The sequence below is a fragment of the Anarhichas minor genome, unplaced genomic scaffold, assembly GCF_050575085.1.
Source record: "Anarhichas minor isolate MPS153535 unplaced genomic scaffold, ASM5057508v1 ptg000003l, whole genome shotgun sequence".
NCBI lineage: Eukaryota > Metazoa > Chordata > Actinopteri > Perciformes > Anarhichadidae > Anarhichas > Anarhichas minor.
In genome coordinates this window covers 10,643,971-10,762,775 of record NW_027466449.1, presented here as the reverse complement: position 1 = coordinate 10,762,775, position 118,805 = coordinate 10,643,971, and the positions used below count along the sequence as shown (strand labels likewise).

Here is a 118,805-nt window from a genome sequence, read left to right as displayed (position 1 = left end):
GCTCTAAAGACAGTGGAGATGGTTGTGGATTTCAGGAAGAACGCAGCCCCACCTGCCCCTATCACCCTGTGTGACTCCCCCGTCGACGCGGTGGAGTCCTTCCGCTTCCTGGGCTCCATCATATCCCAGGACCTCAAGTGGGAGCTGAACATCAGCTCCATCACTAAAAAGGCTCAGCAGAGGATGTACTTCCTGAGGCAGCTGAAGAAATTCAACCTGCCAAAGACAATGATGGTGCACTTCTACACAGCTATCATTGAGTCCATCCTCTGCTCCTCCATCACAGTCTGGTACGCTGCAGCCACAGCCAAGGACAAGAGCAGACTGCAGCGCATCATCCGCTCTGCCGAGAGGGTGATTGGCTGCAATCTGACTCTGTCATCCCCAGGACAATTTCCTTCCCTCCCTACTACTCCCCTGCACATCCCTTCATATTTAAATACACTTGTCACTTTTACATTACACTTGTTAACTGTTATCTGTTTGTTGTGCACTTTATTTTATATTCTTTTAAATTCTATTGTACATTTTAATATGTTTCTATTCCTTGCACTGTTGATTGTTGTTGATTGTCTAATGTTATGCACCAGCTGCCATGACAAATTCCTTGTATGTTACATACATTGGCAATAAACGGTTCTGATTCTGATTCTGATTCTGATGATTAAGCACTTATGCTAAAAGCAGATGGGAGGAAGTTGCAACAGGCGTGAGGTCATCAGATGATGAATTGCGATATGATCACACAAGTTACTGCAGTGGGTGGGGTGATGAGAGCATATAGTTCGATCTTCTACAAACACTGTGTGGGTGAACTGTTTGACTTGGATCGGCTGGGATCAACTGGCTCTAAAGCAAACATCACGATGAACTGCATATCGTTTACTTTCAAAGCAGGCGGTCCACGGGAAGGGATTTAACCTGTAGAGCTCAAACAATTTTACATTTTAGTCACAGCACCGGAGGTCACTGTGTGCATGGACAATTATGTGCTACTCCGGCAACCTTTGTGGTTTTTTTGCTTCTTTTTCAAATGTATTTATTGTGTGTTGGCGGTGGGGGCTTCTGTGTAGGTGTCTCTTGTACAATTTTGAGCCTACTAAAGGTTCAAAATTAAATGATATGGAACAGATGTTGATTTGTCTTACAAAGCTCTCAATGTCCTCAAATTGATGTAATATCCTCTGACTGTCCACAAGAGGGTAACACAGGGTTTAGTTATTGTTGAGTGCTTCTTTACTTTGCACTTAAATGATGTTTGGGAGAATCTTTCAAATGCAACAATTCATTATGATTCAGCAGACCCAGCTTTTGGCAATCTACAAAATGCTTTTAATTGGATGAAGTCAGAATTGTGTAAGTTGAAACTAGTTGTAATTGACAGTAAATCCAAAATTAAGTGTTTTAAAAAAAATCCTACACTGTATAACGACAGACTCTAATTGACCTATTTGTCAAGCTCCAAACAATTCTGAATGTTATCAACATTTATCTTGCTATGTCGATGTGCATTTTAAACTATTTTCAAGACGCTCTTATATGAAATTATATATATGTTTTTTAATGCTGATATTGTAGGCCTTCGGTGCTATGATGTGATGGTTATAGGTCTTGATTGATTGATGTCATTGTGTAGTGGGACCTGATTGGTCTACGTGGGCCTACCAACCTATTTAAGACATGCTCATCTATTGTTTTGTAAAGTAACCTAATCGATATACCGAAACGTTATCAATAAATATCTCTGAACACAAGTCAAAAATACAGTTGTTTCTTCTATATTGTCTACCCAAGGTATTCTCCTACGCACCTGTCAACCTACTTCCAATTAATTAATTAATTTTTAAACTAAAAAACATCAACATATAAGCTGATTATTCTTTTAAATTAGTCTAGTCGTAAGTGTATCTCTACAGTCGCTTGAGAAAGACGTTGAACGCACAGCAATGATGACGACATCGAGTGTGACTCTGTGATTGGCTCGACGGCCTGTAACTCATCCGATCTCTTCCCAGAGGCGGAAGGGGCGGGACAAAACACTACGGAGGCTCATCATGGCGGGATGCATGAAAGTGACAAACGGTTTCACCTCTATAAGTGCTAAATTAAGGGTTTTCATGGTGCTACTTATCTATATAACCCAGACATCAGGACAGCAGGTTACGGGTAAGAAGCAGTGTTAGGCAGCAACAGCGGAGAATTAATGTGATACGTATTTTAAACAAGTTTCATTGGTCAGGCTAACTCATGCTAGCTTGTGTTGGGCTGTTTGGATGTAAGTTAAATTAAACGGTAAAGAAGTGACTTCATGCTGAGCCTTTCTCTGATTCTGTCTCTGTGTAGGGGAGACATTTAATTCGGTTGTATCATGTTTAAAGTTGTCTGCGAACAAATGTGTGAAACCTGAACTATTTAGCTGGAGTTTACGAGCCCTGACCCGCCCTCAAGTTATTTCTATCATGCTAATTATATAACCTGTGCGTCACTGAGCAGAAACAAGTTTGACAGTTGCAGCAATTTGCACGATATTCAGGAAGTGAAGACAATGATATATTAACACACTGTATGAGGTATTTATACCTTGCAAAAATACTACACCTGTTAAGCTTCTGGTATGCATTTCTGTATTATTTTCACCTTTATAATATAGTATTTTGTTGGGACTTTAAGAGGATCAAGCTTGAAAAAGTACAATATCTCAGTTGACATGAAACGTTACTTATGTTTTTTTTAATCTGTTTATTAGTATTTTACTAAATGATTATATCACTATATATATTCACGATACAAAAAAATACATCTTTCATATACTTGACTTATGAAAACGGTCATCTTTTAAATGTGTTGATCGTGTCACAGGTTTCTCTTACACTAGACAGCCTAACTTATCAAGCAACTTTTGATGCAATCTTAGTATTAACATGCACGTATCTTCTTATCAAACACAGGTAACAAACATCCCGTAACTGATCTCCAGGATGGAGAGGAGTACGTACTGTCAGGGTCCAACAGTTTCTGTTACAAAAACTCTATGTTTCCGACTTGGAGGCAAACATGGACAAGAATTCAGGTAAGTTACACAAACGGTGGTTAGCCGAATCCAGAAATGTTTACTGTGTATTTAATGCACTTTCTCAATTTTAAAATGATTAGATAATGTTAACAAAAATGCTGTTATTATCACCCTCAGTCCGGATATCTTGGAGCCACATTTGATATTGTTTAAAGTTTAAAAATGTTGTGATCAATGACATCAAGATAAAACGGGAAGCCTCTGCTGGGATATTGTGTAAACAGTTATTAACAAGAGTTACATCTTACAGCACTTCATCTTAACTTAACAACTGAATATTTGTGATAGGTCAAAGTGTGGAGTTCAAACGTGTTTAAGGTGGAAATTGTGTCGGGTGAGGAGGAGCTGCAGGAGCTGGATCGCTTCAGTGTCTGGGGCTGGTTTCAGAGCTTGTTACGTGAGCGGCACAATGAAACCACGTTTAACATCAACCTGTTCAGCAAGGAGACGTGCTTCAAGGTTGATCCCGCTGACAGAACAAAGTACACTGTCAAGCCCCTTCGTAGTAAGTGGGAAACAAATGCACGCAGTTAACTTGCTGGTTATTGACAGTTATTACATTCAACACTATGTCCTCTTTTTCCCTTGCAGAGTTTGATATCTATCTGTTTTTGGTTTTCCTCGCTGGAGCGTCTTTGTTTGTCTTTGCAGGATCACTCAGCAGGTCATTTTCCCCAACTCATGTTTCATTGTTAGGATTTTACAGCATTATGATGTAGTAGTTAACAGTTTTCTTCCCCCCTTAACTGAAGGAGTCCAGTTTTCTTCTACTCTGCTGGTATGAGCACCGGCATGATCGCCTCACTCATCATCCTCTTTTTCATTTTGGCACGCTTTTTGCCAAAGGTGAGGAATTTCATTGCCCACAAATATCCATGATTTTATGGGTTGAATAATTTTGGCCTCATATTTAATGATTGTACTCTTTTGTGTATGTTGTTTCTGCAGAAAAGCCCTTTTTACGTCTTGATTGTTGGCGGCTGGTCGTTTTCTCTGTACGCCATCCAACTCGTCTTCAGGAACCTCGGCGTGATTCTGCAAGAACACTGGAACGTGGCTTTAGGTACCGACCCTTTGTCAATACAATCTTTATAGATAGTCCCTTTTCTGGTGTTTGAAACATCAGACCAAAGACTCTTAAGACGGCATATTAAAGAGCTATTTTTAGACTATACTACACTATATTTGACACCTTGAGAATCACCTTTTTAAGTCGAAGGGTACGTTTGGATACCTTTCAGTATAACTACTTTTGTTGGATGATATATTATCCCAGAAATGATTGTGATAAATTATATTGTAATTTTAAGACAGTTTATTGCAACAGATGTAATGATACAATAGCATAACAATTCAAGTACGCCCTTTCAAAGAGCAACTTTTAATTAATTTTGGGTTAGTTCTTTCTTAACACGGTAAATCAATTTGTGTTTTTCTCAGGTTATGTAGCAGTGGTGGGATTCATCACTTTTGCTGTGTGCTACCGTTACGGTCCTCTGGTGGATGCGAAGAGCATTAACATCTTGTCATGGACGCTGCAGCTGTTTGGCCTTCTTCTGATTTATTTCGGGATTCAAATTCAGCAAGTTGCATTTGCCATCATCGTGGCAGCTGTGTTCTCCAAACATCTGCAGTACCCAGTGTGTCTGACGGTTGCTGCATGGAGGTGGGTGTTCACAGTGCCGACAGAAGGTGGCGTCAGAGTACCGTAATATATGAAATCTACTATAGTTCAAGAGTAAAAGTCTTGCATGATGTCTGCTTATTTCAGAGTTTTAGATTTATCCGAGTTGACGTTGAAACAGTGATATTGAATTCTCCCTTTTTTAGAATCAGTAGTCATTTTATTTTCTTATCATTTAGATATTTTTTAATTGAGTTCTTGCTGTGTTGTGCAGGAAAATCAAAGGGTATGTTCGCTGGAAGCCGGAGCCACGTCGCCTGTTGACTGAGGAAGAGTTTCAAAAGCAGGGGGAGGAAGAGACTCTGCGTGCTCTGGAGGAGCTGAGGAAGCACTGCAGCAGCCCAGAGTTCAGCCCCTGGAAGGCAGTGTCCAGGCTGCAGTCCCCGAAAAGGTGCCTGTCCTCACATTCTGTTCCCAGAAGTTTATTATTCATTAAAACACATTTATATTAAGCTGCTTCAACCCAGCTTGGTTTAACAAAAAATAGAAAGACACTCTTCATTTACATGAAACTTACATTTGGGTCCGGCTATTACCATGAAGAGATAATAAAAGGTATTCCCTAATAGTAGATGTATATCTCTCTCAATGTACTTACACAGAAATTGAAATACCAGCTAGGGACAGCAAAGCTTGATAGATAAAGGTATGGAATAGAAAGGACTGTTATGTTCACAAGTAGTGGAAAATAGGAGTAAATATATATATATATATATATATAAATATATATATAAATATAAATATATAAATATAAATATATAAATATAAATATATATATATATAAATATATATATAAATATAAATATATATATAAATATATATATAAATATAAATATATATATAAATATAAATATATATATATATATATATATATAAATATAAATATATATATATATATATATATATATATATATATATATATATATATATATATATATATATATATATATATATATATATATATATATATATATATATATATATATATATATATATATATATATATATATATTTTTTTTTTTTTAATACTTGTATTTACTCCTATTTTAACTAAGTGACTTCTGAAACCAAATGGCTACACCCGTCATGGTTCAGGTGTGTATTTTGTTTTTGTAATTACTTTAAATCACATCGTAGAGATCTGTTTTCACCTCAAATCTACTTTGATTAAATATTGTAAAACATGAACTTCCAAGAGGTTTCATACTTTTTATATGCACTATATGTTGTTGCCTGAACTGATACTTATTCAGATATCACAATAATCTTAAAATTCTTTTTTTGATTCATGGTTTATGAATCTATCTAACTCATGCTTGGTTTATTATTGAAGTATGGACAAACATTGTAGTTGTGAGTATAAGTGCATGTGTAGTATGTAGGTTCCACTGCATAACGCTGATGTCGTCACTTTAATCCACAGGTTTGCTGATTTCATTGAAGGGTCTCCTCACTTGATGTCAAACGAGGTGTCTGTTCACGTGCACGAGTACGGCTTTGGAGGATCTTTTTTTGAGGACGAGTTTTTTGACACAGACGATGAAGAAGACGAACTTAAGCCTATGCTGATACTGGAATGAGACCGCTGTGTTGAGAGACGTACGAAAAACAGTCGGACAATTCTATTATTGCCTGTCAGAAAGGTGGCCAGAGGTCGGCTCTCCGTGGCTTCGACGCAAACGTCCGGACTGACTCGGTGATGAACGCGGAGGCCGGATTAAGAAAACTCTGGATTGTGATATCGGTCAGAGGAGCCACCTTGAGTCCAGACTCTGAACGAAAAAAAACAGGCAGAACAGTGTGGTCACATCTGTTATCAGCATAAAGAAAGGTCAAAGTAATGTAGTTTCAAAGAATGAGCGCTAAAGCCAAATATCTTCTTCTTTAGGGAACAAAGGCCTCTGTTAAATTTGAGGTTGCAAAAAATGGTGGCGCTGCGATTAGGGCCTTTTTTTTTTTGGAGGTCAAAGCAATTTAACTTTTTACAGTGTGATGGGAGCTCGTGTTGTCTTTAGCTTAGGAACGGTTTTAAAGTTTTATTTTTCTAAACATGTGTTCACAACCCTTAGCCTCTAAATGTGTTCTGAGTGTAAAGTTAGACGTAAAGTACACCATGTGATACGGTCGTGGTTATTATTCTATCTTTCATTGTTTTCATGGTCATAAATCAGGAGAAGTGTCTCCAAAGTATTTTGAATAAAAACTATACTTGAACTCTTGAATTAGCATCATTGTATAAGATTAGAAGTAAAAGGTGGCAAGATGTTAATTTCATGACCACTGTACTTCAGTAGAATTTTAAGATACTCCTTCTGTACTCGAGTACATTTTATGCTACTTTCTGCTCCACTACATTTCAGAGGGAAATATTGTTAATTTTTACTCCGCTACATTTATCCGACAGCTGTAGATCAGGGTTTTACATACAAAATAAAATTAATTTGTAGAATGATGCATTTTTAAATATTAAACTACCCAACAGTGTCAAAAGTAGCTTTACTTTGATCAGCTACAACATAAAACACAGCGATGTATCTACTTAATAATAATCCAAAAATCTCAATGAGGGTCATTCTGCTGCTGAATTATTTATTTTTTTACTGTCGATACTTGTAAGAGACTTCTGTAATTTTACCGTAAGGTACTGATACTTTTATTTTAGGTAAAACATCTGAATTCGACATCTTCCACAAGATTTCTTTCGATTTTCATAATAATTTAAGAGATTTAATGGATTACTAGTTGCATCTATGGCTGCAAGAAATTATTTCCATTTTCTGTCTCCTAAAAAATTGAAAATGCCCACAATAGGTTCCCACAGCCCAAGATGAAGTCTTCAAAGAGTTTTGTCAGCAAACATTGTGAATATGCATCAGCATTTTTATCAAAAAAATCCCCCCCCGTATCCCATTAGTGATTTTTCTTGGGTTTACTGTCTGTTACGTATTTAACGCTTCTGTTAAATAAGACCTGATTTTAAGTCACAGGAAGTTTTACCATCTGTCTCCTATCTGCAGTTCACCTCTTACATCTGCTGTTTATGTCTCTCCATGAAACGTTGTTTCAGACGTTAAAATCAAAGACAAAGTGATGACTGGCATTCACTCATACTGTCCTATGCATTAAATGCCCTCCGTTTTAAATGTACAAACATATTGAGTACCTCTAGCCAAATCTTCTGAGTTCACATTGAATAGGAAGTGGAAGTAAAACTGGGATGAAACCGCAGTGGATGACCAAGATTTGCTGTTCAAGCGAGACGGCGTTATCTTGCATCTGCTAACCTTTTATTATATGTTGCCGCAAACAACTACAGCCCTGCATTCATCCTTTTCTCTCCGACTCGAGTTTCAGCGAGCCATATCTGATGACATTTAGCCCGACTGCCCTCTGCATCCCACCACCCCCGGCTTCTTCCGTCCGCCGATCATTTGGAGGCAGGGAACACCCCTACAGCCGCTGATAACTGAGAATTACACACGGATGATTACGGATAGCATTATTTGCATGCGTTTCCCAGGAAAATGTTGGCATACTCCACTGCTGCATTTCCTCGGACTTACTTCCCCAAAGAAATGCATCACCAACAGGGAAACCTCACTGCAAACGTGGCCACAATGCATGCAAAAGGGAGGTGTGTGTGTGTGTGGGGGGGGAAACCCTTGGCTATATACAAGCATATTGCACAAGCTGTGACGGCTCCCTCGTGGTGGCATCATGTAAAGTGTCTGGAGTTCCCCACAGCTTATAAACTGGCCCACAATCGATCGATTGATTCTTACACACAAAAGGAATTTGCCGTTTTTTTTTCTACTTAACCTCGTGGAAAAGAGACGAGACAACCAAGCATTCACAGCGTGTAGCTCTCACTGCTCATTTTATAAACGGGAAACAACGTACAGCTTCAGAAAACAGTAAGTTACAGGATTATGTGTGTGATAGCAAGACTGCAGGGTTTATTGTAGGCGTGTAAATGCATGCTGCATATAAATCCCTCACAGTAAAGGAGGAAAAAAAGCATGAAAGAAAAAAAAAAAAAAAAAAGAAACTTGCAAGTTACATTCGAAACATGAACCACACTGCCGCAATGAAGTCATTCACATTTATGGCAACAACCAGAGAGTATTACAGACGTGCAGCCGGTGCAGTTTGTAACAGGAATCATCAAAGATGTAGATCAGGAATGTCGGTAAAGAAAATATCTACTTTCATAAAACAGCAGCAGTGCATTTACTTTTTTTTTTTTCAGGCTGCAAGAGGCAGCACACATTGCAACTTTCATATATTACTCCACACAGTCTGTACAGTTAAAGACAAATCCAACTGGTTCTCTTCTCCTCAACCTCTAAACATAAAGTAGTTCAGCAGGAACAGAACACTAGGAGTCCATTGTTGGTGGGTAAAATCCAGTGTTCTGTCAGTACTTGTTGATCCCAAATATCCGTACTCCGTGAAACTGAGGCAACTTTGGGAGGAGCACAGTGAGAAGGGAGCTTGTGTTGATGATAAAATGCGTGGGATCATATTTTGTGTAGAAACTGGCAAGAATATACCTGCACAGAGAGAAGAATGGTGTGAATGTAGCGTCAACATTTACATCGAAGCACCAAAAACATACATGGCATACACTCAAATCAGAAAGTAAAAATATCTCCACAACTAACCATTCAAGCAAGATTTATTGTTACTCAATTGTGTGAATCCTTGAGCTTAAACAAACGTGATGAATGCAACGAACTTGCAAACCTTTTTTAAAGGTTGAAAGCTGCATTGTTTACATCCACGTTTAAGAGCTAGCACCCTTTGATGCCACCGTGTTGGATATCTTTCTGCATTACCGTCACCTGTTGATCGGCAGAATAGTGGGAAACCATCGGCGTATCGTGTCACCGATGTACATGAGCCCACTCATGGTATAACTGCTCCACAGTGAAAACTCAAAATGATTAAGTGCATCAGTTTAAAGTTTAAGTGCATCAGTTCGAGCATCATTTTGCTTCCGTTATGGTTTCAAATGTTTGAGGACTCATCCTGCACTCAGCGCTTACAAAAAACAATCCAAACAAAGGAGACTTTTGGTGACTAGCTAGCCTCACCAGTCGTATAAATCGTAGTAGCTAACGGAGCAATATCAAGAGATGTGTGTTTGTATATCAGAGGGAGGAAAAAACCTTGTTTTCATTTCCAAAAAAATGTGGTTGAGGTCTGATTCATTCAAGGGAAACTTTGCAGACTTTTAACCGACAGATAACACGAAACGACAGGCGGAGATTTGCCGGTGGGTGCTGGCGGCATGGAGGGAGGTACCGCCCGCGCTGAAGTGACCCAGAACCGGTTGAATATCAGCAACATTTCCCTTGTCCTCCTCATAATAGAACAACAGGTGACGGAGGTGTGTGTGTGTGTGTGTGGAGCCGACAGTCGCACCAAACTCTAAGCCGGGCGCTTCGTAGCGGTCCAATCAAATGCAAAGGATTTGATTAAAATCCCTCTCGTAAATGTACAACTCTCAACTGTTCCGTTTCACTGTGAAACACGTCACAGTATATATATCTGAAGACGCTTTAACTTTAAGGTAAATTAGCCAAAAATTGTTCCCAGATCATCTCAAAATAAAAGGCCAGAAGATTCCCCAACAGCCTGAACAAGCGAGTCAAAAATGATTTAGCAATGATCAAACCGCCCAGCTCTGCAGAGCACTTTTAAAGAAAATACTTACAGAACAATTGGTGAGATAGTGAGGAATTTGCGCGAAGATGTGAACTGGACTCCGTAGTCCATCTGCTCCCAGTGTGTGAGGAGACGAGCTTTGCCTTGGTCTGGTGTCTCAAAGGGAGTGCCCTTCACTGTGTGGAGAAACAGGTACATCACCTGCAGAGGACAGACCACAACCACAGAAGAAGTAATGCTCAGGCATCAAACAAAACATGCATTACCGCTTCCGGCCAAGAAATAGTCTCATAACCCCTGTTTTTAAAACGGAAATGTATCTTCATGAACTTGCATTCTTTGTAGACAACAAAAAAGATATCCTGTGCTAATCAACGTGATTTAGAGGCGCTGGTTTATAAGTGGATATTCATGAACTCTTGGACAGATCCAGGCTAGCTTTTTACCCTGTTTCCAGTCTTTGTGCTAAGCTAAGCTAAACACGTCCTCGCTGTAGCTTCATATTTTAATTTCTTATTCAGAGAACACACACAAAGTGAAGCGCTGATCAGTGTGAACTTCAATGAAAGTCCATCAAAATGAAAACTACAGCTTAATAACTGCATTTCCCAAAATGAAAAACTATTCCTTTAACATATGGCAGTCTTGATCACTGCTTTTTAACAATGACAACAATGCCAGAGATAATATACAGCATAAATACAAACATATCTGTGGGTTATTGTCACATGTATTTAAGATGTGTAATGAATCCTATACATCTCTATCTTTAACTGACCAGGTTGTGGATGACGTTGGTCAGAGTCCAGACGAGCGGTACGGTGAAGAAGGGGATGCTGAGCAGGACGATGTGCAGCACGACGGTCAGCAGCAGGTAGGTGAGCCATATTCCTCTGCTGTTCATCACCCTCGTGTTGGGGTTCACCTCGCTGTGAGCTACGCCCACGTTCATCCTAAACACAGAGGAGACATTAGATTTAAGCGTTCAGGATGCTGAAAACCAGCTTCTGTTGATTCAAGAGGCACCGACATCCAACTTTTCAAACATGATGTAAGCAAGCAGGCTAAATCTCAAACCTGATCGCCCCACACATGGTAAAATAGCTAATGAGGTGATGAGGATGATGTGCTGAAATTGAGTTTTTCTTATGTAATTTGAACAATGTCTGCTTACGGACCAAGTCTCATACCATCACCAAACACTACAGATTTATAGTTCCAATCATCTCACTACAGTTCAATTTCATGTTTGAACTTCAACTTTTTTTTAAAATAATGTATGCAATTATTTATGAATATATGCAAATGAGCTATGCACTTCTTTAAAAGCTAACTGTCACATTCATAAAAAGAACCAACAAGAGCTGTCCAACAGTTGTTTTTAAAGTCCTTCAAACTACGGCCCAAAAAAACAGTCAAAGATATTCAATTTTTACAACGATATAAAACAAAGAAAAGCTACAAATTCTCACATTGGAGGAACCCGAGAATGCTCCAACTAAATAGTATCTACATTATCTAATAATCCACTGATTATCATCTTGATTCATTGTTTGGTCTATAAAGTCAAAAATGTCCATCACAATTTCCTAAAACCCTAAAGGATGTCATGACATGTCTTGTTTTATCCGTTCAAAACTCCAAATCCTAAATATATGAAATGCATTATCACATAAGACAAAGAAAAGCATCACATCCTCAAAGTTAAGAAATTATTATCGCATCGTAATTGTTTTATATATCAACTCTGACTCCGCCCGACTGAACTGTGCTGTGTGACTAAACACGCGCTTCCTCTCAGGACTTCACTAACTTACGTTACAACTAACCCCAGCATTCAGACAACAAACTGGCACCAAAAACAATAACGAAGCATCAGTTAACGTGCACTTCTTAAATATTATACGAGAACATAACAGCAACCCTTCACACAAAACCCAACATTAACTTTCATCTTAAAAGTTAGCTTTTAAATGACACAACGTTCGCACGCTAGCTAACAGTGTAGCTGCTATCTACCGGTTGACTTGCTAACGTTAGCTCGAAGCTACGTTGATCCGGATGTAACGGCTGCTCACTAAATCGATACTGAAGGGGGTTAAACGCCTCTGCTGAATCGTGATGAATTAGCCTCACCCATTCGGAATTTCGAGGTTTACAACTTAACATATATAAAGAGCAAACTTTTACCTTCCTGTGTTGTCGTAGCTCTACAGGAAATTCCTTGTTTCTTCTTTGACCCCGCCTTCGGTAGGCTTGGGCTGGTTCCGTTCCTCTGTAACAGCTGGCAAAACTCCAGCCTGTGTCCACCTGTCCTCATCAGCGTCAGGTGAACAGTTGAGGGGGACGCTACTGCTTAAGCTTTTAACAAAGAGCAATTGATCTCAAAGAAAGTCCCTGGATCCCCCAGTAAATGTGAACAATAGCTTTGTTTATTATTTCCCTGTTAATAACAGCTGTTAATTCCCAATCCCATATAACCATGAGTGTTGATTTTTGTATTTTTCTGATAAACTGAAGGATGAAGTGTGGAAGCCCATTTCCACCACTGAGAGGAAAAAAATAAAGATCATTGTGACTTAGCATCTCATAATTATGACTTTCTATCTCATCATTATGAGATACACATCTCCTTATTTTGAGATAGTATCTCATTATAATGACTTACAGGATCTTTATTTGTTTCCTCACATTGGCGGAAATGGGCTTCCATAATGAAGTGTTAAAGGAGATAAAAAATGTGCACAATGCAACATACACATTAATGCAGCACTAATGTTAACCTAGAAACACAATATATAATAGTAAAAACTATTTACTGCACAATGAGTAGACCTACTTTACTTTTGATATATTTTGCTAATAATACTCACAAACTTTTAAGTAAGGTTATTAATGCAGGAATTTACTTGTATGGAAGTATTTTCACAGTGTGGTATTGGTACTTATACGTAAGTAAATGATCTCGATACTTCTTCCACCACTGGCTATTTGCTTCTCAGGTGCAGTTCATTAGACAAAACCTATACAATACAAATGACAACCAAATTGTGTTTTAGAAATTTGTTGAAATGGAACCTTTAACCTTCACATGCACACCAGTTAACACTAAACAATAGTGCACCACAAACAATTATAAACATTATCTCAACAGGCCAGATGTCAACAAACTGAATGGCCTATAGTTAGTGGTTCTTGCAAAAGTGCTTTGACACCAGTGATGCAAAGTACTTTAATTAAGTACATGACAAATGACATTGTGAAGTTTTTGTAGTAATATTCCTGACTAAGAAGTACTGCCAAAGCCTGATATAGCTTCCCTCTGATGTGCCAGAGAGCTCCATTGTTGTCCAGATTACCGGACTTCTACTTCTATGTAAGTCTATCTGAATACTACTTCCATTATTGATTGTGACCTCAGAAGGTAATTAGAGATACTTTCTTTTTTCTTACACATGGATAAATATGATCAGAATAACTGTATATGCAAAAGGACCAATAAGGGAATGTGACATTCATTTGTGCACACTACTCAACTTAACATATTGAATTACTTGACTGAAGGTGGGCGATATTGATAAAATCACTGTGAATTAATTTCATTTCATAATATTGATATAAAGTATATTGAGATGTATCCCGTTTTCTTGACAACTTGAGGAAGTAACCAGATGGGAGTGTTTGTTGTTGTTGGCGTATCTAGCAAAATAAGTACCTGACAAATCCAGATCACATTTATAAAACAATGCTGCTAAACCAGTAACCCAGGGAGGTTAGCAGGTTTAGCTGTTAAGCACCTCACACCCCGAGATTGAATGTTATATTTTGTGCACCAGCTTTTCACCAAGGGGCTAAAATCCACAAATCAAATCAATCTACCCTTTAATATCACAGTTCATAGTCAAAAGAGAAAAAGTATGGAGCAAAATCTTGCAATGAATGTCGTTGTGGAGCTCACAAACCAAAACGTATGGTCCATAAGCCTTTGAGCTAACATTTCCCAAAATACCACTTGACAGGTTTTTCTGGTCTTAAAGTCGCCTTGCATGAGTTGAACTGAGATTTAACTTTGCATCCGTAGAAGGAGTAGTAAAGTAAACTCAAGGCATGGGAAAATAATTGAATTTAATATATGAGATACATAGCATGGAGGGATATTTTGGATGAGGGGAAATGACTAATTCAGTGGGGGAAAGGGAAAACAACAACACACAGGCTGTTACCAGCACGCGCAGCAGATTGCTTCCCCGAAGCATGAGCGGTGTGTCAAAAACATAATTAATTAAGGAAGTGACATCACAAATGACACATGGTTTATATGCGCGGGACGGCCTGAGGAACTCTGGTTTGCTGAGTGCGGTCATTTATTGAAGCACGTTTTTATATTGACTGTTTATATTTCTAATATATCCATTATTATGATGATGATGATGTTTACACAAATTACAACCAGTATCCTCTCATGTTGTAATCAAGTCATGTCTAAATGACCAGAAAATAATAGGCCGGATTTCTTACACTATAAATAACATCATAAAATCTCACAGTTGACTTACAGTAACACATTGACCTTTCTGCTTGCATCATCCTCATGCAAACACACGCTACTGTAATACTACCAGCACATCCCCGTTCATGCTCACAACATAATAAACTCTTCTCATGTAGGTTGTAAAAATAATCTTCAGTCTGACCTCTGGTTCATCGCTACATTTACGTCATCATGACGGCTAAAGATCAAAAACAAACGTAGGACCTCAAGAGTTTGTTTTTCCTTAGGATGAGCATGACAGCTTCACAGAGATGCTAGTGCACACAATGCTTTTGTTATATAAACTTTCCTATTGTTGTGTTATTATAATTGATTTCCTTTTGCCTGTGCAACTTATTTGAGCATATCCTCAATTCTCTCTCTCTCTCTCTCTGTTTTTAGATAGGTGCTAAATATCTAATTTGGGCTATGACAGATATGATGTCACTCCACCTGCAGGTGAGAACAGTCAATTTGGGAGTTTTTACCTTCAAAGACAGGATGAGGGATATCAAGTCAGTCGGAGAACAAACTTCCTTGTTGAGCAACCTTTACGCTGAGCCCACTGCTACTTCCTCTTCCACCATGTTCCTGTTTTTCCATTGAATTACTACTAATACAAAATTGCATCATCAGAGTGAGTGAAGGAACTCAACTGAGCACTATAATAGAGGCACTGACAGGGAGGAAGTATGCAGGAAGCTGTGGATCTCCGGAGAGCAACAGGAGTGTTTTAGGAAAGCACAGCTTCCTCCTTGTCTAGCATATTTGTTGTTTTGGGTACTCATTCACAGAAAGTAACTTCCTTAGATTCCTTAATGAGCAATTGTTCATCATAATTGTTTTCAGTGGAAGGAACAATCAGCATAAAAAAAATACTGTGACATAATTTATGAGCCACAACACATATGATGAAAGTCATATTATCTGTTTTGAATATTTTATTTATTCAGCATAAAAAAAGGACATAGAAATAACAACTGATTTGAATAAATATCAATAAATAAATACATTAAATATGATTTGAATAAATATGTTAGATAATAATTCCATTGGAAGTACTTTCCATGTATACATGGGAGAAACAAGAAACACTTGTAGATTCATCAGCCATTGAAGGCAGTATTGTAGTAACTTTGATCAATGTGATCACGTAAGCGATACAGCTGCATGTCAGCAAACGTTTCATGCACTACATGCATTTTTGAGCCAAGCCCTCTGTGTGATGAGCCGGATCACCAACAGCAAAGACTCGAGCGCTGAGGATGGAGAACGAGAACAGTCTGTCCATGGTGTAGTGGCACAGCAGCTCCTCCTGCCAGCGTTCAATGTCGTGAGTTTCTTCTTTTCTGGTGTGGGACTCCTGCAGAACCAGAAGAAAAACAAAACATGAAACGTTTGTCCAATAGTATCTGAGAAATGCTGCACATATTTCTGACTCTGATAAATGGAAATGAAGCTGTTTCTCCCAATGGTTATTGGACTTTTTTTGGACCATTTATTTCAAACGACTGAGCTTACCATGTGGTGATTCGTCCCTGTCCTCGTCTTCACACATTTGTTCATGTCTTTGTGCAGTTTTTGCATCGCCGGCTTCACTTTGCTGACAAACTCGGAGCAGCTTTGAAATCCAGCAACCCTCTCGACTGCAGAGATGTATCTCGTTAGGACGTTAAGTATCTTCCCAAGACATGTCTGAGGAAGGAGCGAGGAAGAGGAAGACTTAGAAATCACATCACAATCAGGATCTCATTGTTTTTCCCTGATACAATACAATTGATGTAATATTTGTTGCTTACCGTAGGCTTCTGTTTGAGGGTCTCAGGGTCACACATGTCTTTCGCCTCCATCCAAACGAGTGCAGTGGAGAAGTCTGTCACATCTTTGGATCCATTTCGTGCCTGCAAATCATTTCAGACAAACATGCTCAGTAACAATGTTGCATTATATAGAAACAGTAAACATGTAAATGCTGGTATTAACTGCATGTTTTAAGTCAACATGTAGTGTTAATGCCGGTTAATCTTCATATTACTGTGTACTGTCAAAATACTTTATACTAAGTTGTATTTTGATGTTTTGACAAAATTGTTCTTGAAGCTTCTGTCTGAATAAAGGACCTTTTGATTTACTTTTATTTAATTAATTTAACACTGATGATAGTCAGTGAAATTAAAAAATATATTGCTGGTGTTTACATTCATGCTTCAACATAGAAACACATTTGTAAAAGCATTACATTCATACAAAACACAATTTGAGGCTTTATAGAAATATCATTGCTAATGTTTTGCGGCGTATTTTGCATTAAAAATTCCAAATAATGAAATAAAAAAATAAAAGAACTACTAACCTCTTTTGAAACAGTTCGAGCAAGGTGATTGAGCTCCAGAGAGCTGCTCCGCACATCCCCGCATGCGTCTTGCAGAGTGTGCCCGGTTGGAGCGCAGGATGCAGCCGCTATAAGCAAAAAAAGAGCAGCAAAAGACTTGAAACAAAAATCCATGGTATTTGTCGGTAGGTTTGTTTTAATGAGCTGTGTCCGGTCAGCGCCTTCTGTTGTGAGCTCGACCCGGTGGGTGATGTGAGTGTTTGTGTTGAATCGTGCTGCAATTTAAGTGTTTGCTGGTGCCCGCCCCTCTCAAGCCGGAGTTTTGAGGTGAGCTTATGTCGAGTGCAAATCAATGTTCACGTAATTTACACAAGCAGGATGATGAGGTCAGAATAATTACATCATATGAGGTAATTGTCCTTTAACACAAAAAAAGGAAGAAAATTAAGCCATAGAAACACCATCGTCTAAAATGACTCCATAGCCAGTAAAATCCCATATTATCAGCAGAATGTACATAAAGTATCAAAAGTAAAAGTACTCGTTATGCAGAATGTATTATTTCAAAGTGTTATATATTGTTATTGTGTTTCTATTGTACATGTAAGAGTATTTCCATGTTGTAGCTCATCCATTTCAGATACTTAGTAGCTACTGGGTAGATAGTATAGTATGTGTCAGCATAGCATATGTTTTTTATATGTAAAAAGTAATGTGTCGAACCAATTTGGGCTTGCTTTAAAAATGACAAAGTGCTTACAAATGTACTCTGAGTCCGATTTTTGTTTTAAAACCTTTAATATTTAAATTACAACTGCATTTATGCATTACATATTACATTCCTTCAGAACAAAACACCGCAAACTAACAGACACAAAACAAACATGGGCCAGGATGATATTCCAGCACTGTTGTGCTTGATGGTTTCTGTGGCTCAAGGCAAAATATAAGGAATCTGTTATGTGAGTTCTGCAGCCCAGAATCTTGGGCGATTCTGTGCCTCATGATTTATGTCCATATGTTCAGTGCAAAGCAGGAAAAAGCATTCACTTTATGTAGTGAGGCAAGATGTGAAGGTGTGGAGGTTGGGGCGGTGAGTGAACGTCTGACTTTAATAGAGAAGATCTGAGTTTCTTATTGCTGCAAGCTACAAATATTACCTTTAGTATAAAGATAGTCCATGCACAACATATCAGTGATTGTCCCGTAAAAGGGACAAATTGAGCAGCATATAGGCTATATACATTTGCTCTTTGTTAATTTGAATTAAAGGAGTAGCAGAATATCAGTACTCTTTTCATCTTTACCAACATTTTAAAATAATACATACATTACAAGAAAGTATATGCTTCCTGAATTTGTTTGATCATGTTTAGTGCACTTAATTACAGACATATTACCACAATAAAGAACATGTATGAACATGTCTGAACATAAATGGGGAAGATTAAGGAAACAGAAAAATATCTTAAGCCTTCCCATGTCATTTCCTTTCTCTGTGAAAGAACATTTCAGATAAAAGGCAAAGGTTTTTCTCTGGTACACGAGAGGGGCAGATCGTGGACACGGATGGAAAGTTTGTCCAATCTGTGAGAATTCAGTTCATTATCTCCCTGAACTGTAAAGGTTAATCTCACTTCCTCGACAGACATCGATGTGAAACCTGATTAGGACACATTGATGTTAATTGGTGTGTCACACTAGTGTTTTCTATCACACACACTTGAGTTGAATCACAGGTGTAAATCACTTCAGATAAGAATATTGAATGTATGTCATTAATGGTACATACTCCCAAAGCAAATTTGTCTGCTGATTATTTTCTCAATTAATCGATCAAATGTATGGCCTATAAAATGTCAGAAAACACTGAAAAATACTGTTACAATTTGCTAAAGCCCAAGGTAACAAACAGTTCAAAACTCAAAGATGTTTCGTTGAATATAATATAAAACATTCATCATTCATTGATATAGCTGCCGATTAATCTTCTGTTGATCAGCAAAATGTACTTATTTATTATTATTATTCCATTTTTTTAGAGTAATGAAGCCGGCAAATCAGTTTATACAACAGATTTGCAGTTTGTAGAGTATTGACTTTATTGAAAGAATATTGTCAGATAAATGTTGTGAGTAAAAAGTAGAAATTTAGTCCAGCAGAGGTACAGATGATCGTAAAATTTAAATACTAAAAGGAAGTATCACTAAATTGCACTTATTTCCTAAATGTACTTTGTTTCTGAACACTTACAAACACTGCGGCTCTTGAACGCACCTCTGTTTGCTCCGGAAGTGTTTAGTTTTTTGTTGTATGTTATTGTTGTGAATGAAGTGAGCATGGACTCCTATCGTATCACAAGAAGAGGTCTGTGTAAACGTTATATTGATATTTCAAGCCTTTCAAGTATTTAGGAAAAACACACTTTTCAGTTATGCAGATTTTGTGTGTCTAGAAAGTGACGAAATGTGACATCAGTGTCTGTCTGGTTCATGCTAACTTTAGCCAGGTTAGCTAAATTAGCCGCAGCGTTAACCGTCAACGGCAACTAACGCTAGCTCAGTAAAGAGAAGTTAGCTTAGCTTTCTGTAACGTTTACACATTTCAGTTTTAAACACTAACTTTGGCTTCGGAGACTATTGCTAACAGTTAGCTTTAACGCTAGCTTCTGGGGCTAGCTACTGATAGCCAAAGCTAACATTAGAATAAGCCTGAAGATATGGACCGATACTTGGAGTTTGGTTTAATAAAAACACCTAAGAAAATGAAATGCATTTATTTGCTATGGTGGTGTTATTATTTACATAACGTGTCATTCATCTGCAGGTTGATTTAACTAACTCATGATGAACTTTGACGGTCTGGACGGTGGGATGGGTGAGTACCCGCCCAGCCTTCACGGGACTCTGGAGGCGGTGATGGAGCCCTCCATGGACCCCCACCTGAACCCCAGTCTACTGCAGGGTGTGGAGCTTGACCCGGAGGGACTCGTCGGGACAGGTCCTGAGTCTGTGCACCTCATGGAGGGAATGTTTTCAGAGCTACACAGTGCAGTTTCAGAAGTTGGCATCCCAGTCACCGCAACACATTTTGATCTCCAGGAGGAAATGCTCTGGACGGGAAACCACAGAGTAAGATTATGGTTATGATGGGAAATAGAGTATAGTACAGCCTGCATGTTTCTGAAAGACACACTCTCAATCTTATTTCTTTAATCGTTCTCTTTAGGGTCATGTAACCTCGTTCTTTGGACCTACAATGGGCCGCCATTCTTCTTTCCAAGCGAATGCATCAGATGACATCCGACACATTCAGAGTTTGGAAACAGGCGTCCTGTTCCTTTCGAAGTGTAACCTCAAATGCCACACTCGCGGGGGCCTTGTTATGTTTGATTACCCGTAAGTGTCACAAAGTATTGACTGGGACCATTGACCTTGTGCTGAGATAGATAGTGCACAAACCGCAGCAGTGAAATAATGTGTTCGCTCACAGAATGAGTTATTGTGTCTGTGTACATTCCAGGATGGATGAAGGCGCTGATATGCACAGTCTCCTCATGACTGATAACAACACCTTGCTCATGGGTGGATTGCAAAACTATGCGGTTGAACTTGACTTGAATACTGTTCAAGAAACCCAAAAGGTGAGAGATTATCAATACCCACAAGTATCTACGCATACAGCACCACAGGAAATAGTTTGTCACATTCTATAAAATAACATATATTCAAGTGATTGACTGCTTACTTTCCTGTCATGTGTACTCGACAGTTCACTGTCGACCTACCTGGAGTGGCAATAATGCGCCAAACCGGTCGCTACTTCTACTGTGGACACACTTCTGGCAAGGTAAGGACGACTTGATCATCAAATCAGTTTGTGAAACGTGTTTTTTTTCTGGCTAACTCACATTCACTCTCTGCTTGAAAACAGATCACCCTTCGGGACTTGCGTAGCTTCAAAACGGAGCACGAGTTTGACGCGTTCTCCGGCAGCCTGTCAGACTTTGACGTTCACGGAAACCTTCTGGCTGCGTGCGGGTTCTCCAGCCGAGGAATGAATGGGTTGGCATGCGACCGATTCCTCATGGTGTATGACCTGCGTATGATGCGAGCAGTAACACCACTTCAGGTTCACGTGGACCCCCTGTTCTTGCGCTTCATTCCGACGTACACGTCACGCCTGGCGATCATCTCACAGACAGGTATCAGCCGGGGAATGTGGGGTCACGTTCCTGACCATCTTACCTGCCATTTCTGCATCACCTTGTTTTTTCTTCTCACCAGTTAAACAAACAGTATGTATGTTAGCCTTTCATATTAGATTCAGTGTTATAAGTAGGCTACAATTATCACAACAATACGAACATTAAGGCTCCCTCATAAAAGACTCGGGAAGAAATTCGGCAAATTTATATGGCGACTCTGATAAAACTTTGCGGAATGACTGCTGTAGTTTGTGGGTTTGTAGACTTATAACACTTAAAAACGTGACAACAGTAGTGTTACTAGAGAATGATTGTCCAGGCTACATCCATCAGTATTTAGGTAACTGAGTGCAAATGTTTCCTCCAATACTGACACCTTGAGAATAATGTTCCACTTCCTGTTTCTTTGTCCAGGTCAGTGCCAGTTCTGTGAACCCACTGGTCTCGCCAATATGGCGGACATTTTCCACGTCAACACCGTGGGCCAGGTGCTCATGAGTTTTGACGTATCGGCCAGTAAACAAGCCTTGGCCTTCGGGGACTCTGGGGGATGTGTGCACCTGTGGTCTGACGCTCCAGAGGTTTCATTCAACGACTACTCCCGGGAGACAGAGTTCGCTCTGCCTTGCCTCGTGGACACGCTGCCTCAGCTGGACTGGAACCACGATCTGTTGCCCCTCTCGATTATCCCCACGCAACTGACCAGCACAGAGCATCTGCTGTCGGACTGGTCCGCTGCAATGGCTACGCCCAGCCCCAGGTAACACAGTCACTGGTACTATGTCTTTACCCCAGCTGATGTTATGTGACTGGCAATGGCAACCCTACATAAAAGCAACAGCACCGACATTACTTCTCTGCATGATAGAGCTCTATTGTTGTCCACAAAGTTTGGAAAACACATCAAATCTGCGGCTGAAATTTTTTCCCAGCAAATACGGCATTTACTCCCAGCTGTGCTAAGAAATTATTTTTTCTTTGTTAAAAATGTAACTCATATTTGTGACCCAAGATTCACGTCTTACGTGGGAACCCTTAGACTTGGGACAATATGGGGAAGTCAGGAAAGTACCGAGAGACAGAAGAATGCACTTTTGGTTTTGGAATTAACATCACTAGTTTTATCAAAATATCAAACTGTGCTGTATGATCTCACTGCACACCACACCGTCACCTTTAGGAACTTATTAATTTCTCTTTCCTGCAGTCATGGTTGGCTGATTCTCCTGAAGTGATGTCAGTGTTTTTTGTCATGTTGTGAGTCACATATGGAACGATGTGAAACACAGACTCAAACGTGAGAAAATTGGTGAATTCATCTCCTGCGTCACTCGTACGAGCCACTTACGAACAAATCTGTCGGTACGAGTGGTTCTTGCATGAGGCCCATTATTGTTCTGTCCAACAGACGAGCTCCTCCTGTGGACCCAGAAATCCTGCGCACCATGAAAACTGTTGGGTTCATCGGTTATGCAGCAAATCCTCGTACCCGCCCTCGGAACCAGGCATGTCAAAAAACACACAATGTAGATCTAACACTACTGTGAAACAGCCTTTCATTGTTATAACAAAACACATTATGTGAACAACCTTAGTATTCTGTCATTTCCACTATATTCAGATTAAGATAACAAACATAACCTTTTTCTATTTCCTGTCTTATTTCAGGTTCCTTACAAAATAAAAGACGTGGAGCTGGATTATGATAATTACAACCAGGTCCCCGAATCACCAATTGGACGTGATGAAGAGCCACATCTTTACATGGTGCCCAAAAAGTACAGAAAGGTTGGACTCAACATATCTATCATGCTTATTATATAAGAGGACTGTTGGAAAATAATAATTATCCTCTTTTAATCATTTGTTTGCTGTTGCTGTGTATATAAACATGTTTGATCTTTGTGCTGGATCAGGTCACAATTAAATACTCTAAACTTGGACTGGAGGACTTTGACTTCAAACATTACAACAGAACCTTGTTCGCTGGTCTGGAGCCTCACATCCCCAATGCTTACTGCAACTGCATGATCCAGGTAAGAAATGAGGTTTTTAGTGAATTTTAGTTTGTTTTTGAGAGATTAATTAAAAGTTGTTGTTGTCTCTGACCCATTGCTCAGCTGTTGCTCTCCTGTTTCTGTGTTGGCCCGTTAGGTGCTGTATTTCCTGGAGCCAATCCGGTATCTAGTGCAAAACCATTTGTGCCAGAAGGAGTTCTGCTTGGCCTGTGAGCTTGGCTTCCTCTTCCACATGTTGGATTTGTCACGCGGAGATCCATGTCAGGTAGCTGTTTGTTACAACCGACATTGTGTCGCAACTGCACATTGTGTCCCGCGTAGAGCTCCTAATCCAACCTCTCCACCTCCTCAAGGCCAGTAACTTCCTCCGAGCGTTTCGTACCATCCCAGAAGCGTCGGCGCTGGGTCTGATCCTCGCGGACTCGGACGAGCAAACGGGGAAGGCCAGGCTCGGTCGCTTAATCCAGAGCTGGAACCGCTTCATCCTCACCCAGCTCCACCAGGAGACGCAGGAGCAGGAGGGCCCACAGGCCTACAGGGGAGCCAGCAGCAGGTCAGAAATAAAAAAAAAGTGTTTGACACGCCCAGAACAGAGTCTGGAGGTATTCTAGGTACAGTTTCGGGAAGATGTGACGATGATCACTAATGTTTCTGACACATGTATGCAGTACTCTGGGTTCTTCTGGTGAGTCTGCCATCGGGAAACTGTTTGGCTGTGAAGTTGAGAACAGCAGCCTGTGTCGCTGTGGCAAGGAGACGGTCCGCTCCTCCCTCTCGCTGCTCTTCACCATGCATTACCCCGAGCAGAACTCTCAAGGTGAGTTCAGCGTACTCTCTCACACGGCTGTTTGTAGATAGTCTATGGCAGCTATCATGTTCCTCAAGCTTGGCCCTAAAAGACCAATTAAAAAGTAAATAATAATAGTTAACTGTCTGACACTGTACTCATCTAACTTTGACTCGTCAGAAAAAACAGTAAAAGAATATGACTTTGCTGAGATCTTGAAGAAAAGCATCTGTCTGGAGCAGAGCACTCAGGCGTGGTGTGAAAACTGTGAGAAGTATCAACCCACAGTGAGTTACAGCTCCCGTTCAGGCACATCGTATTATCTGACGAGGCTGTCGTAGTCTCTTTGAAGTCTTTTCTGCATCACGGGTGTTTCTGTGTGCCGCTTTAGGTGCAGACGCGCAACATTCGATGTCTCCCAGATGTTCTGGTCATCAACTGTGAGGTGAACAGCGCTAAAGAGGCTGAATTCTGGAAGGTTCAGGCGGAGGTAAATGACATTTTGGTTTTATTCCCATCCTGGCGGTTTCCAATACACTTCATTTAATTCCTAACATACCTGTCGTTCGATAAATAAATTACGTAATTGTCGTTCTTCACAGTACTCCTTCAATAAGGCCATGCAGAAAGAAGCAATGGAGCCTCCAAAACCTAAAGAACCCCCCCCGCCCATGCCCACCGAGTGGTGCTTGGAGTAAGATCTCTTTTGATATAATATAATAAATAGTTTTGCATCGTTAATTTTCGCCATTATCAATTCATGTTTTTGATTAATTAATAAAGAAATGAACTGTTTAGTCTATAAAACATCAGGAAATAGTTTTTTTCTAAAATGCCCTTTTGCAATTTCCCCAGACGTCTTTAAATTGCTTGTTTTGTCCCAACAAGAGTTCAAAGTTCTATAAAAGAGAGATGAGCAGCAAATCTTAAATTTGAGAGGCTCACGTTTGCCAAAAATGGATTTTAACAATTGATACTCAATTTCGTTTCCCATTAATTGACTTAATGGCTAATTGTTTCAGCCCTACAAATAACATAACTTGTATCAGTTGAATGTGTCTGAACACTTTCACGTCTCACTGTACATCCCAATGCAGCGGGGAGGGCGTTTGCAATATGGAGGGCTTCACCTTTGACACGCGAGCGGAGGATCTGCGACACGTCTGGATCCCGCCGACTCTCAAGATGTCCATCAGCAAAAGTCAGGGTCTGGAGATCAGCAGCTGGCCTGAAGGAGAGGAGGTGACGGAGAGAGATCTTCATTAAAACACAGATTCCGTATCTTTGGTTTTAGCTCGTGTGTAAAGATTTGCATGCAACAAACTTGTTGCATCGTCTCTTATCAGTTAAGCGCTGATGAAGAGGAGGAGGGCGCATCGGTCTACGACTTGGTGGTCACGGTGCCTCACATCCTGGATGCTCGCACCGGTGGAAACTTGGTTGCACACATCAAAGTAGGAGAGACCTACCATCAAAGAAAAGAGGTGCGCGAAGCTTAGATTAGACAATACAGTCCAACAGATACTGATACAGACAAAGTGTAGTTTACAAAATCCGTGTCTGTTTCAGGGAGTCACACATCAGCAGTGGTACCTCTTCAATGATTTCCTAATTGAGCCAATTGACAAGGTAACTATTTGATTTCATTTATGCTGCTGACATGTCATGTTTCCAGTCATGTCAAAGTGTTGTGTTCGTGTTTGTCAAAGACTGAAGCTGCCCAGTTTGATGTGAGCTGGAAGGTGCCAGGCATCCTGTACTATGCCAAGAGGAACTACCACACCAAATACGACCTCCGCAGTAAGTTTCAGGACAACAAACCTGGCGAATTTACTTGTAGGTTGTTGTTTTTTTTTATTCGCCTGCTCACGCTTTGAGGTTTGTCTCAGTTAAAAATCCCATAGATGCCAGCGTGCTGCTGACGGAGGCCTCGTTGGCCCGGAAGCAGAGGAAGAGTCACGCCACGTTCATCCCCCTCATGGTCAGCGAGATGCCGCAGGCCGGTGACATGGTGGGGCTGGACGCTGAGTTTGTCACGCTCAACCAGGTGTGTCTGGGTTATAACGCCGCTGTCTGTGTACCTCACGCTGTCTGTCACACAGAAAACCAGCTCACTCAGAGAACTCGGGTTAAGAGGCACTGTAGTAACCTGGTTCCTGTAAAGCTGTGTATACATTCGATGAATGATTTAGACGTCTTTGTGACGAGTCTTACGAGATTCAGCTCAATGCTTAATTGTTGAGCTCTGCTGAGAGTATTATTACTTTTGTAATCAAACTAGCTCTATATTGTACAGTGTGTAGTTCGTACTAACGCTGGTTGTTGTTGTAGAGTCATCTTATTGTGGTAGGACACTTTGAATAAACCTCACGACCGTGTGTTTGCAGGAAGAGGCGGAGCTTCGCAGTGACGGCACCAAGTCGACCATCAAGCCCAGCCAGATGTCCGTGGCCAGGATCACCTGCGTGAGGGGCCAGGGGCCCAACGAGGGGGTGCCCTTCATTGATGACTACATATCGACTCAGGAGCAGGTGAGTGTAAAACAGCGGGGGGAAAGTCCATTAACGTAACCTTTGAAGGAAGTGTTGAATGTTGTGGAAACACGATGCATCTGACAAATAAACTATTCTACGGGTATGAGACTTTTTCCCGATCACTACCTCTATCGTGTTACCTTCATTGTCACTGAACAGTGTGTCCTTTTGTTGGTGATGATAATACACTCATACACACAATGGAGGATAATCTGTTACAAGAAGAAGACATTTGGTCGGACTGCAGATCTAGCAATTCTGGAAAGTTCTGAAATAAGTAGCACATCCACAGAGTGTGTTTTCTTTTGTTTTGTCTTTCCAATTCCTGATGGACAAGAAGTAAGCGTCACAGAAAATGATCTTTATTTGTGCTTTATCACTTGTCCCTCGTTTGTCTAGTTAGACAAGCAACCATACCGAGTACTTTCTTCTAGCTTGATAGGAAAGACTGTATTTATTAGTTTTGATGAACATTAACCCTGAAGAAGAACTCGTGAAAGCGTCGCTCTTGCTGTCGACCCCTAACACTGCTGAATGTCTGTTCTTCCAGGTGGTCGACTATTTGACTCAATATTCTGGCATCAAACCGGGAGACCTGGATGCAAAGATTTCTTCCAAGCATTTGACCACGCTGAAGTCCACTTACTTAAAGCTGCGCTTCCTCATTGACACGGGAGTTCGCTTTGTTGGTCACGGTTTACAGAAGGACTTTCGGGTTATTAATTTACTGGTATGTTATTTCACAACTTTAAAGTGTCATTATTTTATTTAAATGGATATTTTCGGTTAACAGTTGACTGTGAAGTACTTGGTAGTGCATACATAAAATGAACACAGGTTACTTTAGTCTGTTTCTCTGCTGTTTTGAAGGTTTTGAAGGACCAAGTCATCGACACCGTCTACCTGTTCCATTTACCTCGCAAAAGGATGATTTCTCTGAGATTTCTCGCCTGGTACTTTCTAGGTAAGTTAACGATCAAGCATCTGCTATAATTAACAGATCACATGACTACATGTAATGCGAAAGGGTTGGCTCGTAATGACAAATCGTCAGATCGTTATCGGCCGACTACAGTTCCTTCAACTCTTATGGAGCTGTGAAGCATCTTTCCGCTCATTGTTTGGCTCTCTGGCAACTTCACGGTTTGGTTTGAGAGAGAATATTTGACATGCATTCATCAGGAGGTGTAGTTGCAGTGTTTAAACGTTGCGTAAGAGTGACACTCGTTGACATCCTGGATTCATCTATTAAACGCATGTTGTAGACGCTTCTGCCTGCTTCTCTCTGAAACTATATTTAGTGACAGTGTGGTCTCCATGGTAGCTCCGACAGCTTAATAAGTGAGACGAGGTGGTGGGCCGGGTTGGAGGGGTCGCTGGTCAATCTAGGAACCACTTTGTCCCCGTTGTAAACTGATGCTTCATGGTTGAGATGCAGCCGGATTGTCCTTTTTTCCTCTTTGTGGCTCCTAGACCTCAGCATCCAGGGAGAAACCCACGACAGCATAGAGGATGCACGCACCGCTCTGCAGCTGTACAGGAAGCACGTGGAGCTGGGTCGCGGAGGGGGGAACGACGAAGTCAGGAAGGTCCTGAAGGGACTCTACGAAAAAGGTCGCCAGATGGACTGGAAAGTCCCGGAATTGGAAACAGGAGATGGTCAAGGTAGCCCAAAAAGTACGACGCAACATTGAATTAGATGCTGATGTTAGTGATGTAATAATGAGTTCATGGGAGACTTGTCTGAGTGGATTGAAAGCACTCTCCTTCCTTCAACAGGTGCTGCTGTGTTTCCCTCTGTGATGGGGCTGTGAGCTGCACCGGGACATCTTCCCACTGAAGAGTTTTGATTGAAATCTGCTGGTTCAGTTGCTGTCATATTTTGTACTTATTTTGCATTTATGTTTGCATTGCGTAGAAAGTTCATGAAGGTCTTTGTTGCCTGTACAGTCCACTCCAGCTCGGGGTTTTAATCATGTCAAAATTTGTACTTTTCATCCAGGAAAGGTTTTTGGAAAAAGAAAATTTGTATCGTATACTTTTGGAGGCTTTTAAAAAAGAAAAAAACAGAAAGCAACATGTTGTTTTGGTGCGTGTAAATAAATAAACGTATCATGAGCACAAGAAGACGCATTGTGTTTAATACCAAGGAGTGGAAAACATATTTTACATTATTAACATGGTATTTCTGAGAAGTCTTTTCAAATTTAACAGTTCATTTGTTTTGTCTGCTTCGCAGTAGCGCTGTCCTCAAGCTAAGAAGTTCTAAGTCGACTAACAATACGATGTTGTTGATTAATCGATCAGTTAGGATCTCCTACGAACGATCGTAGTCGTCTATCCAGCCTCGGATTCCCCTCCTGGATCTGTTCTGACTCAACGTGCTTTCTGTTTGCAGCCACTCGTGTGAACAGACGTCCTCTTCAACACGACCTTTTCTGTATGTGGACATGTTGCAACTTGCATTCACAGCTGATTTGAATAAAATATGTCATTGATAAATCTAAACATGACTGTAAAGGGAAAGGTCAATTGTTTTGGAATAACCCTACAGCAGTGAAACATGAGCGAAGAACCTCCACAACTCCTCTGAGGGAAATATTGTACTTTTTACTCCACATTTATTTACGAGCTATAGTTACTTGTCTACACTGGACTAAACTACCAAACTGTAGAGTAAAATGCTGCTCTTACATCACTTTTTACAAGAATGTAATCTATAATATGTCATTTTAATGCACGAGTATTTTTTACTTTTAATACTTTTGCCTTTTTGCTTACGTAGAATTATGAATATGAAACTTTGAAACATGAACATAAAATTGTATTATTGTTAGATCTAAACGGTTCTTGCACCACTGCTGCTTGATGAGATCCTCCAACAGACCTCCCTCAAAAATCACGTTTTAACATGTTCTTAGAGTGAAGGTGCCCTCTGCTGGCTGTGCAGGTTAGTGGGATGTTTCACCTTTTATCAGTTCAATATGTCTGGTGTTGCTTTTTGTGACATTCTATACTATTTATTTTCATTTTCTAATTATTTTTTACATACTATATGACTTTACAAAACCTTAATAAAAATGTCACATAACCACAGTATATTATGTCATGAGAAACATTACAATGTCAGTATTATAAGAATTATGTTTAAGAAATGTCACAAAGATGTAAACTATAGTATGTAAAAAAACATGTTACTAGTCATAGTTTATTAGGCCATGAAAAATATAAAAAAGTATAGTACGCCATAAAAAAGTTATATAGTATGTTATATTAAGTATAAAGATCATTACAGTATGTCATAAAAAAACTTCATAGTATCCTATAAAACGTGTTAAAAAAAACATACCATTGTATATCAAGAGTCAGTTGAGTAAGCCTTAAAAATCTCACAAAACAAACAGCATTGTGCCACCAAGTAAAATATACACAATATAGTATGTTGTAAATAATTATAAAGTCAGTTTAGTACGTCATAAAAATGTATAGAAAAATTCACAATAAAAATGTGTCATGAAGTCACGATAGAGCGAGTGTCAGGAAACAATACTCTTTAAATGTCAACTCTTCATGAGCTCAGAAAAACAGCCGGTTCTCAGTTATGCAACGATGCATTTGCCGTCCAAGAGGATTATAGTTTATTTATCTTAAGAGGGCGGAGGAGTCATCAGAACAATGTAAAGATTCATGGTTTTCACTGGACAGGAAGGGTGAATTGTGATCTGTAAAGTAACTCCACATGCGAGACAAAAAGTATTATATATGCTTTTGAGATAGTATAGAGCTGCATAAAAAGGACACATTTAAGTACAGTACTTGAGTAAATGTACTAAGTTACAACCACAGTTTATGTGCAAAGGATTTGTAAAAAAACTGCTTTTAAAAGTTCAGTGTTTAATAAATGTGTTTAACATTTAAAACTAAAAGTGAACAGTAAGTTGCAGCATATGGAGTAAAAAGCAGGACATATGTTGAGTTACTGCAGCTGTGTCTCCTGGTTTGCTTACTGATGGATGCATCCTACCCCACCATTACATGCCACTATAGCTAGAAAAAAACAAAACACACATTCAGTATTGCAAACTGTTTATTCATAGTAAATGAAAAGTGTGCAATTCAGTGAGTGGGGAGAGAGAGAGAGAGAGAGAGGACATGGGTGTGTGTGGGACGGTCGATGTCTTTGGTCCATACTCTGGTGGAGGGGACGTCAATGAATTGGTGGGAGACAAGAAAAGGCACTTGAGTTTACAGTTGTCTCAGAAAAGTAGTTTTGAGGAGGAGGACACAAAGTCTACTGGAAGAAGGAATGAACGAGATGTTTTAATCTCCATTATGCCTAATATGAATATCACATACAAAATGCCCCATGTGAGCACAAAATTATATAGCTACATAAATGTATATACAGTAAGGAATCAGAAAGTAAAGTAGGGCGGGATCAAGTAGAAGAAGAGGAAGTGAAGTTTTGGATTAATCCCCTTTGGAATTCTTTTACAGGCTGAGGAGGGGGAAAAAGGCAGCAACTTCAAAACAGGACAAAATTATCTTTGGCGAAAACCTAATGTTACTACAGATTGGAAACAAGTGGATAAAGTGAGGCAGACTACATCTACTCTCTGAGTCATGACTGAAAGAATCCAGCACCTCCAGGGCTCACTGGAGATATGTGGAATAAAGCCGATTGATCCGTCATCTGTCCGACAGCTTTCCATCCAAACTGTAGCCCCCAAAACACCAGTCAAGAAAGGTCTTTACCACCTCCGAGAGCATCGAAAGAAAAGTTTGACATTTCAGGAAACACACTTTCTCACTACATTACTGAGTTAGATAAGAAGCAGCTAGCTTAGCTTTGTTCAAGAAACCAAACGAAGGTCACCAGGGCTGGTAGGAGGTTTTTGTCACATTAAGACAGGAAACAGGAGTTTTCTAGCTTCAGGACCGTGTGAGTGAGACAGTTCCTTTAGTGGAGGCGGGGCGCTTAACCAGGTGTACAGTCGCCAAAGCAAGCAGTTATTCTTCATTCTTGAAGTCTTTGCTCCTGTTAAACCATTCACTGTTTGAAAACACTTTCGATAAAGCATACATTTCACTTTTATGTTGCTGCACTATCGTTGATGAGAACCTCAGGTGTTGTGTTTTGTTCCACCCCCCCCCCCCCCCAACGCACACAGGGGGCAACAATGAGCCTAATCTCACTGAAAACACACTTCTACAAGCGACACAAAGATGAGACGTACGCTAAATCAGAAGTGTTTCCAAACTGTAACAAAGGAAATGAGTGTATTTCACAAAATGTCATACTTTCCCTTTTAGTCTAAACATATTTATGTGTCGTTACAGCACATATTTAAGAAAGATCGTAAACGAGTTAACGCTCTTCTCGCCACAACATTAACTAATATAATAACTGAAGTAAAAACTCAAATATGACGAAAAATCTCCCTTTCATCAGAAAACCACGAAGAAATTTTAAAAAAAAAAGGGCGGGGGGGGGGGGGGGGGCTTAGTATGAATTAATTTTTCTTCCAAAAGACTACTCGAAGGAAGACGACACATTATGAAGAAAATGCAGCAATTATGTAACAACCAGTCTATGACTACAGCCTTGCAGCTCCACACACTGTACGTACACAACTACAAGAAGATCAGAGGAATCACCAGGGGTCCCTTAAATAAGAGAGCACTGAGAGGAAACGTGCCACAACATCAGCAATGAGGTATACACCAGCTGTGGACACGACGATGAGACTTCCGCCTCAAAGCATCTCGGCCGCCGTAGGACAAAAAAAAAAGACAACCTGCCAATGCATTCATCAGTTTTTGATCGTGAACGTGAGAATATAAAAAAAAAGGGGAAGAAAAGATCTTATCCTCTCACATATATTTATAAACCACACGGCCGCAGTACCATCTGTTAAAAAGCTCATGATGCAGACATACACGTCTCTAGAAAGGCAAATGTGAAGTCTCTCTGTGACTAAAGGCAAGCATGTCATTAATATGCCCTCCATGTGCATACAGCAACATAAAGAAGAAGAAACGGTGCGTGTGGAAGAAGATTCATCAGAATAAATGTCACGGGCTAAATATAGAACAGCATGAGGACTGTTTCCTTTGTTGCGAGTTTGAACATTTTTTTCAAAAAGTATGTAATGAGCCCTCTCTGTGTTACAACCACAGCGCGCACAGTCACCCCGCTGGCCAGTGTGGAGGGCAGCATTTAAAAGGAAAAGCTTGACCTGTTGGGGAAATGTGCACATTTGTTTTCTTGCAGAGAGTTGGAGGATAAGTTTGATACCACCCTCATGTCAGTACGGCAAATATGAAGCTACAGCTAACAGCTGATCGGCTTAGCATAGCTTAGCATAAAGACGGGAAACAAAGGCAACAGCTAGCTTTGCTCTGCTGAGCACATAAACTCCCATAAAACTATAACTTGTAGTTTTTACACTGAAGTTATTATGCGAAATAAACGACAGAAAGTGTAAAATTTGTGAAATTTGGATTTTGTGACATTAGGACCGCTTAACCGCTTTTAGTCTTTGTGCTAAACTAAGCTAACCGTGTGCTGGTGATAGTTTCAAATTTAGTCTTCAAATATGAGACTGGCATCCATCTTTTGATCCAACTCTCTGCAAGAAAGAGAACGAGTCATTTCTCAAACGTGAAGCTGTTGCTTTAAGAGGGCCTCCTCTGTGTCCACAGAGTTCCTCTCAAGCACATTGAAGTCCTAGTGTTAACAAGTTTCCTATGGTTTATAGCAGCCATATGAAAAGCTCTGGAGTACAGTTTCGATATGTTTAATTGTTCTTACCTTGTATTAACGATAGTCTGTAGTGTTGATTGCATGTCTACTCTCCTCATGACAAAAAAAAAAAATCTCTGTTACTGCTAGAACTACTTTTGCACTTTCACTACGCTTTCTATCGTGAAGGCATTGAAATGGTTCTGCGGGACGAGAACAAAATAAAATAAAAATCAGACGTGCAAGTCAGTGAGCCGACGTAAAGCCACGCAAAAACAGAAATAGTACGAAGAGTTCAACTTCAATAGTGCAGACATTTGTTGCAGGTAACCACGTCAGTCTCCGGCAGACAAAAATAATCCGTTACAGAGACCGACGATAGCGATGAGATCTCTCAAAGAGGGCCTAAAGATAGAAGCTGTTACCTTAACCAGGGAGGGAGAAATGCAAAAAAGGAAGAACAAATATAGAATCGTGAGAGCGTTTCAAGTTTGAAGGATGAATGGATAGATTTAGCGAAGTGGCATTGCAGCTCAACTGACAGAAGTATGTAAACTTGTATTCTATTCTTCATTGAAAGGAGTTCGTAGAGGGGAGGGTGTGGGGAGGCTATGGGGGAGGGAAGTGCGAGGGTTAGTAGACGGGGTTTGATTAAGCACGGGATTCTTGTAATGTCAAGGGCAGGGCGTCCGCGGAGGCCTTTGGGGCAGCCCGTTATTAGAGGGTCGGTCTTGGTTGTAGGAGGACGTGGAGGAATGGTGGGGACCCCTGGAGCTGTGCGGGTGCTGGGACGGACCAGAGGAACCACCAGAAGAAGCGCCGTCACTCTGGTAGCGGGGGTTAGCACGCCCGGCGCTTCTGTCGGGGTAGTAACCGCCGTTATACCTCGGACCCCCCGAGTGATACCCTTGTCCCTGGAAAGTACGCCTGTTGCCGTGGAAAATCTGAGAATTTGGATGATTAAAATTCAGTGAGCGGCTGAGAATTATTGACATTGCTGAAGTAAGTCAACACCTTTTATGGTCTGAATGAAAACACAACTGACCTGTTTGTTGGGTGGAGGGCGGTGTATACTGGGGGGGCTCTGGGTCTGGGTGGGAGGAGTCTCCAGCAGACTTGGGCTGGCAACAGACGAGGACGTGGAGCTACAGCGGGACCGATTTGAGTAGCCCGTATGCGGATGGTAAACTGTAAAAGAAAACGACACGGCAAATCACTAACGGTACAACCTGGGACCCGTCTCATGAAGGTAAACCTTCAGAGAAGCGATACGTCAGCGAGGTCTGTATCGGGGATTGGAAGAGGTTCCAAGGAAAAGCTTGGCCTACCATACATTGAGGTCAATGTATTATTTTAAGACATATCTATGAGTAAATGTTCAGTGGGACTAAGAAGAGAACATTAATAATAATTATGTGAACAATATTTAGTGTCGTGCTCATGCCCGACATGTTTCTTCATTATTTTAGGTCCCAAAAATAAACAGAAATGTTCTAACGATCTTCTGTTTTGGTGGGAAACCTTTAACCACTGAATCATGTCAAGAATTAAAATCAAACAAAAATCCATTTTTGGAGAAAGAAAACGTGTTTTATCTGCCGTTTTTTGTATCGTCAGCTTTGGCCTTGTCCATTTCCTCTCCAAGTCATTTAAAGTGCCACACATATTGGCCAATTGTGACGTATAAGAATTGGTTTATTAGCCACTGTGAGTGTGCTTCCAGTCAGCTGACAAACAGCTGTGATTATGATTATGACCTTATAAAACGCTCAAACTGAAATGCTCGCTTTTCTGATTTGTGTGAAAAGTCTTTTGCATCATTTATGATCAATAAAAGTCGGGAGGAGTGTTTTCAGAAATGTTCACTCTGAACACAAACGAAAATGATGCCGTACCTGATCCAAAGCCGGAGATGCTCGTCTTCAGCGGTTCAAGATCAAACGTGAATCTTAGAGCTCTCCCGAGGTCTTCATCATATTTACGCTCACTCACAAAGTGCTGAGGGGAAAAAAAAAAACACCAGATTATATTATATATATCATCAGCATGCTACAAAATTGTTAGCAGTGGCTCAACAATGAACACAGACTTCACGATGACTCGGCTGTGCGCTAAGGAAGAAAGAGAGAGGCGGGGCCATACTGGAGCAGCAGCATTGTTTCAGTACCTTGATGTCCGCACGCAGCTCAGTCAACTGATTCTCAGACATGGACGCCGACTGGTCCGTCAACCTCCTGAGCTCCTCCGCTCTCTTCTGCCGGGCGTCCAAAATTAGCACTGAAACGAAACAAAACAAATGTGACCTTTTACAGATATGAACATATGTTATGAAACCAACAAGAAGACTTTCAAATCGCTCTTGAGCATCGCGTCTCTGAGCGCAATAGAAATTAATATTTGGTATTGCGCTTGAAAGGTGATTTAAAGGATTAAACGATTATCAGTATAGCTGCAGATTATTAAAATGTTGTAATTATTATAACGTTATAAAGTTATGTTTCTGTATGACGGATATTCCCTGCAGTCCCAGTAAGTTTCAGTTTCCTGTAAGAACTCAGCTGTCATTTGATATCACAAGTACAAAGTACAGCTGACTCAGCATCTAAAAGATAAACAAGGGTCAGCGATAAAGCCATTTTCAAAGAGATACCATGTACGCTGCTCTTCAAACATGGGAAATCTCCTGCCACAAACGCCTCATTGGGTCCCGTCAGATGTCTGCGAGGACGGTTCTATAGGTTTGAATGGACTTTCATGCTTTTAGGTTGTAGAAAGTCCTCTTTACAAATAGATGGTGTTCTGTATGAAGGGTTTTTACAGAGGAACAGCTTCCTGTTTCAATGTCACATGCACAGTAATAAAGTCTGCAGCCAGCTGGAACTATCAGGCAACGTGTTGCTTTAGCAAAGCTCTTCTTCAGACTTCACAGTAGAAATAGCAGGTGCGTGTCGGGTTAGCACTGTTGGAACATCAGCTGAACTATGGACCGACAAATCACAGTTTAAACCTCTTCAATATAACCACTGAGTCACCGTGTTTTTCTGGGCTGGAAAACAAATTCAAAATCCAAGTTCCAACTGCGCTGTCGCTGGTTCCAGCTGTAATTCGAGGATGTTTTGGAATGTTGCTTTAACAAAACACCACATTTGTCGATGTCACAGGGGGCTTTAGGAAGTTTTGATGGACATTTCTTTGTTATGGTATTTTATAGAGCAATCGTTTAACTGGATTCCTCGATTAGAGCTAAAACAATTAGTCCATAATTCGCTCAAAAGAAACTATTTTGATGATCCATAAGTTGACTTTCTTTTATATTATTATATATTCTATGAGTAATATGCAAGTTTACTAGTAACTAAAGTTGTCAAATAAATGTAGTGGAGGCAAAAGTACAATATTTTTAAGTATAAAACAGCAAAAAATGCTAAATTGTACATTCACTCAAGCACTGCAGTGCTTGAGTGAATGTACTAGTTTCCACCACTGAAGGAAGTTGTTCTGGAATCGTTTTCCTTTTTTCTAACACTATATTCACCAAACAGTTAATTGAGAAACTAATTGGCAGATGAATCGATAATTAACATAAAGGATTTAGCTGCAGCCCTGAACACGTGTACCAGACGCTCCAGTATGGACCAACAAGGACTGGACTCATCAATGCATCTCTTTCTGGATTTAACTGTTGCTGTTTGTATATCTACATACAGATATCTGTTTATAGAGGTTGTAAAGGAAAACCATCAGTTAAACACAAGTTTAACACAAGAAGGAGATTAGTAGGAGGCACTTTTTGAGGAAACCTGGCTTTTGTAACGTCGAAGAAATAGTTTCTTTGCTTTCCTCTCAATCCCCAAATCACCTCGCACAAAGACAGCATTGAGTCTCCCCCGACACCTGACACTATTCACTTTTTCCAGGCCTGGAACACACAACACTCTACACTGTGAGGACAGAATAAGAGAGAATGGCCTACTTGTACAAATATGCAGTCTTGCTCCGTCATGTTACACACACACACACACACACACACACACACAGAGAGAGAGAGGTATGCTGTAGGTATATCAGGACCCCGAGGGCACCACTGCAGTTTTGAAGAAACTGGGACACAACCATTTCTTTTACGACCTCTCCGGAACTGATTCAGGTCAGACTCTCCAGGTCCTTGAACGAGGTGATCATTATATGTGGAGAATGCTAACAGCTCCCGGGTGGTATGTGAGAAGCAGGTCTTTAGTTCAGTCTACGTATTGAGAGAGACACACAGACACACAGACACACACACACACACACACACACACACACAGTACTTACTGGCTTCTGCTTTCACTTTGTCCATTTCTCCCATTAGAGTCACTTCTCTGTCCATTAAACTAGAAAAAAAAAAAAAAAAAAGAGGGGATGATGAGTCATTTTTCTTTACTTATTCCGAGCTCTCATTCATATACATATATACATACATACACACACACACTCTTTTTATTAACTATACAAGTTCAAAGCAGTATTAGTATTGTCTTTTCCAAAGAGAGATCCTTCATTATTCTCTCTGAAAAGCTGAAACGAGATACTGCAGCTTCCTGTTGATAAACTGAATATCTGTTCAGCTCCACTCTGAGCTCCTCACGACTGCACTGGCTTACCAAAGACAAAAGACAGAAAACCTTCATATTGCATAAAGGGACAATCATGGTTTTCACAAGTATGTAGAGCTTCTGTAAAAGCAGAATGGGAGCATCTTGATTAGGATAATGGTGTTTTTTCTCTCCTATAAAAGGTATTTTGTGGTGTTGCACTTGTTTGTACACGCAAGACGGGACGGACGTAGTCGTAAAGAACGAGGAGAAAAAGAGCGCCTGAGGAATAAAAAAGGTCAAAACCTGCACGGTTTGACTTTAGCACACCTGGGCCAGTGATGCGATCATAAAAATAGAATGATAGTAGAACAGACATTAAACAATCTGCTGCAGCCATTTGACCAGTTCAATAGAAAATGGAGCGCAGCGCTGTGCACGGACCGTAGATGTAGAATGAGTTAGTCCACCACAACGCTCACAGATGTTTGTTATGTTACACAGAAAATGGCTGCTGCTCTGACAATCCTGCTCAGGTAAATATAATTGAATTGAGCTACTAAGATATTTTACATACATGTAAAAATACTATAACACTCCTGCATTCAAAAACTTACTTTTGTAAAAATATGCAAGTATAAAAACAAAAAAGAAATACTCACTATGCAGCCAAATTGTTACATCATGATATATTATAGGATTGTTATAATTGATGCAGTAACATGTAAGGCTGCAATACAGATTATTGAATACATTTTTGTCCTGTAAGGTGGTTTAATTTACTGTATAACAATACATTGTATATCATATACTCCTAGATAAATGTAGTGAAGTAAAAAATACAACATTTCCCTCTGAAATGTAGTAGAGTAGAAAGTAGCATGACAGTTGTATTCAAGTACAGTACTTGAGTCAATGTACTTAGTTACATTCCACCAATGATTTATTTATTTATTTATTTATTTATTTATATATATATATATATATATATAAATAAATAAATGCCCGAACAAAATGCAACACTCAAAGCGCCTTAGTAATAAACATGCAACATGAACTAAAGAAAAAACTATCATGGAAACAAAATAGTTCTTCACAACCGAATGGGTCCAGTTGGCTGTGGACCTGGAGGAGCTAACCTCAGGAACTTGGAAGTCCCTTCTACGCATTTCTGTTCCTTTAATCCCGAGTAATCACGGCCCCCGCCATTAAAGTTCCTGCACCATTGGAAAGTATCACCCCTGAAGTAGGAACTTGTTTAAGCTACTTGATCAGTCATACAAGCACTTTTCAACATGCTCTCAAATATTCCATCACATTGAGATTCAGCTACAGAACATGACCGGAGGCAGAATTTTTTTAAAAAAAAGAACCGTGCTCACCAGCTCAGGAGCTCGGCAAACGTCTGCTTCATCTTCTTGATGGAGGAGTCCATCTCCTCCTTCACCACTATCCTGTAGCGAGTCAGTGAGGCGGTGCATCTCTGCAGGTCCTTCACAGAGCGGTCGATGTTGGGAGCTGAGAGGTAAACATTAACTTGACTTAGGCACACGTTGAAGAAGAAGAAGAAGTTGCTGCGACACATTTAGTCCCAGACTAGGTTTTACCTGCGCCTTGGTAACAGCACACCGTGCGTTGTTATTAATCAATGATGTTCTAAAAGACTACATGCAGGTAGATAAGTTAGGATTTAAGAGGTATTTGGTGTCTAACCCATCTTCTTGACTCCCGATGATCCCTGCTCATCGTTGATGGGTGGGAATGAGGAATGAGGATGTGAATTTGAGCCTGGCCTGTGTCGGTTCTTGTTGCCTCTAGGAACCTGGTGATTCCTCCCTCCTTGCTGTAAGGGGGGACTTGGAGCGCTACCTTGACTTTCTGCTTCTGCACCTGTGAGAAGACGGAGGACTTTATAACAAGTAGAGTACGTATTTACAAACCAACTTTCCCCCCAAAAAACTGCTTAAGATAGAGATGAGCCAAATTAGTCGACAAGTCGGCCAGAATATTTGGCTGTTTAGAATGAAGTTTAAGATAAGTCACCAAAAATATTTTTACCACTTTAAAATAAAGAACAAATGGTGAGATTTGATTAGAAATACATTTGACAACTTGGCATATAACGATACGAATATATTACGTAGAAAAGGTATTGGACTTGAACTGAAGAACATTTGATCCTTATAATAATCGACGCCCTTAACATTGCTACACAAGGCTGTACATAAACCTGTATTGCTGTTTGTGAGAAGGTTTCATTCACAAAAATGTTTCCCCATTGTAAAAGCAATAATTTCAACAGATAAGAGCTTTGAACCCTGAAACAAAACCGATGACGTAGTGTCGCAGTCATCAGAGAAGCACTGAACTCAGACATAAATAAAGGACAAGGGAAAGCTTGACATGCAGTTAAACTGGCCCGTGATTCAGCCGTTCCTCTTTTTGCCTTAGTCATTCATCGGCGCTGTCATTACCGGGGGTTTCTGACGTAGCGGGCTCAGAGTCCAGCTCCACCGCATCCAGGGAGGCGGAGTCCAACTGCTCACTCAGAGAATCAAGAGACTCTCCATCAACGACCGACCCGTTGGCGTGAAAGCCGTTCACCTCGTCCTTGCCCTCCTCGGGCGGCGTGGCCTCAGGCGGAGCCGGCTCTGCTGAAGCCTCCGGCTGAGGCTTGGGCTTCTTTTTCTTCTTGGGCTGAACAAGGAGATATCAATGTCAAACCTCTTTGTTCAAAATTCTCATTGTTCGTGTTCTCCATCTTTAATCAGAGCGGTGACTCGAAACTATTTCAGTGCACACGGGGAGAGGAAGACTCAAGCACGAGCAGAAATACAGGTTTGGGCATTTAGATTCAAAAGCCACTTAGTTATAGTTTACAATTACTGAAGAGCACTATGAACATGCAGCCATTTCATTCAAATAAAGCACACATGATTATGCTGACTCAACAGAGAGACACTCAAGATGCAGGCTTTCAGGTTCTCACCTTCTTTTTGCCGGTAACATTCCACTCCTTCAAGATCTCGACCGCACTGCCTGGTGTGCAAAGAAAACAATGATGATGATGATGATGATGAAGTGCCACATGACGAACAATATCTGAAATGCCTTGAGGCTTTGTTGAGCCACCTAAATAAGGAACAAAGCAGAGTGACGCACGTGGGACAACCCTCTTGTTCTATAATTAAACCTGCAAAACTACGAGGCACGCACGACGCTCAGACTTGTGAATGTAAAGCATGACGTGCATGAAAGAAGTCGACCTCGAGGTCTTTGTTAAGCCAAAGCAATGTGGGCGGCATGCCAGGTCTGACTTCAGTGTAGTACACTAGCAAGGTATACCAGTATTGCCCTGTACTGAACTGTGAAACAACACTAATTGAACATCCGTGCGGTTAGGATGCTGCACCTTAAGGTGGAGCACTTCAATGAGTGGTGAATAGGTGTGATATAATGTCGAAGGGGCTCTATTGTAAGCGGATCTATCAGTTTCACAAGGAAGTCATTATTTATAAAAGGAGGCTTTGAGGCGCATCATTTCACATTGTTGAGGTCAAACAGTGACGTCGTCGTACCTTCTAAAAAAGCTTGAACGGCCTTGTCGACACAGTTCTCAAAATGCTGCAAAACCAGAACAATCTCATTGTTGCTTTTGTTGGGGACGACGGCCCTGACGGCACTGATCTGTAGAGAAAAGGAAATAAGCACAACAGGTATGAAATAAAACAGGTTGTAATATCAAATAGTTCAAGATGATTCAACATTTAGTGTAAATTTACAATGAAGGCGTTGTGACATTTAAAAAACATTTGGCTTAAAGACACAAGCCGTCACTTTTTAAAAATTGCTTCTATTCTATAAATTGTTTGTATGACAGACGAGCGTCGCCCATTTGCTTCCTGTTTGGGATACTGTCGATGTGTTGAGACACGAGCACCAGCTGGAGGAAGCTTTCCCTCACACTGTGTATGGATGAGCTCGTCATCGCTCAATGTGACAGCCCGTAGCGTTGGAGCAAGACGGACGATCCCATCGGAGACATTACGCACGATGATAAAGTCACGGCCAAAACAAGCTTCCCCCCCCTTACAGGTTGTACAGAGGCGTCACCGGTACTTCTCCGAAAAGTTCAGAGATTTTCAACAAAAAAAGGGGGTAGCGCTTAATAAAAAAAGGACGCTGGGTACAGCGCCTTTTCTCTGGGCGGCCACATCACGAGAAGCATTAAAAACGACACTTGTCAATAAGAACCAACGTGTTTGTTGAAGGTTTTGGCTCTACTTTACTGCCACTTTGTTTCAATGAGACTCAAAATGTGCATTAAAGCACGGAAACCCCACAGAAACGTTAAATTACAAAACCAAAGTCTTCCATGAGAACCGTGAGACTCCACTGTGTGCTGCCCCGTCTTCCTGATGCCTAGTTCACAATGCATGACTTGAGCCATGAGCTCCCCGACAAAAGCCAGAGAACAGAGGCAAATCGGCATGGAGCAAATTTGAATCCATTGATATAAAAATAAGTGATTTTATGTTTAAAAACGATTTATTTACACCTGCCAGTGATGTGCGCTGTGTATACTTCTTACCTTCTCCTTCATCCTCTCAGTTGTTCCTCCCTGGGACATGGCCATTTTTGACCGAGTGTCAAACACCACCCCCGACGTGTCTGTTAAAAAACAAACAAACTCCATTGTCTATTCAGGCCTTGAGGCATATTTGCAATTCAACTTAGACGAGCATCATTTGCAAAACAAAGAACCGGCAGACATCTTCAGGACTCTCCTGGAGAGAGACGTTGGCTACTGTTTGTGAATCACGTTACGATGACAGATTTATGCCTGGGAGGATATTTGTCTTAAAAAGGAAGGACTTTTGTTCTACATTGAAAAAAAAAAAGAAATCTAAATTTTTTTTAACTGAAGTCAATCAATTAATAAGGTTGACCTAACAAACAAGTTGAAAATAGATTTGGTTTGTTTACAGTCGGCATCATTAGCAAAAGAAGCTGTGGAAAATAAAAAGAAACTCATCTGTGGGTGAAAGGTCGTCAATCTGATTTAAATGCCTAATAACCAATGAATGCTTCCAGAAACACGTGTTTGTAAGACAAACAACCTGAGGAGCGTTTCTGTGATCAAACGCAGAATAGAAACAGAGCTACAGTAAAATAATAAATAAATGTATATTTCTAACAAAGGTCTGAGGACAATTCTAAAACAAAAGCCTTCAGCCGAGTATGAAAAGTCAGGGTGAAGTCCAACGTTAATCTACTGTACGTCCATTTAAAGACAAGGAAGGGAAAGAACGCTGGCAGAGCATTCTTGAAAAATAAAAGCCATATAAAGCCTTATAAAAGTTGTTTTTCCTTTGCATGAAAGTAGGTTAATGTTACTGTGCATCTCCCTTTAAGAGTAATTAAGGCCCCGATACCGATATTGAGCCGATATTGACTCCATTTATTTGTTATTTTAACTTAAACTATGACTTACCTAACTTAAACAAACATTAAACTAAATTCTGCAGCCATTAAAACACAAGAGACATATTTCATGCGTGCGATTGTTGAGTGAATACATACCCTTCTGGTTTTTCTTTGCCATGTTGTCACACAGAAATATCCAGGCGACACTTGGCCGTGCACTTCCTCAAGACTGTAATCACACTTCAAGTATGCTTAAGATGGTGTTCAAATAAAGGCTCCCAGAGACGTCAATTCCACTTTGAGAGAAGATGCCAATAAGGCTCACGACGTTTCTCCACCAAGTTGATCCAAATCTGTGAGGGGGGGGGGGGGGGAAACAGAAGTGAAAATGGTTTTGCCCCCATGAACTAGAATGTAGAAAAGAAACAAGTCACAATGGTGCATGAAGCAGAACTATCTACTTTTGTAACATCGTGAAAATATGAATGCAAATTAAATCCATTTCCTCTATGAATGAAAAACAGATTTCAGTAAGTTATCGTCTGTCTGGCGGAGCATTCTTGGGAAAAAAAATAAAAATCTGTAGTTAATATTGTCGTTGGCAGAAAAGCAGCATCTAGTTTGGGGGGAGGGGGGGAGAGGATGTTAGCAGGACTTCAGAGAAACACGTCTTTGAACGGCAGTTCCTTTTTCTCAGTTCTCTGCAGGGGTGATGGGTGATAATGCTGCAAGGGCTGCACCTACGAATTAAAACCATCGCTTCGTCTGGAACCGATGATGGAAGTGAGCCTTCTCGTATAGGCTTGTATTGTTATTTCACCACTGTAGAAGACGCATATATGTGCTGTAGAAGACGCATATATGTGCTCGACAAATGAAACACACTTCAGCCATTTTGCCTCCAGACCCTCCAGCAATCTGGATTTTGGATTTTTTTTTTTTTGATGAGTCAGCCGTTTGCCAACTTTTTAGGTTTCTATTTTGACCCAGGGTTTTCTATAAAACGAAACTTACAAGCTTATACAAACCCACACCCTGTTGATTAGGACTTGGCATGACTCACAGAGTCCTGGTGCCACCACACCTCTACTGTACAGACGTCAAACTCACCATGAGCACGATCAACAAGCGACACTGCAGCAGCAGCTCATGCAAAGCACTAGGATGCATTGTGTTTGTCAAGAGGGATGGTGCTCGAGTCCTCAAGAGACAGAGAGCCAGGTGCACTTGTGATGCAACTCAGGAGAAGTGCTAACTCAGCACTCAAATAAAACTGGCGACTGAAAAAAAAAAATTTGAATTGAAGAGTTGGGGAATTTAAATTAAAGCTGGAGGGTCTTCTGTCACAGTTAGAGTTGCGACAATTGTTGTCCGAAAAATATTCGCCAACTTATAATATCCACTTAATCATTAAAGGAATTTTTCATGCCGAAATGTCAGAAAATGCTTTTTTTCAGCTTCTCAAATATTGAGATTTCCTGCTTTTCGCTGTTTTACATCATGTCAAAGTGAAGATCTTTAATAATATAATATTAGACCAAACAATTCATCCGGTAAATTAGTGTTCAGTTGCATCTCTATTCATAGTAGCATACATAATCTCAAACAAGCCTGCAGTTTGTTTTATTGGGGTCCAATATGCGATTACTTAGATATTTCTTTCATCACCACAGACCAAATCATTTCTTCTCCTGACAAACAGGTAGAAAACCAGCTGCCTCTGTGTCCAAAGTCCTGCACTTAAAACATGGAGCACCTCTTAATGCAGGCCAGAAAACCGACGTTAAATATCCTAAATTAAAAAACAGGTAACGTTAAAGGTATAGCTAGCTAATCAGGCAGTGATCCCCGGCATTACTCGTCGCAGTCGAGTTAGCATCTTAAATAATATAACGTAACGTCAATTCAAAGTCCGTGCAATTCTGCTCACTGCAGAAGTCATATTAGCCTCAGGGTAGCGGTAAAAAAAACACACTCAGATATTCAGGGTTTCCTGCAATCACAGCGAAAACAAAAGAACCGTATCGACTAACTTTAACCAAACAGCCAACTTCATTTGAATGTTAACTAACCATGTGAAATTATTAATGAAACACGATCAAACTGCGCATATTTTGCACGTTTCCAGCTGACCCGAGGGTTCACATGACGTTATTTATGTCCGGGAGGTTACGTTCACGATAGCTTGCTAACATCCTAACGTCTGTGTGGTTAGCTCCGCTGGTCTTTGCGTTACTAACCTCAGTAATTTACCATTTAAATCCTCAAAACAACAAAGACTAAATGCAACATCAACGCCTTTTCTGTGGATCATTGGATGCAGCCTTAGCTAGCTCGCAGCTAGCAGACATCCTTTATTTTTAAAGCTAGCCATACCTGCACGTTAGCTACTCAACTCTGACGTTATACAGCTAAAGCATTGCTTATTAGATCCGTGATTAGATTATTGTGTTAGTATATATACATATTATTAAATACGTACTTGGTGTTGGTAAGAAAATTGAACAGTAGATTCTGAACACAGGTCACCACTGACTCCACCGCCAGCCGTCTGTACTGCCTAGAAGTCTCTGCTGTGGGCAGTATTTTACTCAACTAGACTCCATCGGGGTTGCCAGGTTGGATTCAAAGACCCTCCATTTTCAACAAGCAGTTTTAAAAAACGTGAGGGTTTCCAAGTCCATGTACGTACAAAAAGATCCGCATGTATATATAAAACACTAAGACAATCACTGATAAAGATGTAGATAAGAATTACTGTCTGATAATCTGGGGAAAAAGAAACGTCAGATAATCTCTTTTACGTTAACTAAAGGATCAAAATGGCTGAATATGGTATATTCGTGAGTTGGAGAATATGACGGTATCTTTACAACCTGGGAGGACTCATATGTTTGCAGTTGATGCGCATATCTTATATCTTATATATAAAGATAGCGGGGTACGCCATTGTGTGTGTGTGTGTGTGTGTGTGTGTGTGTGTGTGTGTGTGTGTTGACGGTATTACTGCTGGCTGTGTAACATATTGCCCCTCTGGGATAGCAGACATTACCCTCCAGTACAATAGTCTAACTTAATTGCACAAAGGGGTACATGGCTTTCTCTTTTTGTATGACTCGTGAAAAACTTGTTTTAGTAATGCTACCATATATTATATCATCAGAATATTATTACTCATGCATTAATGTAAAAGCATAATTCTACTGTTGTAATTGGCTGGGGTGGATATATAGGATTTCAACAAATTATAATTTTCATTGATTGATTGTTTGGTTTGTAAGAATTCTGAAAATAATGAGAAAAACCATAAAAATTACCCAGAGCCCCAAGTGACACCTCTACAATGTTTGTTTTTGTATGACGATTATCAAAATAGTGTCAGCTGAATAATCGATTAATTGTGCCAGCAGTACTTTTATACAAACATCGAACAAAAAGTTCGGAAATTAGTGTTTGGTAGATTATTTCTCTGTTGTAACAATGCTTCTTGGCAATGAATTTTATACCGTTGGAAAGCCTGTTTATTTACCTTTCAAACGGTGCCCCATTTGTAAGGAACATGCATTTCTGGGATGAGCAGCACAGCTGAGTATGTGGGTTGCGCCCATGAAAAATTTGCCAAATCTTCTCTGCCGGTGTCGGCAACACCTGCACTGGAACCTGAACATGTGGAGGAACGTTGTGTTCAGCGATGAGTCCAGATTCTGCCTAAGGAAGTTGGATCGTATAGGGTCAAAGTGTGGAGAAGACGGGGAGAACGCTATGCTGATTGCTGCACCGATAGAGTAACACCTTTTGGTGGAGGCAGTGTGAGGGTGCGGGGCGGCATCTCCATCACTGGAAAAACGAGGCTTGTCTTCATTGGAGGCAATCTCAATGCAGAGAGATATCGAGATGAGATTCTGCAACCAGTGGCAATCCCATTTCTCCACAGTCTGGGACCGAACTCCATCCTCCAAGTCTCTAAGATGACAACGCTCGCCCCCACAGAGCGGGGTTTATCAGAGACTACCTCCAGAATTTGGGCGTAGAGAGGATGGAATGGCCTGCCAACAGTCCTGACCTCAACCCAGGTGAACACTTGTGGGACCAGCTGTTCGTGCCAGAGTGACCAACACAACCACGTTGGCTGACTTGCGACAAATCCTGCTTGAGGAGTGGAATGCCATCCCACAGCAGTGTGTGAGCAGGCTGGTGACCAGCATGAGGAGGAGGTGCCAGGCTGTTGTGGCTGTGTATGGTTCTTCCACACGCTACTGAGGCTCCTGTTTGTTAAATGAATAAATTGTAAAATTGCCAATATGTCTTGTTTCTTCCTTGTTACCTATAGACTTCAATCATCCAATCCACCAAACAACACCAAAACAAGAGTCGATGGCAGAATACGCTGTTTGGCATTGGCAGAGAAGATTTGGCAAATTTTTCATGGGCGCAACCCACATACTCAGCTGTGCTGCTCATCCCAGAAATGCATGTTCCTTACAAATGGGGCACAGTTTGAAAGGTAAATAAACAGGCTTTCCAACGGTATAACATTTATTGCTAAGAAGCATTGTTACAACAGAGAAAGAATCTACCAAACACTAATTTCCGAACTTTTTGTTCGATGTTTACTTGCTCGGTAGTTTAATTTACAACAAAGCATCATGTTTTACAAGCTTTGTGTTTTGTATGCAAAAATCTTAATTGCAAAGTAACTAAATCTAAGAAGCACAACATTCTCCTCCGGAATATAGTAGATAGAAGTGGAAAGTAACATGAGGAGTAAAATGCCACATTAAGTACAGTACATTCCAGGGCGATGGCCGCTTCAATGAGCAGTTACATCTTTACGTGTTAAAAACACCCGTTGACTTGTACTAACCTGGCAACCCATGATCCACGTCGTCATTTCCGAAGTTGAAGAAAAAAGGGTTCGCACGTTTTACGTCCTCTTAGCGCCCGATTACACACACACACACAGACAGACAAACAGACACACAGTTCAGTGCTCGTTGTTTAGGAGCCTCCTCAGCTGTCCTGCGCGTCGTTTACATTGAGATAGAGGCCCGTAGAAGCTGCCATGACATATTTCACCTCAAAGGAAGCAAGAGTTGAACAAGTTGTGTTAAATCGCGTGGGATCAAAGTAAGCGAGGGGACGTTTGGTGGACACCGACCGACTGGAAGAGCGGAGCACCACGTTCACGTTACACCAAAATGGCAACCCCCTATGTCCAAGATGAGTCTGGTAAGATGCATGTGCAGACCCTCGTCTAAAACAAAACCCACTTCATTAAACAAAGCGGCTACAATCACGTCTGTATTTCTACCTCCAGCATCGTAAACACTGGCGTGTTTAACGGTGTTTTTGGTTCAGACATTTTGTTTAGCAGCTAGTGCTAATGCTAGCTGAAACAGCTAGCTTGATGCTCTCCACTATAGTCAGCTAGCTATCGCGCTTCATTAGCTTAGTTGCTGATGTGAAAATGATGTGCTATATATATGCTGCTGACAGGAACACATTTAATTAGTTACTTGGTTATCTTTAGAGTTACAATGGTTTCAATTAGCCTCTTGTATAGCAACCTGGCACGTGAGCTAGCTAACATTAGCTACCAGCTATTTCTGCAGTAGTTGTCAATAACCAGTGAGTTTATGTTGTGATAAATGTAACGTTGACTTATAACTACCACGATGTTTTATTCAAAGAACCAGTATTAACGTGACACTTTTTTTGTATATATGATTTTTAGAGCATACTATTGATATTTATCAATTAAGAAACATTTGATGTTTTATGTAATTTATTAAATCAGGATAATCCTATTGACATTATAAAGCTCCTATACACGGGGGCCATGCATTATATGGCAGTGTACATTGAAAACATACAAATTTCACTTAAACGAGACTAAAATCAAACTATAAAATTGAAGAATTGTCATTCCATGTTAGGACAAGTACATTCAGAGCTCAAGTGATCCATATTCCTGTTTTTAAAATATTGCATGCCTATAAAATGATCTACTTTAAAATGTCTCTGCAGCTCACAGGAAAATCAACAAAGATGTTGAAAGCACTTTCACCAAAAACTGTGGGAGTTCTAGGAATGATGAACATAATGTGTCTGCAGGAATGGAGGTTGCTGCTAATAATAACAACCCAACATCAACCCTTGAAACTAAATGCCTGACAGACATAGGTACTTCATCACATTGATGCATACATTGTACTAAAATGCAAAAAAAAATGTTTCCAGCTGTAATACACAATGCTTTGTTCCTGTGCCTAAAATGTGCTTTTTTTTTAAGGCTTTTGATAACTAAGGATTCAGAGTGTGAGACTGTAAAACAATGATGTGTGTGCAATGCATTATATTAATGTGGCAAGTTAATCAGCTGGATTGGGTTCTTGGAGCTGCACAGCTGTCCAGTTATTTTATTTATTTGACAGGGACTGTGCATATTAATCAAACACTGTTTTAAAATGTTGTACCTGTTGCTCTTCAGGGAAATTCATTGCTTCCACTCAGCGACCAGATGGAACATGGAGGAAGCCGAGGCGGGTGAAGGATGGTTATACTCCTCAGGAAGAAGTACCAGTGTAAGTGCAGCTCTTCTTTCCCTACAGTCGTACATAAAGATCATAATCTTATTGTGAAAGGGGGTGCAACAAACAGGGATGCTCTGATCAGAGGTGGGTCGTAACGAGTTATGTTTACTCCGTTACATGTACTTGAGTAACTTTTTGTGAGTAAATTGTACTTGTCAGAGTAGTTTTTAATGCAGCATACTTTTTACTCTTACTTGAGTGCTTGTTTGTGCAAAGTAACGTTACTTTTACTCGAGTAGTAGTGTTAACTAATTTGGCTACTTCCACCACTGGCCCTAATAGATGTTGAATGGGCCGATATTCATTAGAAATGGCAAAGTGTGAAGACATTTTTATCCGTTCACCGTTTTTTTAAGCATGTGTTTTTTGCCGTTTCAGCTATGAAAACAAGTTTGTGAAGTTTTTCAAGGGCAAACCAGACCTGCCACCTGGGATGAATCCGTCCGAGGCGGCTACGCAGAAGCAAAAGATTCCCGGTTGCGGGGACGCTGAGGCGGCCGGTCTCTCAAAGTCCGCCAAACGCAACATGAAACGCAAAGAAAAGCGAAAACAGCACGGGGACGGGGACGCGGACGTGGACTTGGTGAGCGACGCCGTCGAGAATGCGTCTATTTCAGAGAGTGGCGAGTCTTCCAACAAGACGGCGGTGCCGGTTTCTGTCTCGACTCCCGATAATTCATCGGCAGAAGCAGACGAAAAGGCCAAGAAGATCAAAAACCTGAAAAAGAAGCTGCGGCAAGTTGAGGAATTGAAGCATAAAGTGGACTCAGGGGAAATAACAGAGCCAACAAAGGATCAGTTGGAAAAACTGCTTCGGGTTCCGGCCTTAAAGGATGAGTTACGGCAGCTTGAGCGTGATTCTTGAAGCAATAAAAGAAAAGCAGAGAAGAGTCGGACAGACTAAGCGTACAAACTACATACCGAGAGACGGGGAAGGGACCTTTTGCAGTTTTGTGATCATGGCTTCCATTTAAACATTATTCTACCTATTTGATATTCATCATGAACTCTTGAAGTGAACACAGGGCAGGACAGGAAGTCCTCGTAGCAGGCATCACATCTCCAGAACTGATGAGCCGGTTTTCTAGTTTCAAATCTCCAGGAAACAATGTGACTCCTGCTCATACACTTGTATTTGCCAGGCCACTCATCTATGAATATCTTTTAAAGAATTCATTGTAAATTGCTTTTGTGCGTGTCTGTCCTTTTTCCATTTTGTACCTTTTCGTAGCATCAGGTATTACTTACACATACACTATTTTCTGTTAAAGAGAATATAGTTTGTTGACATTTATTTTTGTCAATGATTGGACGGCCTCTTGTAGTTGCACTAATGTTGAGCCACTGTCTACGCAGTCATTACATTAAAGCTACATGCTGCGTAACATGTTTATCTCATCTTGTTTTTAGCGGTGGAGTGAACAGCAACTTTATTTTAGAAGGCAGGATGTAAAACAAATCTATATTTTGGATCTTTTGGAAACAAGTTCTACACTTGGGATAATGTTGGGGATATTGTATATTTTTCCTGTTGTCAACAAATCCAATAATGAGTTATTACTTCATTGATCCTACCAACCAGTATTGTCTCTGTAGCCAAAGCCTGGTGGAGGTTATTCCTCTGTGCCATAGAGCTCCATTGTTATAACTAAAAAATGAATAAAAATGCAATAAAGTACATCGATGAGCCACACTGTTGCACTTGATGACATGTTCCTTTATTGTGATGAACATGGACACTGTAGTTGCTTTGAGTTAATCCCACATACACCGTCCTGCTTCCGTAAATACTTTAACTAGAACATCAAATGTGTATTAATCCGCGTCTGAAGATGGTCTCCAATAAATACACTAACTCCTCTTAAAGCTACAGTGCCCCGCTGTTTTAGGAGTTTTAGGGTTTGTTTGTGATATTCAACAGTTTTTAAAATAGCACTTTCTATGAACTGTGAAAACTGGAGTCCATATACTCTAATTTTACATCCTGATTTCATACTACAAACTATTCGTATACAGTATATACTATACTTTTCATTAAAGTACACCATGTTCTGCAGTTGATTTACAAGAAATCAACATACAATACGTGCACCAGTGGACTGCTTATTTAGAGCTGGCTATTCAACTTCACATATAAAGCAAAAATGTTTTTTGAAATATGAATTTTTGGGTTTTAAATCTGTCTTTTTAAAATAATTTGACCCACCTCCCTTTTGTTGGTGCATTGCGTTGTGGGAGAATACCTGCCATTGAAAGTAATAATCAAGCATGTTTTTCACTTTTCCAGTGTGAACACATTACAAACGAGAAAACCTGCCTATAAGTATGCAGTTCGAACCTTACGGTTTTGTTCTGCTCCATCAATCAATAACAATCAATTGTTGAGTTTAAGTTGGCAAACGGCAGAAGGATGAGCCTCGACCCTTTTAGTTTTAAACTAAGAGATGCCCTCTATTGATGAGAAATCAGGGGTTGTCCAGTGTTTTTAGCTTTAAAACTGAATCTGTGGTTAAATGAAGAAACTGTTATTTTTTCACACATGTCTGAGTCTCTTTCCCATCTGTCCACTCACTATTTATGAGCTGCATGTCTCAGTGTTGAAGGAGGCGTTCTCTGTCTCCATTCAGAGGACGAATTGTAGCGATGGTTACATGGGGGCGTCATTGTTTTCCCTTGAAGGGGTTTTCTACATAGTGAACAATATAATTAGCTGTTGTCTCATGGAAGAAGTGTGGTGAGTTGTTTTCCTCATAGAGCTGCAACCATGAAGTGAAAAATGTCAGGATTTATGTGGAATATTGCACATGCTTCACAGACATAAAGCTGTATTTCTGGTACATCCGTCACACTCTGTCGTCTGGAAAATAATTTACCGTTCAAGTATTTCAACTTAATTAAATAGTTACCAAGAAAGTGGGATTTTCTTTCACCACCGTGACATAAGTGGTTGTAAGTAATCACCTTCCATAGATAGTGGGTAGATAATCCCCTTTTTAGAGTTAATACTTACGTATATTTGCTTCCTTTGACGAAAACAAAATTACTCTGAAGTTATTTTCAAACACAAATGCCTCTAAATGATGGTGTAAGAAGGCGTGATCATGCTGTTAGTGTCTGAAATATGTATTGGTTTCTGTGTTCCAGACATCACATTCCTTTTTAAAGGTTATGTGGCTTTGAGGCAGTTCCCAAACAGACCCATGGCAGTATAAAAACTGAATCCCGAAATGAAACACCAGCTCCAGCTCTGACACAGGGAGGACTGATCCTCAGAGGATGGGCGTAGAACCAGAAGCTGCAGTCTTCTGCGATGCTTAGACAGACCCACAACTTGTGTATCTGTTGAAAAAGGTTTTATTTGACCGAGAGGGATGAAAAAAGACCCAAACTGGAAAATGGAATATAGGCTGGAGTTAATGGTGCTCCTGGTTCTGCTGACGACAGCTTCATCCGTCGCCCTCAGCAGAGGAGAATTTACAGAAGCGGTGGTAAGGAGACGCAGAACAGTTGAAATGCTGAAAAGTTTATCCAAAAAATAAAAATCAAATTGCCTAGTATTTCTTGGAAGCAGTACATATTTCCATGATTTTGCAGTTTAAAGATGCCTATAATACTGATAGTGATAATAGAATATTATAGTTAAATTATATTGAGCAATCTAAATTAAACTGCCTATTCTGCTGAATATTGTTTTTTTTACAAAAAGATTACGAAATGTTTTCAGTTGTAAAACATTCAAATCCTTGTGACGTTACTTTATATTTATTCAACTCAATTATTTTGGGGAGAACTGCCCCTTTAAAAGTAAAATTTTTAATGCTGCACTTGGAGTATATTTTTGTGGTATTGGTACTATATAAACATATATATACAAACAAATAAGTTGTATTGCTGTAGATTTAACCAGCATTGTAAAGTAGTTACAATAAGCTCCACCAGTTACACCATTAATGTACTGCTTACATGTAAAACACATGACATAATACTAATGTATACACCATCCTGCTAGTAATACTAAATAATACAACAATAACACTATAATACCTAATATAATAATATGACAAGATTCAGTTTTTACATGCTGCTAAAACTTGGTACTTTTACTTTTTTTTTACTTTTACAATTCAACCAAAAATAAACATTTTTCCTCTTACCTGTAGTGATATTTATCAATCTAGATTGTTTTGGAAACATCGGCCATAGAGATGCCTTCTCTTGAATAAAAAGCACCAAAGCCGATCCGGTAACTATTTTAGTTCCTATAACACAACACTGCTGACATTCAGGTCTGTGAATTATCTTGAGTAACCAGCTCATGATTTCTGGTAAGAGATTTTGTCGTTGAGTTTAAAAAAATGTATTTTTGGAGCTTCAAGCGCTAAATATATACATATCCCGCCACTATTACAATCTGTCTTCAGGTGTATTTAAGGAAGTATGGCTATCTGCACATCCCACTGGACAGTAAAGGCCAAAACCATCCACCTGATAAGATAGTGGAAGCTCTGAGGTGACCATATTTCTTCCATTTTAACAATTTATGAAAGTGGCTCAACATGTTTCCCTTTGTTGTTGTTGTTGTTGTTGTTTTTTACCTAATCAAAGATTTGTTCATTATTTATTTTCCTTGAATGTCAGAATCTTTCAGAAAGTGACAAACCTGCAAATATCAGGAAAACTAGATTTAGCCACTCTGGCGATGATGAACAAACCTCGGTGTGGACTGGAAGACTCTTTCAATGACAAATCTCTTCAGTATAGAGTCATGGGTGGGTAACTGCATTCATGTTACACGTTCAGATTCTGATTGTTACTACACAGTGCTTTATAAATGTGTGTAAAAAGAGACCTAAATGTTTCCTGATTGACAGGTTACTGGCGGAAGAAGATGCTGACCTACCGCATCTATAGTTACACCCCTGACTTGGGTCTGGGAAAGACCCGTTTGGCCATCAAAAGTGCATTTAAGTACTGGAGCGACGTGTCACCTTTAAGGTTCAAGGAGCTGCAGCGAGGAAGAGCAGACATCAAAATCTCCTTTCACAGAAGAGACAGGACGTGTCCAGTTCCCTTTGACGGACGAGGTAGGAGCACTGGATCTCTCAAAGAAACGTTTTGGGATTTCAGTGCTTTCATGCTGGTTAAATCGATGAACTTTCCCTGTAAGATGACAATAGTTTGAAGAATTCTTGCTTTATCTTTAGGTCATGTTTTAGCCCACGCTGATGCCCCTGAGTCAGGCATTGTGCATTTTGACGAGGATGAAGTGTGGACAGAGGGGAAGACCTCCGGTTCCAACCTGAGGATCGTTGCAGCCCACGAGATTGGCCACGCTCTTGGCCTGGGCCACTCACAACACTACAGCGCACTGATGGGACCTGTTTACAACGGATACAGCTCAGACTTCAAGCTACATGCGGATGACATTCGAGGGATCCAGGCTTTATACGGTAATAGAGTCACAGCGTCAGAGTGAGTGTGATCTTTAAAGTACAAGTCATGTAATGTGCAGTGTTGTTGCTTTTCAGGAAAGCCAGAGAAAACCCCTTCGTCCAGAAAGCCAAGTCCGTTGCTGCCAGGTGTTATTCCGGATCCTTGCAAGGCCGCTGTGGATGCAGTAATGTTGGGTACAAAGACTTTGATGCTGTCACACTGCACTCAAATTTAGTAAAAACAACATTAAACATGTCTCTGTACTTTGTTTAAGAACAGATATGTGTTTAAATCTACTTACAGCTGTTTTGTCCCTGCAGGTCCTCTACAAAAGACGTATGTCTTCAGTGGTCGGTACGTGTGGACGGTGTCCAGCTCTGGCTACAACACTCCCGTCCTGATCTCTGCGCTGTGGAAGGAGCTGCCAGGGAGCATAAATGCAGCTGTTCAGTCTCAGCGGACCGGCAAGTCCTATCTTCTGAAAGGTGGATTTATTTCATAGTTAAAAAAAATAAATAAGAGGCTCACCAGAGTGTAACATTTTAAAATTACAGTGTTAAAAGAATAGCTTTCTTGTCTCCACATGTTCTCTCACAGAGGACAAAGTATGGAGATACTCAGGTTTCAAACTTGACCGCGGCTTCCCCAGACGCTTGGCCAACATCCCTGCTAATATTGACTCAGCTTTTTACTTCAATAAGAGCAAAAAACTAATCTTTCTCAAAGTAAGTACAAAACACAACATTTCCTTCAATCTATTTTGAGACTTTTTGTTGAATGTCTCTTTCATTTCCCAGTGAATAATTGCTTTGTTTTTTTCAGGGCTCTGGATACTGGCAGTGGAATGAAATTGGCCCGACAGACTTCAGTTCATATCCCAAACCTATTGGACAACTCTTCCACGGGGCACCCACCAACACTAATGCAGCATTCACGTGGACAAACGGAGATATATACTTGTTTAAAGGCACCCAGTACTATCGTGTAAACCAGCACCACAGAGCAGTGGAGAAGGCCTACCCTCTGAGCGCCGACTCACACTGGATGCACTGTGACAACTGAGCCACCAGAGGCCACCAGGGATCCAGCACAAACGTTTACCTGCACAATGATTCAGTATAAAAACAGAGAAAGATGATTATTTATTTGGGCCCCTTGTGTGAGGAGCTTTAGTGACAGAGTCTGCATGAAATCAACAACAGAATATATATTTGCATGTTCTGCTGTTTCTTTTTTTTGTTGATATTACTATTTTAGAAGAAGCTATGAACATACATGCAGTGGAATAAGCTGAGACTTGTGATTGGACATTGTTATCCACTAATTAGGCATCTATATATATGTAATATTCCTGAAATAATCCTGAAACTAGTACTACATAGTATTCTATCTGTAGGCCTTTTTTCCTCAGCAGACATTTTGACTTATAGTGGGAAAAAAATGCAAATCTTTGTCTTGTTTTACATATTTAACATTCTTACATTTATTTGAGTATGAATTGTAGATAATTGCCAGGTGTTACGGTAATAATATTGCTGGATGTGCTGTACAATTTTTTTGCATATTTATTATGTTGTTTTTATTAATTGTTTAAGAAATAAGAAAGTTTTTAGGATGCATTTTTGACATCTGGCCAGGGAAAACAGACGAAAATTAGCCATTTCGGAAAATTCACAGTTCTTTTCAAGAAATTAATCAAATAAAAATAAATACTTGTTTCACTTCTATCCGACGCCAAAGTAAGTGAAAACAGCTGTGTGACTGTGCAAGGCCTTTAAATAATGTTTGTAGCTTAAAAGTGAGAATTATTAAAAGATGAAATAACACCAATTCTCTGTCCTAATTCAAAATATAATTCACAAATAATTAACACGCACCATGGATTTCCTGCCGTAGCTGTACTTGGTGACCATAGACTGTATGATGTATGGATACTCTGTGCTGTGACGTCAGCCATATGTTTCTGAAGAGTTGTGAAGCTCAAAGTGGGCGGTTCCGGCTGTCGCCATCTTGGCACTGACAACACAGCCTAACTCTGACTGATCCAAAAATGGGACACAGATGGATCGTCGTTGGAGTCTGAGGCAGGCGCGGGTGATGCAGCAGAGGAGACAGCTAGCGGCCCGAGATGGCACCCACCTGTCACTCAAAGCAGCCACGCCCTCAATTATGCCTCACTTTAGGCCTTGATATCATTTAAACGGGTGAGTTATATAGAAATGCACCCCCCTGTACAGTTGTCATGATGGGATGTTAGTTAAAGAGACCAAAACCACTTTTTGCAGCAGGTTTATTTCTGCTGTGAAGTTTGGCTTTTTGACATGGGGGTCTATAGACTGCTGCGGGGATGACATGTTTTTGTAGGCCAACCCTAGAAGTTACACTGGTTCCCTCGATAAAGAGCCAATTGGATTACTTTCACGTTGGCTTCATTTTTCATCACCAGTAGTAAGAGCAGTTGCTTATGCAGCTAATGTTAGCTTATGTTAGCAAACGGTATTGTTGAGTAACTGACATTATGGACTCTTCTCTACTTTTGCACAATGTTTTTTGTGATTTGGCATTAACCATTATCCCATAGGCTAATTGCCAATTTTGGCCACAGTGGATGTTTTGTTGTTGTTGTTTTGTTTCTTACATATTTTTGCTTTAACAGACATTTATTTAAGACAATACACCAAAGCAGCAAACAATCAACCTGTCCCATTCCTGTCAAATCACTAGTTTATTGGTTGTTTGTCCAAACATTCCCCACTTTTCGGATGTATCTACTAAATTTAATTGCATACATGAATTAGTTGTTTATAACTGTAATACTTTAACTTCAATTTACAACACAACCATATCTAGAGACATGGTACATATAGTATTTGGTGAATTAAAAAGTAGTATTCCATCCTGTGAAAGAAAACAGCTGAACTGTAAAACACAAAGTTTCTGTGAGATAAAACTGTTTAAAGGAAGCGATGATCACGAGTCTGATGACTGTGCATGTTGTGTTGTCATCATTCTGGGGATGATCTCCGAGGATCTGAAATCTCACCGTGCGCATCTCGAGGATTATCTGAAGAAGCCGGTTAAAGTGGATTAACACTGGCAGTCGAAAACAGGTTGAATTGTTTTTGTATTAAGTGCAGATTTCAAAGAAATCTTTGATCTATCGGCGTAACACGTAATGGATTGATCAGATAGGTCACAAACATCCGATGCTGCGTTTCTTCAGACTGTATAGACAGGCGAGGCAGCAGTCAAAGGCACCATTGAGCCCGTCTCAAAGTCAAAGTCAATTAGAGTATGTCTGACGGCGCTGACGCTGCTGCTGGAGGAGCCTGTTTCCACCTGGCGCTCCTGAAGGCTCTGGAGATAACTCTGAAAGCCAGACAGGAAAATGACATGTTGATATTGTACTGACCTTTTTCCTCATGCAATCAGAAGAAACTGAGAACATTTTACCTCATGCAAGAACATTTTCGTATTCTTATCTTTCTCTTACTTTTTTTGGGGCTTGTACGAGTGTGCCACTTTAGATTTAGCAAACGCTCCTAACATCAGATAACTGACCCGTATAAACATGATGAATGCCACCTGTGCGTAAATAAGTATATGTGTTCATGAGAATTGTAAAGCAGCATAATTAACGCTCCAATAATACCATATACTGTAAGGCTATGTATCTGGCCACATATGTCTCAAATTTAAGTCCTGCTTTCAGAGATCCATGAAGGAAAATACATAATTTTTAACAGTGTCAGAAGCAGATTTAAGGTACCTGCCAAAGCCGAGAAATGGGGGAAAATAACGAGTTTTTCAAACTCAAAATTGCTTCAAAGTACTGAAATATACAATCCATTGGTGAAAAATGTAGGCTTGGATAATAGCAGACTAATTGTACATGACTCCTACCACAGGTCTTGACCACTAAATTGTGTTCGTACCCAAGAGACAATCCAAAATAGGAGAAAATTGGTGAGTGCAGCAAGTTTTCCTAAATCACTCGTACAAGCCATTTCAGAACAAATCTGTTTGTGCGTGTGATCCTTGCATGAGGCCCATTGATGAATGATTAATTTGAATCTCAGTCACTTACTGGCGCCAGGACGTCCCCAGCATAGCGTTTCAGCGGTGGAGGCCTGCGCCGACGATGTGGTTGAGGTCTTCTCCTTAACTCTTTATATCTGTGCTTCTTTACATGTTTCTTGTGTTTTTTGTATGCAGCTGGGAAGCATCCAAAGGGGAGTAAAGGAAAGGAGTATTTAACATCACAGGAGGAGGTTTTGAGCTCATATTCAACATGAAAACAGCCTTGAATGCAACATTAAGTGCAGATTGAATTAAACTCACCATCTGTGTGTGATACTCCTTTGGCAGTAAAACCCCACTGCACCAACACACCCATCAGACCCATAACAGGCCAGATCCCAGCAATCGCCCAGTTAAACCAGCAGAGTGGACTTGGGGCAACTTGGCAAAACACATCATACACCTGATCTGGCAGCATAAACGTCCCCACCAGGTAATCCACACACAGCATCACGGCGGAGGCACCGAACACAGATGTGTAGATGATGGTGAACAGTTTCTGCCACTTGAGAGTGAAGAGAGCAGCGGAGATGCTGGCAGCCAGCACAACAGCGAGAGGCACCCACACTGGAGTAAGGCTGTGAAACTGTCCGATGACCACCAGGATGGCGAGGGAGAGCAGGCTCCCCAGCTGCAGCCCGCTGAGGAGGAGTCCCATTGTGGACACCAGCATGGTCATCAGCCCACAGAGCACACCCACGCCCAGGCCGATCCCTGCCTTCGTCTCTGACCCCAAATGGGCGCCCAACACGGGCTCCTTGTGGTACAACAAGGGAATGGTTGTCGCGCCAAACATGAAGCCAGAGAAGAACATGACCATCTTGAAGCAGCGGTATCCTGAAAAGTGGAATAAAAACAAGGTTGACTTTAAAAACAAGTGCTCTACCAAACAGTGGCAAACTGACTTGTTCTCGAACGCAGTCGGGCCAATCATAGCGTAGCATCAGCCAGCTCTGACAACTAACCGGCTCATTTCCATAAACTGAACTCATGCAATCGTTTCAGTTCATCTTCATTTTCACGCTGTTTTTTTATTTCGTCACACTGGACCTTTAATTCTTGCTGTTTAACAGAAAATATTCACTTCATAGTAAAAAACACTATCAACAGCGCTCAAAGTAAAGCCACTTCATATCAGTACAAGTTTCAATGCTTACTATAAGCGTACTGAACACTGAATCAATGTAATGCAATATTACTGTAGCTTACTGTATTTTAATTAATCTATAAGTGATTGAAATACCAAAGGTTTGGTGTCATCAATAATAATCATTATGTATTGTGTGAATGTCAGTCAGCCTTTAGACTATAATCTATATTTACTCATATTCAATGAAATAAATCACTCTTGATCATTTAACACACTGACTTATGCACACATCAAATATTTTTCTGTTAAAGCTAATTGTATATTTCTTGAGGGAATTAACATGCAAACACAAATTTTATGAGAAGCCGTTACGTTTTAACATAATTATTTGATAATGAGTGTTTCATTTTAACCACAATGATTAAAAATCCTGTGATAAACATAACAGTGTCGGGATGTTTATGTATGTTGTAATATAGCATTTTGCATCTTGCTGGTTGTAACTCTCTTGTGACAATTGAGCCAAAGAAATTTTAAAACAGAAGCTGAGGGACAGAAGTATAGCCTGCTTTTAGTTTGGATAATGCTTTTGCTTACAACTTGTAGTGTTGGTTGTATTGATTGTGAATGTCCCCGCTGGTCTACATGGAAATGCTCCAACATTGAGGAACAGTGAATTTGTTCCAGTATTCATGTCCAGCTCTATCACCTGTCATTCATATTTTTAACGGGAAGAACATCAGTTCTCAGAGCTCTGACATCAGGCTCCTGCCTTCGCCTACACTGAACCTTTTTCTCCAAATGATTAATTATTTACAGTCATAAAAGTCCTTAGAGGCAACACTGTGATAGTAACTGGGAACACAGACTTTGGCAGCATGTGTGTTTACATAAGTATCACATGTTTTAGGTCCATAGGACACCCTTCTCCTAATCAGTTTGTGTTTGTTGGATTTGTGTTCACTTATTTTCTCAGTGAAAACAGAGAAAGCTATGTTGAACTCCTTTCTCCATATTGTTTTTTTTTTGGTAGTAGTGGGGGTTAAATCTCCTTCACAGCGTTATTAACGTTCAGAGTTACAAACTGCCCTTTTCTGGAACAAAGAAATAGTACAACATCAGAACTAACACTGTGAAACCACTGAGATGTCGAACAGTGCAACAGGTGGCACTTTAACAGTGCTGCCTGACAAATTCAGGCAGAGGACGACCCATCTGTCTCCTCCAGCTTTGTGCTTATCCACCTTAAAACCCTGGCAGCTTTCAGACACCTGCAGGTTTAAGCCATCGGGTGAGCTAATAAAGCATTTAGAGTACGAACACGGATTTTAAGTAGCCAATGCTTTCTGCTATACTTTGTGCACATTCACATCTAACATCAGTTCATGAATACATACCGAAAAAGGTGAAGATGAGGCCGAATGAAAGGCAAACAGAGCAGACAACAGATGAGATGATTTCATACTTGATATTAATCTCAAGCATACATATGTTCACCTCAACCAGGCCAGCTCCTGGCTCCTGATTAATATTGAGTAAAGTGACAGCCATCTTGGAGGATTATTACTTCTACTGCTTTGTGCAGGTTGGTCTTTGTTCATTGAAGGAGGGAAACCAGAACATCCTGCATGTGGCATTCAGGGAAAGAGGAAGCTCCTGAACGAAGAACTTGTGCTGAACTGCTTCCTGTTGTGCACCTGCAAAGAGAGGAGAGTGTTTTTCAAGCTTCCATGGCAACATTGAGTCAGCTCTTTTCCGTTTATTTTCCAGGTTGCTAACTTGAGAGTTATTAATCTTCAAGTCTTATCAACATCCTGGGGGAGTAATCCTTCACAATATTGCTGTTATTCAATTTGAGTTATTAAATGTGAGAGGACATTGCTCTTTCTCATGTACCAATTTCCTGTTCAGGAACCAGAGAAGGAAACCGGGGATCCCCTCTGAGTTTAAGGCCAATCTGTCCTGGTTCTTTTGTTAAAGAACGGGATGCAGATGAGGAAATGACCTTGTGACTTGATGCCATCGTCCTACAGGTTTATTGTTCGAAGCATGTGGTTAGGTACTTGTTTACTGAACAAAATAACTAAAACAAAATAGCTCAACTATAACGCAACATGTTCTAACACCCAATAAAGAAAATAATTATTGGAAGAAGTATTCATATCTACTAGCAACTTTTATCTGCATGTGCAAAGTTAACTGGACACCAAAGTTATGAAATAAGTGGAGTAACAATATTTGCCTCCCAATTGTAGTGGAATAGAAGTATAAAGTAGCAGAAAATGGAAATACGTTAAGTACTTCAAAATGGTGAAGTACAAATACTTAAGTAAATGCACTTAGTTACTTTACAGCACTGGTAACCGCTTTGCATCAATTATAATTTATTTTTGAACTGAAGGAGACTAACAACTCACTGTGTAAAGTTGTAAATCATGTGTACAGACTGCTCTTATGTTACCGGCTGTCTATCTACAGTGTTTAATACTGTAAGGACCTTATCAGCTGTTCCGGCAGATCTCCCGGCAAGCAAATGGAATTAGAGGAGCTTTAGCAGGTGAGTAATCCTCCTGTTTGTTTATTTCAACTCTGGGTCCTCTCGTAAAGGTGAGTGTTGTTGTGGAAAATATTCCTATACCCACTTTGCGTGAGTCTTTTAATGCTGAAATACACAATACCAAAAACCAGGTTGTCTTTTCCAGTATTTATTCTCTGCGCAGAGAAGGTTCAATCATCACAACAGAATGCGTGCAGCCTCAGTGAGGAAGAACCCAGAAAAAAGTGAACAAGCTTTCTTTATACAGAATGAGCAAAGGTGGGGGCCGATGGCCAATGTTACAGATATTTCGGTCTCAGACTTTTGGTCTCAGACTGATAGGAACAACATTGAAAAACAAACGGCCAGCAACCAAAACAAGCGGCCCAAAGGCCTTGGTGGTGGAACATTCTCATACAACACAGTTAGTTATCTATGTGAACAGGCAAGGGAGAACTCTTCTTTTGCACAACAGAGACACGGTGAAGTTCAACAAAGTTCAGAGCAAAATTACTTATGCATGAATACAATATACTGAGTAGAAATATATACTACCTAAGTAGAAATATATACTGGTAAAAAATGACCATTACAGTGTGACACGACAAAACACTTGCACTTTCTAACAGGTTCCTGGTAAAACTATTGAAATAATTCCTTTTTTATTGCTTTGACAGGTTTTTGTTAGATTCTACTTTATTAAAAGTGTTATATTTACAACAAGACCAAATAATGTTTAACAAATTATGTGAGAAAAAACTGAAAACTGACAAATCTCTCTAACATAAAAGCATGAAATGAAGAAACAATACTTCAGTGGCCTACCTGGATTGAGGCATATCTTCACAGAGTAAATGTGAGCTTCAGCAGAGAGTTCAGTGGTAGTTTGTCAATTCATGTAAACCCAACGTGGAGCGAGCTGTCAGGAGTCTGTGCTGGTCCCTCTGTGAGCTGTGGGTGAGTCTCCGCGTTCGACCTGCGGTCATGTGAACAGCTGACACCTTACTAAGAGGCAGACCATCTGCTCCCAGCGACAGTGGGCGGCTGCTTCCAAGTCCAAGGCCTCGCTGACCATGATCCTAGTGGAGCCTCGTTGCGTCATCACGTCAGAGCTTTAAGTCATTTCATGTGGAACTTTTAATTAAGGTTAAAGTAGGCTTGAGGGAAAGGGGTGTTGTTTTGACCCCTAAAATGTTTTTTTTCTTCCGGGATATTCCAAAAGAATCTCATTTATTCCCCTTGTTATTGGTTAGTTTTTACTAGAACATTAATGTGCATGGTCCGTGAAGAATAACAAACTATTCTTTACAGTGTCATTCCATCTCCTTCTGTATGAATTCATGTCCCATTAATGCACATTAATAACTTTGCTTCTTCCCCGGAGTCTTTGTGCTTTCTCTCCCCACAGGTTTCCATGGATCGTGGTTGCATCTGAACTGTGGTCATGCCTGACACCCACTGCTTATATCATTATTGTTATCATTAGTCACATTTATATTACAGATACCAATGCTGCTTTTGTTGTCATTATTGTTTTGCTGTCTCCACTGCTGCTGTTATTATTATTAGTAGTCGTCATTTTTTCCACCATTATTCTGCTTATTACTCTGATTATATCAATAATTTTCGCCTAATTTGACCAAATGCCCGCTTATATATACTATATATACTATATATGGTATATATATGGTATTCTAGAAGCCCGTCGGTCATTGTTGCTTGTTGAGCAAAGTTGGAGAGGTTTTAGTGGAGGCCTGTTAAGGTGGAATCCTCAAAAGACATCTCTCAGTAACTGTAAAACTAATTTAATTTAATGTACATGTAACTATAGGTATCAGTTCCATCTAAATATGTTGTCTATTTTGAAAAGGCAATCAATCAGACCCCTATACATGTTCCCATTCAAAGAAAACTGTAAACCACTGGTTTATTTGACCAGCCCAAACTGTATTGAATGCCAATGCTTTCAGGATGGTTGCAGTACCACAATCCATCAACTAGATAGAGACAAATACCATATTTTAACGTGAAGGCTGAGGATAGGCTGTTTGATGCTGGAGGAAGGACGAGGAAAGATGGTTGGAATTGACTCATAAATGATATACTTCCTCCACCACAATGACTAAGTGATAATAATAGATACAGTCAATAAGCTTTGTTGGTTCAAACCATGCAAGATTATCACAACTGTGTGTGTCAGTGTCCTACTTTAGCTTGAGGACCCAAGATGTGCACTGATGTATGATAACAGCAGCTTTCAATACAGATGCCAAAAGCGTCTCTTTAACATCTAGGGGGCAGTAAGATCCTAAAACAAAGTCACAGCATCATGCTTTGAGGTACCTACATATAGACGTTTTATATGACCCAGTATTGTATTAGCTTTGTCATTAAAGAGGCATTTCAGCAATGTTGTATTCGATTTCCATAAAGTTGTTGGACCTGTGAGATAGATTAAAACAAGTTAAAATGAAGTGCAGCAGAGTTTGAGATATCCAGAGTTTTAGTCCTTGATATGGACCCACATCTTTCAAACTCAAAATCTGGAGTTTGTAACTCAGACTTTCTACTTACTCTCTTCCTACTTTCTTCTACTTCACATTTCACAGTGATGTGTGCATAATGACAAATAATTAATTAATGTTACGTATCATTTTGAGATAAGAAATTAAAGATGAATTTAACACCAGGTTGAAAAGCAGAGTTTCAAGTTTGTATCGTAGTTGGGTGTGGACAGAAGTATTGCACCTGTAACCACATCTAACAGTGATGTCACAAGGTCCTAGAGTACACTCTGACGTCACTGTAGCGAGGTGAAAAGTTAAACCACTGGAGGTCAGCAAAAACAAGATTTTAAAGGGGTGTTCAGTTCTATTTCGTAGTTTTCTATTTGAATGTATGGCAATATGGCTTTAGCTTGTATTCCAACTTGAAGGCCTTTTGTTGTTCTATTGTAAAAGTTCCATTTTTCCCATAAGCTATGAACGCATCACTGTTTCTCTTCTGTATATCTATGTGAAAAGCTCTTTTTTGCCCTTGTTTTTGGCTAAATATATCAATAAAGTATTGTGAAATAATGAGAACGCCCTTCATGAAGACAACATTAGTGCAGGATCTTTGGTTTTGACTCTCTCTAAAGTATATGTTAAAGAAATATTTGGAAGAAATGATCAGTTTCTGCCAAATATCAGCTTTAACATCTGAATATTTTCTAAACTTTGTCCTGGATAATTGCGTTACTCCAATCTATCTGCAGTGTCCAAGACTCTAGATTGAAATATTTGATTTTGAAATAGAAATGCTCTTGTGTCTTTACTTACATCATCATTTTACAATTCCATTCAGAACAGCATGTGGATGCATTTTGCTTGACAGACATATCACTGGCTGCATCATGCTCAATGCACAGAAAATAATCTCCAAGAATAGCAAACCACCCTAGATAGAGAAGTAGGACGTGTGGTGGTGTGATTCTACAAAGGATCATCCTCCTTCATTTTCTGCAAGGACTTCATTTCATATTACGCTTTGACAAATGGGATATTCTATGCTGTTACCTTGGAAACAGGCATGTATCTGGTCCCTGTGGTGCGAAGCAGCTGAAAAATCTTTCTTTATGTGCATTATAATGGCAGAAAAAGCAGCATGACTCTAATGTGCACTAATGTGTCATTTCTGTTTGACTGCAGAGGGGATTCTCAGTGGATACGAGCAGAAAGCCTCAAACTGAATCAGTAAAACACAGTTACCTGTTCATGTGCTGGTGAGGATTCAGAGGAGCCCTCAGCAGCACCCAGGGATTCAGCGGTGACTGTGCAGAAGTCTGAACGGGTTACACAACCGATGTAGTATCACTTCATCACCTTCGTCACTATTGGTGCCAGCCTAGCAGAATTATCGAGCACAACTTCTCCTTATAAATGTTTACGATTGCTGAGGCCTTGTTGCTGATTGCTCACTGCGGATTATAGACCAAAGAAATGCCCCCTCGAGTTGTCTTCCTCCTGCAGGGATCCACTGGGGGCAGACCTAGCAATTTTAGATGTTGTATCTGTAAAACTGTGAAATTTGGTCTCTCTGTTAATTTATTTCATTGTTGCATAAACAGTATTGGCTCCCCTGATGTTTTGACGATTTGTTAGTGTCATCAACTTAAGTTTTAGATATAATATCTCAACAACTATGAGATGGATTGCTTTAAATTCACTGGGGATCCCTTAAAATCTTCCTTTAGTGCCATTGTAAAGGTAAAATGTGGTTTTGAATGAAATGTATTGGCAACTCTTTGAATACCATTCAAGACATTCAGACATTTGGTTCAGAAATTCTTGATCCCCTCAGGGTTTGAATTGCAATCACTTTGATGATCCTTCATTTTTATCTTAACGCCGTCATCAAGTCAAAGTTTAGGATTGTCCATTACCTTATGACCGAATACCTGCAAAACTAATTGCATTCCCATCAGCTTCAGCTGTACTTTGTCCTTATTGTTAATTAGCAAATGTTAACATGCTAACACACTGAACCAAGATGGTGAACACCTAAACATCCACATGTTCGCATTATCATTGTGTCATTGGTTGCATTATCTCAAAGCGCTGCTGAGCTAAAAGAATTCAATCCAAAAAATTCTAATCATACATTAGAATTTTTTTCACGCTTAATTGTTTAATATCTGGATTGGTGGAATAACTATTTTGATCCTTTACTCAGGTAAAAGTAGCAACACAACAATGTAAAATACTAAAATTCTTGGATTCAAACTCTTAGTTATGTAACAGTACAGAAGTATTATTGCCAAAATGTAATTTAAGTATCAAAATAGTACTCATAATGCAAAGTGGGTCCTTTTATAGTTTAAAGTATCCCATCTATTGTTATTATTATTACTTTACATTAATATTCAAGTAGCATTTTAATGTGGAATTTAACTATTTAATCAACCGTTTTTCAGTTTGATCTACAACTGTTTATCATGTTTTATAAGTTGATGATATGTTTTATATGAAAAATATTAATCTTTAAAGTAAGTAGGAACTGTAGCTGTTAAATATAAGTAGTGGAGTAAAAGGTAAATGTAGTGCAGTGGAAGAATGGTAACGTAAAGTTAATGTACAAGAACCTCAAAGTTGTACACAGTACTAATGTTAATGTACTTTCTACAACTGGGTTTGTGACATATTTGGGGTTATGTTGTTTGTGTTTGAGTGTATCTTGAAACACTCAATGAGGCTTCCCTGATTAAATAAAGGTAATAAAAAACATATCATCGTCATAATCAGGATTCTCATCTTCCTCTCCTTATCACCGTCATCATCATATCATTCAAATCCATCATAAATACCTCAATCCCTGCCTGCATCCAGTAAAAAGAACACAACCAACAGCCGTTGTTATATTAATATATGTTTTATTCTTCTCCATTTTTATTATCATTATGTTTCATTTTCATATTTGCAAATCTTACAGGTCCTTTGTGCATGGACCTATCATCACGGCACACACACATCGGCACAACAAGATTGTTCAGAAATAGATAAATTCTAATCACACTTTAATAATAGCACACAATTTCATGACTTTTGCAAGGACGAGGGAAAGACAACAATAACAAATTGGATCCTTTTTTCCTCTACTGAAATCAGAATTTGTTGTTATAATGTGCCAAAAATAAAACATAATAGTAACATGGACATTATCAATTCTCAAATAAAAAAAGCATAAATAAAAAGGAAATTAAAAACATGAGATATAACCATAAGATGTGCAGCAGTTGAATAGAGCTCTGATGAATGTGATGAGTTTTGCCATAAAGGTGCCTTTGAAGCACAACACTTCCCTAACATGAAATAAAATAATCTCTGTCTTTAAATAAGAAACTGCTGACAATATAAAAATACATGGCATTGTACTGTAGTTCATTAAATAAACCAACAATTCATATAGAAAATATTATATTGACGTGTATAAAAATATGCCTTACAACTTTTTGAAAAGTGTAACAGCCGTAAGCTTTTTGTCTGCCACTTCAGAACACACAGTCGACCACAAAATTCCAACATATGTACAAACAATCAACTAATAAGCAGTCAGAACGCCATTTTGACAAATAAAACGAACAGAAGCATCCAGGACAATATTTGTATGACTATTTTTTTCTGACTTGACATATATATAAGATACTGTAAGATTCAAGCAGTACTTAATGGAAACACATACTCAAAAATAAATTAATAAAAAAAGAAATATTCGGTCAATTAGGTATGTTGATATCAGTGTATCTTTGGAGAGAGGGAGAGAGGACGCTGAGGGAGACACATTTTTTAAACGTTTGTGTCACATCACCTGCGTAACAGTATTTCAGCCCACTGAGATCAGAACAAACACAGGCAGTGTCAGCTATCCTAAAGTAAAAAGTAAAACAAAAATCTACCAGAAAGCCAGGACAATAGCCAGGGAATATAGAGATCATTCGGAGTAATACCGCTTGGATCACTGAGGCAGTTCACGGAGCATTAATGTGAGCATGCAGCATGTCACCAGACGATGCAGAGGACGCTGCTGCAACTGTTGAACATTCAGGCAGATGTTATTATGGCTGCTGCTGGATTGTGAGAGTGTGTGTGTGTTTGTCTTGCTTCTAGAGAGGACATGAACGTTAACTGGTGTGTATTTTCCATAGGAAGTGGTTTATCCCTGCTACCTCCTGTGCAGGCAGTGTCTAGCACATGCTAAAGCCACCCCCTCTCCCTGTGCTCCTGCTCCTCCACCACCACCTCTTCCTCCTCCTCCTCCTTCTCCTCCACCTTCTTCTCTTCCTCCAGGCTCAAAGCAATAGAACAGACTCATCCCTCACTCCCCATCGCATGGTATAGTGCCATCTTCGCTGGCACGTGAGGGCACGGGCGTGCCGAGTTCATCCACACACCAGCAGTGGCCACGCTGCATGCCCTTGGAGGAGCGGCACTGTGTGAGATTAAAAGACAGAGAGGGAGATTTTGAAAGGGAAGGAGGGCGGAGATTGAGTGGGAGAGTCGGATAGGTGGTGAGAGAGGAAGAGAGAGAAAAGGACATGTCATCATAGCGCAGTACTGATTCTCAGAGCTCAGAGCTGAGAGGCTCAGGGAGAGAGAAGTGTCATTTATTCTCAGCTCATATGGTCACAGACAAATCTCTGGATGCACCGAACAGAAAGCTGCAGTGGAGTGCAGTAAAGACACATTTTCACATCACACAAGAGCCAATAAAGTTCACATGTTTCGCGATGTTTCAGGTGACTGTACCTGCTTTTTCCTGTAGAAGCCACGAGTGTCACAGTTGGGTATATAGATGTCACGGTCAGACTGGAAGATTGTCAGCTCGAGACCCCTCAGGACACTATTGAGCAGCTTGCGGCAGGGTGCCTGAAAACACCAATGCACAGTGTGACTTCAAACATCACCAGTGGCAAAGATAGAGGACCTGTCTTCATCTAAAGAGTGGCCGTGGCGAGCTGCTATCTGCCCTCAGGTGATTGTGATGGTAGAAATCCTCTTTGATTACAGCACATGTCAAAGCATTTCACATGGTGATGCAGCATTAGAGCCAGAAGCAGTGAATATGTATATTTATATCAGATGTTACATATTGTGTAACATTATATAACCATATTGTTACACAATGCTTTGGCTTTTCAGGTCACCGAATGGTTTGTGATAGTGACTGTGGTTTTTTTGTTTCAATTTGTGAAATTAATCTGCGTCATCTTCATCAATTATGTGACCATTGTTGTTCCCGTGATGACATACATGTTAGAATGCTGCAGATCACCCAGCTCGCAAAGTGAGAAATCTGTGGCGGCAGCGGCCGACTTGAAACTTTCCTGATTCACATCATGCTCAATTAGTTCTGCCGCATAGCAGCACACACATCATGCACCATAATGCATGGCTTCAGGGCAGTGTGTGTACATGCCACTGCAACACCCCAAACAGCAGATAATCTATGGTTAGAACTCTCTATAATACAATGCAGCTCGATGTACAACCCTCTCCATCACATATGATGGGTATTAATATTATCTTGTTATATAAAATGCTTTATACATCTCCGATTTTTGATAATTTAGGTGACGCTCCATCAACATCACTTATTGAAGACTGTAAATTAAGGGCATGAACTTACTTTTTCAATGTCACCACCGTGTGAGGGATGGGGACCTGAGAGGAAACGACACATTGGCATGAGAATGTGACATTAAACCAGCCGTTAATATCAAACCACATCCAATGTCACATTTTACAACATAATCTGCGTATATGATATTTAGACTTTATTATCTATCTTTACTCAATACATTACTGAGCGGTCACTCAGATGGGATCTATATCTGAAGTGATTCATTCAATGAGGGACCTAATTTCCATCCGTATGTTTCCTTTTCAGATAGTTCATCGCAGTATCTCAGTTTGAACAGTAGATGGAGATCACTGCAATAAAAAGCAGCTTGATCAGGATGTAGGTGACACCGTGACAGTTTCACATTCATTCTAAATTCTCTACAGACAGGCTGATTTGTAGGACAGATCTTTGGCGTGCACCCTTTCATTCAGTTGGATGAAATAGATAACACTGTGCAAATCATATCAACGAAGGGATACGCATCTTCACTTATACACTGTTGCAACACCCCAAGACTGAATATAAGCTCCTTGTTTTATGTGATTTGCCATTATTTCTTATTAACAAATCACTGTGCTTTTACAATACGACTGTAATGACAAATGACATTTTTATCCCAGTGACTCCAGAGGCACTGCTGAGCAGAATTGGATGCTTGAGGTCGACATATACATCTGTGGTGCACAAATGCATCCAGGCTTAAATGTCACACACTAATTGGCCTTTTTCTTTTTTTTTTTTTGGGTGAATGACACAGCATCACATGCGATTCACGGCAATTGAGGAGACACTGTAAATACAATTATACGTGGCGGCTGTGCCACTGCACTTGTCTAGCCGTACCTGCAGTGTCCGTGCATGTATCCGTGTAGGTGCATGCATGTAAGTGTGCATACATGATTTCATGCACGTATGTGTGTGTGTGTGCGTGCGCATATACAGAATCTTACCTGTGGGGTGGGGCCTCTCAGTGGGACTTGTCCTGCTGTGCTTGGCGCAAATGCCCCTTCCCTGCAACAGAGCCTGGAGGGGGCTGTGCTCCCTTGGTGGAGGAACACAGCGGAGCCCCTTGGCACAGCTCAGGGTGTACACACCACAGGGCTCTCCCTGGGCCAATACTGACGTGCTGCCGGCAACATTATGGTCCCTGGGAGGCCGACCTGCCCCCAGTGGATCCCTGCAGGAGGGACAGACCTTGAAGGAGCCCAAGCGGTTTGCCCCGGTCCATGATCCGCAGTGAGCAATCAGCAACAAAACAACCGTTGTTAAGTTAGAAAGGATAGGCATTTTCTGTCCAGGTCTCAGGTTCTGTCCACTCTGTCACTCTCTCTCAGTTAAATTTGGCTGATGCTATTTCTGGATGTATATTTCTCCCTCACTCTCTCTCCTTTCCTCAGTCTTCTTCCCGTTTCTATACAGTGGCTTCCCTTGGTGCTTTGCCGGTTGAGTCCCCTGCAGTGCCAGAGGAGACAAATGGAGATCGAGAGAGACACAGCAGAGCACCAGCTTTTAAAGATCTGAAAGGCGGTGATAGAGAGTGAGGGAGAGAGTCAGGGGGAGAGAGAGAGAGAGAGAGAGAGAGAGAGAGAGAGAGAGAGAGAGAGAGAGAGAGAGAGAGAGAGAGAGAGAGCATAGTTATGACACCTTCAGGGGCTGGGACTCAGAAAGAGAGAGAGAGAGAGAGAGAGAGAGAGAGAGAGAGAGAGAGAGAGAGAGAGAGAGAAGGAGGTGGCAGGGAGGGAGAGAGCAAGTGGGGGGTGGATTATGTTCCTTTCAGAAATGATCAAAATCTCTCCACCCTTTTCTGTTATACACTAACACATTCATCCAGTCCTTCTTTCACTCATGCTTAACATTACAAATGCTTAAACAGTAGTAGTCATATTCGGCTTTTTGCACTTTCTTTCAGTGTCAGAGACCTTTCTAGAATAATGTTTGCCATGGTAACAAATACAAATGTATATATGCATTCATCAGCCTCGCCACTGCAATGCCATTCGCTACAGGAGATCCACAGCTGTGTAATTTCTCCTCGCTGGATTCTTTAGAGAATAAACCCTGGACAAAGATGCAATGATACAGCTGAGTCTTTTTTGTCAAATAACAGAAACACATACATCAAAGTTTAGAGTATGTTGAATTAATGAGTTGTATGCCAACTATATCAAAGGGGAAAATAAATGAAGACAGTGATATCCTGAATGCACTTATATTACCAAATATCAGTGTATTACTTTATGTAGCATACACTAACCGACACTGTGCCTCATCACTGCTGAGTCAGATATGTAGTGCATTGCCTCTTTAAGGAGGCTAATCCAGTAAACTTCTATTTGAGCAGCCATAAGATATGAACGGTCCTCAGAGACTATATAACATTTTGAAGTGTGAAGGCAATGAAGGATTTCACTCACCAGTTGTTTGAATTGGAAGAATAATCATCTGGATAATTAGGAGGAGGCGAGCTCACTTTTGCAGGAATGCACATCGACCAGCCCGAGCAAAATTGCTAATAACGCAATCCATCGCTCCACTCAGCCAGTTAGGAGTGTCTACACTGATGCCAGCTTCAAACGATCACGACTAAGTCCTTCGTCTGCTCAACACACAACACTTGATCTGTCATGTCAGCACTGTTCTGTAAAGTATTTTGAATATAAATACAGTTTATTTGTTGAATATATGAATGATGTTGTTATACTTAATTATACATGCAGTTAGAATACGTTAGAAGACCGTGAAGTATTCTCCAACACCCAGTTCTGTTCTGATAAAGTTTATAGAGGGTTTATTCTATTATAACCACTATAAAATGTAAGCTATCAGTAGTTCTATTCGAGCAAATATTTTGGTTTGATTGGAAGCAAAGTCAAGGATCTGCACAGAAGACCATTGAAGAGTGTTGAGAAATTCCTCTCTTATCTGGAGTCTCATTGTCTCCTCCATTGCCTCGGTGCAATGGGCGCTCTGTGGACAGATGCAACATGTTTGCAACAAAAAAACCCGAAACTAAATCAGTATTTCACAGAGCACAAATAGAATTTGGGTATCAATCTGACAATGCTGACTAGTAATGGTACCTTTAATACAAGCAGGGCATTTACGCACACACACACGCACGCACACACACACACACACACACACACACACACACACACACTGTAGTTCGCCCGACACTGGGTAATTTGCTCCAGCAGTAGTAGTACAGACATGGCAAAGCACACACACAGACATACCAACTGGCCTGTACTTCCCACTGGAATGCAGGGCTACATGAGGCCAAAATCTGCCTTGCCATCAGCAGCCTGTTGTTCTGATTAATCTTGGCAAGGAGAACTGAAATCACCTGCCGTCTTGTGTTCCCATTACCTCGCGAGCTAGTTTGTTTCCACGTATCAGGAGAATGTTCCAAGACACACGCCAGACCAACGGGGGCTCTCTTTTCCACCCTGCACTTGGATTTTTAATTTTTCCTCTTCCAGCCACTCAGCTTCTTCCTCCTCTCTGCCTCTCCGGCTGAAGTCTATCCCAGCTGGCTCAGAGAGTCTCTTTTCTGCCACTTCAACATAGCAACCAGAATCCACACAAAACCCTGTGATGGGACACTGTTCTGCCCTGTTGGGAAGTATCTCCCTGAGCTTCTGTTAAGCTGTTGACATTTCAGTTTAGGATCATGAAACCAGTGGGCGAATGCAACTACAGTAAGAACATACTCAAGTACTTAACTTGTACTTTTGAGTATTTCCATTTTATGCTACTGTATATTTCTACCCCACTACAGATTTGAGGCAAATATTGCACTATTTAATCCACTATGTTTTGACAGCTTTAGTTTCTTTCTAGATTCAGATTAATAATACAAAATATAAATCAACTAAATAATTATGATATATTATTGTAGGTTAAGCTACCCAGCAGAATATAAACTAATTAGAAACAGCCCAACCTTTACTAGCTACAACATTAAAGTGATGTACACATTAATGCATCACTAATTATAATTCAGTGATCAATTATATGATGCTGAAGTGAGCCATTCTGCACAAAGAGTACTTTTACTTTTGGGACTTTAGCATATTTTTATGTTAATACTGGCTACTTTTACATTTTTTCTTCAGTTAAAGATCTGACCAATTCTTTCACTACTGCCTGAAACACATCGCAAACAGGAAGTGGGAAATGCTTTATGTGGTCCGTCAAGTGGGGTTTGAAAGGATTCATCCTATTAAGACCCACTTAATATTTACATTGTTTAAAAATGTGGGTACATTCGTCATATAGGACACACACACACTCGCGCACAAAATCTGAGAGACAGGATTGGCTGAAAGCTTGTCACCATTTCTCAGGACGCGATACGATTGGCTGTATCAGTATCGAGAGTGTGACGTCACTTGGATGCGCCGAACTCTAGTTTCCAAAGTTTTTTTTTTTATGAGGAGCTATGGACAGCTGATAGGCAAAAAAGTGAGTTTCTGTCGTATTAGCCGCCAAAATAACAGGTAAGCGATGGACTCATCGATCATGACACCTGTAATAAATCATTCTTCTGCGCTCCATTTTTAGGAACAGTCACCCTCTTTGCTAAGCACCGCACCTCAGCTTCAAAGCACACATCACGTCAGGCGCTACTGTTGCTAGCCCATGTGTAGCTTCGAGGCTAAAGTAACCTCTCGTCACCAACTGACGAGTGGATAAACGCCTTTTAAAAATATGCTTTGATTGACATTAAGCCACGAGCCCGTTTTCAGCTGAAATAAGGGCGGTTAACTGCCCGAACATTCATGCTAGCTTCATTTCAGTTAGCTTCATCGTTAGCACTGTTTCCTTAGATGTAAACACTGGCACGCCCACCTTCCTCTCGCTGCGGCACTTTGACGTTTTTTGATTTATTCCTTTAGATAATTAGAAAGATAACTGAATGGGGTTTTGAGAGAAAGTGGGACACGGTGTTTTGAGAGAAAGTGGGACACGGTGTGGCAGTTGGACGTGTTTTACTTTGCCCTCATTGAATCATCCAACGTCACTGAACGACGTCCCAAATCAGAAGCAACCAAATACGATCGTTACAATCAATGCATAGAGGGGTCGTTACAATCAATGCATTGTGTGGGCGTGAGAGAGTGTGTGTGTTCTGGGGTTGGTCATCTGTTTCGTCTTGCAAATACATGTTTCATTGGCACATGAGTTGACATCATCCCCTCTTATCTTTTTATTAATTCTGTGTTTTGATGTTTTATTGGCAAACATCATGTCAAACATAAAACAAATACTTACACGGATAATGTCAGGAGAACAGAGTACGATCATAAATCAGTTAATAAAAATGTCAGACAAGGTACAAAGATTGAAGGTTTTAATAGCTTTTCTTAAAAGAAATACAGCAAAGAACAACGTCGCATATAATTACCTCACTCTGGGGTTATAAACAAGCAGTGCTGATGAATTCATTATTGATTGTGAATGAAACATTACAATAATAGTGGTAAACCTCATAATGCACTGTATACATTAACATATGGATAGAGTGAAAATGAGGCTGTACAAATACATAAATGCAGTATAAATGTATAGCTTGTTCGTAGTCTTGTTAGCTTGTTAATTGTGCAAACTTAGTTTAAATAATATATATGTTCAGAAGAAACCATTTGTTGTTTTGTCGGGTTAGTTGATCGATGGAAAAACATCGCCAAACATTCCCTAGTTTTCAGCTTCTCGATTGTGAGGATTTGCTCATTTTCTTTGTCTGTTGTTTGTGGTTATAAAATGTATATAATTAGATTTTGGACTGTCACATGTCACACTAGGCCTCAGGAAACACTGATGGGCAATTTTCTGACATTTTATAGAACAAATAATGAATCCCTTCATTGAGGAAATCCCTGTTAGTTGCAGTTTATCAGTGATTTGCTATAACAAAAGCCCATTTCGGTAAGTCAGTAAACAAATATAATCACGTTATAACTTTCAACAGACACGTAGACATCTTACATGTAAATGTCCCCTCAAACTATTTTAGTTTCAGACCCACCAGTTCTGGAGCTGACTGTAGTACTCTGCTGTGTATTGGCAGTATTCAAACGCTGAATTTAACAGCATGAGATGCCTTTCCTTTTGTTGAATGCTTCTCTGTCTTTTGCGTTTTTTAATCTAAAATACATTGTTGTGTTTTTCAGTCAACAAACCGCAAACATTGCTGCTGAACTTGTGGTAATGTGCCATCTCCCCCCCCCCCTATTGTCCCATTTTTTCTTCTTCATTCAGATGGATGACATCAACGTACTACACCACAGATGCCTCCTGAATCTGAGACGTCGAATCAGAGACATTGGGGATGGGCGCCCTGCACAAGAACGATACATGAGGCTGCAGAAGGATGGAGACACGCTCAGGTCCGCCTTACAGTGCACGGCTGTACGATGCTTCTGTGTTATACTGTGTTTGGCTTCCTCTGCCGACTCATTTGCGGCCTTTTTATTTTTGGAGTGGCAAAACTTGTTTGTGGTATTTTGGGTTTATTACACATTTTAGAATATTTTTTCTCTTGTGTAGATAGCAAGATATTAGACGGACATGTTTTCTTCTTTTATAATCATTCATATGGACCGTGTGTTTCTGTTCATTTAAAGGGCTCAGAATGAAGTGAAGTTTTAGCATGTTGCTATTCATCAACATGCTGACCACACCATACTATAGAAGTATAGTAGAGAAATGCACAGATGAACAGATGAAGTAAAAATCTATATGGGATTGACTTAACACGGTCTGTATCTGCTTTGCTTCAACAGATCAGACCGGTATTCCTAGCTAGGAGATATTTGGCCTCTGAGAGGATTTTACTAGTTTGTAGTACCCATCTCAAAACTTTGAATGTGTTTTATAAGAACAGGGTGTTAATATGACTGACTAACAACGGTGGTGGATGGAAGACAGATAGCTTGAGGGGCATAGTTTGTGTTCACATTTGATTTGTCTTCTGCATTAATAAACCTAAACAAGTATACTGCCGACCACAGAAGCACTGTCAATGGAGGCTTGTTTCGAGGTCATTATAACATGACAGGCACAGTATTCTTCTCAAACATCAACACTACCCTGACTGAAACCAGAAAATAGTTTGATGTGAGTTTAGTTTCTTGTTTGACTGTAAACCTCAGAGATCCATACTGTACCTATGCAATTATTTCTAAAAGTGTGAATGTGATTCCTTATTCTAAAGGTGGCATTCGATCTAGCTGCTCAATACTGTGTGAAACACTCAACACATTTCATTTCTCATACAAAGCTTCAGAAGCTTCAGTGGTTCTCAGGAAAATCTTTATTTGTCCATCTCCAGTTTCACTCCCTAACAAAACATCCCTTATATAAAGCTGGTGGACGTCATATGTTATAAAACAGTAATAACACAATAACCACGTGCATGTCATTTGATACGTCTTCCTCTAATCATCATGCTAAAGAGCAGCTCTACATCATTTAATTGTAACTGGGAACATATTTTAGTCTCGTTTCTGTTGCACGTCTGGTGCATTTGGTTATACAGATGGTGCCTCGACAATCTTCCGATGAGAGGATGAGGTTGTTCTTCAACATGTGTTTCTGAGAATTTGGACCTATTAGAAGTCACCTATTGTCAACCTGTCGTTTCTTCTCTTTAGTTACCAAGGGAACTCTGAGGAGGTGGGTTGCTATGTGGCAGGCCATCCTTTATCAAAGGGAAACTGCTACTTTGAGGTAAGGCTCATTGATGGTGATGCTGTAAGTTAGCGTCCAACGTTGTTATTGTAGCTGATCTGCAAGACCTGACCATCTCAAATATGTTCTTTTCAACTGTTGCTTTTTGTTTGTCCACTTTTTCTTGGATATGTGGTAGTCATTTAGAAAATAACTGTTTTCATCATTCATTTTGAAACGCTGGGGTGGGGGATTATTCACAATGTGATAGGCTTACCACATACCATCGTCCCTGTGTGTGTGTGTGTGCCCAAGATCGCTTTACCATCCAGCCAGCAATTTTATCCCCTGGAATCCCATTGCTGACAATTTTTCTCAACTTCATATTAAGTTCTGAGTGCCCCCCTCTACAGTCCCAGTTCACCAGTGCAAAACCACTACCTCAAGAATGTCCGAGCTGCATTGGAATGAGGGAGAGGGTGTGTGGGTTAGATGGTATCTTTGAGCACAGAGATTAATCTAACACACACTTTTTTTCTGCAGACTGGCAGCAGGAGAAACTATCCGTAATCTGTATCAGACCGTTGTAATGGTTCTTATACAGAAGAGTGTGAGGCAAAACTTTTTTTGGGGGGGGGGGGGGGTGATTTAGCAGAGGAAAGTTGCAAGAGTTAGTCATAAATAAGGCGTTGAGGACTGCAGTGCGTTATTTACGAGCCAGCGTGTTTGTCGATGGTGCGCGTCAGAGCAGGCCTTGTGACGTGTGTTCATGAGACGACAGGTGAGGACGGACGTACTTCCTCGTCTGGGTTTTCTTTAGGCGCAGAAGGAAACGTTAGGGCTGTGCATTATCCTGCGAAACCTGCGTCATTCTGCTGAGCTGCAAATAGAGCCAGACAGGACTCTGCAGCATCGGCGTAAATGATTTACTTCTTCCACTGTTCTTTTCAGATTTTTTGTTTTCCTTTTTTTTTTTTGAGACGAGAAGCACAACTTTAGACGTATGTCGAAACATTTCAGATCTGCTTCAGCGAGATTATAAACAGGTTGACAACGTGCTCTGACATTATTTATCGTGGCTGATGTGAGGTGGGCCAGATGTGAACATTTTCATTAAATGTGATGTCAAATTCTCATCTGACCTCCAGATCACTCCCTCTCCTCCAGCAAGCAACTCTTAACGATAACAGCGTTCATGTTTAAATGAGAATCACATTTGGAGCCTGATATAGATTTTGCTGTGTTCATTACCCAGAGTTTTTATTTTCTATATTATTCTCCACCGTGTGACGCACATGCTGTCAGTTTTCCCAGATATCTATAAAAACTTTTGGAGCGTTTATGCTGATAAAGGGCAGGTTCCTTTGGAGATATGCGTCACTGCTATCCTCGTGTTTTTTCTTGTTCTGCACTCATAAAGAATCCATTTCACCTCTGCCACCACTGCTGCACCATCTCCGGGTCTATCATCTGTTCGAGCGGAACATCTGCAGCATTAATAGATTGATTTGAGAAAAAAAATCGTATCGACATAACTTAACGGCACATTCCTGCTCTTTCCTCGTCTCGCATGTCTTTGTAACTTTTATCCAAATCCTTCAGACACACAAGGTTTGTTAACAGTTTACATGTTGCAGTGAGGACCTGCCAAGGCCAATAATGGCTAACTAGCCAGCTGTTAGAGAACAATTGAACTACTTAATACTTCATCTACACTCTTGTCACAGTGTAGGAAAGAATATCGCTATCGCCAGGTAATCATTCTCATTGATTCAGCAGATTTTATAATGTGCTGATGATTTTACAACAACAGAAAGGAGAGAACAGGCTTGTGCTGTGCTGGGATTTTTAAATGCTACAAAGCCATTTTCAACCATTATGAATTTGGTAACAGCAGCGATATTAACGCCAGCACTGATGTGTTTCGTCAAAAGTACAGTCATATCATTTAGTTTAGAGCTTAAAAAAACCCGTTTGTGTGTGCAGTTAATCTTTAAGTGCCGGACTGAAAAGGAATGTGGGCGACTGTGGCTAAGTGGATAGCAGGGCCGTCTTTCAATCAGAGGGTCGGTGGTTCAATCCCCGGCTCCGGCTCTGCTAGTCGCATGTCGATGTGTCCTTGAGCAAGACACTTAACCCCAAAAATTGCTCCCGTAGTTGTGCCTACGGTGTAGAAATGTAATTAGACTCTGAATTGTAAGTCGCTTTGGATAAAAGCGTCTGCTAAATGACTGTAATGAATGTGTCGTCAGAGAAACCCAAGAAGTTTAGTTTCACATGTGTCGTCATGCAGGAGCAGCGATTTAGGGGTCTGGGCTGAAGAGGGAGGTAGAGAAGGAGGGAGGCAGATATGTGGGGAAAAGGAGAAAGAAATCCAAGGCATGATGAAGAGTAAGAAAAACTAGATTTTACTTCAGCGATAAACAAAGCAGACTCACACCGGGCGGGGCTGTTCTCCTGTGTTTGCCTGCATCACCTCTCACCTAATTCTGCTCGGTAGTGTGTGTGTTTGCTGTGATTGGGCTTCACTGGCAGGCTGGTGTTATGTCAGAGGAGAGGAGGTTATTGTTGTTACTGTGGCCAGTATCACAGGAAACAGTATTATCACCGTAATCATCTCCCGGAGTTACTCCACACCATGGTTCTCTTGGATTTAATTAAACACAACAAACTGAACAGTGAACCGTGTACTGCCGCTTTGTCGGACACAAAAAAATCACCAGATACAAAAGCAGATCGCTTGTTTTCAACTTAAGACAGCTGCATGCAAATGACTTTAAGTACAGCACAGTGTCGAGGGTCTTTCACAGCTAAACCGTTTAGTTTGGTTCGGTTAAAATGAACTAAAACGAACTAAAACGAACTAAGACCACAGGATTTTATGATAGCAGATATGTGATTTTAGCATTTATGCAGATCAACACGTCGGCGCGGGTATTTTCCCTGATCGATATGTCAAAAGCTGTTAAAAGCTGCTCTGCTCGTATCCGCCTCTGTGTAGTCTACGTCGTCTGTTCATTAAGTCCATTACAACGTGTGTGTCAGTGATCCCATAGCAATGTGCCTCTTGCTCTCCGATGTTCTCATCCCTGAGTGCACAAAGGGGCTTTTGTACAGTCCTGTCTCTACCTGTTAGTCATTATTCATCAGAACATGCGGCCAATTTTCCCTCTTATAATATTAATAATGCTTATTATTAGCTATTTCTTTGTGAGCTTTGCGACACTGATTTGAATGTAGTTTGACATAAATGTTTACTTGCCCCAAACAGTTTTATCTATCTTTTATCTAACAAAGGACGTTACTTGTCACGTTTTATCTGCCTTGCTGTCAAACGTGCGGCAAACTGCGCGATACGTTAGCGCTTTGTCCTTGCCAACGCCGGCCAACTAAACTCCTGTTTTCAGGATAATTGGAATGATTGATTGCTCTTCAGCTTATAAACTTTGTTTGTTCTCGTGAGTCCACGAAGAAAGTGAAATGGCTCAAGTTTATTTAATTTAGACAGAACATTCAAATAGAGCATAAGTTCAACAAAGTTCTGTACAATGTTCTAACACAAATACAATACATAAGAAGGCCCACTCCTTAGCTACTTCCATCATTCGGACAAAATACAATGTTTTTAATTCTTTTTTATCAGCACTTTACTCTGTATACCTGCAAAGACCCACAGCGACCACACAGACAAAGGCATTTTCTAGTTGAGGGGCTTCTTTTCCTGAGTCTAGTTTTTCATTAAAGGTGAAGTTTCCCACAGTATATGAACTGTGTTTTCTCTCTCTCTCTCTCTCTCTCTCTCTCTCTCTCTCTCTCTCTCTCTCTCTCGCTCTCTCTCACTCTCTCTCTCTAGGTGACATTAGCGGACACAGGGGTGAGGGGTACCATTGCTGTGGGCCTGGTGCCTAAATTCTACAGGCTGGACCACCAGCCTGGCTGGCTGCCATACTCTGTAGCTTACCATGCTGACAACGGCAAGTAAGTCAAACCACACTTTTATCTATTCGCTACGGTGCAGCGTTGGTTTCTTGCATGCTTTGAGAAAATGGATTGTGGTCAGTCGGGGCTCCGTCCACACATAACTGTCGTCTCTTTGCATTTTTCACCGGCATAAAGCTTGTTGGTCACAGAAATAGAATTTTTTGCTTTGACTTTCAAGTACTTTCTATATAGATACATTTTGAGTAATTGTTTAGTTAATAAATATCAGTGTTTCCCTCAGGATTTTGCGAGACTGATGGTTGACTGTGGGGCATGCTCCCCCAGAAGATCATTTTTTACATTTTAAAGTTAAATGCATCAAATTAGTGCATTTTGAGAGCAGAATGAATGGACTAAATCTATGAAGAACAACATTATTTTGCTCTTGTTATATTTAGGCTTCTCAAATACTGTATTCAAGTACATTTTTGAAGTACTTAACTTGAGTATTTCCATTCTTTTTATTATTTAAAAATACTTCTACTCCACTACACCTCAGAGGTCAATATTAAACCTTTAACTTCACTACATTTATTTGATAATATTAGTTACTAGACGGGCTACTTTGCAGAATCAGATTCTCCATTTGATATAAAACATTAATCCGCTAATAAACCATTATGTTTCATTAAGTAGTATATAGTCTAATTATTAAGTATATAAAGTCATTTTCCGAATTAGCTCCACATTTACCAGCCGCAACATTAAAGTGACGAACACATTAATGCATCAATAACTATAATCCAATGATGGAGGCCACTCTTAAGTTCATTTTGATGTCAATACTTTGGTACTAAAGTAACATTTTGAATGCAGGACTATTACTTGTAACAGAGTATTTTTACATGGTGCTAATAAACTGTTTCATCTCAAACACATTTGTTGTGTGAATAAATGTGAATGGTGATGACACGGCAAAAACAACTTGCAGGAGAGAACACAGAAGTGACCAAATGCGTTATTGCTGTGTGATGAAAAGGATAATGATCGCATGGTTCTTTTTTTTTTTTTTGCCTTAACTAGCTCGCTTTAATGTTATGAAGATTTCTATCTCTTCCCTCTTCCTAGGTTATACAATGGCAACCCTGTTGGACAGCAATTTGGGCCAAAGTGTGCTCGTGGTGACCGCATTGGCTGTGGAATACACTCAGAAAATATTGAAGCAGGTTTTACGATAGTCTTTTTCACCAAAAATGGCAATAAGGTAGGTGTTGTTTAACCCGAAATTCTATCATGCTTTGTTTCAAGCATGCAGCAGCAACTGTCTGTACGCATAATGTCGTCTCCTCGCTTCCCTCTCTCCTGCAGGTGGGCTCAGTGGAGGTTCCCGTTTCTGCAGAGGGGCTGTTCCCCGCTGTAGGGATGCACTCCATGGGGGAGGAGGTGAAGGTTGACCTGCAGGCAGAGTGGTTCCTGGAGGAAGATGAAAGTATGATGATGGTGGACAGCCATGAAGATGACTGGGGGCGGCTTTTTGACGTCAGGGTTAGCGGCACGGTAAGAAGTAAAAAAAAAAAAATCCCCTGTTGTTTTTCTCACGGTTAAAGGAGATACATGTCTAGCCGAGTTAAGTGCAAATATAGCAAGTGTTTAGAGTATTTAGAGTATTGCCCACATCACTCAGCAGCCACATTACCGTACAAGTTTTAAATTGACAATGTGAGCTGGCTGGTGGTGAGATACAATCATCAAAGAGTTTTTAGGGCTTAATTATATCACTAGAGCTTAAAGTGAACCCAATTCTGACCGGTAGCCAAACAAACTACAAACCACTCATTCATGTTTTATACATTTTTCAGGCTACCACTTTAAGATCAAGGCCCCGTATTGGATATAATCTTTGTAATATTCTCAGTTCACTTCATGATTTATCACAGAAATAATGGTTTAGCACACTAGTATATAAGTGGTTATCTGCGTTCCGTGTTGTGTGAACACAGACACCCTGTACATGAAACCTAACACATCTCACATATATATGTATCTATAGTGCATTGTCTTTTGAATGGGAAAGATTATAGAGTGGCTCTCTTGCGTGGTTGCTACCAGCTCCCCGTGTTTGTTTTGTGCTTTTAGAAAATCCTTCAACTGCCTGTTCTTCAGCAAATCCCTCTTTGTTGACAACTGTACTTAATGCCAGAAAGGCCGTTAGCTGCTATTGCTGCTCGCTCTCTCACAAAGCGAATGAAAGAATGTGAAAATGTTCGGGTATGTAATTAAAGCAAGATAATGTACAGTGGTGCCATCGACGGCTGAACTAAACGCTGAACTATAAACCTATGAACCAGCGGCAAATGTCACCTTCTTTATGAGAAAAATGATTTATGAAATTAAAAAAAAAAAGTTTTGCCTGGAAAACTTGCATCATTTGAAGGTCTAGTCTAGTTAATTCAAGTTGGTTTAAAGTAACATTTTAGTCTTTTTGTTTTATTTTGCTTTAGTCTTATTCTAGTTCATGTTTTTGTCATAATTTTCTCAGATAGTTTCATAAACCTGTTGTGGATTTTGCTGAAGGATATTTCTCCAGGCTGTAAAACCTCCAATGAGCCGTTAGCATCAACTTGAACTATGTGTTTATGCATCCAGGCTGAGAACGTCGTGCTGACTTTCACAACAAGTCGTTATTGGGTATCACACACTGATAATGTTTCGGCTTCACGTTTCACTCACAACAAACTTGTTTTAACTGCGTCGTTGACTTCAAGACATAATGTGCGTTGAATGTGGCTCCACACACGAATAGACAGCAATGGAATATGCGAGTAAACACACACGTTGACGAGTGCTTTACTATTGGCTTATATATAAATTTTTTTGGCACCAAAAATGACAGTATTGTAGAGCTCCCCCTGCATTTCTCAAATTTGGCTTTCTGGAGAGCTCGTGTCTCATTCAGCGGAGCTCCTCATAACTCCCCCGTATTCCTGAACCCTGTTGACTGATATTTGGCCTTGTGGGTGTTTTGGGCCAGACGGTTAGAGTTCAGGTTCACGGCTGTTTTTCGGACGCTGTTATGAGCCACTCGAATGGAATTCACTGTTGGCAACAACTGAGTCATCAGTGGTATCACAATACTGTATTCCCACCACTTTACAGTAGTGAAACTGTGGCACCTTTGTTTTGTGTGAAGGTGTGAGCTCACCCCCCCCCCCACCCCCAATTTCAAAACCACAAAACTACAGGCAGGTCTCTCATTGACACCGGAGCGATCGAGGACAGATTGTGTGTGGTTCCCGTATGCGGTTATGTGATAAACATGTCTGTCCACGGTGGTACACAATCATCTGACACACACACACACACACACACACACAGAGAGTCCATCGTCTTTCCTGAACGCAGACAGAGATCATAAAAGCAGAGAGCTATGGGTGAGAAGGATGATTCAACCAGCTGTCTCGCTCTCCGTCTGTCTGTCTCTCCCTTCTTCTGTTTTTCTGGACCGAGGAGTGGCAATGGCACGAAATGTGTTGGTGGAGCCAAGTGCCTGGCGCTCCACCAGGTTGTAAAAATTCAATAAGTGGAGTAACGGGACTCTGAGGATTCTTTTACTCTTTCTCGTGTTATTGGAGGTTTTCACAGCTGGGGTGCCGGGCTGCATGCTCCGCTCAGCAGTGATTTATTTTCTCTCCCTTTCTTTTGAGTTTTCTCTCATGCTACCATCCAATATGCGGTCATATATTGTAAGGGTTTAAGCGGGAGATAATAGTCGAACTGATAAGGCTGTCAAGTTATGACAAGTACAAGGATTTAGTGTAGACGATGAAGACGAGGAAGGGTGTGGGACAACAGTAACAGTAGCTGATCCTGGAACGAGGAAATGAAAGGAAGGGAGGAGGAGAAGTAAAGGGAAAGAAGTTTGTTTTGAAGGCTAGGAGCCTTTGAGTAGCAGGATTAATATGAGGTAAGATTATGCTTTAAGGGCAGAACATGTCAGACTCAAGGTGGTCTCACTTAATCTCTTTTTTGGTTTTGACTTCTAATTCATTTCATTTTGTGGTTTGAACCAAAAACTGTCTCAAGTTTTCCAAGTGTCTACTTTGGATCTTTGAACACGGCACTCTCCTTTCCTTGTTTCCCTTCCTCTATCCTCGTCTCCTCTCTTCTCTCCTTGTTTATCCTCTTCTATCCTTGTCTCTCCTCTCTTCACTTCTCTCGTTTTTCTCCTGTCCCCTCCTCTCCTTGTTTCTACCCCATTGTCTCCTCTCTTCTCCCCTCAGTTCTCTTCTTCTATCTTGTCTCCCCTTCTAACTTCTCCTCTCCTATCCTTATTTTCCCTCTTCTCTCCTTGTTTCTCCTCTCCTTTCATCTCCTAGTTTCTCTCCTTCTATCATTGTGTCCTCTCTTCTCCTAATTTCTCCTCTCCTATCCTTGTTTCTCCTCTTCTATCCTCATCTCCCCTCTTCTCTCCTAGTTTCTCTCCTTTTATCATTGTGTCCTCTCTCTTCTCCTCATTTCTCATCTCCTTGTTTTGCCTCTTCTATCCTTGTTTCCTCTCCTCTTGTCCCCTTTTCTTTATCCTCCTCTCCCCTCGCCTTGTCTGCTCTATCCTTGTTTCTTCTCTACCCCTCTATTCCTCTCTCCTCTGTACTCCTTTCCTCTCTCCTCTCCTTGTTTCCTCCTCTCCCCCTTCTCACCTCTCTTACCGTTTGCTTCATCCCAACAACTCTTTTTGGATTTCAACATCCTTTTACTTTGTCACGCTCATAGCTGTGAGCTGTACTTTAAGGAGCATGGAAATATTTGTCCTCCTTTCTCAAATGTGCGGCTACTCCTCAGATATTTCCAGTGTCGGTGGTTTCCGATGATTTACGGATCCATCATTCAGCTGCCGTAGATGAATTGCACGTCTCTGGCTGCTCGGCAGTTTGTTTCGACTCACCTCACGAAACATTTGGTCCAAACGGGGAAGTCGTTTTCACACGTTGCTATTTGATAAGTGTGGATAATAACTGCTCCGGATTAAAGCTGTTCCCCTTTACTGATTGTTAACGATGACGGAAAAGATTACTGCAAGATAAATGACTTTTCTGACTGGTATGCTTTTGATGAGACAGTTCTGAGAAGTGCTTAGCCGCAGTATACACAGCGCACAATGGTGATGGTGACTGGTCTTTGCCTTTGTGAACTGCTTACATTACAGTCGGGGGGGGAGGGGGGCACTCCTGTTTAGATAGGTGGGTAAATGATCCTAGATTTCTTGCTGCTATGATCACACCTACCTTGCCAAATAACCCCCCCCCCCCATTGTATTCAATCTACGCAAGTGTTTATCTGTTTTTATAACTCTCTCTTTCTATTTCTCTTTCACCAAATAGTGCATTTGCATCATTTAATCTTGGTTGTCCTTGAAAGCGCTCTGATAAAGTTCGTATAAAAGGAAAATGTTCCCCTTCAGGGAGATTGGTGTTTTTTTACTCTGGTCTGCTTCATTTTATTTTGTTACGCTCTTAGTTCCTTTTCAACTTTTTAATCGCTCATCTGAAGGCCATTTGTTCAGGGTAATGAATACTCTGGCCTCATGGCTCTGAGTGGAAAACTGAAGTAAATGGAGTGAATTTTAATTTGATGGCTGTGTCTTTGTTGGCTCTGTGTTGTCTGTAAAGAGTTTCACTTGCAGCTCGATAAGTGATGAAAGCCGGCCCGTCATTATGCAAAATGTAACATGAACTTGTGATGCCTGCCAAAGCAGCAGGTATCCTCAATTTATTAACTCTCCTAAATTGCAACGCCACTTGAAATTTAGGTTTATCTCTCTGCAGTGTAATGACACTGCACTCATTGTTAATTTAGCCTCTATTAAGTAAATATATACCTTTATTTAATAATACATTGATGGTAATTAACATTAGAGGGTCAAATATTTACTTTAGTTTTTTCATCCAGCTCTGGGGATTTTGAAAAGATCTTTTTTCTTATATTACATAATCAGATTTGACAAATCTACTAATCTGACAGAGCCTCATAAAAATATGAAAACACAAACACACTCCAACTTCGTTCCTCGTTTTTCTTTATGGACGTTACAAATGGTCTCATGCAAGTTAACTTCTTCCTAACAATAATAATGATTGCCCTAATCTGACAGAGCCTTTACAGTCACAAAATGAAAGTGAAATTTAATGCTGATCACGTTGCACTTGGTCAGTCAGATTGAGGTTTTTAGTTTTAGTGAATCAGAGAACAGATTTGTGTCGTCACTTCCAAGATGGTGGCGGGCAGAGCCCCCCACTTTAAAGTTCACGGGTCTTTAGAAACCTGTGGGTGACGTCACTGAGACTGTGTCCATATATTATACAGTTTATACAGTATTCTTAAAACATGTTACAAAGTGCTTAACAGTAACCCAAACTAGAGAAAGTAGAGCTTTAAATGGTACCTCACGGCTGAATGTGATCACAACGCCTAACAACAGGCATTTACCTTTCAACCAAGAGGTTCTTTAGTTATTTTGGTTTGTAATTTACTCGTTTAATTGAGGAGAGAAAATCATTTTGAATACATGACATTAACAAACAGCAGTTTGCTGACCCCTCAAACACTAACAGAAAGATGTGATTGATATGTTGGCTATAGTTTTGAAGGCTTTTGTTTAAAACAAATACATTAAATGTTCCTTTATAAGTGATCTCACTTACTGATTTGTATAAGATTACCTCATGTGCACACATTGAGGGATTCCCCCCCCCCCCCCCCCGCTACCTTTGTTATTACTGTCAGCTGAACGTGTTTTAGGCAAACAACATGTTTGATAAAAATCCCCATGCCACCGTACTCCTGCTCTGCTGTTTTTTGGCTGGCTTTCCACTGCGTACGTGCGGCTCAGTGCGAACACGAGCATCCAATCCTCTGCCTCCTGTTGTCACAGCAGTTGCCCACCAACTTAATCCCCTCAGCTGCGGATGAGCGGGCCGACAAGTAAGTGGACAGCACCTGAGTCTGCAGTTATCAGTGCTCCCAAGTGTACCGGTGCTCCCTCACAGCCCATATCTCACGTTCACTCCCTCCTCCACCCCTCCCCCAAGATGTATGTATTTTAAACACATTTATTTTTGGGCCGTAGAGGTGCACAAAACCTGTTGTTTATTTTTTAAAATTGGCTCCACATTGGTTTATCCTCACCAGAGCATCTCCTTTGAACCGCACCAATCATTGTCAAGTAATTGTACCTCTTCCAGTTGCCAGAGCCAGCTGTTGTACCAACGCCCCTCTAAGGTTGCCTGCGTCCTTCCTTCCTTCCTCTGGAAACAATAGTCTAGAATCCCAACATGACACTGCTCTAGGATGAAAGTTCACAACTTTCCCATTAAGTTGTTATGGTTGCAGCCTCCCAGGCCTAGCGGCGGCACCATCGCGGTTGCCTCCAGTTCTCTGAACTGAGCAGCGTGAGAAAGGAGGAAACTACGAATAACTTAATCCGAAGCAAAGTCAATGGACGGACTGAGTGGAGGCTGGCTGGCTGATGGGTCAGAGTGGTCCTGCGTCGCACAAGATGACCGGAGTAAAGCAAAGAAATCTTAAAAGACATTGTTTGTCTGCTTAATTTTAACATAAATTCGAGATAAATCATCAACTACTGTAAAACCTGGTGTGTTGGTTTTCCTCCTGTCTTTTTGAGTTGAGTTCGTTGAGCCACCAGCCACCAATACTTGTATAACAAGAGTTATATTTACTAACTTATCACATCGCCTTGTGTCTTTTCTAAACGGAGACCAGCACTGTGCAATTGCTGTAATCATGTTACATCATTCCTGCAGCTCTGCAATCGCGGTGAACAGAAGGTCTGCAAAGTAATGGCTTTGCTGGATGCGTGTTTCTGGAAAAGAGACGACTACCGAATCTTTCTTGCACTTTTTAATGTTGTCTTCAATCAGAGTTTTTGTGTTTCCATGTTGTGTGTCTCCATTACTGCTGTAGCCCCGATGTGTGGTTAAAGTTTTTAGGAGGCGCATTGGCGTATGCCCCAAATGTAATGATTGGACCGGCTACCTGCCTGTCTACTGGCGCATATTTAGCTTGTGCACTCATTGCTCGTCACCAGTCAGTCTTCCACAAGCTGCTACCTTGATAGCTCTGAATACTAAAAATAGCCGTGTTCGTTGTTAACGTTCATAATGGTAATTTTGGGGACGAGGCTGTGGAGAGAGGCCTGAAGGGATGAGCTGGCGCTGTTGCTGACTTAGCAACTTTCTTGCTAGATTTAGCCTCTCTTTGAGCTACTGCTGCTACTGGACATGGAAAATATAATATTATATAATTTGTACCTGGCTTGTTCTGCACCTGGAGTCGTGCATGTTATTCATCAAACCTGATAATATATTGCACTCATTTTATTGAGCACAGACGTTTTTTCTCAGACTCTTTGAATGCTTTTGATTCTCTTGATTGAACAGCTCCCTGTGGAGATTTTGACCTCGACAGATTCTCTATGAATGGGTCACCATTTTGTTTATCTCATGCATAAAGAGGCACATGCATGTGTGCGCCTGCTGGTGAAGCAATAAACCGTCCTACCAATGGTGTCACACTATTGCACTGATCTACAGGTGGAGGCAAGGGTAAGAAGACGACTGCATATTCCTGAATATCTCACATATAGCTGAATACATCGCGAGCTACTGCCATAGTAAACCAGGCGGTAAACACTCACGGATTGTTAGTGCAGAATATTTACCTTGGTCTTCATGTTAGTAATTCTGGACCTCTGAGACGCTATTGGCATATTGCAACTTTGGCTCAGGTAAAAGATTTCTTTTACAAGGTGTTGTCTCTGGACATAGTATTAAATTGGATCCTAGATGATTGTTATAAAACACATTCCTCATCTCCCCGAATACTGCATTTAAAATACATACATTTTATACAAATTGTATAAAAGCTACTGTGAATTTATTGTTCATTATCTATATGGTTTGCCATCTTTTCATGGCGTCCCGTCTCTGGTGTTATTTAGCTCCCCCCCCCCCAGAGTAAAATGTTTTTCTTCCTGAAAGTGGCAGCCTTATACCTGCAGCTCTTTTACGACTTTGTCCAAATAAATCAGCACTGGTTGCAGTATACGTGCTGGCTTTTGAGCCACAAGTTAATTTGGGCAACACCTTCCCAACAGCGGTAATGGTGATAATACATGAAGTGTATTAAAAGGTGAGGAAAAGCTCCACATGGCCAGTGAGTGATGAGGTTTCAACAATGTGGGGCCTTGGTTTTTACCGGTTTCGGAAATCTTAATAATTGATTGATTAAACCTGCAGAGTGACAACGCGTGTTTATTGTTTTAGGTCTTTGTTTCGTAGTTTTCATATGTTATTACCAGCGTGTCATACCTGATCACTGTCGCAAAGTAAAGGTAGTCCTTTGCTGTCTTGCAGGATTTTAAACACAGTGTTGCTGCAGTTGAGGATATTGCCGTAAGGCATTCTGTTTGCATAAAGGCAAATACCATCTTGTCTTCTCACAGTAAATACTTGTTCTCCTTACTGTACCTCACTTACTGTGTCAGTGCGATGGTAATTGCAGGTTGTCTTTGGATTTCTGCATATTGTTTTGGTGCTAAATGCCTCTTTGAAGCTCAGTAAAATGAGGTCAGTCCCACAGCACAGCAAATGGGAAATCACCGGAGACATTACACGCGTGATCGAAAAAGTTAATTAAAGCTTTTTTAATAGTGAATGATTTGTTTTGGATGAACTATTTTTAAAATGACAACCCACGTTTGTTCACATAGTAAAATTAAATGCATTTGAGGCGTTTTAAACACATGAGCAGTTATACTGTTTCAAGATATCAGAACTTCTAATGAATACACAGCAGTGAGTTGCAGCGGTTTTGTTTTGGTGATATATTGCTCAAAAGAACAAGCTAATTTAACGTGTTTCATGGTAATGCAAACAAAGTCATGACATGGTTTAGGTAGAGTCATTTTGTACAAACATCACCAGTTTGCTGCTGGCACATTACAAAAGCAGCAATGGCAGCCGCGACATTATGGTGGAAAGTCTGGATGTTCATCTCACCAGCTTTATCCACAAAACAGTGACTGATGGACAAGTCAGATTTAGCTACTCGGGGGCATCCAACCCAATTAAGAGATGACTTGGAGCAGAGAATCACAGCCTCTGGACAAGGCCAGGTCATATACTTTCTAAAGTTAAAGTGGCACGTTTGGACCACATCATTCACATTTCAATGTCCATGTTTCAGTTTTTTAAGTACAGAAATTTAAGGATGTCTTTAAAAAAAAAGAAATAACAGTGAAGAAGAAATGTGCAGGACGAGGAAATGAAAGAGAAGGGGACAAATAATTAGAATTACACAGATAAGCAAATCCAAGAAAAAACAAAATAGAAATGCAATAAAGACAAAAGTTAGTAGCTGAGTTGTATGGACTCGACAGCTGTTGCGTGATGTCTAATCAGATCACAGTTTGGTTGACATAATAAAGAGGAGGGCTCCTAATTTCAGTTTCACCTTTCTATAAGTTCCCCCATTAAATGTGACAGGAAATTGGCAAGTCCACTCTCTGGGTGTTACATCTGTTTCCCAGGCAGCAGCTCAACAAAACACGGCCTTGCACACCACCATTACCATTCTAGACACTCAGAATTATAGGAGTGAGAGAGAGAGAAAGAGGGAGATTGTCAGCTATCTCAATAAGGCATGCTTTGCTCAAGGCTATGTCTCTCTTGTTCCTGCCCTCTCGTCTCTCCTCCTTCCTTTACTTAGCAGCAAAAAAAGCAACAAAAGAAAAAGAAGGTGCGATTGAATGCTCATCGCACCGAAACTCTGTTCCTCGTCTCCCAAAAGAACTTGATGTCCATGCGAGGTAGTGCAGCAGACTCAAGGGTACACATGAAAGGGCAGTCTGTAATGAAGAAGGTGGAGGCTAACGCTGCTACTCCGTCAAGCTGTCAGAGCTACCACGGAGCCCACACTGTCTTTAACTGCACTCCCTGAATAATTATCATCTCATTTTGGAAATAAGAAAAAGCACTTTTAACAGAGAAACAGACAAAAGGTATCTACAATATGCGTCTGATGGATAAATCCAGATGTTAAACTGATCCAGCTGCAAAAACAGGTTAAAAAAGCTAAAGCCTACAGATCCTAGTTTAAAAGTGAACCACCTGTTACAATCACTAAAAATCAAAAGCAGTATGTGTATACAATCAGTATACCGTCAGCAGCTAGCATAGAAGTGCTAATGCTAGTTAATGATGACTCTGCTAATGTTAGCTCCACAGAATCGTCGTGTTTCAGAAACGTATACATCCGTCTTACCTCTCCGGGTAACGAGTATCACTATTGCTGCAGAGGTCTACCGGCATTTTCATTGTGTTTATTCTGTGGTCAAGGCCCATTTGTGACAATTTTAATAACAGTATTTCTGCAATTCCCCGGAGCGATTACATTGCAGCCTGTTTGACGTCTGCCAAAAGATTAATACACACGTGATGTTGTCCACATGACTAGCCTTTCACACTGGGGGCGTATTCTTTATTACGCACATGCTCACGCAGTCACATTCGTGCACGAAAACACTGCTCAGCCTAAAGGCTTTGTGGTTGCCTAGCTGCCCACCTTCTCACCTGTACCCGCCCATCTTCACCTGTTTAGATGCTTAAGACCAAAATAGACCCGAAAGTAATTGCATTGTCGTCGCATACTGTACACGCAATCTCAAGTGGCTGTTGATACTTGCAGAAGAGCCACTGTGGGCGGTTCAGTGAGGGTTTGACTGGGTTTGGAAGTGTCAATCTGTCATGGTGCCCACTCACTTAGGACACAGTTGCAAAAGCAGGTTGCGTGGTTAAGTCTCTTGCTTCTGGAACAACATTGGGTTTGAGAATCCTGCCCAAGCTTGATCTGCTGTGTCGTCAATCTTTTGTCTCTATTTCAACTTTCCCCACTTACAAAGACTTACATCGCTATTGCCCTTTGGGCTTGGTCGCCTGACTAACCAAATACAGTTAATAAAGAAGGTCAGGAGCATTGAATAACCGCAGTAACTGGGATACTGAGAAACTTTAGGCTGAGCTATGATTGAGACAAACTATTTTTTATGACGTGTCATGCCATAACGTCTGCGGTAATAATATTTATAACTGTATCGTTGGAGAGTGATTCTGTTCTCTTATTGTGTTATTTAGACCCTTTTTTTATATGGTTCATATGGTATTATTTCTTAACATATTAAACCCCGTCCTTCTTTCCCTCCCCCTGTGTTTGTACACCTCCTCTCCAGCTCTTGGAGTATGTTGGCAAAGGAAAGAGCATCATGGACGTGGGTTTGGCCCAGGCCCGCCAGCCACTCACCACCCGCTGCCACTACTACGAAGTGGAGATTGTTGATGCTGGGGAGAAGTGCTACATCGCCCTGGGCCTGGCGAGACGGGTGAGCTTTCTAAGAAAATGAACTACACACACACACACACACACACACACACACACACACACACACACACACACACACACACACACACACACACACCTACATTCAACAGAGAAGCAAGTTTTTTTTGCTTTTGGCCCTTTCCCCCATTTCACCACACTATTATACATGAGGCAGGCAGTGTAGCTCAATGAACTCGAGGGAAGTGGACTGGAGGAATACGCCGCCCATTCGCTGACTCTTCCATTCTTCCCCTCTGGTCCCCATACTTCAACAAGTCGGTGATCTCACAACATGCTAATGATGGAAAACTTTGACAAAAACCTGAATTGGGAATACGGCGGGTAATTACCTAGTGCAAAATGTTCTTCAGGCGCTGGCATGGGAATGTTTTAAACTTGTACTAATGGAGGAGAAGCAGCGCCCTTGTCTTTTTACATTGAATTTTAAATATGGGATCCCCCCACATACATGTAAATCTCAGTGTATGGAGTAAAGTTGATGGGTGGCTTAACCAGTAAAACCATTTTTAGAGTCTATTAGAGTCTACTAGTGGTAAACATAGTGGTACTGTCAAAAGCTTTATTTTTCCCCCATTATCCAGCAGCTCAGCCATTCGCTTTGGATATAATGGCCTACTTTTCGGAGATTAAACACCTTCCAAGAGGAAAATACAATTAGAGAAATTTTAACGCCTTATTTCTTTTTCCAAAGAATGCACATGCGGTTCCCATTTCAGCATTAGCACTGCAGCTCTGCAAGTGACTATTACGGTTTGAAGAATTAAACAGACAAACCTTTTAGATGTTTTGGAACTGAGTGAGACTGATGCACATTAAAGGAGTATTTCACCCACAAAATGACCATTTGTATCAATTTAACCACCTAGTGTGACCTTAAATTCTTGAAGAAAACTTAGTTTTTCTTGCGCGCCTCTACGGTGAACGAAAAATACCAAGACAGAGAAAAGTCTTTAAGAACTAAAGTAAATAGGGGGCTGCGTTTACAAACTCGTACAGTATAATCAAAGTCTCATTTATCCAGCCGTATGCTCAGAACTTCCCAAACACATGCATCTTTGCAAAAACCTTACTATTTAAAACACTTCCGCATAAACTGTCTGACGCTTGCGCAGGTGTCCATGCGAGTGCTGTTCATGCATAAGTGTTTAAAATAGTAGTGAGCATACGAACGGATAAATGAGACTTGAGATTATGCTGCACAAGCTGTGTGAGAGTTTAAAAACGTTTGTTTTGATATAGTTTTGCTGCTGTTAAACGCAAATTCATCACGACTTTTCTCTGCTTTTGGATTCCTGGTTCACCGTGGAGGCATGCAACAAAACCAGAACGTTTTCTTTAAGAATTCAAAGTAACACAGGGGTGAGTTATTTATTTACATATGGTCTGTAAACCATTGGGGGTGAGGTTTTCCTTTTCAGAGATGCAGAGAGAGATTACAACAAGGATTAATGTATCAAGACTTCAAGGATGTAAAGTACAAGCAGTAATAGTTAAACTCTTGCAGGGCTGCTTTGAATCCTCACTAAGCTTATAAAAGGTAAGATTAAACTTGTATGAATGTCTACTTTCTGATGGATAGATTCTCTCATAAAACCTATTTGCGTTACATTTGACCTAATATGCTTCTTCTGACTTAGGGACCATTTCTTCAACAGCATGGAGTCATGATTTGTGAGTTTATTACTCCCTGAAAGTTTAGCCTCGAAAGTGTTATGCATGTGAAATATTAGCGATTGCCAAAGCCAAGGCCTGTGGAGAGCTGCCAGCACTGTCTGTCCCAGGGTCAAAGCTCCGCTCCTTTTTATAACAAAAATAACAGATGAAACTTTTATCACATCTCTCAAGGTCTCTGAGGCAACTAATACAAAACTAGGAGAGAGGGATGCGCTTTAAATGGCGATAAGAGAGAAATAGACTCGCACTGTATGTGTGCGCTCTACCTACAGGTTTCCATTTGGAAAATGGGTAAATCTGAACATCCTTTTTGTGGATTGTCTCGTTAGTGTTGTTGGCTCTACAAAGTCGTTGATGTCTACCGCTCGACATTGAAACAATAACTTGAAAATCAATAATGCCAGTAGTATTGCCATCTTCATAGATATGTTGCTTGCTAAACCACCTGGCGAATATTTCCCATAATTCACTCTTAAAGTCAAACTTTTTGCCTCAGGGAAAATAAACCCGAATGATTGAGCTACCGTGCATATTTTTCAATTTTTTTAAAAAGAGGATAAAACTGTTTTGGACATATTTGTGGAAAAAGCTTCTTGGCTTCAGGCTTCTGGGTGGGCATTTCCCTTGTTGCTAGAAGACACACTATCAATACCTGTGATGCTCTACTGACAGGAGCACATCATATTGGACATCCTGCCAATGTTGATACAAAAGGTACCCTTTTTCAACAAACCCACATAACGTTTATTATGGATCTTTAGCGATTACAACATGAAACATCTGGGAGAACCGTCAGGCTGTTGTGGATATATTTGCACAAAAAGAAGCTAGCAAGTCAGGATAACTAAGTCGATGCTAGTTCGCCGAGCTTACTGAGATTCCCACTGATTCCCACCGGACTTTACTTTTAGTTCATGTTATTTCAACACGCTGCTTCACACTCACGGGCGAATTACACATCACTTACATATCTGCCCTGTCTCAAACTTTACAAACGATATTGCGCTAATGATATTACACCGCGTGCAATTTGCCCTTTTCTTTGCGTCTGATTGCAGTTAACCATGTGGCAAAGAATGAATGTTGCTTTTACGCCAAGAACTCAGTGGCAGAGACTGCGAGCTTCAGGTCCTTTCGGCAAGCAACTTGGACGTGACAGAGAGAAACCATATTTGGGATTTAATATGCCATGTAGGGGTGATCCCAAATAGTCAACTAGCCAACGATTCGATCTGAAGAGCCCGATTCGACTGCCAATATCACAGTAGAAGCATCGCAGTAGCAGAACAATGTGGTTATGAAACAAAGGATCATTCCATTCGGGCTATATGTGGGTGCTAAATGCTTGATTTCACATAGAAGGGCTTGGTTTTATTTTGGTATAAATATCAGCCTATTAAATATACTGTTAATAAAGTAACAACACAGAAACGTAAAATAACTCATCCCAACTAATCTCCTTTGTGTGCGTGAATAAAAAAAATAGAGTGCCACTATTAAAATTTGCGTGACCATCAGAACATCATCTTGGCAAAATAACAGCAGAAGGCTGCTGTTTTAAATATCAAAGAACATATTTATTAATCCGATTATTATTATTTATTAATAAGCAAATAAAGTCATTGCTCAGTTGGCTTTAGGCAAGACTTGAGATCAGATTCTACTATGTACATTCCTAGCTGGGGACACCCCTAAAGTCTGGTCTTGCTTCAGTTACTACCAACTCTCTGAAGACGCGGATAAGTTCACTGTAACTGCGTGTGGTTTTTAACTCTGATATTTTAGAATTGCATTGTTTTTGCAGTGAGGCACATTTGAATAGAAAGGGTCTAATTCTGAACCAAATAAATGCATATTACCGAGTTTAAATACGTGCAAACAGCACAGGAAGTCTAGTTGTGGTGACTGCAAATGAACAAAAACTACCAGCAGCAGCTAACAACAGCACTCTATGCGCTACTCTGTGATTCAAGTCATGACACAGAGAAACTAATGGAGTCTTCAAATCACAGATGGAACAAGAAATATCAAAAACTATTCTTTTTTTGTTCCAGTAGTTTAATAGTAGCAGTACAGTTTTAAGTACACAATTCAAAACAAACACTAAGAATGTTTATAATGAATTAATTTATAATTCATTTAATCTCATTGTACTCCTAATCTTTATCTGTTATATTCACTGAATTATTTTTTCTGTGAATTAAGAGAAATAAATGCCAGAATATCCTCTGATGGACCTAAGAGAACAATGTGAACACACTCAGTTAAACACACACAGACGATGCTCCCATTGGTGAGAAAGAAGTTGAGTGGCGATAACTCTAGTTGCATTACCTCCTCAGAGTTCCTCTCTCCTTTCTTTTTGCTCAGCTTCTTTTCTCTCTGCATCTGGGTTTTATTATAAAGACATTAACCTTAAGTCCAAGAGAGGTAATAAAGCAGCAAAGTGAAGGGCTTGGCTAATGACTGTTTACTCAGCAGCATTTGCAAGTTTTGCTCTTTTGACGTAGTATCCCACGGTAAGACGGCCTGAATACGAACACAAATCCACTCATTACTGCCCCACAGAGTGCCAGATTCTGCCTGTCTGTCTCGCTCTTTCTGTTTGTTGCGGTTCATGACTTCAGGCTCAACTTTGTAGTCAATTTTCTTCACTTTACATCTGTTTCTGCAAACTCACTCTCTGCTCCCATCTAAACATCCACAGTAGCTGCCCACCACACAAGAAAAGTAACAGGTTTTACCCAAATTTGCAACATGGCTCCCGTGATGACAATGATGCTCATTTGGTTCACCACTTCACTGTCATAAGAAATATCGGATGGATTGACGTGAAATATGGTGTGTTCATGGTCCCCAGATGGTAACGCTTGCTTTGGTTATCCCAGACTTTACATCCAGCAGTACAAAGTTTTTAATTATTCAGTGAAATTTCTCAACATGTACTTCGTGGATTGGCGACTCAAGTCTCAAACCAACACTGTGCCTACAGAGCCACTAGCATGCTACCCATACTACCACACTAGTTAGTATGCCGGAACCATAGTATGTTGAATGCATTATGCCAGATATACCTGGATGTCCTCCTGCATCTGGTCGCATTTTGCAGTATTATGACCCACAATCCTCTGTGCAGCAGATAAGTGAACAAAAGGCTCAAAGTCAAAGTGCAATGTTATGACAAAGGAGTAAGTCCCAAATAAATGCGCATTGCCTGCAACAGTACGTACTTTGTATGGGCAGCTGCAGTAGGTTCAAAAAGTAAAAAAGAAGAAGTGTGCGATTTGGAACTCAGTGTTGGTTTAATTTGCATGCCCGAACATTGTCCCTTTGTACAGATATTCAACAGAGAAAATAAAGTGAAATATGAGGTTTGAGACGTTAAAATCAAATTGGCTGTTAAAAAAAGGTGGAAGGACATTTTTGAATCCCCCAAGCCGCTGTTGACATTTTCCTGTCCAACAGGAAAGTCAGAGGAATTTGTGCTATGTGATAAGTGTGAATGTTTTGTATGTGAGGCGAATGTGTGTTTAGTAATCTAAGATCTGTTTTGACCCCACTGCAAGTCCCAGACCTGACGTGACCCCCTCTCTTCTCTCATTCCTCTGAAGATAAGGGTGTCCGTGAATGTACAGCATGCATACGCTTGGTAGCGCGGTTGTTTTTCATCCGGTACACAAGCGGTTGCTAGGCTGTGGGACAAAGAGAGATCTAGACTCCGTTATGGAGTGGAAGTAGAGTGTAGAGGGTACATGGGAGTGTAAGGGGGGGGGGGGGGGGGGGGGGGGGTGTATGGTAGAAAGTCTGAAGGTTGGGAAAAAAAGAAGGGAAGCTGTTCAGAACATGTAACACACAGGAAAAAAAAAAGCTGGAAGACCCTCGTGTCCTGAAAAACAAACAAAAAGAAAATGATCATAAACATGTCGGGGGGGGGGGGGGGGGGGGTGTTTAATGGATGTGTCATAGTTGTGATGAAGAGTTCTGAGAAGGTTTTTTCACACCACCAATGACCCTCCGTCTCTGGTGACTGTATGCATTCACTCTCTGTTCATGTACAAACATACATTCATGAAGCCAAGCGCACACAAACGAGACGTGTAACCGCTCGGGAGACTGAAATCGCCGTGTTTCCTGTGTCCTGGTGTGACCCGGTCCTGGGAACAGCTCTTTTCCTCTTCCTCCTGTGATACAGCGGTCCTATTAACAGCTTTTTAGTGCTACTCCTGTGAACCTGTATATTCTAACGGGGTCAATTTAGGATAAAAACCAAAGACCGGTCACTGTGCCAAGGTCTGATCTGGAAGCTGCAGAACACACAGCAACCAGCAGCCCAGTAATAATGTACGAGGTGTAACTTTTATTTAGAACGGCAAGATTTAGTCAATTGACAGAAAATTGATCCCCAACTACTTTCGGTATCGAGTGATTTTGTTTTTAGTCTTTTTTTTGCTAAACATCTGCTGTTCCCGTCCTCTCCAATTTTCTTTGGCATACATGGAATTAGACTGATCTAAATGGAACATTTAATCTATTTATGGAGAAAGTAATTGGTATATTAATTGATAGTGAAAATAATTTGTTTTGGTTCACTTGCTGTAATTGCTTTGAATTTTGCCCCGTATATGTTGCAGGTTTGGTGTCATCCGATCAACCCTTCTGATCGGCCTTTAGAGAGCTCATTGATCACTCCGTCATTCAATACCACAACACACTTTATCAGTTGTATGTGTCTGTATCAAGACAACATTTCCATATGCACTTGTATGCATCCATTCAAAAGTGATGAACATGCCTAAACACATGCACATAGATGGCCTGTTGTTGTCTTCACTCAGACTCTTTGTGTCATCGTGTGAGGAGCTGGAGGATGTAGTCTGATGACGCGAGGTTATACAAACAGACCTGCATTAGTTCCCTACACAGTTTCTGCCAAACCCCTATAGCTGAGGTTGTGTGGGCACGTACAAACAGAAACCCACTACTTTCCCTCCTCACCTCAACACACACACACACACACACACCCATACACTCACATCTGTGGTACTTCATATTTGTATGTGGTAGCTGCTGTAGATGATGGATATCTGCTTCCACACGGTTCCCCACTCGGCCCGCACCTTTCCGCTCTTACTCTCCCCAGACTTGTTTACTCTGCCACCGTGTGGAAATGCAGGCTGCTCTGTTGACACCAGTGTAGCAGCTGTGGATCTGATACTGCAGGGCTTTGCTCCGCCGTACCGACTCGACGCCAGTGTTTTGTTGTTCTTAGAAGCAGCTTGCGTTTCAGTGAAGGCTTCTGCAGGCCAACCGGGGGGGGGAGGCGGCTAGCGACCATGTTTCGAGAGTTTTACAGTACATGATAGTGGACCAGATGGTGAACACGGTGCTCCCTCTCTAAGATACATTCCATCATATGTTGATAGAGAAGGAGCGTAGGTGTAATTTAGTGGCGCCACCACTGATTGAAAAACAGAAATCGCAGCATTAACTGTTGTAATTTCCAAACCACAATAGGTTGGAATGTTTCTTTTATCAGAGTGAAAGCCAATTCCAAATCCCACAAAACAATATGATCTGTGCTTTACAGAATTTATGGCTGAAAAAAATATTATTATTCACACTGAGAAGAGTTTGAAGATAGAAATCTTATTTTTACACCATCAAATTGTTCTTCAGGTATTAAGACATCCTGTATGAAAATATTCGGCCCCTATGTACCACAATGAATGCTAACTATTTGGTTAAAAACACAGAAAAGATATCGTGGTGATGTTTTGGATGTTTCCCTTCTACTCTTGAATTACAATGTTAGCAGCTGCAGTTTGTCAAATTCATTTTAAGACAAAAATGCGTAGTTTGTTGCCAGTTGACTGTTCCCTGTCCGCTTTAGTGAGGACGGTGACCAGCAGATGTGTGATTTGTTTGTAGCTAGACAAGTAACTTAAAGGAAAAATATCAAATTAAAGGAACAACGTCACTCCAAGTATTGTAAGTATGATTAGGAAATAAATACAATCAGTTATTTGGTTCTAACGTAATTACTTTTTGGCCTCTTATCTAAGATACTAGTTTGTATTTTTAAATAGTTCGTTTTGACATTCAACATTATAAGAGAAAAGGTTCCTTCAATGAGGACTAAATAACTACATTTAGATTTGGTTGTGATAATGGTGCTTGTATGACAATCCACCCAACAGTTTTACTCTGTACATATATGTGTTGGAGGATAAGTTAGAGGATCACCAAAAGTCAGTCGGTTTCATCTTCTGGTGACCATGAACGTCTGTACAAACTTTTATTGCAATCCGTCCAACAGTTGTTGAGGGATTTCAGCCGTGGTCGACTGACTGACATGGAGTGTTCCTCCATATCACTGATCTGGGCCCTGTTTCAGAAAGCAGGTTTAAAAAAGTTTGAGCCTAAAACTGAACTCTGAGTTGACCAAACCTGAGATGGAAAGGTTTTTGTTTCTAGAACAGCTGACCGGAGTTTGTTCACTCTGAGTTCAGCTTGTGCGTGGTGAATGAAAAACGGCGTCATCAATGGAGCTCAACAAGTTTTCCTGTGTAACAAACTAATATCCAACCAGGATGTAGACTCTGACATACAGTAAACCTCCGCTAATCAATGCGCTTTGATACGGACTGGATGAACGAGGTAATGAAACAGCGTTCCTGGCTCTGTAGGAGACAGAGAGAAACTCAGGATTTGTTCACACCATGGTAGGTGAACCCAGAGTTTAAGTTAACTCTCTTTCTGGAACTGAAAACCCAGAGTTTCCGCCATCTCAGGGTTAACTTTTCATTAAACCTGCTTTCTAAAACAGGGCCCTGATCATCCGTGGATCATCAATCAGAGAGCAGAATAGCCAGACGTTCCTCTCCTCCTCGTGGAGATTCAGCCCACATGTCACTCAGCCAGAGGAATCCTCCGGCTTGTGGTTGAGACGAGGGGGAAGAGGAGCAGACTTGGCGGATCAAGGGGTTTCAGGCTTGGAGGAGTAGCTGCATTCCTCCATGTCTCTCTGTCTTTCCCTGCTGATGTCTCACTCTGTCCATCTCTCTCTCTCTCTCTCCATCCATCTCCATTTCCTGTTCCTCAAGATGCAATGGGCTTGTCAGACAGGATCGTTGATGTTTCCCTGATGTCCTGTCCTCAAATGCTGCACTCTTGTCTGCCTGGCTCGACCAAGCTGTCTGTCTGCAGTGTTATTCCTGCGCACAGATGCTAATAATGATCATTTCAGCGGCCCTGTTTCGTTTTTGAGTAATGTCAGCAGTGGATGTTTCTTTATTTGGATTATAGCACTTTTCCCAGGCTGAGTTTTTTTTTGTTGGACATCCTCCTGGTCATATTTGGGATTTTTGAGACAAGAAGTACATGTTATTACTAGCTAAAAATAAATGCAGTAGGGAGAGTTCACCTGAGAGAGAACATAGAGCACATAGAAGATTTAGCCCACTGAGAGATGAAAGAAGAGCATAATGTCATTGCCCTTCTCCTCCTCCTCCTTCCTTTCTTGTTCAGTAATGTGTTTCCACAGTTATGTAGGTGCAGCCCAGACGACAGATAGAAATCTCAGGTAATTACCTCTGAGTCATGCTATGATCTTATCTGAAGGTTGGCCCACTAGTTATTTTTTTTGGCATGGTGAAACCTGGAGAAATTCATGCATACTGTACATGCAGACAGACAAATGGAGAGAAACACTAGGTGTGTCTCCAACCACCTGTTTTCCTGCAAATTTGCGCAAAAACGTTTGCATGCCTGGCTGAGGTGGAAACAAACAGAAATGTCATATTTCCATCCAGTTTTCTACATTGTTTTCCACAGAGGTTCGGACTCGTGCTCTTTTTATTACGTCATCTTATTGCATCCTCTTCTTCTGCAATGACATCAGGTTTTTTTAACAGCAGAGTTGGCGTCACCTACTGCTAATAACAACATAACGGTAGTGGATGGAAACAGCATTCATATTGATATTCTCAATATTTGGTTATTATTTGCATTTGGATGGAAAGCTGGCTACTGACCAACATCTAAAATAGAGCGGGAAAGGAATCCTCACACTTAAGAACATGTTAACGTTCGTAACATGATTTAAAACTGCACTGGTCACAACACATTAAACCGGCTTCTTATCAAGTTAGGGTTGATTGAGAGTAGCCCGACATCGCCAGACCAAACCGTGAGTGAGTCTCGATCCTCAGCTCATTTTCTTTTATTTCAAACGGGTTATCAACATGCGACCAGTGACCAGATCCGCCCGTACAAGTACCTCAAAATTGTACTGAAGTGCAGTACTTGAGTAAATGTACTTTGTTACTTTCCACTACTGGTCTTTACATGAAACACTTTTTCTAAATAGACTCATTTAAAGAGGTGTGTGTTGTCTTGATTAGTTCCTCCTCTCCCTGTTAAAGTTTATTCATCTTATTAATCTGAGGGAATTCTTCAAATTTAGCACAAGCGTCCACCGGGATGAACCGATTATACTTTGGTTGTCAAAGGTAACTGTGGCCTCACACATTTCTGGCCGTAACTCAAGAATTTATATCCTAGTTATGACAATTTCACACAAATGTTTAATAGAAAATGATTAAGTAATGCCATTTTGGACAAACATGGATGTCAACTGCTACTTGACTGGTTGGCGGGGGCATACAACGGCAAATTGAGGCTCTAAAGATAGAGGGGTGACTTTTGAACAGATTGTAAAGATTGCAAATTTGTGATATTAAGCCATAAAAATAGAGATCGACTTGACTTGGTGGTCAGTGAAATTATCTTGATACAGCTTTTTGCCAAATATAACCTGCACACTCTCCAAAAACCTGCCCAGTTGAAATCAATCATATTCATAACTGTGGAAACATGTATTTGTGACCCATGTAACTGTTTGTGTCTGTGCAGGATTACCCCAGGAACAGACACCCGGGATGGAGCCGAGGGTCGGTGGCGTACCACGCTGGTGAGATTTCAAGCCCACGTTCTCTCTTTCTCTTCTTCTCTTTTCGTTTCTCAGATAGAAGGTTGTTTGCTGTTAACTTTTATGAGTGTGGTAGTTTTGTTCGGATGACGTCCATGAATCTGATCTACTTATTTTTAAAGCATCTGTTGCTTTTAGATGCAAACATCACAGGGCACCGCCTCAGCTGGATGTTATGGTGCCTAGCACTAAGAGAGATCAAGGAGGATTGCAGGCAGATAAAAAGCCCAGAAAGCAGATAAAAGCAGACGGTGACAGCATCAGAAGAAGAAGAAGGATCTTATCTCGGTCTCTTTCTGTGGGAGTTTGGTCATGTTGATATATCTCTCTAAGCAACAACCCCCCCACACCCCAAAAACAAACATGACACAAAATGTTTAGTTATCTTTATCTTTCTATGCTTCCACACACACATGTAAAGTCTTGGTTGTTTGTGATGACAGGCCTGGGAACAATATCTGCACAAAACTCCCATTCCAGGCCTCAGCACCCGTCATTATCAGTGCTAAGACATTAGCTATCAAACGCGGCTGAAGTGATATGAGAACAGGGGCATGCTGGGTAGGTGGTTGTTATTACACCGTACGAGCTACAGTTGGTAGCCGGCTCTTTATCTGACAATCCACCTTGTCGCAGTCGAGATTTTGTTCGTCCTTATCAAGTTAGCTGGCTTTCTATCAGCATTGTTTTGGTCTGAAGCAAGCACCCGCTGTTAATTTTTTCTCACAGGGGATTTGTGAAGCTCTGACTCTGAATGATTCACACACACACACACCACAAATCTCACTCTCTGTTGTACGTTCTTCCATCAGGCAGTGAGTATGATCTTTATTTTTAGAGGGAGGTTCATATACTTCCTTCTAGCCGACCTCCAAATCAGCTATCAAAACACACTTTCTTCTTCACTCTGCACATTCCATTCATATTTCGAGTGGATGTTTATAGTCTAAATACTATAATACTAAATCCACATATCCCTTTGCAGATTCCATTTATACTTAGGAGGCATTAATAGTAATAACAGTTGATGCTGCGCGTCCTGCCGGGTCTGCGGATGATACCTCACTGCTGAGTGACGGACGCGGCCAGTCACCAGAGGTCTAGCGCTGCGGTCGGCCTGGTTTGGCCGCTGCGCGTTGGACACCACAGAAATGTGCACGCCCCAGCACAGCTCCCATTAATCTTATTTGTTAGAGACTAAAATGATGTATGTGGTTTTCCACGCAGTGTGTATGAGGTTTGCCTTCCCCATGCTTGGGTTAAGGTGCAGGCTCTGATCCAGCTACTTAATATCAACAGCCGGGGGCCTCCTCCTCTTCTTCTTCTTCATCTTCTTCACGTCTCCCCGCGCTCCTCGAGATTTTTTCACCGAACAGCTCAGGAACCTCACGAATTGCACGCAGACGCTCTTTTGGCAGAGTGACAGAAACTTAATGTATACACAGTATTGTATGCACTAGGTCATACGACCGCAGCAGAAATTGCTTACAGAAGGAATGACTTTGTTACCTCGGTTTTCCTGCTCAGTGCGAGCCAAGAATGGTGTGAAGTTTATTAACTTTTATGGCTCGTTTTTTGTATTTGACCTCAGTATCTTTAAAGGGGCAAATATCTTCCAGGACATTCTTGGCAGGCCTGAGCTTTGCATGGACTCACTGTTATTGTTAAAGACCTCAGGCTGGTCCTTAGTGCACTGTGAGTGTTTGTAATGTTTTTACTGCTAGCTTTGAAGAAAACAGCGGCTGTAGATAGTCTTATATTATGCAGCCTGGAGGCAAATACATAAATTCCATAATGATTCAATTCAACATTCCTCCTTTTTCTTATTTATACTTTGCACGTACAGCTTGACTACTGACTACTATTTCTGTAATGCTGATATATGGTCCGTTGTAATGGGCACGCGACCAGTGTTGACCTGGGTCACATGTGATGTGTATTATTGACTTTAAAGGTTGTGATTTTTACTCCAGATATATTCCAGTTATATACACAAATGGCTGCCAACCATATCGCTGCTCCTTTGTATAGCTTGTATAGTTTGAGAGTTCCCTGGCCTGCGCTGGTGTTACCACGAGTGTTTGTGTTGGGAGCCGGCCCAGTGCGGACCTCCATCCTGTGTGTTGGCTCGGCTTGCCTCCGCAAGTTAATGGGCCGTGGGGCGCTGTGGGCCCCTGCGGGCCCTATCGTGAGCAACCAGCCATCCAACCAGCGAGTGCTCCTCAGCAAGCCTCATTAACCCTGTCACCCCCTCTAAACCCCCCCACCATCAGTGAGTCACACGTGCTATGACTCAACACCCGCAGCCCAGGGTTGTGCCTTACCACCGCCGTCGCCCTCCATCCCTCACCACCAAGCCAACCTCACATAATAGGGTTGAGTCTAACTTCCTTGACGGGGTCTAATCTGATTCCAGCTCAGGTTCTGCAAAAACAATTTTTCAACACCAACATGTTGTGTAGGGGGGATTGTGTTACCTTCTTACCTAATGGGACAAAAATGGATTTGGATGACAACGTCTCTATGACACTTACAGACACAAACAGCGTCCGGTGAAAACACACATCTAAGAGGAGCATGTAGGCCATGTGGGTCCACTACTTGCACAATTACATTACAGTACATTACAATTTCCAAAAGTTATTCCGTGAACTATCATGGAAAACAAAGAAGAGCCGCAACTATTGACAATAGAGAAGCTGGAACCAGACATCTCTCAAAAGGGAATAAATCCTTCACTCTCCCTGCCGGTATGTTTGAACGTGTGGTGTATCTACATCGACATGTTTGGTGGTAAACTTGGTTGTCAACAAACCAACTAGGGGGCTATATTTTATTGTCTGTAAAATGTCAGAGTAACGACAGTTAAAAAGGGGGAAGAAATTGTAAAACGTGTCCTTTGCAATTTCCCAAAAGCCCACCGGATGATGTCAAATACTTTCCGTATTTATTATCACAAAAGTCAAAGAAAAGCAGCAAATCCTCAAACTACAGACGAGGGCAACCTTCGCAGCCTCATCGCTCAGCAAACCTGCCCCTCTCGCTGCGCTACTTCATTCTGGCGAAAGTCTGACCGGAGATTTTAATTTATAGTTCATAAATACTCTTTTTCTTTTAATTGGGCCTCACTGGCAAACGGGCCCATAAAAATGTAATCCTTATAAACATGTGACAACTCACATGAAGAATATCAATATTTTGTAATATATTTTCATGTTTTAGGAGTCTGTGAAGTCATTGTTCCCTGGGCAGGGAAGCCTTTTCCAGACAAACTCTCATGTTACGAGAATGTCTGTTTTCTTTTCCCCAGCTGGTGTCGGTCCTCAGTCAGAGCCGGGCCTCTCCTCCGCTAGGCCCGGCTCCAAACCCTGAAACTCCAGCGTTCACCTTCTGGATCTCCCTTACATCCAGCACCTGGTGGCGGTCACAGTCGCTAACATTGTTAGCTTTACAAACAACTTCCTCGGTTTATGATCTTGACTTTTGCATGAACACCATCCCCAGTATGTTCTGCTCCTTGCACTCTCACCAGCCTCAGAGCCAAACTTCGGTCAACACCTCGCTGCTAATTTTAAACTCTCGGGGTCTCCAACACAAATTTTGACATTTTTTCCACCACAGCTGATTTCCAAGTTGAGCCGGCTTTCTCGATTTCCAACCTTTTTAAGCACCAAAGCACACTTAAGAAAAGCAACAGAACATATAATTGTATGTAAGTGCCAGCCAGAACTCATTTTACTATATCTTATAGTTTGTTATATGAAGTTTATTCAGTGCTGTCATCAATTATTTATTCAAAATCATTCATTAAACTTAAAAACTTCAGTTTACTCATCATGAGAAGAGGGTTTAATGGAGAACACTACTGAGTTGCATTGTTGCAAATGTGGAATCCAGCATTTATGGAGCTTGACCCGTACAAATGATGAAGTCTTTACTGCTTGGATTTAGTTTTCTTGTTTTTTTAAATCTGTCTCTTGTGAGTCCACCAACTTGGAAGTGCAATACTAGATTCCTGGAATAGTGAGAAATGCCTGTTATATGTTCCCAGAGCTCCTGGCGATGTGTGCGGGTTGCTTTCGATTGTCTAACCAACAGTCCAAGCTCTAAATAAATTATATTCACTGTATGAAGACTATAAAGGGAAATATAAAACGGATAAAAGCAGCAAATCCTCACATTTATAAGCTGGAAATGGAGAATGTGTTGCTTTTTTTCTTTTTATTCATTGTCGGTAATTCCTCAGTCGTGTATTTAAGGATTATTTACAGGCTTATACCATTGATTTAGTCGTAAGGTATTTACAATTGTCCCGATCGTTCCATAAATATAACCTTCATAAATCTGCAAGCGAGCTGTGTGACAATTCTGAAGATGAACTCCGGCGACCATCCCTCCGGCCACAGCTCTCGGTGCTCTGGTGTCTCTGCCAGGCTTCTCCTACCTCTCCAGTCCCAGTGAACCGGCTCCATCCTTAGACCCAAACCTGGACTTACCCCCCACCCGGCTCACCTCCAGCACCAGCCCATGTCACTCTCCAAGGCCGCCTTTGCGCTGCTATATTTAGCGGCGCTGCGCCGGTGCCGGCGTGGCTCCACTGTTTGCCTAGTGTGTGGTGTTGTGACAAGGGCCCGCATGGGAGCCGTAATGATACAGTGTCTCCGTCTCCCTCCCGGTGCTCAGATAGAGATTGTTTAAACAGTATCCTGAGCCTTGGACGGGTCCCATGACAACTCCATAAATATTTACCAGCAGCAGCCACGTTGCTTCGCTTGAGGAGAGCTCGTCTGCAGGCTACTCTGCAATGTTTTTCTTTTGCCCCTTTTTTTTTTTTCTTCCTTTGTTGTCTCGCACAACTGTTGTATGTGTTGTTTTGATGATTTCCTTTTGGATGTTGTCGATGAGGTTTTTTTTTTTTGTGGAAGAGAAGTGTTTTTACGATCGCTGCTTTCACCTTTTTTACGCATCATCATCCGAAAGGAATGTCAGGATGTCCTGTATATTAGCAACACATTGTATTTAGAGTACACACGGTGCACGCTGTGGTAAACACATTAAAAGACGCAGTGAAGTCCACCAAGTCCAGTCAAGTTCAGTAACGGGACACATGAGACAAAGATGTCCTCACGCAGGGTATCTATAGTTAAGGCTTTTAAAGAATTTAAGTTGTGCGGTTTCCTTGTAAAAGGTTTTAGAAGGTATCAAAATTCTGAAATTTGTTCGACAAAAGTCTCAAATATTTTCTCTTGCAGTTATTTTGGTTTTTAAATGTTTACCATCTGTTTGTTGGCTGTCAGGAGACATCAAACACCAATAAACTGAAAGTTGGATTGTTCTGCAGCAGTCTGAGTTTCAGTCGGTGACATCAGGCTTGAGGCAAATACCGTCACTACTGCTAGCTTCATCGCTGAGCCTGAAGAAGTGTCCACTTTAGCAAAAGTTAAAAGAATTTAACCTTTTTCATTTTATAATCCACCCATCTATTATCGGCCGCTTGTCTGGTCCCGGTCGTATTCATTTAATCAATTACATCATTGGAAACCTAACCCTAACTCTGCTCGCAGGTTAACAAATACAAATTCTGATCCTGAAGTAAAAGAGTAAAACATAAATAAAAAAATAAAAGTTTCCTCCTCTTCTGACAGATGATGGCAAGATCTTTCACGGCAGCGGCGTTGGAGACGCGTTTGGTCCTCGCTGCTTGAAAGGGGACATCATGGGCTGCGGCATCATGTTCCCACGAGACTACATCCTGGACGGAGAAGGTGAGGGCAAAGGGTTCGGGTGCTGCAATCACACCGTCACTCATGAAAGGGGTTGGTGTGTCCGTGGGAGGTTTCGCTCTTAAACCTGCTTATCGTGGTTTAGCGTGAGGCGACGGTCGGTCTTAGTGGAGTTCATTGTGTTGCACGTTGGGAAAGAAACTGGATGCAAACCAAGCTCCCCCGCACCCAAAGCCGAACAGACACTGAAAAGGGGAAATTCTCTTACCCCACCGCTTTCAATGAGAGATAGATAAATAGACAGCTAAAGTTATCTAACATTAACAGTGTCCTTGGAACGAAACAAAACATTTCAGGTTGTGGCAATTATTAACTTGTTCTGCAGATGTGCTGTCTGCACATAAAAGCCTTTATTAACACTTAACTCTGTCTCGTCCTCAGGTGGTGACGTGGGCGACTGGGATCTTATGGAGGTCCGTCCGGGTCACGCGGGCGTCCAGAACGTCCTGTACCTCAACGATGACGAAGAGGAGGAGGAGGAGGAGGAGGAGGAGGAAGATGGGGAAGACGTAGAGCAGGGACAGGAGGGCAGGAACGTCACGGTGAGGAAAACACAACACAGCTGGGTTAACCATTTGCTACACACACACACACACACACACACACACACACACACACATAAGCATGTTAGAGATTCATGAGCATTTTATGAGGTAAACAGGAAATAACATCAACCTGCAATGAATAGTTTCCTGAAGCCACTAGAGGGCAGCGTAGCAAGCTGTAATTACTGAGACGTCATCGCCTTTTAAATGTATTCTTGTGAACACAAACAGTTACTTATTCCCGCATCTAGCAGCACCATTAGCTTTCATTAGCAGTCATGTTTATGTCCACCTGATGAATGTGACACTATTTACTCTCACTTTAGCTCCACTAACTCTGAGCTCTTTAGCTGCTCCATTGTGTTCACTATTCTCTTAACTGTGTCTGCCAGATGTTTGGTGGCGTACGGACGGTTTTAAGGCCGAAAACAACAATATGAGAACAGTGAGAGCGAAACAAAGCGGCTCCGTGAAGCTTACCGTGCTCGTCAGCTGGATTCTCTCGATATCACGTCCTCTAAAGAAGCTACTGGCAGCTCCGGGTGTGGTTTAGGTGTGACGCGACACGGAGAGGCAATTGTTCCCAAAGACATTAGCGTTGATGCTCCAATTGGCATCAGTTATATCAGAAGTGGAGAGTATTTCTTCTTTGGAAGAAGAACAAAGAACGGCCCTGAAGGCTCTCCTCGATGGAACAGATGTTTTTTTTCTGGCTTCGGTAAGGGTTTGATGTGAGGTGATGATTATCCCTTTCACATTACGCCATTTGATGCATTATAGTTATAAACTATATTGAATATAGATGCTTTAAATGAAGGCTTCATCAAGCCTTCCTCCTACCAAAACATGACTTTATAGCCGTCATGAATGTTTCATGCTAACCGCACCTCGGCTCAGAAAGTCTGGCTGGAGAAATATCCGATAACGGTGAGGCCACAGCTCAATTCATCTGGAGCAAAAAGAGGTCAAGAATCAATTCCTACTCAAATGTTGTGACATTTTACAGAAAGATAAAATTGTGAGTCGGCAGTAAACGTGCTAACAGTTTATCTAACTAGCAGGTGATCGCTGGGTTAATGAGGTTAGAGAGAATGAACAAAACTGATGAGTTGCAGAGTTGGATGATATTTATCTCCTTTCACATTTCTAGTAGAACCTCGATCACTTTCTAATATGAAACTATTGATTAGAGCAGCTGTGAACTGTAAAAAGAAAGCGTGCTAAAAATGCATCAGATGTCTGAGTTTATTACATCCATGCGGCTCATTGATGTGTTTCAATAGTGATTCAACTACAATGGAGCTCTATATGGCTCTACATACATGGACAAATGCAGAGCAGGATATAAACACTGTGTTTTAAGGATGCACCTTTGTTTCAGACCAAGTACCAATAATTACATTTGGGTAGGCATACTTGCCGATACCAAGTATAGATATGAGTGCTAAATAATACCATTAAAGTGCTAACAATGACTTTTTTTTTTTTGAATCAGATGTTTCTCATTTCCGGACTGTAACAGATTAAAAACTTGATACTGCTGTTGACATTTCAACATTCAACATTGTAGTTCGCTGATACACACAGAGAGCATAGTTTGATCTGGGGACGTTAATAATGAACCGTTAACAGACAATAAGAATTTCGACCCGTCAATGCTATCAGTTAAACAGTTAAAAGAAATATTAAAAATGACAAAAGCGTGTGCAAAACTCAGAGCAGTGGCTTGTCACTTGAGTGAGCCTGACGGTTGTCGCTTATTTTGGGACTAACCTTCACTTTTAATCAGGTGGCACGCAAGACACGGGACCTTGAGTCTTGACGAGTTGTAGCGTTTATTCACTGACAAACAGCCTAAACTGTACACACACTGCATCATCACACACGCTTTCCCTCTCGTCCGGATCCTCGCTAACGTTACACCGCGCTCTACTGTGTCACACAATAACACATTGTGTGACACAGCTGGTGTGCTGACTCTATTCAGGGCGTGCTGACATCTATAGACAGAGTATTACCTGCAGTGGATGGCAAAGTACCTCATACAACCACACTTCAAAAGATCCAAACTACTTCTTTTTTTTCCCGAGTGGGTGGCACAGTAAATGTTTGATAAGTGACTCAGCCTGATTAATCTAACACACACACACACACACTGCACAGTACTTCATTTGTTGTTTTAGTGTGTCGGTATTTGCTCTCAGACTTGGAAAGAGGCCCTCGGTATTAGCATTGAAAAGCGTGTTGATGTTCTTTTGGGAACAGCTGGATAATGTTTGATCACTGGCTGATTTAGTGGAGACTTGTAATATAAACATTGACTTTTTTTTCCCCCTCCAAGAACACAGACATTACACTGTCACCTATTTGTTTAACGATATTTCCTAACTGCACATAATTCCTGTTTACAACTGGCACACGGCGTGCTCTCAAATTAAGTTTGTACAACCATCAGTCATTGTGAAAAAGACATTTCTTTCACGAGTAATTGTTTCAATGCTCCGTCGATGGATTACCATCCGTGAAAGGTATGCGCGCGCGTGTGTGTTTTAACTCTCTGTCGCCGCCCTGTGGTCCTCCAGGTGTTCTTCACGAGGAACGGGAAGCTGATGGGCCGGAGGGAGATGGGGGTCCCACCCGGTGGCCTCTACCCCACGGTGGGGATGCTGAGCAGCGGGGAGAAGGTCAAAGTGGATTTGCATCCCCTCAGTGGATGAGTTGAGCCCGGGAACTGGAACTCGTGATGCCCTGCAAACAGCTGGCTGCACTGTGGAGCTCACCCCGCGACGGCCCGGCGTGCCGCTAACACTCAGCCAGAACAGCCGCTCACATGCACGTCTCGCTGTCGACATCCTCGACGCCCGCCTCTGCTTTTATTTATAAGACCTCTACATTTTCACATGTTCACAAACGGATTGTCCTCCTGGTTGTACAGTAGCAGAGAGGTCGTACAGGAGCTGTGTAAGTTACGGCATGCAGGAATAGACAGCTGCACCTCGTAGCTACAAAAAAAAAAAGAAAAGATATTTAACTGTTAACTCTATGCAATCTGTACTGCTATCATCCTCCCATCTAACCTCCCTCTGCATGCAGTGTGTGTCTGAAACACTGAGCTGTTCAATCCCTCTCATGAGGTCTGGCACACTTTGTTTATTTCATTTGTCACGACCCCAAGCAAAGCAGAGCGAGGCCAACAGTATGTTTCAGGAAATAGATCCTCTCTCTCTCTCTCACACCCTCTTTCTCAACCTCCCTCTCGCTGTCCTCTCTCTGGGTGAGGCTGCCCTCCTGTGAGCGATCAGGGACCTGCTATTGCCTCACCTCGCTGTGGATCTGTTGCAATATTTCAGAAACGCTCATTTTCTGTGAGGATTATTGCAGGTTTGGCAATCACAACCTCACATAAGTTGCTGTTACTGAGCAGCGTCAGACCAGAGTGAACAGATGTCTGAGTGTTTTTGTAGTTTTCTGTTGGAGCCAGACTACAAATGAAAACATGTCAGGTACACTTTCTTCAAGGGGATCTGCAAAGTACACGTTTAACGTTATCTTCTACATTGAAAGTTCAGGGAATGTGTTTTGTTTTTGCACTTTGGGGGCTGAGGAGACATTTAGGGCAGACATGAATACAGTGGGTGGGTTCCAGTATAATGCAGTCCGATGCAACAGCACCATCATCAGCCATAAACAGCAAGTAAGTAAAGTGTAACTCACACTGAAGTATCCGTTACAGGCTGTTGTATTGGATTGCATCAGACTGTAATGCGTTGTACTGTGTTTCGATATCTTGTTTTACTGACTCTGCAGGTTTGCCCTCAATACAGAGGATTATTTCACATCTTTTCTTTATTCCTCCCAATTTCTAACCATTACGTTAGAACGATGTGATATTTTTAAAAGAAGAGAATAAGAAGACACTCAAATTGATTTATTGCTTTAGTAGTCAGTAGATAGCTTCCTCTCCGTGTTGATGGATGTGATGTAGAACTAACTGCTGGATGTTTGTTTTTGAGATAAAGACGACGATGATGTTTGGTTGCTGCTTGTGTGCCTGCACGGCAGCACCACGGGTCTGTTTCACAAAGCCAGATAAGTGATTTAACTTTGGGCTTCACTCTGGCTTCTCTGTTATCTGAATGCTGGCTCACCTTCAACCAGGTCAGGCCCTGAGGCAATCTGCTGATCATTTTCATTATTTGTATTAGTCGTTTAGTCTGTAAAATCACATGTTGAGAATACCAACCACATTTAGAAAGGCCTAACATTGATCATTTAATGATTAATCGGTGAGTCAATTAGTTGATCGATAATTGATTAATCGTTTCAGCAATTTTCATACAAAAAAGCCAAATATCTTCTGGTTCTTATTATATATCATTATGACGATGATGATGATTGATTATGATTATCAGTTACAATGATCCAAAGGATTGAGAGCAGAACATGTTACAAAATTTTGTTTACATGTTAGCAGCGCTGCTAAATACTAAAAGAACAATAACGTGTGGCCTATCGGCGGCGATGTCGATGGAGAGCTGTGGCTGTTTTAAATCTGCTGTGAAGTGCAGCCAAACCAAACGCTGGGGGGGGGGGGGATTAACCCTTTCATTTAGAGAGCAGGGGACCGGAAGTGCAAAAATACAAATTCGTTTCTGGGTTTAAGGACTCATTCCTTGTAAACACCGGTTCTCCTGGATCACCGATGTTCCGCTCCGTTAAACTTTATGACACAGACCTCAGAGCTAAAGCAATCTCTTCCTGTGAATGAGAAATACTGTCGAGTTCATTGTATCGTGTCAGTGGGAGCTGGTTTCCACTCAAATTATTCAGAATAATGTGAACATATATTATCATCATTATATTGTATCAGCTAAAATCATCACGTTCCTCTGCATCCTCCCACATCTGTATTTGTGTAGTGCAACATCAGCAGCCCTGCAACATAAACTACAATGCACATTCTTCTGTACATTCATATGAGGTGCGTACCCCAGGTGTCTGTAGTGTTTCATCATTCATACGGCAGACAGTGATGCTAGAAGTATATCGTACACAGGGTTACCTATTAAATCACACATCTGCTGGAGATTCTTTGTTTTTAGCTGTTGTCATGCATCTTGTTTTAGAGCCATTAATGTAAAACAATCTGTAAATCTCTCATGTTTTTCTTGTCCTGCAGGGCTGGATAGAGACTGAAGTTAAGGTTGTTACAGCCGGAACTGTTAAACTTATTATGCTAGACGGTGCAAAGATATTAATGAGACACGGACGTGGACGTTTCAGGCCACGTCTAAGTTCAGGGTATTAAAGTCACTTGTATTAAAGTTTACTCTAAATGTCAGTTTACAAAAATAATAAATATTGTTCAACCAAATTAGAGCTAAATATCTGGTTTTAATTTTCCATAGCGTCTCTGACTTTACTCACCGAGGACTTCTGTAATAACTCCTCGCCTTGTTGACTTGCACTATAACGGCCTTGTTCAGTACATGTAAGATCATCAATAAAGGTTTCAGTGATGTAACAAAGTGCTGGATTGTTTTCTTTGAAATGTTCTTTTAAAGAGCGAGTAGCGGTCTGACTTCGGTACCACCTTCTGAGAAGTCAGCCAGTATAAAAGTTTTATAAGTTGTGCTGTTTTGTTGACAGATTGTTAAAAATCCCTCGGACTAGTTATATTCTCAGTAGGTAATAATGTTGGTAATCTATTAATAAATACTCAATTTTTCTGTTGGAATTTGATCTGTGATTAGATATGAATACATTATTAATAAATGTGGTAGATTTCATGCTTGTTTTTTCATAAATGAAGTGTCTCATAAGAGGATCTAATGAGCCTAAAGACAAAAACCTGCCAGAGGAAGTTTTCTCTCAATCTGGCAACCCCAAGAGTTGTTCTTATTAATGGCTTATATTATTTATTTCTAATGCATTAGTAAATGCACTATTAGCATGAATGAATCAATTAATAGCAATTTACAACCCATTTTATAATTACCAGTATAATGACTTATTAGAAAGTGGTACCCTGACTTTTTAGCTGCACCACTACAGATGTCAGTGTTGGCTGGTCGGTCCACCACTTTAATCCAACATCTCATAAACTATTGGATGGATAGTCGTGAAGTTTTGTACAAACATTCATGACAATGTGTCCTGATAACTTTGGTGTAAAAGGTGTAAAATTGCAATTCAACTGATTAGAATTATTCAATTTAAAGACTCACTGACTTTAATTTGTCACATTTTCTTTTTAAATGAACATAAGAGGTTG

At 40.8% G+C, this 118,805-nt stretch overlaps 9 protein-coding genes across 15 annotated transcripts; 5 read left to right on the top strand and 4 right to left on the bottom strand.

Moving 5' to 3' along the window:
• The first annotated feature begins 2,038 nt into the window (after positions 1 to 2,038).
• Positions 2,039 to 6,971, top strand: nemp1 (nuclear envelope integral membrane protein 1). Of its 2 annotated transcripts, XM_076097383.1 has the most exons (10): positions 2,039 to 2,166; positions 2,949 to 3,070; positions 3,362 to 3,578; positions 3,665 to 3,737; positions 3,826 to 3,919; positions 4,022 to 4,136; positions 4,514 to 4,739; positions 4,972 to 5,148; positions 5,813 to 5,852; positions 6,181 to 6,318. In XM_076097383.1, exons 1-9 carry the CDS (start codon positions 2,055 to 2,057, stop codon positions 5,820 to 5,822), a joined length of 1,146 nt encoding a protein of 381 aa, XP_075953498.1. In that variant the 5' UTR covers positions 2,039 to 2,054; the 3' UTR covers positions 5,823 to 5,852; positions 6,181 to 6,318. The 2 variants fall into 2 exon arrangements, with proteins under 2 accessions (XP_075953498.1, XP_075953491.1); XM_076097376.1 differs by lacking the exon at positions 5,813 to 5,852 and having other exon boundaries at positions 6,181 to 6,971.
• A 1,635-nt stretch (positions 6,972 to 8,606) lies between these two features.
• ormdl2 (ORMDL sphingolipid biosynthesis regulator 2) lies at positions 8,607 to 12,691 on the bottom strand. Of its 2 annotated transcripts, none has more exons than XM_076097398.1 (4): positions 12,618 to 12,691; positions 11,206 to 11,380; positions 10,477 to 10,628; positions 8,607 to 9,310 (listed from the first exon to the last, which is right to left on the bottom strand). In XM_076097398.1, the coding sequence occupies exons 2-4, from the start codon at positions 11,377 to 11,379 to the stop codon at positions 9,175 to 9,177; spliced, it is 462 nt and encodes a 153-aa protein (XP_075953513.1). In that variant the 5' UTR covers position 11,380; positions 12,618 to 12,691; the 3' UTR covers positions 8,607 to 9,174. The 2 variants fall into 2 exon arrangements, with proteins under 2 accessions (XP_075953513.1, XP_075953521.1); XM_076097406.1 differs by lacking the exon at positions 12,618 to 12,691 and adding an exon at positions 12,447 to 12,468.
• A 6,858-nt stretch (positions 12,692 to 19,549) lies between these two features.
• On the top strand, positions 19,550 to 28,963 carry pan2 (poly(A) specific ribonuclease subunit PAN2). Of its 2 annotated transcripts, none has more exons than XM_076097354.1 (26): positions 19,550 to 19,657; positions 20,117 to 20,421; positions 20,519 to 20,688; positions 20,813 to 20,933; positions 21,062 to 21,139; positions 21,224 to 21,494; positions 21,912 to 22,257; positions 22,906 to 23,002; positions 23,166 to 23,285; positions 23,414 to 23,533; positions 23,652 to 23,780; positions 23,869 to 24,068; positions 24,184 to 24,332; positions 24,483 to 24,589; positions 24,694 to 24,792; positions 24,905 to 24,996; positions 25,400 to 25,544; positions 25,649 to 25,786; positions 25,872 to 25,931; positions 26,012 to 26,102; positions 26,192 to 26,349; positions 26,690 to 26,833; positions 27,387 to 27,566; positions 27,707 to 27,800; positions 28,310 to 28,501; positions 28,616 to 28,963. In XM_076097354.1, exons 2-26 carry the CDS (start codon positions 20,134 to 20,136, stop codon positions 28,648 to 28,650), a joined length of 3,624 nt encoding a protein of 1,207 aa, XP_075953469.1. In that variant the 5' UTR covers positions 19,550 to 19,657; positions 20,117 to 20,133; the 3' UTR covers positions 28,651 to 28,963. The 2 variants fall into 2 exon arrangements, with proteins under 2 accessions (XP_075953469.1, XP_075953461.1); XM_076097346.1 differs by having other exon boundaries at positions 28,310 to 28,513.
• Positions 28,964 to 30,905: 1,942 nt separating this feature from the next.
• Positions 30,906 to 46,162, bottom strand: spats2 (spermatogenesis associated serine rich 2). The gene is made up of 13 exons (XM_076097365.1): positions 46,065 to 46,162; positions 43,739 to 43,935; positions 42,747 to 42,826; positions 41,734 to 41,842; positions 41,145 to 41,194; positions 40,630 to 40,852; positions 39,869 to 40,045; positions 39,538 to 39,673; positions 37,896 to 37,954; positions 35,749 to 35,858; positions 35,477 to 35,579; positions 34,627 to 34,769; positions 30,906 to 34,525 (listed from the first exon to the last, which is right to left on the bottom strand). Exons 2-13 carry the CDS (start codon positions 43,758 to 43,760, stop codon positions 34,256 to 34,258), a joined length of 1,482 nt encoding a protein of 493 aa, XP_075953480.1. The 5' UTR covers positions 43,761 to 43,935; positions 46,065 to 46,162; the 3' UTR covers positions 30,906 to 34,255.
• Positions 46,163 to 48,532: 2,370 nt separating this feature from the next.
• Positions 48,533 to 51,868, top strand: pym1 (PYM homolog 1, exon junction complex associated factor). Of its 2 annotated transcripts, none has more exons than XM_076097334.1 (4): positions 48,533 to 48,811; positions 49,697 to 49,765; positions 50,073 to 50,166; positions 50,554 to 51,868. In XM_076097334.1, exons 1-4 carry the CDS (start codon positions 48,781 to 48,783, stop codon positions 51,038 to 51,040), a joined length of 681 nt encoding a protein of 226 aa, XP_075953449.1. In that variant the 5' UTR covers positions 48,533 to 48,780; the 3' UTR covers positions 51,041 to 51,868. The 2 variants fall into 2 exon arrangements, with proteins under 2 accessions (XP_075953449.1, XP_075953442.1); XM_076097327.1 differs by having other exon boundaries at positions 49,610 to 49,765.
• Positions 51,869 to 53,225: 1,357 nt separating this feature from the next.
• LOC142949689 (matrix metalloproteinase-19-like) lies at positions 53,226 to 57,394 on the top strand. The gene is made up of 9 exons (XM_076091494.1): positions 53,226 to 53,663; positions 54,597 to 54,685; positions 54,814 to 54,944; positions 55,047 to 55,259; positions 55,380 to 55,625; positions 55,704 to 55,802; positions 55,929 to 56,093; positions 56,206 to 56,333; positions 56,431 to 57,394. The coding sequence occupies exons 1-9, from the start codon at positions 53,547 to 53,549 to the stop codon at positions 56,668 to 56,670; spliced, it is 1,428 nt and encodes a 475-aa protein (XP_075947609.1). The 5' UTR covers positions 53,226 to 53,546; the 3' UTR covers positions 56,671 to 57,394.
• A 1,433-nt stretch (positions 57,395 to 58,827) lies between these two features.
• LOC142949682 (transmembrane protein 198-like) lies at positions 58,828 to 62,329 on the bottom strand. Its single transcript, XM_076091481.1, has 4 exons — positions 62,176 to 62,329; positions 59,950 to 60,525; positions 59,696 to 59,823; positions 58,828 to 58,977 (listed from the first exon to the last, which is right to left on the bottom strand). The coding sequence occupies exons 1-4, from the start codon at positions 62,327 to 62,329 to the stop codon at positions 58,828 to 58,830; spliced, it is 1,008 nt and encodes a 335-aa protein (XP_075947596.1).
• Positions 62,330 to 70,166: 7,837 nt separating this feature from the next.
• On the bottom strand, positions 70,167 to 72,849 carry LOC142949678 (insulin-like growth factor-binding protein 6). Its single transcript, XM_076091470.1, has 4 exons — positions 72,425 to 72,849; positions 71,478 to 71,512; positions 70,598 to 70,717; positions 70,167 to 70,280 (listed from the first exon to the last, which is right to left on the bottom strand). Exons 1-4 carry the CDS (start codon positions 72,759 to 72,761, stop codon positions 70,167 to 70,169), a joined length of 606 nt encoding a protein of 201 aa, XP_075947585.1. The 5' UTR covers positions 72,762 to 72,849.
• Positions 72,850 to 75,856: 3,007 nt separating this feature from the next.
• On the top strand, positions 75,857 to 118,059 carry LOC142956009 (SPRY domain-containing protein 3-like). 3 transcript variants are annotated; one of them, XM_076097303.1, is made up of 11 exons: positions 75,857 to 75,976; positions 77,739 to 77,866; positions 79,133 to 79,208; positions 83,002 to 83,126; positions 84,198 to 84,333; positions 84,438 to 84,626; positions 95,371 to 95,520; positions 106,128 to 106,185; positions 111,849 to 111,968; positions 112,368 to 112,528; positions 115,114 to 118,059. In XM_076097303.1, exons 2-11 carry the CDS (start codon positions 77,739 to 77,741, stop codon positions 115,246 to 115,248), a joined length of 1,278 nt encoding a protein of 425 aa, XP_075953418.1. In that variant the 5' UTR covers positions 75,857 to 75,976; the 3' UTR covers positions 115,249 to 118,059. The 3 variants fall into 3 exon arrangements, with proteins under 3 accessions (XP_075953418.1, XP_075953410.1, XP_075953427.1); XM_076097295.1 differs by having other exon boundaries at positions 75,870 to 75,941; XM_076097312.1 differs by having other exon boundaries at positions 75,870 to 75,941; positions 112,924 to 118,059.
• Positions 118,060 to 118,805: the final 746 nt, after the last annotated feature.

Bases quoted from the DNA above. Each gene is read 5' to 3' on its own strand.
- nemp1 (XM_076097376.1), top strand. From the start codon at position 2,055: ATGGCGGGATGCATGAAAGTGACAAACGGTTTCACCTCTATAAGTGCT. The intron at 3,071-3,361 runs GTAAGTTACACA...TATTTGTGATAG, and splicing joins AAACATGGACAAGAATTCAG to GTCAAAGTGTGGAGTTCAAA. The intron at 3,738-3,825 runs GTCATTTTCCCC...CCTTAACTGAAG, and splicing joins TTTGCAGGATCACTCAGCAG to GAGTCCAGTTTTCTTCTACT.
- ormdl2 (XM_076097398.1), bottom strand. From the start codon at position 11,379: ATGAACGTGGGCGTAGCTCACAGCGAGGTGAACCCCAACACGAGGGTG. The intron at 10,629-11,205 runs GTCAGTTAAAGA...TGTCCTCTGCAG, and splicing joins CCAACGTCATCCACAACCTG to GTGATGTACCTGTTTCTCCA. The intron at 9,311-10,476 runs GTAAGTATTTTC...CTCTCTGTGCAG, and splicing joins ACTATCTCACCAATTGTTCT to GTATATTCTTGCCAGTTTCT.
- pan2 (XM_076097346.1), top strand. From the start codon at position 20,134: ATGATGAACTTTGACGGTCTGGACGGTGGGATGGGTGAGTACCCGCCC. The intron at 25,787-25,871 runs GTGCGCGAAGCT...TGTCTGTTTCAG, and splicing joins CCTACCATCAAAGAAAAGAG to GGAGTCACACATCAGCAGTG. The intron at 26,350-26,689 runs GTGTGTCTGGGT...GTGTGTTTGCAG, and splicing joins AGTTTGTCACGCTCAACCAG to GAAGAGGCGGAGCTTCGCAG.
- spats2 (XM_076097365.1), bottom strand. From the start codon at position 43,760: ATGGCAAAGAAAAACCAGAAGG. The intron at 41,195-41,733 runs GTACGACGACGT...TTTGCACACCAG, and splicing joins CGTTCAAGCTTTTTTAGAAG to GCAGTGCGGTCGAGATCTTG. The intron at 35,580-35,748 runs GTACTGAAACAA...TTTTCCCCTCAG, and splicing joins AGCTGCGTGCGGACATCAAG to CACTTTGTGAGTGAGCGTAA.
- pym1 (XM_076097327.1), top strand. From the start codon at position 48,781: ATGGCAACCCCCTATGTCCAAGATGAGTCTG. The intron at 48,812-49,609 runs GTAAGATGCATG...ATGTCTCTGCAG, and splicing joins CTATGTCCAAGATGAGTCTG to CTCACAGGAAAATCAACAAA. The intron at 49,766-50,072 runs GTACTTCATCAC...GTTGCTCTTCAG, and splicing joins TAAATGCCTGACAGACATAG to GGAAATTCATTGCTTCCACT.
- LOC142949689 (XM_076091494.1), top strand. From the start codon at position 53,547: ATGAAAAAAGACCCAAACTGGAAAATGGAATATAGGCTGGAGTTAATG. The intron at 54,945-55,046 runs GTGGGTAACTGC...CCTGATTGACAG, and splicing joins TCTTCAGTATAGAGTCATGG to GTTACTGGCGGAAGAAGATG. The intron at 55,626-55,703 runs GTAATAGAGTCA...GTTGCTTTTCAG, and splicing joins AGGGATCCAGGCTTTATACG to GAAAGCCAGAGAAAACCCCT.
- LOC142949682 (XM_076091481.1), bottom strand. From the start codon at position 62,329: ATGGCTGTCACTTTACTCAATATTAATCAGGAGCCAGGAGCTGGCCTG. The intron at 60,526-62,175 runs GTATGTATTCAT...TCCACTTTTCAG, and splicing joins CCTCATCTTCACCTTTTTCG to GATACCGCTGCTTCAAGATG. The intron at 58,978-59,695 runs GTAAGTGACTGA...TCTGGCTTTCAG, and splicing joins CTGGGGACGTCCTGGCGCCA to AGTTATCTCCAGAGCCTTCA.
- LOC142949678 (XM_076091470.1), bottom strand. From the start codon at position 72,761: ATGCCTATCCTTTCTAACTTAACAACGGTTGTTTTGTTGCTGATTGCT. The intron at 71,513-72,424 runs GTAAGATTCTGT...GTTTCCTCTCAG, and splicing joins TGAGAGGCCCCACCCCACAG to GTCCCCATCCCTCACACGGT. The intron at 70,718-71,477 runs GTAAGTTCATGC...TGGTGTTTTCAG, and splicing joins ACGGTGGTGACATTGAAAAA to GCACCCTGCCGCAAGCTGCT.
- LOC142956009 (XM_076097295.1), top strand. From the start codon at position 75,873: ATGCGCCGAACTCTAGTTTCCAAAGTTTTTTTTTTTATGAGGAGCTAT. The intron at 84,334-84,437 runs GTAGGTGTTGTT...TCTCTCCTGCAG, and splicing joins TCACCAAAAATGGCAATAAG to GTGGGCTCAGTGGAGGTTCC. The intron at 95,521-106,127 runs GTGAGCTTTCTA...GTGTCTGTGCAG, and splicing joins CCCTGGGCCTGGCGAGACGG to GATTACCCCAGGAACAGACA.